Source organism: Populus trichocarpa, chromosome 8 (assembly GCF_000002775.5).
Source record: "Populus trichocarpa isolate Nisqually-1 chromosome 8, P.trichocarpa_v4.1, whole genome shotgun sequence".
NCBI lineage: Eukaryota > Viridiplantae > Streptophyta > Magnoliopsida > Malpighiales > Salicaceae > Populus > Populus trichocarpa.
The window spans coordinates 8464316-8605850 of record NC_037292.2 but is presented as its reverse complement, the minus strand read 5'-3'; the positions used below and the strand labels follow the sequence as shown (position 1 = coordinate 8605850).

Here is a 141535-nt window from a genome sequence, read left to right as displayed (position 1 = left end):
GCCCACTAAAAAGGAAGGCAGGGTTAGAAAACACTCTACCTAAGGTGTGAGGGCTCGTAGGCCCACTAAAAAGGAAGGCAGGGTTAGAAAACACGCTACCTAAGGTGTGAGGGCTCGAAGGCCCACTAAAAAGGGAGGCAGGGTTAGAAAACACACTACCTAAGGTGTGAGGGCTCGTAGGCCCACTAAAAAAGAGGCATGGTTAGAAAACACACTACCTAAGGTGTGAGGGCTCGAAGACCCACTTAAAAAGAAGGTAGATAGGGCTAGAAAGCATACTATCTAAAATGTGAGGGCTCGAAAGCCCACTCAAAAATGGAGGCAGATAGGGCTAGAAAGCCCACTATCAAAATGGTGAGGGCTTGAAAGCCCACTCAAAAATGGAGGTGATGGTGAGACACTATGTCAAGGATGAAAGCGATGTATCATGATCAATATGCATGTATACTTACCTGAGAAATGTAGGTCCCCTTTCTTCATGGAGTTCCCTTTTCTACATGGAGTTCTCTTTTCTTCATGGAGTTCTCATTTTCTCAAAAGTTTGAGTCTCTGATAGTAAGCTTCGATGGCTTTTTTCGCTCTTGCTTACTCGAGTCATCTCTTGTGATATTAACCCCTAGGAAAGACTTGATATCATCATACTTCTTTGTCCTCCGCCCCTTTATCTCAAGAGTTGCCAATTTTGCCCAATAGTTTCTTAGAAAAGGAATCATGGAGCCAGCTCTACCAGATGTTTTTGATTGCCCTTAGCTTGATCATGCCCGCAAGTATTCAATTCGGGTTTGGGGATGAGGCTATGTGAAGGAAGATTTGGTTATTTACAAGGAGTTGTTTTCATGCAGAATTTTTGGAATTTCAAAGCTTTTCCACAAACAGAAATCATTTTGACATCGATTCAAAGCAGACTCATTCTGAAGAAATTCAAATGATTCCTATGGAGAGGTTTTCAGATGTGATGAAAACGTTTTGTTTTGATTTTGGTGAAAATGTGAAGTGACATTTGGTTGGTCACAAAAAGGTTGAAATTTCAATTTGAGGGTTAATGAGAACCGTCTTTCGACGAAAATGTGAAGAACACGAAATGACATCTGGTTGGTCACAAAAAGGTTTAAATTTCAATTTGAGGGTCAATGAGAACCGTTTTCAAAGCATTCATTTTATTTGCATGAATAATGATTTTGTTTCGCATGAGAAAGCACTGCCTACCGATCCAAATTGCTCGCCTTTAATTAGAAAGGGCTTGATTAGGCACGTAATGTAGGCTTGGGCTATTGGCTATGAAGAAAATGATATTTGTAGGCTCAAAAGGTGTTTAAGGGACTTTAAGACTAAGAATCACTAGTGCTTGTATCCCAAACTCTTTTGCTCATACACTTCTGGACCTTGGATTTGATTTGTAAAATGGTCCACGGTGCCCCCCAATGTTGGGCTTAGGCTCTTTCTAATTTTTTTGTTTTTTTCATTTGGTCTTGAGCATCATTGCATTGGCTCTTTTTTTGTTTTTGCTCAAAAATTTTGAATCCTTTGGATTTTTCTTCATGCCCCCCAGCTTTGTATGGGCACTTTCAATCGTTGAGGTTTTTCATGCCCCCAAGAGTTATTTGGGCACTTTCATCGTTGAAGACTTTTTATGCCCCCCAGTATTGTTTGGGCACTTTCAATCATTAAGGATTTTTAGCACTTGCCCCCCAGTGTAGGGTGTGATCCTAGTCAAGGTTATTTCAAGAAAAATGCATTAGGCTCAAAAGGGGACTGCAAAGGATATATTTCAGCCTTGTGAAAGGATTATCAAAGATGGCCTTTCTTCATCTCAAATGCATGCATTTAGGATCGGTAAGCCTTGCTTTCATGCGAGTATGCAGAGTGATTTCTCATTATTCATGCAAATAAAACTCAGCTTTAGAGTCACTTCATGGTGTTTTTGTTTTTTTTTTGGGTTTTCTTGGTGTATGGTTACCTCTCTAAGGAATCACCTGAATTTCCAGCACTTGTTCGTTTGAACAAACACCAACATGATTTCTGTTTTGTACTAAACTTTGAATTCCCAAAAATCTTTGTGAAAACATGCATGGTTTTGGAAGAAAGGGGAAACACGCCCAAAGATTCTTGGCACAATGGTTTTGTAAGTACAAAGGTGTGCTCAATATGTTATTTGCATGAACACAAAAAAAGAAAACACATGATTTATTAACAGGAAAGGCTCATGGGATAAGGAAAATCTTGTGGAATTTTGAGCCAAATTACCGACAAAAACTGGAATAGGTTGAAAAAAATCAAGATATTTTTGCAGGCATGATCAAGCAGGGGTAGCCTTCGATTTTTTTTCTTTTTGAGCAGGACAAGAACTGGCTCGCCGTTCTGCGGTGCAATTCCCCTTCGAATTGTGTTGAGGCTTTTGCCCATGTTTGCCCCCCAGTTTCTTTGGGTTGAGTTATTGTTGGGGTTTGAACAAAGATGATAGGTCAGTTGGAAGGAATCAGTTTTTGCTCGAGTAGGCTAGAGGCGAGTCAAGCTTTTGTTCAGAGACTCCAACTCTTTTTGAAAATGGGTGCTGAGGCGAGCACGTTTTTTATCTCCCATGTTTTTCGCTCAAAATTGGGTGTTGCAGACTCGGAGGGGACCCACTTTTCATTCTGGTGCATGTATGAGAAAATGTATGAACATGCAATCTATATGATGAACTTGCCCTTCGAGGGGTGACATATGATCGTCACTTTTGTATGATGAAACAAGAATCTTGATTCTTGCCCAAACTCTACAATGAAAATTTTCGGAGTGACGATCATTCTGTCACCCACAAGTCTTGAATTCAAGATGCTTCAAGAAGGGTTCGCCCCAATGCAGATAAATGATAGCACATACAACCTCAGGACAAGTTCTATTCATTATGTGAACATGGGTAGGTTTTCTACCTGGTCTCAAAAGGGTCTATGAGCTGCCCAGTGACCACCTCTCATGAAGGCAGTATAGGGGTTAACAAGGAATGGTTGGGGCACTCTGTCACCGCCATTACCGAGTAAACACTCAGCTCATAGTTGGATGTTTCACGAATCTGAACCCCGACTGAAAGTCATGAGGCAGACCGCTACTTCCCACCTAGCTTAGAAGATTGTGTGTGCATTCAAAAATAAATACAAATGATGCATGAAACAATTCTAACAATGCATGGATAAAATAAAACAAGACAAAAATGGCAAAACTTAAACACATCAAATACACAAAGCTTAGTCCAATATTGTCAGAAACAGTACCTCCCCAGTGGAGTCGCCATTCTGTCGCACGTCGGAAAATACCCCGCGCGGCGTCCCCGTCCTGGCGATGGCGGTTTTGCTCTCTGTTATTGGAATTGATTTTGTTGGGAGTCGCCACCTAGTATTTAATTGAGGGTTACTAGGAAACCCAAGTTGACTGGTCTTGTCAGAGATTCGCGGGTAAGGGACTGATTGTGGTTAGGGAAGGTATTAGCACCCCTAACGCACCCTACCTGAGGTAAGCTGCTTCGTGATGTGTTAAAGAAGTTTTAAAAATTTTGTCTTTTCATCGGAATTTAGAAATACAACTTTCGTACAAGTTTGTACTTCTACACCATGATCCGATCAAAATATTAATTCCTTCTTTATTCTTTTGCCGTCTCATCATGAAAAGATCCTGAAATAAATACAAACATGCATTTTTGTTTTTTTTGTTTTTTTATTTTTATAATTCAATAACATAATAAAAAAAATACAAACACACACATTTTTTATTATATTTTATTTTTTCTTCTTTTTCTTTTTCTTTTTCTTTTTTTTTCTTTTTCTTTTTTTTTTTACATCCACAATATAAATTACAATATTAAAAAATAAATAAAAATTACATAAAATAATTTCAAATTTTACAAAACCGTCCTAGAACAGTCTGAAATTGCAAGGGAACCCTTCTGCACAGGAATTGGAGACAGGAACAGCTGGCGGCGCGTGTTCCAACGCGCCACCGTCACTGGCGGCGCGTGGGCTCACGCGCCGCCCGGAAAAACTGGAAACAACAAGATCTGGCTCAGCCTTTTCTTCCCTTCCATTCCACGCCGGCGTTGATAGCCACTGTCACCTGCAAAACAAAACAAAACGCAACAGCACAACAGATGGCAGTTAATTTCTTCTCCGTTTTGGGTCCCTTTTTTGTCTCTACAGATCTGCTTTCCTTTGGGTTTTTCCTCCTCTGTCTCGGTCGGTTGTAGGAGGAGATGGACCTGTGGGCGACGGTGTGGACGGCGCTGCTCAGCCGAAGGAGGTAATGGGTTTGCTGCTGCTGGTCTTCGGTTGTCGTGGTGAAGGGAGAAGGCGGACTGCCCCACGCCTGTTGGCGATGCTGCTGCTGGTGGCCGGTCTGTGGGCTCTGTTGAAAGCCGGCTGGAGAAGGAGGATCTGCCGTGGCTGGGGTTGCTGCACGGGTTGGTGGAACAACCGGGTCTGTTGGAGGGAGGCGGCGCTGCTGCACGAGGAAGCGCCGTCGCCGCTGGAAGAAGAAGAAACCAGAGGGCAAAGGGGGAGCGGTTTCGGCTGCGGTTTTGGAAGGAAAATGGAGTGGGAGCAGAATGGCTGCTCTGGTTTGGTTTCAAAGAGAGGGGGAGCAGCGGCGGAGATGAAGAAGGAAGGTGGAAATAGCCGAGAGGGAGAGCTGGGACGGCTGAGCAGCTTGGTGAGGGAGAGTTTGAGCGGCGGAGAGGGAGAAGAACGGGACCTGCGGCTGAAAAGAAGAAGGAAATGGGGGCGCCGGCTGGAATGGGAAGAAGAAGGTGCTGGAACAAGGCTTAGGGAGGTGACGAGGGAGAAGATTGTGTCAGTTTTGGGAGAGAAAATGGAGTGGGGAGCAGCTGTGGAGAGGAGGAAGCAACCGGAAATTAAAAAAGGGGGGTGGGGGGGCGGCTGCAAGAAGAAGATTAAGTTTTTTAGGGTTAGGTTTTTTTCTTCTTTTTTTTGTTGTCAAAATTACCCCCCAGGTTTGGCTGAAAATGAAGGCTATTTATAGGCAAAATAGTTTTTTCGGGCTTCAAAATTGGTCCCTCAAGTTTTGTGTTTGGCCCCTGATTTCAATCAATTCACTTGGTAAAAAATTAAATTGGGTCTCTTAAAATTCTGATTTTTCAATTAAGTCCAAATTAAGCTCCCAAACTTAATTTTTCACCAATTAAGCCCTCAAATTAATTTGACCCGCTTAAAGTATAATTAAGCCCTTGCACTTAATTAAATCCTTCAATTGGACCCAAATTAATTCTTGAACATAATTAAAATTCAATTTGGCCCATGATTAAATCAAATTGGCCCATTAAAATTTAATTATGTCATTGGACTTAATTCTTATGCAAATTCGTCCAATAATCATTTAATTTGACCTTTGAATTTGCATTTTTTCTATTTTTGGGCATAACAGCGTACACTTGGGCCTTGAAATTCCTCCGAAAATTGCAGCTTGATTTTCGCCTATTTTTGCAGCCTTTCTTGGTCGGCTTTCTCCGCATTGCCAGCCTTTATTTTATTTTTTTGATTTTTATTTTGAAAAAAAGTGACTTTTGGGGAATCACCCAAAATTGGGTGATGACACTATACATTACACCAAAAACAATTCTCGATAGCTACTTGTCAACTTAGTTTAACTTGTAGAATTAATTTTTGATGTACTATAGTACTTAAAATTCAACTCTAGACCTAGTAGATTGACATGAAAGCTGGGCTAGATTTGAAGTTGAACCAAATAAGAGATTCATTAACCATATATATCCAGTCAAAACCCAATCCGACCCACAAGGTACTTTGAAAAAAAAAAAAAAAAAAAACAAGATCAAATTGGTTATAGTAGGATTTGAAACTCGTCATTCTTTTATTAATTAAAACATTTTATCAATTAAACAAGATCATGCTAAGTATACCCCCTCTTTTTTACCAAAAGTTTCTACGTACACCTTGCATCCATGTATACACAATGAAAATACCAAGCAGCACGTCAATCGGTTTTGTTACTGCATAATTTCTCGGAATTCACCCGATTTTTTTCGTTCATTTATTTTTTTCTCTTTGTGTTTTTTTTTCTTTATTTCTTGTTGCTACGTCCATGCACAAGCAGAAATAACTCTCTCTCCACGCTTTTCTCCTGAGGGTAAATGACATTAAATTCTTAATTCTCAAGCTGTTTAGACAATGCCAGGTATTGCTAATGCCAAGCATTCACGATTTATTAGGTCACACTGGCTGGTTTGTTCGTGCGATGATGTGAGACATTTTTTAAAGTTTATTTTTATTTAATTATGTATCAATTAAAGCTATTTCTCTCGTTTCTTCAGTGACTTTTTTACTTTTCTCTCTACTCGTAAAGTTTGAAATGCGAAAATAAAATAAAATTTATGATTAAAACATAAATTTTTAAAACTACACCAACTATAAAAATTTATAAAAAATCAGAAATTAAAAAATATTTTTCTGTACCAAAAAATATGTACATTGTCGTCCAGTGTAATTGAGCCTTTACACTACAATAATGAGCAATCAAAATATCGTTTTGTTTTAATTTATTAATTTAATTTAATAATTCAAAGATCATATTGTATGTCTATCTTGTAATTAATCATACAACTTCAAAACTCTATAGAAATTATTTTTCATAAACAAAACAGCCAAAAATATAAACCACAGCTGTCCATGCATACACACACATTGGTAGTTAATTGAAGCAGTAGAAGGTACAAGAAAATGACCATTGGTACCTGACGTGGTTCTCGATCAGTATTAATCAAGCTACGTATTGATGACACTGTTACTTCTTAGAATTCCGGTGGATTGATTGCCAAATTAATACGACGCCTTGGAGGTTCTTTTCTTTTCTTTTCTTTTCTTTTCTTTTTTATTATTATCAAATTGCCACTTAATTAAGAAGCACTTAAATTAACATCACGTTTCATGAACCCTTGGATTATCGCTGCAAATGCAGATGATGAACTCAGCTGGGTGAAATTTAGTTGAAACTCAACTTGGCATGTGTTTATGTGAAGTTTAAAATCTATTTTTGATACTGTGATAGTTTTTATTTTTTAAAATGTGTTTTTGTCTTAAAAATATTAAATTAATATTTTTGATAGGTTAATGTTAAAAATTTTAAAAAATATTATTTTAATATATTTTTAATTAAAAATATATTCTATACCACATTACTAAATACACATTTATTTGCATGACTAGTTTAATTAAAGGATGAATAAAAATAAGTGAGTCTGCCTTGGGCTTGATCCTTTTATTACGTGAACAAGTTTTTGAATGAAAAAAATATATTATACCTGATAAAAAGAATGACAAAATATGCTAAATTCATCCCAGTCTTATCATGGTCTCCGACAAGTAGCTGTGACATAAGAAAAAACCACATTCCGACTTAAAATAGTCAAACAATTGTTCCCCCCAAAGTAATTAAATATATGGATTTATTTTTTTTTCCTACAAGCTATATATAACTGCTAGCTTGTTAGCATCTTTCATAGCCCTCGCAATTTCAATAAGCTAAACTTTATTTCGAGCTTATTAATTTATTTACAAATCGAATGGTTCATAAGCATCTCGATTTATTTGACCAAATTTTTTTAATTACTATACTAATTTAATAAATATCATAATTTTTTTATTGTTTTAATTCATCTATTTTTTAAAATTCATGTGCTAATTGTACAATTTGCCCCCTTATTTGTACCTCTTTGGGAATAGCACTCAAACAATGAGTCAAAAGTTTTTGAGTTTCAAGAGCACAATCAGCCATATTTGTCGTTTTCCCTCCTGTTATGTTAATTTGAACTAAAAAACTTACCTTCAGATTTCGAGTTTACTATCCATATGCTGGTTCCTCGCATAAAAGAAACTAGACATACTTAAATTTTTAGACAAAACCTGCCACCTGCAGCCTGCAGGTGTTTGCATCACTATGTGTTGAAGTTTGTGTTTCGAAAATTCTGGCTTCAGCCGGAAATTTGAGTGTTCAGGATGAGAGTAAACTGGAAACAGGGAACAATTCTCTTCATGGATTTCTTTCCACTGCAAGATTTCATTATTGATCACGTGTACAATATTGGACCATTAATTTTCTTCTGCATTGGCGCGTGCACCCATATAGAGATCCAATTTTCTTCTACTACAGACTCTTCCTTGGATCAATCCCGCTGCTAATCTTTTTTCTTGAAATTTCAAATGATGGGGTGCTCTACGTTTTTTATGCTGTCTCTTTTAACTTTGGATGGAAAATGAAATTTTAATTTCTTTTTAATATAAAAAAACTGGTTTCGATCAAGTTTGAATCGAGTGAATTTATTCATTCTTATATTATTAATCAGATCGAATTTAATAATTATATTTAAAAATATAATATTTAAATAATTAAATTGGACTAATGAGAGAGAAATTTAGAGTTTTCTTGAGTAATGTAGAAACAACAAACAAGTGTCTTGAATTATTATAATCACATCACAATCTAAGCTGCAAGGTGATAAAGCCAAACGATAACATGAAAAAAAAATTAATATTATCTTCTGGTCACCATACTTGTGGAACTGACAACTTACAAAAATTTCAGTAGTTGGGAACAATTATTGAATTAGGTCCAATTAAGAGATGGTCCTCAGAAATAGAACAGTCCGACAGTTGGTGGTCCTAACTCCTAAGTTATTTATTTACAATAGTACCCCTCCCTGTATATTAAAAAAAAAAAAATAATAAAAGAAAATGAGGAGTACATGCATGCAAGAGCGCGGTGTTAGTGTCCACACGCACACACTTGTACGAAAATATACTGACAATTTAGGAAGATCATCCTGTCCTGATTCCTGAGCTTAAAAGGTTTACATCTCGCGAGCTAAACCACAAGATTAATCTATAGAACAAACATCTCCATCGAATCAACTTTTACTCACACACAGAACAAACAACGAAGAGGGGAAAATAGGACTTTACAAAAGACAGTTGTCAGCTAAGAAAGCAACTGTTTACAAATTAATTCGAAGAAAAAACTATTTTAAAAAAATTAAATTTTTATATTAACCGGCCAAGTATCAACTACTATCCATGGCATCCCCTGCTGTTTAATTAAGGGAAGACTTTTCGAAAGCTCGCAGAAAATGCAAATTGGGCCTCACCCGCTCGCATCGTCGACCTTGATCACCTTTGAGGCTATAGCCTCAATCAATTGCTTTGGGCCGAGAAGATGTGTGGATGTAAGATTGTTCAGGGGTGTGCAAAAAGGGCTTTTCTACTGACCATGGTAATATTTTTGAAAAAAATTAATATTTTTTTTTTGTTATTAGATATTTTGATGGGTGATATAAAAAATAATTTTTTAAAAATAAAAAAAATATTATTTTAATGTATTTCTGAATAAAAAATATTTAAAAAAACAATAACTATTATACTCCCAAAACAGACAGGATATTGAAATTGTTGCAACTTGCAACCGATTTTACAACATACGGTTCAGCCCCCTATTTTCTTAAGCAGAGAGAAATTTGATGGCCATGACCAAAAACATAGCAGTGAATGTTCGAACATTAAAAAATTTGATCAAGACGGGCACTTTTTGAGATCCCCGTGCAGGACTGCAGGTACCATTGTTTCAGAAGGCAGTCGGCACCTAAGAAGAGAATTTGTGCTATCAAAAATCTTGCTAGACTAAATATACGCTGTAGTGATTGGTATTAGAATAATCGATTGTCAAGAAATTCAATAGAAAATTACAGAAGATTTTCCAGCTACCAGGTTAAAATAGTTCACGAGAAAGACATCAATTACATTGTGATGATGAGTGCATTTTAATGATTATTTTCCATATGGGAATTTGTTGACTAATGAGTAAAAGCTATTTTCATGTGTAACGATGCAGTCATTTATCTAATGTGTGCATTTGGTTTTTTTACTAAATTAAGGTAAAAGATTTAAAGATTTATCATCTGATAAAAAAAAATGTTGGAAAAAAACTCCTTTTCGTATAATCACTAATAAAAATCACAATAAATCGGCAATGTAAATAGCGACTGTGGTATTTCCTTTAATTCCAGCATAAGTTCCTGTTATCTTCGTTTCTACTATCTCTCTCTAATAAAATGCAGAACATCGGCAAATCCCACCAGGCAATTTCCTCTATTGAAAACCGTATTGTTACCTGTTGGCAAAATCCCATTAACATTTTTCACGTCATTCACCAAAGAGCCAACCCCAACCATTCCGCCACTGCCATTAAGTTGGTTGGAGGACATGATTTCATGTATGATTTTCTGGGCAGAGCTTTCAGAATCACCATGGTCAGCCTCGCCAGAAAGAGCTGGCTGCTGCAAGGTAATTAATGTTTGCTGGTGAATTTGTGGAGCTAATATGATTGGCAGCTGTGAAGGCACCATGAGATGCATGTGGAGGATTATTTGATGATGAGGGTGTTGGTAACTGGAATAGAGAAGGATTAGGTTGTGCCTGTGGAATCGTTCCAGAGGAAGAACCACTATTCCCCTCGGCGGTTTATTAATTTAACTGCGGCTTGTTATTTCCATCAGCAGTTTATTAATTTAACTGTGGTTAAGTAAACGTATGTTATTTTTTTTATCTTATATTATATTCTTAAAAAAAATTTACAAGTATTTTTTTTTTTTTTAAAATGAATTTCTTTGCAAATTAGAATCTTTGCATTAGATAGGGTACATGACTCATGTTTCGGTTAAGAGAAGGATGATTGACTTCACAAGAGAAACAGAATAAACTTTCAATATTATTATGTTCGGAAAGGAGCCGACCGAACTACAAAAGGTGATGAGAAAGAGTTTATTTGGAATCAATTCTATTCTATAATTGGTTTTAGCTATTTCAATAAATTTAATTTATTTAATTTGCTAACTGATTTTTTTGTAAGCATAGGCTTTTTATTATTATTTTAAGAGCATAACATTATATCATATTAGTACATACGAAAGAATTTAATACTCGTAGATACTAATTCAAAGTTTTAAATTAAAAAAAGAAAAAAGAACATACTAGATTAATCATCTCTCGAGGTTAAGGCTGAGTTCAGGAGACTCTTTTCTCGGCTGAAAGTGAAATGGATTAAAAGTGAATAATGTTAAAAAAAAAGAAAAAGAAATTATAATAGTAAAATAATCTTAAGAAATAACAAAATTTGGACGCAAGGACTGTGATAGGTGAATTCTGATTTATCAGGCCATACTGGGTCGTTTTATAGAAAGTGAACGCACCTTGATATTTATTATGTCGACTGCGTAGAGCTAGATAAAGGGAGCAGCGCACCTGTGGTTCAGAAACACACACGTGCACCCAAAGAAAAGAAATAAAGAAAGGAAAACGAGGGTAAAATTGAAAAAAAGATTAAAATTTCTAAAAAATATTGTTGGAAATTAACCAAGCTTTATACTGTAAACAAAGAGCAAGAGAGAAAATTACAAAATCGTTAAGGAAAAAATATGACGTCTCATACGCTCAAAGATTTTTTTTGATATCTCTATAAATAAATAAAAACATGCTGTGATGTTTTAAGGTTTGGGTTTTGTTTGGAAGACAGAGAAGATGTCGACTGTCGCAAACTGTTATCAGTTTTTGCAAGCGAATTTAGCTGTAATTTATTTTATTTTTCCTCACTTTTCCAAGAATAGAAAAGAAGACAAACGCATTTAGCTTTTCATATATTTTAGTAGCGAGGTGGAGAGTAGAAAGAAAAGGAGGAAGATTCGGTCATCTCTTCCTCTGTTCCTTTGTCCAAAATAACAGAAGTACCCGCCTTTTCATTTTCCGTTCACCTTCCCAACTCAACTCTTCAAACTTCAAACTCCTCCTTTCAGTCCTCTTCTCCCCTATAAAAATACCCAACCCCTCCCTCACCCCCCCCCCCCCCTAGCTTCCTTCCTTAACTCTACAGACACCTCTTCTTCTCCGGTATTTCTCTCTCTCTCTCCACATACCATAATCGTGTATCTGTTTATTTATGTCCATGTGTTCCTGCATGTTTGTGTGTTTATGTTCTGATTAATTGAAACTCCAAAATGGTTGTGCTCATTTTGTCTGTCATGCTTTGTGTGATATTCTGAGGACCCTGTGGCTCTTTACAATGTTGGGTTTTTCTTTCTTTTCTGAACCCAGTTACGGAAAGGAATTTGTTTTTTCCCCCTTCTTCTTCTTATTTTCTTTAGGAAAAACAAGACTTGTTAATTAAGTGCTGCATTAAATACTTCTTGATTAAGGAACTGATCAGACATAAGCGGGGTTTTCTAGAAGCAGATTTAGAGTTTTATCGAGTAAAATTTTGGAATTCTTTTTTTTTTTTATGTTAGGTGTCCGGTTAGTTTCTGTTTATCTAGATTAATTCTACGGGCCCTGAAATTAACGACCATATAAACCTCCAATAATCATTATATAAGCAACATCAACGAACCAAAATTTTGAAATTCTTGAAATTGGATAAGATATCACGAGCTTGGATTCATCCCATTCCAATAAGTATAGCATTGATAAGTGTGCATTTGATCCTCTTTTAGATGAATGGATTGCTTTGATGAATCCATACCAATCTTGTTTCCGATTTAGTTGTGTCAGATATGCTTATAATCTTCTTGCTGATTTTAGTGGATTTTGGGCCAAGATTGCCCCCCTTTTTATCCATTATATTCATGTGTTTACGATGCGGTCTTTCTTGATTAAAGTTTTGTGAATAGCTTTGCAGCTTCCACCTTCTAGCCAGAGGTTATGCTAATCATGGTGGGTAGGAAAAATATTGTCCGAGATGATGCGGTCATGTAAAGCAATAGGCCTATAAATGATCGTGTCTAGAAGATTGATGGGGTGTGGGTGAAAGGTTAAGTACTGTGGGAAAAAATTATTTAGCTTAAAAGAGGTTGATGAGATTTAATTTCTTGGAATCTTTGGAAAATGTGGCCTAGGATGGAGCAAAAAGATTGGAAATGGTAAAATTGAACCAATTAGCATGAGATTAATTCTTTGTTCAGTGAGTTGAATTATGTAATATTTTGCTTCAAATGGCAGCCAGGAAGTTATGACTATTCCTAGCCAATAAACTCCTCAAACATGATGAAAGTGGGCCTGGACTAAGATTTTAGTACTAGCTGCAGATTCTACCTGGAAGCTAGGAGGCAATTGTGAAGGTTGTCCAAATACAACTCAAATAGTTTCTCTTTGTTTGCATACATATAGCACAATGGTTAATTGGCATGCCCTTTGTGTTTTAGCTGGTCACATAGAATACAGAAGTTTTGAGATCATTTTCCAATTTTGTTTTGTTATATGACCAGGACAGTTTTCTCTTTGCTTGAAAAACCTTGATATCTTTGCTTTGAATGGCACTTGCAAACAAATAAAGGGTAGTTTAATCTGATAGACCCAGGTACATGCACATCGTGTAATGAATTCATGTTCTGTTTTGGTGCAGAATATTCAATTTTTCCCTTTGATGCCAGCAATCTTGCTGGCAACCATATTTTGACATTATGAGTCACCAGAGTAGATTCAATCCTTGTAAAACCCTAGAGAGTGTGCATGGCATCCGTGTTGCCCAGCATTCTCCATTTGCTTTGAAACAGATTGATCAACAGGGGGCATTCCCCCAATCAACTAGTGAAAGTTCAGGCAAAGGACTGGATCAGCAGCTGTTGATGCGGTAAGTGTAAAACCTTCAACCAACATGGCAACATGCACTTGGAAAATATGTTTCATTGTTAAATTATTGGCTTCAGCAATGTAAAATCTGTTTATCCCCATAGCTAAGGGATTTTGAAGTCTACAAAGTCATAAAATGTTCTAATAACCTGTCTTTTATTTCTTATCCAGGAGAGTATGGCAGCAAAGACCAGGATGTTTGAGGCCTATCCAGGGCTGCATTCATGGTATTACAAATATAAATACAACTTCTTTAAGTTTGATAATGCATGCATCACATTTTATATGCTCTCTAATGCATCATACTTTCACTAGGTGATCAGCATCTTGCAGAAACAGTTGCCAATGTGATTACCTCTCTTCCTTTTATTGTTCTTGGTATCCAGGCTCCAAGGTAGTAATATTTTTCTGTGAGATAATTCATAAAGATAAGATCTTTGTCTGATTATTTAATCAATTTTATATACAGGAAGAACTTGAATACTAAGTTGTATGCCAACTCGTTAATCGGAGTTGGAGTTGTCTCAAGTTTGTATCATTCTTCAAGAGGAAAGCTGAGGAAGTACTTGAGATGGTTTGACTATACAATGATAGCCACAGCGACAGTAGTAAGTTATCCAAATGAACTCTTATATATTGGCACAACTATACTATCAAGGTTACAGGCACATCCAGTTTTGAATACTTATGCTAAACTGGAATGTTATTTGTGGAACTAGATGTGATACTTCTCAGTCCTGACCACTCATATATCTGGTTTAGCAGTTTCTTTTAAAATTGATTTCCTTCCTTCAAATGATGCCACCTTTCCTTCAGTGTTAAATTCAACAACAAAAATGATGATGGCAATGATAAAGCGGTTGATGTGTTCATGTGCTTCATGTTTGATTTGGTTTTACTTTACATAAGGCAACTGGGCACCTGGTGTAATCCTCGGCATCCTCATATATTGAGTGTTCTTTCTATCATTTCTTCCCCTCTTGTGTTCCGACTTCACCTGTTTGAATATCCCAAGTCATGAGTTGACAAAATCTCAACTTTCATTTCATGGAAGCCACAAGTCACCTCACCTCATCATCACGTTATCGCTATATACATCTTCTCATGAACGAGTGGCACTTCAAACCCTATTATTTTCTCTATTGCCTTTTAGCAGTCAAGTATTCCACGTTTCAGATGCACATGTTCTATATGCCCATTTTTTACTTCTTAAATAAGGCTGCGCCCTTGGGGAATGGCTTGTCTTCTGGCCATCTCATGTTTTTTTTTTTCTTTTTTAATTTTCACATATGCACGCCAATCTTGCAGCATTCATAGAACTACTCTTCTCCATACCACCAAGGTTTAATTGTAATGGAAATATTCTTTCTATTCTTCATCCTTTAGAGTGTCTAGATTGTAGATTATTCATTACCATCTTGGGTTCGATTTGAAGGAGAGGCCATGAGAAAGTAATTTCATGTGAACACACTAGATCAGATGTGGAAAACATGCCTTGTGAGTTCTCCCTAAACTTAGTCCCAATGGGCGGAAGCTTGTTTGAGGATACCTTGACAGTTAACCACAAAAAAAGAAGCAAAGTCCCTTAGAATTTACTCTAGCAGCAATGCAAGTCCAGTTTCTGACCTCAAATAGAAGCAAACTTGGTAGGAAATCGCTTCGAATGCACATAAACAAAGTAACCACAAACTGCTCTTTTAATTTAAGTTCTGCTGTGCTGTTTGGTCTAGTTATTCTTATCGAGATTTTGCTTTAAATATTTGAGCTGCATTAGCATGAACTTGATAACTAAATTACCTTTTGCAGTGTTTGTCAAGGGCCCTAAGAAATGAGAACTCAAAGTATTTGACGGCTGCATCTGCAGCATTATTGCCCATCCAGCCTCTGATGGTCTCTGCTATTCATACAGGGATGATGGAGGTAACCTAGATCATTTCTTACCTCTGATTTTATTAAGTTGATTAGAGTTCAGTTTGTCTTGGTCCACAAATATTGTGACTAAAATGATGATGTCGCTGACAGTTCCATTGTTGACTAGCCAGGAACACATATTAATGCTGAGAATGTATCTACATATTAGAAATTTAGACTGCCATTCAATTTTACCGCCATGCCTTGCTAGCGTAGTTTTTATGATTGCCAGAATTTATTGATTACCGGAAAGTATCACATAGTTTGAATATCAGAACCCTGATGGGTGCTGAGTGCATGAAATGTCTATATTGCTGAATAATGAGGTGACCACTGAAAGCTTGAGCAGCAAAAGTCACGTTGTGGGTTTCACACTGTTCTATTCTGCAAGATTAATATATTCATTTCCTTCATTAGTTGCAATTTGAAATCCTTTAATGGGAATACCCTCAACTTTTTATTGTTACATTTATATTGCTAAAAGCTTGATTTCCCCTGAATCACTCTTTCTAGGTAGCATTTGCAAAAAGAGCATTAAAAGATCCGGATCTAAGGATGGCACATAATTTGCATAAGATGTCATTGTTGTTGGGGGGTGTTCTTTTCGTTGCTGATGATTGCCTTCCTGGTACTCCTTTTCTTCATGCTGGTTGGCATCTTGCTGCAGCTACTGGTGTCGGCACCTGTAACAAGCTTCTTGAGTAGTGTATATATCTCAGATCAGTTTCTTATGATTCATTTATCCACTGGGATGCAGTCTCTCCTCAAACCCCAGGACGACTATAATTTTTTATTTTTGGTAATAGCTCTGTCTTTCTTCAACCAGGTAAGGAGAGGAAGGGAGGAAGGGATAGATTTGCTCTTTTCCGTGAGTAGCAGCTCGACTGTCCAACTATGGTTGGGTTTCATAATTTCTTTCCATCTGGATATCATGTAGCCATTCCTAGCGTCTATAACGAAATGCATTTATATTCAGCACAAAATCTATTTATCTGATATACTAATTATATATTTGTAGCATTTTATGTCTGTATATCACAATCAGGCAGCATTATGAAAGAGAATTATTTCATCTACTTTAAATCAAATGTAGAACCAAGCTCTCAATTACTATAATTTTGCACTGAACTAGAAAAGAATGCCATGTAGCTCTTTTCTTAATGACCAATAATTGATCGCATGTCTGGTCTCACGTTAGCTTGATCCGTACTTTTGATTTGATTATGAAAGTATGCTTATCCAAGATGGTCATATTTCTTGTAATCATGCATGTTTGATTTCTCTGGTTCACCAAGCACACTGGCACATCCTAGCAATTAATACAAGTATGGTTCTACAAAAAGGACTCTAAAGAGGACAGAACAAAAATTTGCCCGTAAAAGTTTTTATCATCCGGTCTATATTATGATGACCCAGCTGGAGGAAGCTAAACAGATCCTAGAGCAAGTGATACAGATTGACTGTTGGTAACATTCATCAAGGTATCAGACTATGATTCTGCTTCGTTTATCGATGTCTGTTCGATAAAGTAGACTTTGTTTTTTCATTTCTCAACAAATAGACCTGTCGTTGGTCATGAGAGAGTTGCTGTGTGCTGCTACTGCTATAGGTTACTATAATTAAGGTTACAGAATCTGTAGAGTGGCCCTATAATAAGTGCTGTCTGCATTCTAATTTGTGCGGTTAGCAACGGGTAGACATGAGAACTGAAATCATGGAACTCATGGCACTAGACACAATGAAGTTTTAACCGGTTATAACAATTGCAGTGTGCAACATATAGCCTGAGACGCAAGTGTTTCTTGGAGCCTAGTTAGATGGCTAGGTACGTGGCGGTGACTGGTGATTGTGAAGGAGGCGCTGGCCGCTGTGGTTGATTCAAATGTGAAAAGGAGACAGTATATGACTTGTAGAAGACTGATAGTGATAGAGTTGGCAAACAGCAAGTTAAGAGTTTAAACTTTAAAGAGATTTGAGATATCAAGAGCACTGTGGGATAAGTTCTTCAAAATGATGGGTTTTTTAGTTTTTATTATACAAATTTATTATGGTTAGCACTGATTTTAAAATTTTAATAATTTGATGCTTTTTCATAACCAAAACTGTTAGGTAAACCAAAGTTTTCTCAATACCAAGTACAGTAATCTGGTCTGCAGTGGTGATTAGAGTGTTTTTCGTGAGAGCAATGAAGGTATTTTTGGACAAGTTTTAAATACCGAGATAAGTCACTTTCATGTTGGGTCAGTCATACTTGAATTGTATGGTAGATTGAAAGTGTTTCATCTCCGGTTTGATCCGGATCCGATCATCCATCATCTCATCACGATGGACTTATCTGAATTTAAAATGCAAGTGTACCGGGTAGGCATCGTTTTCCTCCATTTTGCACCTATGGAATTGCAAGAAATTTCTTTCTACAAGAACGTGGTTGTTTTGGATAAATTTGCATTTGTTGGGATTAATTAGTTAAAATTAATTTTTTATTTTTAAATCTGTGATAATATCAAAAATAAATTTTAAAAAATAAAAAAACATTATTTTAATATATTTTAAAATAAAAAAAAATATTTTAAAAAACAATCTTTACATTATTCTAAAATATATTCTTGTTATCTCAGAGAAAGTGTTGTTTTATTTTGCTTTATGAATACCTTGGATTCAATTTAAAAGATGGGCGTAGGCCTGTTGGATCAACCTAAGTTTTCTTCAGTCATGCGTCCAAAATCCAAAACGTTGGCGAAACTCCTCCAATCTCCGATCCACAGTCTTTATTTGCGAATACCATGATAATAGATATCTCGTAACATCTCGGTTGAAGAACTCCTACAGTTATAGCAGGAAATTTTATCAGCTTTGGTTTTTTTTTTTTTTAATAGTAAGAAGTTATTCTCATACCTCACCGCATCTCACATTAGTTTAGTAAATTTAAAAAATATATTTTTTACAGGTTCTTTCGAAATTTATATTCATAAAATCAATAATATATATAAAGTACTGATAAAAAAAATGGTTGGAACATTTATAAAAAAGAATTTTCTTGCCTAGAATTTGAGAATTGTTGACTGCTCAAACAAGGAAAAATATGTTTGAATAAATGTTTTGACACAAACAAAATTTGAAAATCCAAATCATATTTTTCTAAGATATCGGATTGCAAGACATTAGTCAAATAGCCAAGCTCAGTAGCTAACTCGCTGCCCAGAGAAGTTAAAGCAAAATATCAGCCATTGATAGCTTCCATTGAGTCTTTCCAAGTGACGGGATTTAATCGACGAACAATCAGGAGGCAAGGCAAGAAATACGTGCAACACTTACATTTTACAAGGGAATGAACAAAAATAAGGATAACAAAAAATGGATACCCTGAATTTTCACAAATCTACAAAAAAAAACTCGCTCTGTTTCTAGGGTCTTACACGTGTATGAAACGTCAACAAATTTACAAGCAATGAAAAAACCAGGGTACAAAAGAATCTGACTATCCATTTTACAGCTTGTTAGATACAGCAGCTGCAGCAGCATGTATTAAAACAATGCTCAGTTAATACCCAGGGCAATCCCCGCAGAGAAAGAATGTAATCTGCGTCCTCTGGCATCATGTACAAAAAGTTGCAAGTTGCAGTTTCCCTGTATCGATTCGTGGGAAATAATCTGATGAATGTGAACTCAAATAAATCCTTGAAACTCCCAATATTGAAGTGTATTCTCTCCCACCATGTGGGAAGGGGAAAAAATGAAAGAATCACGAGATGCAAGAATTGGAATATATGGTGTGTCCACAAAATACCAGTAGAAGAAACAACCATCAAGATCTGTCTCCAAGCAGATCACGTAGCTGAAGATGATCTTGAATCTTCTGTTCTGTTAACATGGCACATGCAATCTGGGCACGGAAAGGAATATATGGAGTCATTTGGCCTTTTGATTTCAAATCCTTTAGAATCACTGTGAGACCGCATATTCAGCATGTGTCGCTTGAAGCTCTTCCAACTGTGAAAAAGAGGAAATACAAAAAAAATCAATGCTTATTTCTGTTCAATGATGAGCATTCTAAACAACCAAACATGTCCAGTCCCTGTCAGTTCTTTCTCCAATCATTTTCGTTTAGCACCACATGCAACGCAGGGTCAAAATCAAACTCACAGATGCTAACTGTAAAGCAATATGATGAGTTCATACTCGATTTTCAGATTATCAAAGAGCATTGCTAACTTTCGCTTGTCTGGCCTGATCGTCTTTGAGTGTCCACCATACAAGAATCTTCTATGGCCCATCAAAAAATGGGGGAAGTTGCCACCTTGAGTTGTCACAAATACCTCACTGTGAAGACACACCGTGTAGTCTATCGCAGCCATCCTAGAAGAATAATTCTGGAAGCAGTAACTCAAGTCAGATCAATAACACTTAAGCAGGTCTGAAAGATGGATGAAAGAAAACCACAAGCCATACAGACCTTGAACGGATCAAGTTCGTCTTCCAATGCCAGCATATCTTTAGTTAACAGATTCGGAAACATTTCCAACAGTGGGGCCATGTATTTTTCAGAATTGTAAATCTTTCCAGATGCCAAAAAGATATACGTGTTTTTATCAAAACCCATGCCCCTAAGCATCAATCCAACCTGAGAAGTTTTAAAAAATATCATGCTATGACACAACAATACCAATATCCACAAACCTACAGGCACGTATATAAGAGGCCATGCAGTTACATATTACATAAGCAGATGGTAACTTTATCAAAAACTGATGCTGAGAAGTCTCAATTTCAGGTAAGAAAGGGATCGCGTGTTTCGTATGCATTCACTGGAGTTTCATGGTTGCGTCAATACTTGCTTTCCATTTGGACATTAAATTTAAATTGATAGTGACAACATAAAAATTTGCATGATAACTCTAAAGAATGCTAAGTTATGGAGCCACAGTTTCTGAGGCCATAAACAATGCAGTTACTTGAAGACCTGTTGTGTTTCCTAGGTTGTAAAATTGAATCCATTCACCAGTCATCTCAGAGCTAGAACAACATATGCACCTACTTATCCACCAACTTTAGTGACAAAGCACTGCTGAAATATTTCCACTTTACTTTAAAATGCCTCAATAAGCATTCACTATATAAAAAAAGGCATGGATTAGCATTCAAAATAGTTTTCTACCCTAGTGTCAAGCATAAGCATGTTACAACTAACTGACCATGAAGATCATGTAAAGAGAACACATGAAATTGAATTTTGAGTATTGCTTTCCAATGGAGCAACATATACAGATGTATATTACCTCTAACGGAGTAAGGGGACACTTCCCATTGAGCCTAATTGCCCCAGGACGTATAGTTCGACCAGGCTTTGTAAACTTTCCTTTCCAACCTCTTTCCCTCGCTGCTTTCATGTCTTTAGCTTCTTGCCATCCACCATCAAATACACAGCATGAGAAAGCAACCATGTCCTGTAAATATGAATTTTCAACCAATTTTAAGATTTAACATTAAAAAAAACACATTGTTAGCAGTAATAGTAAACAAAATCTAGCATCGAAACACTGCTAATTTAATGACAACTAACCTCCTCAAAGCGAAGATGGACAGAAACATACTTTCCACCATGGCTCGCACTGCGTTCTTTCATTCTCGCAACCAATGTTTCTCCCATAGTTAATATGGGATTTGAAAACCTTAAAGCTTCATAATTTGCCAAACATCTAAGCCGTTGAACAGCTGGAGGAACATCAAATGACAAGCGATTTGCAAAAGGAGAAATCCTTATGACCCTGAGATAGCACACAAAAATCAGTGCTTCGAATTAACAGTCACAAACATTGATTCAATCTATTCAACGATTCAATCTATTCAACAGTCAGTCAATAATAAATGCAGTGGGACTCATGAAATGCCATCAGAACATGCCGGTGCCATTCCCAAAAAAATGGCATAGAACCACCAACAAAACTGTAAAACAAGAGAACCAATGTTTTTTTTCAATGTCAATATATGTTCTTTTTGAATGTCTGTGACCACCGACAAATTAAAATAGGAAACCTACAACAGTCACACTAATTCTCCTATGGTTTTATACAAGCATAGGAGAATTACTAGCATAACCCAGACATAACCCTAAACGCTCAAGACACATAACACTCTAAATGCATAGTAAAATTACTAGCATAACCCTTTAATAAAATAATCCAATGTCTTCTATACAAGAGCGTTTTTGTATTTTATAGAACAATTGAATTACTAGATAACCCTTACAATTTGAATTCTTTAGCCTTATCTTCAGGGGCTTTGTTGTAATTCCATCATGGTTTGTTTATTAATATTCTTTAGTCTTAAGGGCATTTTCGGTTTTTGCACTGAAAAAAAAAAACGAAAAAGTTGTTAACACTTGCCTCGCACGCGTTAACCGCTCTGCCGCATTCTGGCGGCGTGGGCAGCTAGCTTCGGCAGTTATAACTGTGATTTCCCTGCATTATTTCATTCATCTCAACATCCTCTTCCTCTATAGGTGCCGCGTGTACGGTGGTTCAGCATGATTTGGCCTAAAATTGTTTTTTTTCTTTCTTTCATTCTTTTCCTTCTCTTTCTTTCTCGGATTACGTGCTGGCCATGCAAAAGTTCATACCAGCCCTTCCATTTATTTTTTCTTTTGATTCAGCCCCTCTTCTCTTATTTGCAATTGTTTTATTTACATTGATTGTTTCTAATTAGATTTTATTTTCGATTTCATCCCTGATCATTTGATTTTTTTTAATTTGTTTTCAGATTTAATCCTCATTCTTTTAGTTTCTATTTGTTTTGTTTTGAATCATTTTCTTGATTGATTCATTTTTTTCCCGATTCCACCCCTAGGCATTTATTTTCATTTAATTTTATATCAAATTTGATCGTAATTCTTTTAATTGCTATTTTTTAATCATTTTCTTAATAGATTTGTTTCGTACAATTCAATCTCTAAACATTTAATTTCATTTGATTTTTTCCTGAACATTTAATTTCATTTAATTTTTATGTCGAATTTAGTCCTAAACCTTTTAATTGCTTTTTTTTGTTTTGCATTGTTTTTTTAATTGATTTTTTTTTTCTCAATTTCATCCCTCAATGTTTGTTTGATTAAGAATCTTGCTTCTTTGTTTTATCAGGTCTGCCTTTAATGGGGTCACCTCAGTCTTATGACCCGGGTAATAAATCTGAAGGATTAGCCCAGATCGACTTTCGTAATTTTTTAAAGCATTTTTTTAAGTATTTTTTTTTTTTACAATGTTTTTTTCGCTTTCCTATTTATATAGACATTCTAATTTCATGTCATAGGTCACATGTTTGATTTGTTGACCCAGGTTAGCTGCTGAGTTCGCTCGAGGCTTTTCTTGTTATTGATTTTTTTTTTTTACTTTGACAAGTTTTTTAAATTTATATTTTAAAATTAGCTTATAATACACTACTTGATAGGACCCGGATCCATAATTTCATAGGTTGCGAGCTTTTTAAAATTTAACCATGTTTAGAATGTTTGTCTAGGTTTACTTGGTTTTTTCATATGTTTTCAATTTCACCCCTTGTGATTTTTTTAATCTTTAAAATTTGGTCCTTATTATTTTAATTGATATTTATTTTATTTTAGATTATTTATTTATTTTTTTCATTAAATTGCATCCTCCTTAAGTTTTTCCTATCAAATTTTATCCTCATTTTTTTTTTCTTTTGCAATTTTTTTTAATAATACTTTTCTACCGATCTCATCTTTCAAAATTAAATTGGTTGAGAATTATACTTTTTAATTGAATTTTGGCAAAAAATTTCACGGAATGTGACTTTTAGAGATTAGACCAGGTTTAGGAGGATAACCCTGTTTTTTTCCCTTTTTCTAAATTGATGTTGTCTTATTTTTTATCATCTTTTTTTAACTTTTGTTTTTTTTTTCTTTTTTTTATTCTATTGAGTTAGCCCTCAACAATTTTTTTTTATATTTCGCCCCCATAATGTTTTAATCTTTCAAGTTTGGACCTAATTTTTTTAATTGCAATTTTTTTTATTTGCAATACATTTTTTTTTTATTTCATCCTCATTTGGTTTTTTCCTGTAAGATTTTAGCCCCATTTTTTTTTCCTTTTTTTTTCAAGTTTTTTTATTAATAGTTTTTTCAAAAATTCCATCATTTAAAATTAAATTAGATGACATTTAAGCTTCTTGATTGAACCCAGGTTCCATGATTTAACAAGTTGCAATTTTTTAGATTGGACTAGGTTTAGAAGGTTTGCCTGGTTTTTTCCCCTTTTTTAAGCTAATGTTTTTTGTTTTATTTTTTATTTTTTGAAGTTTGACCCTCTTTTTTTCCTAGTTTTCCTTCATTTAGGTTAGCATTGGGTTGTTTGATAATCTGAATAGACTCAAGTGTGGTTCTTCTTTTTTTTTTGTTTTTTTTTTGTCAGTTTATTTACTGTTGGTTTTTTTTTTTCGTATTGCTAATTTAACCAATGACTTGGAGCTTGAGTTTTTCTTAACCTATCACTTATTTTACATTAAAAAAAAATGTTCGGCCCACGGCAACGCGCGAGCAACATATCTAGTAAATACTAATATTCCTAAATTACTGCAAAACTAAAATAATCATACAATATTAAAATTCCTAAATAGTCAAATAATAATTCCCGTTATTGTTTTTCTCCATTCCTTATCACTGCCTCCCTAAACTTTGAACACTTTGCATCATATGTCAGATACAATAACCCCTCAAGAAAAGCATTTAGAAATGGGAAAATACATTAGTCAGATACAGATTGCTAAGATTTAACATTTATGCAGTGACGCAGACAATTTCAATGTTACATCTCTCTCTCACAATGTGAAATAAATTGGTATAAAGCTATACAAAAAACAAGTGATCGACTAATCACTACTGATTAGATTAATTTGACTTCGACAAACATGCATATATAAATACCTTTAGATTTAAAACATTTTTGTGTAACCACCACGGAGACTGTCCAAAACCACATTTTAAGGCATAAATGAGATGCTATGGGTTATCAGCACAAACCGAAACAGAGAATGAAATGAGGGAGGGGACACCCAGAATGCCTTGCTGTTTAGATGAAACACAGAGTAGGCAAGTTGAAATATGGAAAACTATGTTGTAACAATTAACATTATAGATTTGCCACTCACCTTTCTTCTAATAGCCTTGGAAGGACAACATCCCTGTAATACTGAACGGGTGCCCATGCTTTTACTCTAAAGTTATGGACATTAGTCATGTTGTTATCATAACGCTCCATAAGGTATCCAGGAATCTTATCAACCACCCTTACAATATTTTCCAATGTACTGATAAAATAGTCCTCATCATAGATGTCTTTGAATTTGCTGCAAAAGTAAAACCCTGAGTTAGCTGCTTTGGTCTGTATGAAAACAAATCTTTATCGCCATTTACAAAAATTATCTCATGAACTGTGGAAAAAAACAATAAAAGGATCTCACTGGCAGATATTGTTGTGCTTTGTTCACAACAAAATCAATAAGTAAGAAAATGAATAAAAATCATCAAATTGTTTGTCCAATTTCAAGTTCTAAAGTGCTCTTTTTTTTCAAATAGAAATATTAGATAACAAATAATTTGCAATTAGATCACTCATTCATGAGCTAGTTCGATGAAAAAGATGAATGGCAGACAAAGGCATCTCCCGGACCAAATGTGCACCTTGCAGAAAGCATAGCAAACATTGAGAGATCAACTTAAATATTCCTAACAAACTATTGAGCTCCAAGAAGCATATTTTTCAATACAGGAGGTAACATGAAACCAGCATGAGATCTCCCACGTATAGGTAGAAGCAAAACAAGCAACCAACCACAATGGAAATCAGTTTGAAAATCAAAATCATCTATCATAATAAATCCATCCACCCTACCCAATGTAATTTCTTTTGACCATATTTAAAATAAACCAAAGCATCTAATTTTCTGTCAAGAAGCCCATTTTATTAAGCATTCAAGAAACTGATATTTCACAAATTTGTGTGCTTGGTTGAATACCACTGAAAAGGCAAATATAAAGGGCAAAGGTAGACATGTATTTTCCCATTACCCAACAAAATATCCATTGTTCATAGCAGCAAAGATCTGCCAAGAAATCCAGTCCACGTGGAAGAAAAGAAAAAAAGTGTGAAGTAGATAGCACATCAACCAGGCTTAAGAAATTACAAAACTGCATGTGGAAAAACATGGCAATTACCAACAACCTAAATCAAAAAATCACATTGGATCAAACCTTACATGTCTGATAAAGCTTGCATCATATAGAACTATCCACCATAGCTTGGTCAAATGTTATTACAAGTATGACACAACTGCTAACTTAATCCAAGCCTTAAGTGCCAAAACTACAGCTAACATCAAATGAAGCAAACAGAAAGATCCAAAGTTTAAAAGTTAAGCATATGACAGTTTGATCATCCAGTCAACCTTCAATATGATTTTTTCAAGGCAAATGAATATGCATTTGATTTGTTTATCAATGAAAAATGTCCCTCCAAAAACAAATCACCCAAGCTTCTTAGAAACCAAGTTCGAGTGATTTAAAATTGATTCTATCAAGGACAACTTTTATGGAAGGTCTTCCAAATAGCATACATAAGAGGGCTCTCAGAACGTATTCAAGTATATCTGACCAGCATATGTAAATATGTATGGAAGAACCAATGATATTCATCATGTAGATATTAAAATTCAAAGAACTAAACCAAATTATCCATTAATTGAGTACCCGATATATTGTAAATTATCTCCAACAGAAAGCTCATACTTTCTAACACAACTAGTAAATGAAACAATCAACCAGAATCATCAGGACCAAAGGAAGCAAACAGAAAAATCCACAAAACTAATAGAAACTCTAGTGCAATTAGTGTCCTAATAAAAGTTTTCCAGCTCAGACAGAGAAAATGAATAGTTTTTTTATTATTATTTATTTATAATATGCTTTGCATTGACAGGCATCAATTGAGCATGAGCTGTTGAAAGTTCATTCGATTTCAGCATGCATTTAGGCAGTAAGCTAAGCAGCTTCTTACAGTATTGACCAAATCAGGAAATCTGAGCGTGTATGCAATGCAATAGTTAATTAACAGAGGCCTCTTACAACAGTTAGGTCAACTTATAGTCATAAGAATATTCCAACATCATGAATAACCTTTTATCAGATTAAGCAACTTCAAAAATGAAAAAACATCATCATGACATGGTAAACCTAAGTTACTTCATTAGTTCAATTCAGAAGTCAAACCAACAAATTTTTAAACTTTTTTTCTCTGATATTGCATTATTAGGCATCCGGTCCCAAAACATTACACTGAAGAACAGGTGTTGACGAACCTAGGATCTCTCCAGATGCTATGATAATGAAAGTTAGGAATGAGTAGAGTTGCATTAAGATAGCCCGCCACAGCAACCGCATTGCATATCTACAAGGCTCCACAAAAAATGCATTGAGAATACAAAAGCAAAAATCATGAATGTATACAAATATGAAATAAGAAAAAACAAAGAATGAAACCAACCGAAGTCCTCTGCTGATTCAGGCCACCATTTGCCTCAACATAGATATAACCATTTGATTCAGGTAAGCCTATCATGAAACAACCACAACACTGAAAATCGATAAACATAAAGACAAGCATGACTAGGCACTCAGACAAGAAATCATGTAGGAAAGGAAAAAAAATTGAAAGGAAAAAAATTGAAAAGAAAAGGTAAACATGGTTACAATGATATTGGCATCTATTAATAGAAGGGAAAACATATTATTCATCATATGGCAGAAAGTTTTTATTTATTTATTTATTTATTAAGACTGTAACAGGTTATTAAAGATCGGAGCTCCAATAATACAGTGCCTATATTAAAATAACGAAGTTGGTTTTCTGATGCTGCATAGCGGTAAGGGTGACCACAGTGATGCAAGGCCAGAAGCAGCTGAAATTGTATGCAATGATGATGGAGAGCTAAAAATGGTGATAATGGCGATGTAGTGACGTAATATTATGCCAATTATAGACCATGAGACAATGAGAAAATCATAAGTATAATCATATCACAACATGACAGTGGTGAGAATTAGTGATTTAAATGAAAAGGTGAGTGCTTTTGGACATGAAAAAGGTGGTGGGAATGGAATGAAATGAAAATAATACTTTGCATCAAGATTACTCTGGCCATAGATTATTCACTTTGTTTTTTCATTTTAACTTCAAGATTGATGTTCATAAGCAAGGGCAACTATATTGTACTATTCTTTTAGCAAGAAAAACACTCGGTCTCTCCCAACTAAAGAACCCTAGACTGTCATAAACCAAACCTGAGAACTTAAGGAAAGAACTTAAGACGGATAAATCTTTTAAGAGTTCTGTTAAAAAAGACCAGTCATTATCCCATATAAAAAATCAACAAGACATCCTAAGCCAAAACCTGAGATATCTGAATTTCTTTCTAAACAGAGAATGTCACAAACATGACTTCTACAAATGATTGATGGTCAGCACAGTCTCACCATCCCAATAATTTTATTTTTATTTTTTAGAAAAGGAGAAAGGAGGCTCATCAATAGCTTAGAATCTATGAGCAGAGATCATGGGAATTGCAATGTATTGTATGATATTCAGTGTCCTCCTCTGTAAAAAATGAAAACATAATACTTAAACATCACAGTTCAGTTCAGTTAAATCAAGAACCCACCAACAGAGTGCAAGTTCTGATCATTAACCATACAAATACCATACATAATGTTTAGGTATTATGTCCAAAACATAATACCTAAACATTAAAGTCCAGTTAAGTTAAGAACCCACTAACAGGGTGTGCAAGTTATGATCATTAACCATACAAATACCAGCATGTCCAAATTCAACAAGGCCAGGCTTCTTTTGACAGAAGAAAGCAGGCAACTGAATTGCAAAGCATGTGAATTATAAACGGTGAGGAGTCAACCTAATTCCCATGCAGCATATATATTATAAAGCATCAGCAAACCAACTGCCTCACAACGATTGTGACCATATATTCAAACAGACTTTTGATACTCCTGTACCTTCTCTTGCTATCTAGACAAGAATTATGCAGGCCTGAACAGAAACAAATGCAACGCACAACTGCATACAGTACAGCTACTGTTCAAAACTAAGTGTAACAAAGCCTCATTGGCATCTAATTAGGTCTAACTAGGGAAATCATGATTCTACAACCAAAAAGATCCAATGACAATAGCATGAAGTGAAACCCTACAAACTATCCGCATCCCTACATTTCGAAAACCAGATTACTCAAGAGATGTTAAAAAGAAAAGAAAAAAACCATCTGAAGTAAAAGAAATAGCATAATGAAGCTCCTAGACATAACTCATACCTTCGGAAGATTTGTTTATGCACGGCCTCCACTCACCACTTTTATACGAGTTTTTCCACACAGTTGATAGCTGCAATGAATTCAGTTTCATATCAACACAGAGTAATTAACACGCAAGTAAAAAATAAATCGCAAGGATAAAAGGTGACGCAGACATTATACCCTAGATAAATCCACAACAACAAGCCAGGGCCAAGCAGAAAACGAAGGAAAACATTTAGAACTATAATAATGAAATTCTTAGCAGCCAGTTCTAGACAATTTTAAGGACATAGCTATAGAAACCAGAGATTGGAGGCAGCAATATCAAGCTGCCCCGTTTAACTAAATAGCATTAAATTATATATGTAGCTAAATCACACTTTGATTCTGATTCACAATCCATGCAATGTCAAACATTACATATTGCAAGCTCTCAACTTTCCAAATGACATAATATGAAGAAAGATAGATAAAACACACCGCATCGGCAGATGAATTATCGGCATCCATTTCCGGTCGAAGCTTCTCGTAAATCTGAGGGCTCCGATAAACCGAACCGGGAGCAGGCTTATGGTCAATTATAGGGCCAACGTCGAACGACACCGTTCCCATGTACAAAAGCATACCAGAAATATAAATGAGAGGAGCGAAAAGGAAAATCCCCTGGCGACGGAGGAGGACGGAGAGGAGGAACCAGGCGAGGCGGTGTGCGAGGTTACGTCCAGGCGGATAGGAGGAAGGAGTGAACCGGCCAGGCTTGGACCGGCCTCCTCCTCCACTGCCGTGACGGTACCTAGGTGAACGGAGCGGCGATTGAGGTGGTGAGGGTGTTGAGTGGCCGCTGCTAGGTATTCTATTGTACGCGTGCATTTAGTGGAATTGTAGTAGTAATTCGATTTGGATCTTCGTCGTTTTGATTACTTCTTTACTACGACGTGTCGTCATGCATGCCTGTGTTTTTGTCTGAGTGCTCTCCCTCTCTCTACGGTTTCTTTCTTGATTTCTCCCCTCTCGCTCTCCCTCTCCCTCTCCCTCTCTTGTTTGTAATGATTTTAGTAGAGGAAAGAAAGACAGAGAGTGGGAGGGAGCACGTGGTAGTGGAGAGCGAGAGCGAGAGAGAGAGAGAGAGAGAGAGTTTGGAGTTTATGTGCAAGGAAGGTATATTTTAGGGGGGAATATTTTGATGGTGGGATTGGAGAATGACTTGCAAATGTTGTCCACAACCATGTAGAAAACGTTTTGCTCACTTTCTGGGTTCTGGATTTTTTTTTTTTAGCGGTTGTATTTTAAAAAAAAAATTATAAATATATTAAAATAATATATTTTTTATTTCTGCATGATCTAAAAATATTTTAAAAAATTCAAGTTTTTTTTTTAAAAAGATTTCAAATGTGTTTCCCAGCAGCCTCCAGTATTCAAAGAATAGATTAATGTTGCTTTCTATCTTTTCATTGTTTATTTTAAAAAAGAAAATGAAATCATGGCTTTAAGTTTAAAATGATATCCCTTCACCTCCAAATTCATTCGTCACGATATTCCTATCTTGGATTTGAAAATAAAAAACGAAATTTTTGTGGTTTATGGTTTAGATATTTGTCACGAGCTTAGTGCAAATCCTTTTACAAAAAACCGTGACAACATAGACGAGGTACAATGGAAGATGAGGTCGAGGATGGTATGTTTTTGGATTTTTATGGTAAGACTGTTTCTAGATTCCTTTTTGTATATTTTAATTATGTTTTTTTACATTAATATCAATCAAATTGGTGTACTTACAATAATTATTCGAAATCATTTTGAAATTTTAATTTTAATAATATAATGTCACTAATTAAGCATAGTAAGATTTTCTTTCAATGCTAACAGCACTACTATCTATTTGATCCATCCGGGTATTTTATTTTATTATTTTCAATGTTATTATTGTTTTTTTTTTTTGTATAATTAATTAATCACATGGAAAAATTGTGTGGATTTTGTCCAGATTTATAGACAGGTTAGCTTTTGCTTCCACTTTCCCAGCGAAGCTAAAAAGAAAAGGGAAGGAATTACTTGTAATCTGCGCAAGGGGCGTCAATCTACAGAAAGGAAGAAAAGGAATTGCTTACAAGGCACTTGTAGTGCAAGTAACCATATGCTAGCAATGCCCATTATTTTAGAAGGAAGCACGTGCCTTGACGAGGCACGGTGGAGTGGCGTCAGTGGCGTGTTGTTGGCTGCCGTTTCCTGTGTGCCTGCCTGGAAGAGCAAAAGAAAAGCACATCCTCTCTCTCTCTCTCTCTCTCTCTCTCTCTCTCTCTCTGCCCCCATCATCACAATCCACAACGTCCAATCTCCCTGCGAACATCCTCCCCTTACTTTTTTTGGAACTTGAATCTCAAGTCATATCATGGTTCACCTCTAAAGAAATTTATTCCCCACGTTCTGATATTTAATTATATTAGTATTGGGTAATATAGGATGATGTAATTAGTTTTTTAATATCAAAACATTAAAATTATTAAAAATACTTATAAAAACATTAATTTAATGAATTTATATATAAAAAATAATTTAAAAAACAAAAGTTATTACATTGCTGACCAAGCATTAAACCCAGAAAAAATATTGCAATGAAAAGAAAATTATATCATGCAGGTATCGATCATAAGGTTGAAGTGCTATCCAAGAAAGAGTCGATCTCAAATATCTCATTCTAATAAGATAATATCCTAATCATTAAAACATAATAAAAAAAAATATTTAAAGAAACATCTAGCGGCTGCAATGTGTAAACTTAAAGACACTCCTCACGGAAACTTAGAAATCCGGTTAAATTCTTGCAACGTCTCAAGAGATTGGTTCGTGCTTTAATTGCCTGGTCCAATTAACTTGTCTTGTAAGACAGAATAAAAGGATGCTAACTTTAAAGAGGAACATTAGATTTGTACGGCGGCGGAGTTCGGTAAATCAGTTAAAATAGTATTTTAAAAAAATTAAAAAGAAAAATTTATTTAATTTATTTATATTATTTTGATTTATCGATGTTAAAAACAATTTTAAAAAATAAATAAATAAAATTATTTTAATGCATTTCTAAATAAAAAAATATTTTAAACAAACAATCATAAACACAAACACAGCCCGCATAAAACAACAACTCTGATTCCTGAACAAATGATGCCTTTTATTTTAATCATGCCAGATGCATGTGAGCTGGAAATAACGCAAGGATTTTTAAAATCAATGGAAGCAAGCTCATTAATGGGGGATTCAATACGGTGGGATCAGGGATGGTTCATGGATCTATCCAGTTAGGGACTCCAGACACCTTTCCTTACACCGCAGGCTGACAAGCTTAACTAATAGTGGTAATTTAAATATCCAAGCACCCATGAGACAACAGGACATGGGTGTCTTATATATGCAAAGCTACAGTTTTGCCGCTCATGATATCCACCCACATAGCAGAGGGAGCTTCATGTGACGTACATCTCTGACCTCCCAGTCAATTATTTAAGCTCTCCCTGTTTTCCCCTGTTGGTTTGTAATTGCTCTGTCTCGTATATTTGTGAATATGATTTTTCTTTGAGAAATCTAAGATGCTGGAGCTGGCACAGTGGTGATTGTCTTTATATTATTGAGTTTAGATATGATAACAGGAAGAAATCATTAAATCCAAATCCTACATTATAATACAAGAGCAGATGCACGTAAATATATCATTAAATTCAAACTCGAATGTATAATGTAAAAAAAAAAACGTGTAAAAAAAGGGCAGTATGATAACCCCGAATTTTTATTTTTATAAAAAAAGTACACGCAGCACAATTATGAGAGGGCCAAATTGATCTCAGTCAAGACAAGCAAGCTGGGCTCTGAGTACATGCTCCACCAGAACTCCATTCATTGCCAGCCCTGTAAGAACCTGGAACCGTAGAGCATACTCACGAAGACTACGTACAAAGGAAAAATTACACTGAGCATTTTGTAATTAGTTTATTTTTTTATTTACGTTTCATTATTTAAAAAACTATAATTTACATCTTGAATCTTGAATTTTATATATGCATAACATTTTACATTTCCATTACTTTCTACTTAATAACTAAAAAGCTTCTATCTTAAAAACTATAATTTTACAATTAAATTAAAAAACAAATGTACATGATCATCTACAGATCGTTCATGTCTCCAATTTGCCTCCTCCTCCTCCCTCTCATAGAGCCAGAGTGACAAATATAGGGACCGAGTCTTCACTTTCGATAAAGAAGGATTGGATTCAACTTTTTTAGAGGTTTCAATCTGGGGCAAAGAGAAGAAAAGGAATGAAGAGGCAACGCAAGAGTGCTGCCTAGGTGCTGTCTTCTGATCTGTAAGAGACGCCTAAGAAAGTGTCTCTAGATAATCCTTTGGCTCCACGATGGTACACTCTGGAATCAGAGAAAATTAAAATGAAATAAGCTAAAGTTTGCCAGTAAAAGATAAACATTTGGAAGCCCACCTTCGCATTCTCGGGCAGATTTTAAGCCACCGTTTTCTGCTCGTGCATTTCTTCTTTAATTTTCCAGGAGTTACACTAATGGACGTGGACTCAAACATTCACTGTGTCACTGTGTGGGCTTCCACCGGAGTTGGAACCATAAAAGTCACTTGGACATGACCTCATATTCAAGTACCTCGACATGCAAAAAAAAAGAAGATAAAAGTGGGCATTCCATCTTCCACCCTCGATGCTCCAGATCTGCTCAAGATGTGCCCTTTTTTCAAGTAGAATTAACAAAAGTGGACATCTCCATATCTGCTTTTCGATAACAGGGGTCGTACTTGTTTGTTGCCAAGTCACATATGACGGAAGTGTTTGGGAACGCGGTTCAACCCGTGTTCTTAAAAAATTTAAATTTTTTTGTTTTGTTAAAATTTAATATGGTTTGTATGTTTTGGATCGTTTTGATGTGCTAATGTCAAAAATAATTTTTAAAAAATAAAAAAGCATCATTAACATGTATTTTAACATGAAAAGTTATTTAAAAAATATATATAACCACACTGTCAAAAACGCTCTAAATCCATGTGAGATTCCAGCAGCGCTGCGCGAGAAAAGACAACTTCTGAAACAAAAGAAATCACACGACACGTTATTGTGTTCGATCTTGGTTCGAGAAGAGAGAGAAGATCTGTTTGGTTAATATTTTAATTTAATACATATGAGAATAATCTCATCATTTTATCAAATTTAGAATTTTATATTAACCTAGAACATAAATTGAAAATTTTAAAAATAACAAAGGGCCGGCGAGTGAAAAAATAGCCGCTACACCGAGTAATTTTCCCATTTCCTTGGCTTGCCATTCACAAGGCACACCAAAACATTCCCCACTTGCAAGAGAAGCAATTTGTTACTCAGACGAGGAGACCATTAAAATGACCAACCGATGTCTAGAGCTCACGGTGCTGCAACTGTACAAAAAATATTGCTTTTTCACTGAGCAGCTAAAGGCAGGTGAGGTTGACTTGAAAGGTTGCGTCTCCTCGTGTGCTTAGGAAAAAAGTAGCTCTTCAAACTTGGGGAGGGTAGGGGAAGAGATTGAAAATCAATTTTCATAAGAGTCTTCGGCACTGTTTATTTATTTTTATGTTTTAAAAGTCTTTTTAGAAAAAAATTAATTTTTATTTTATTTTTTTTTTCAAATTAATTTTTTTTATGCTTGCAAATTATTTTATATACTAATATTAACAATAATTTTTTTAAAATAAAAATTTTATTTTAATATATTCTTAAATAAAAAATATTTTAAAAAATAATAAACTTCCAAACATTTTATCCTCTTGTTCACTGGACTTGCAAGGTATTTAATAAATTCAAAAATTAATCGTGATGTACGTAAACTGACCCGAACATTCTAGATTAAAAAAAAAAAAAAACTCGTCACCTAACGTTAGCGCAACCCAAGGGATTTGCCACCGAAAGAAGTACCTATCGTTCCAAATCAGGGCAAGGACTCGTGTTACGATCACAGGGATTTCATAATCGAATAGCTAATTGGCCAGCTAGCTTATATATTACCCTTTCTCGTTCAATTACTGTAGTGATATTTTATGTTCTTGAAAGTGATTGGTTTTTAAAATATTTTATATTTAAAAATATATTAAAATTATTTTTTTATTTTTTAAAAATTATTTTTCACATAAAAACAAACGGTTCTAGAAAAAACTATTTTATCCTATTGTCTTACATTTCTCTCCTCAATCAAAGCCTCAAGGAGTGCCTTTATAAGGACGCGGGTGTGAGAACAGTAATCGGAATCAATCACCAATGGTTATTCTTTCTTCAGAACAGCACAGATCCTAAAACAATCAGAATGGATGCTTCACAACCATGGTGATTCCAGAAATCGCCATGCCATCATGCGCCTACGAATCACATTCAGAACCCATCCACTCTGTTAACAATTTGAAAATGCAAAAATCTCGAAATCTCAAGATCTCAATCTAAGAACCTGTCACCTAGAAGTCACATCTCGATTTAAACCCAGGAATCATGCTCTCAACTCAGTCTCCATGTCAGGGAGAAACTGAATAAGAGCTTTAATGTCCATCTTCCCTGATTATAACCTCATCACAGCTCATATCATTTAAGCATCTCTTTCCGGGCAATATCCTTATTGTAAATTATGCATAATCTGAGTTTCATGGCCTAGGCCATGTTTGTTTCTCGAAAAATGATTTATAGAAAATCATTTTCCAAACTTTCCTGTATTTGTTTGCCATTAGAAAAATTGGTCAACAAAAACACTTTCTAGTTAAAGAAAAATTTGGTTTGGTTTCCAGGAAAGTGTTTTCCTGAAAAATTTGGACGGAAAACATTTTCCGGAACTTGTAAAAAAATTAGAAATATCATATTATTTGTTGATTATATCAAATTTGATCCTCAAACTTTTGATTGCTATATATATATATGTATTTTGTTTTGAATATTTATTTTTTAATTTCATCTCTTAAAATTTAATTTTTATATTAACTTTGATCCTCATTTTTATAATTGTTATTTGTTTTTGCCTTATCATTTTCTTATTGAAATTTTTTATCTATCAAATTTGGTCCTCATTATTTTGATTGTTATTTATTTTATTTGAAATAATTTATGAAATGTTAATTATTATTATATTAATTTCTTAATCTTTCGTTTTTATTTTATTTTTTAGATTTGATTTCTATTATTTTGATTATTATTTATTTTATTTGAGATAATTTATGAAATTATATTTTTTTTCAATTTCATCATCATTCAACCTTTTAATTTATAAGATTTGTTCCTTATTATTTTAATAAACTTAAGAAAATAAAACATTAATAAGTTATTTTCCATAACATAACCAAACACTGGAAAGTGTTTTCCAACTTATTTTTCATTACACTAAACATCGAAAAATAATTCACTTTTTTGGAATTCACTTTTTCAGAATTCATTTTCCAAAAAAAAATTACTTTCCAGCAAACAAACAAACCTTAAACACTTTCTTCCTTAACATCTCAGGTGGCACACGCCAAACGCGATTCCATGAAGCAACGACCGATAAAAGATTACAAAGAAGAGCAGAAAAATCATACACCATGCATGCATATTCCCAAGCAAGCTAACATCCAGGAGATAAGCCCCGATTATTTGAAACGAGTTTCATCCACAAAGGTCATTGCTGTATACTATTGGAATGGTCAATGGTGTCTTGAAAACAATCAAGTGTAAAGCAACAATTTATTGACATTCAACATTTCAGCCATTGCTAGTACATGGAATCAATGGATAGATAACATATCCATTCACCCACGACCCACTTATTATGATCAGTCAAGGCAATGCTGATTGTCTTTAAGACACCAGCCCCAACGCTAACAATTGTTGTTATAGAATTAAGATCACTAAACACTAGAACGTGAATAAGGGGTGTCATCAAATTTAATAATTAATATAAATTATTTCAAGTAAATATAATAACTAATAATATAATTAAAATATTTAAAATAAAAAAATAATAGAATTACAAACTTGTTTTTAATGCGGCTTGACAACCCTAAATCAATATCTCAAGTACTAAATCATATCTAAGTATTGTTGTGGAACCTAAGAAATGTATAATTTAAATATACAGATGTGTAAACTCTTATTGAAACGTAAGACTGAAAGTGGTATGATCTCAACGAGTGATAGAAACCACGATAAGAAATAATAGATAAATAATGATATATAATGGAGGGGATGACCTCCATAAAATGAATTTTGATCTAGAATTCATAAGGATAGAGAAACTACTAAAGCGTTTTGATGGATAAAATATAAGGAAAATGATAAAATGTTTATAAAGAATAAGTGAGGCAATAAATAATAAATTATAATAAAGGATAGTGCAATGAAAAAGGCAAGACTGAAGATGCAATTACCAATTAAAAATTAGTAGTGTTCCTTTGAAACGGTAATAAGCTCAATACATAAATAAAGATGGAAATTTTAAAACGAATATATTCTAAAATAATAAAATGCCCTTAAAGGTTTAGAATAGGGGTGATCATTTTCGGTTTGGTTTTTATCAAAAAAAAGTAACCAAACCGAAATTTAAAAAAAAAAACCGAAACCGGTTCAAACCGACCGGTTTCGGTTCAATTCGGTTTTTTAGGACAAAAATCGGTTCAAACCAGTTTGGCTCAGTTTGGCTCGGTTTTTTTCGTTTTGTCTCAGTTTTTTTGGATTTTTTTCGGTTTGGGTTCGGTTGGGTTTTTTCAGTTTCTGGCTTATAAACCGAACTGAACCGGTCGATTTTTTTAAAATTTTAATCAGTTTTTTTTTATGGTTCGGTTTTTTCAGTTATTTTTTTCTGGTTTTCTCGGTTTTCTTGATTTTTCAGTTTTTTTGCTCACCCCTAGTTTAGAAGGATAATTGATATGATTTTATGTGAAGATTGAACAAGAAAATCTAGATTGTTGACGAAAAGTCATGAACTAACCAATTTTACATTAGAATGCAGAGCTCTAAATCCAATCATCGGATTGGGATGCAATTTTGCATAAAGTCTATTAATATGTTTTCCTACCTTGGTTAAAGATCTCTTCTCAATCGGAGTTCGGTAAAGACTAGAGATTTAAGTAGAAATAAACCAGATAGTTTATATGAAAAATAAAACAAATACATAAAAGCATAAATGAGGGACAAAATTGTAATTAAGGTAAAATATGTCTTTAAAACAGCAAAGAGGCCACTAGTCCAAAAAAAAACAGAGAGACAATAGAGAAAATTCGGCTAGAGAGAGAAGTGCAGAATTTGAAGGAGCCAATAATACTCCGATGGCAATATCTCTGGCATCCACCGTTGGATCGTGCTACGTTTTGGATATGTTGTGCTTCTCACACTCCTCTACTAACTGACCGGAGGGATTTGAAGGCAAGATATTTGTTTGATAGAAATCATCATCGGCAATTTTCTAGAAGATAAAAGGAAATACACCTGCAAGGCAGTTTTGGTTACCGGCCGATTTATCTCTCTTCCACCGTTGGATTATGTTTATTTTTTGATATATGGTGCGTCTATATGTTGCCTTTATTATGAACGGTGGAGATCGGAAACACACCTCTTCAAAAATGTGTCGTTTATGTTGAACAGTAGCTCGTTAATTTTCATGTTAGCTCGGTTTTATTCAGATTTAGGGTGATTTAACCGTTGGATCATTCTGAATTTGAGAAGTATTGTGCATGATTATGAGATCTATATTCTGACCGTTGCATTCTAAAATAACATCTAAGGTGGATGTCCTATTGCCTTTTGACTCTATTGTTAGTTTTGGCCAAATTTAAGAAACTAGTAATAGATTCAAAAGACAATAGTTCATCCACCTTAGCTTTTGTTTTAGAACCCAAAACTCAGAACATACATATTAGAATCATGCACAATATATCACAAAATCAGAACGATCCAATGGTTAGATCTCCCTAGATCTGAATATTACTGAACTAACCTAAAAATGAACGAGCTATTGTTCAACATAAACGAAACCCTGCCGAAGCGTGTGTTTCCGATCTCCACCATCCAGAATGAAGGCAACATCTAGGCACACCATATATCAACAAATTGACATAATCCAACGGTGGAAGAGAGAGAACCGGCGACCAAAACTTCCCTGCAAGTGTATTTCCTTTTGTTTTCCAGGAAAATGTCAATGATGATTTCTGTCAAACGGATTGCGTGCTTTCCAATCCCTCTGGTCAATTAGTAGAAGATTGTGAGAAGAACAACATAATCCAAAATTAACATGATCCAACAGTGGATGTTAGAGATAGGGCCACTGGAGCATTATTGGCTCTTCTAAATTCTACACTTCTCTTTCTAGCTGAATTTTCTTTATTGTCTCTCCTTCTTTCTTTTTTTTGGACTGGTGGCCTCTTTGCTGTTTTAAAGGTATAAACCTCTTTTACAATATACATTTTCTATCTATTATCAGTATACATCTAATATCCTATCTCATTTGTCGAGAATAATCTCATTTTGGAAATCTCAACACAACTCAACGGTTTTCAAACTCTATCTCCTTATAAATTAATTCTCACTTGATACTAAGATATTCCTCTCTTGATATCATTAATTTATCTCATTCTTTTGGAATAACTAATCAATATTTTTCCTCTTATTTTTTTTAAGATAATTGTTAATACTAACGAATCTCATTAGTATCATTAGTCTCTCAGTATTGAGTTAAACTAATCAGTTACATTCACGTGCCGATATTCTTCCCCATAATAGTTTATCAAATCTTATTCACATCTGGTTTACCATCAAAGTTGCCGATGTCAAGAATCATTGACATCACTAGCCTCCTTACTTAGAGTAACTAATCACACCCGAAATGGTTGTCGATACCAATATAACTCATTGATCATTAATTATTCTCGACTTGAAATAATTAATCAACTTATCTTTTTCACTTAACCAGGAGTAATCATGTCGATACTAGTAATCTTTACTAACATCATTAGTCACCCAATTGTTCGAGATCGACTAATCAATGTAAGAAATATCGGCACCGATAAAATCTCATGTTATTGAATTAGATGTGTTATGTTAATGACGATTAGTTAGGTTGAGATCCAAGATGATTGGATCGGGATGTGAAATATAATTGAAAGTGTAATATGATTTTATCGATAACTTGAAACCTTTTAGTTAGGTGAAACTCTGCCAAAATTTTAGTAGAAATTTTGATGGAACCTATAAAAAAAAAATTACCTAAAAATTTTCAATGTATCGCGAATTTTTTTTTGTAGAAATCAAGGTTGTTACAATTGTATTTCTTCACTAGTTTAGGTTCAAGAATATAATAACTACTCAATGAAACTACAATTATTTTTATACACCACTCGAAGAAATTATTTATTCAAGAATTTTTCTCATCCGATTATCTTCAAGATTTCTCTCTTGATGAAATTTTATTACTAGTACCTAGAATTTTTACCGAACTCTCGAAAATCTACATGAATAATTTGTTTTTCACAACTCTCTTAGTACAGTACAGGGGACAATACAATTTAAATTATAATCTCTCTATAACTCACAATTGTGTTTAAGTGTTGTGAAAATAAAAATAAATACTTCTATGCTAGAATATAAATTTATAATATCATAAATTAAAATATGATTAATAATTAATGATTTTATAATTATTTTGCTTATAATAATAACTTGTATATAATACATTTTCGAATCTTCTTTTAACTTTACAATTAAAAGCAAGCTGTATATATATATATATATATATATAAACCAATCATTATAATTCCACTAGAAACTTAAACGTTCAATAAGTTCAAATTAAACGTTCAATAAGGTCAAATTGATCCAATCAATCGACCGACTAGTTTCAATAAAATTCTTAAGTTCTTAATCTTAAGTGTTCATCGACCACTCATACAAAAATCAAGATTTATCAATTTATCCTAGGTGAATTCGAACTGCTTATTTTAATTTTATTATCAATTCTAATATGTAAATTCATTTTAATTGTGCTTTAAGTAAAATATTTTACCATTAAGATAAATACTTAATCTAAATATTCAATTTTTTATATATTTTTCATATAAAATTATTTAAAATTTATTCTCAACCATGAGTTTATTTTCTATACACATATAAACATGAACATGCAACATGCAACATGCAACGGAGTTAAAAGATCAACAAGCCCACCAAACTCTACATAAAAAATCCCAGTCACACTCCATGGCCAAGCTAGCCATTTCCACAAGAAATACACTATAGCACACCAGAAATTCCAATACTTGAATCAGTTATGTACTTATTCCCATTCGGTTCTGTTTCGAAGTAATTAAAGCCAAAAGTAGTGCAAAGAACAGAGATGAACAATTGCCATTCTCATATTCCAAAGCATATTACCATCAGTTCAATTAAAAACCCCAATTTGTTAACAGTTACATCCATAGAAACCAGGCAGTGCATTAACCCCAAAGCCTCAATCATAACCCCGGGAAAACAAAAAATACATTAAATTGACAACAATTAATCTCTACTCATGAAGAGTACCCAAGATATCTTCGTCCCTATACAAAACATACCTGCAAGAGGAAAAAAATCACCAACACGGATCAACAACAACAAAAATAAATTAGTAACCAAACCAAAAAAAAGAACCATAAAACAAAACTTTAAATCATTATGAATACATACTCTTTTTCACCAAGCTTGACTTGGGTGCCCCCATATTCAGGCAAAAGCACAGTGTCACCTTCCTTCACAGCTGGAGGGATAGTGTTCCCTTCAGAGCTCCTCAACCCAGGACCCACAGATATCACTTTCCCTGAGTTAAGCTGTTTTCATTCAAAACTCATCACACCCACTTAGTTTAACTCTAATCTTAATTTAACAAAGAAACACATTCAGACAGAGATATAGGAGAACCAAAAGTAAATGAATTACCTTAGTGGATGCCTCAGGGAGAAGAATACCAGCAGTGGTTTTGGAGGGAGGGATAATTTTCTCCACCAGGACGCGGTTAAGAGTGGGAATCAAGCGCCTTGCCATTCTTTTCTTTTGCTAAGAAACTCTGGCAAAATGAAAGAGTGAAGTTGCAGCTGCAGATCTCTCCTTTTAAAACAAGAGGTTGGATTGCCGTTGGGGAGGAAGGAATTGGGGATCAAGTTTCTCTAGAGAGAAACGGAAGGTTCTAGATTTAGGTCCTAGGGTTTTATCAGGGTTTTGCATTTACTTGAAGGGCTCCATGTCATTATGGGTATCCAGTTTCAAGTATGGGTTAGGAGCGGGGATGAAAATGGGCTGGATTCTGGCCCGTTAAACAAACCCCAAATCCGACCCACTTAAAAATGCAGTGCCCTGTACTCGGCCCAGCATACATGCGTTAAAGAATCACCCCCCAAAATCCATACCCGCCGCGATGTGCATCGAAAATAGATTTTCACTGATTTTCATTTTTTACTCTTTACTTTTCGAAAAATTATTCTGATCCTTCTGTTTTTAATATTTTTTTTCCAAGTAAGTTTTTGGTCCTCGATTCTTTTGAGATACATGTTGGTTTCTAAGTCAAAAAAGGTTTTTGCGATTATATTTTTTTAATTTAAAAAATTGGAGTTGTATTTTATCATGTTTCAAGCTCCATGATGGATCATTTTCGTGAAATACAAAGTATTAATTTGAGATCAACAGTTAAAGTATTTCACAAAATAAAGTTCACCATATAAAATAACCAATGATTTTAGAGAAAAAACCTTATAATCACACACTAACTTACAGGGATGAAATGCTAGTCTTTGATGCCCAATTGATTTAGATTTCATAAACATGATATGTCATTTTTTTCGAGAAATCCCAAGAAAATCACTTGTACTAGGTATTTGTCCTTACAGGCTTGTACATGTATAGCTGAGTTTGATACTTCTCGAAGATATCGTGGACTCGATGAAAAAGTATTCTTCTAGGAATGAAAAAAAATCATGATGGAGGTTCTTATATCTTTCTTTATTTTAATTGAATAAAATGCTGGTTTGACTCCTTTTCAATTGATATGGGCGGCTCTGATTCATTAATGGAATGGTGAATATAAGGTCCATGTTGAGAAAATTAAATACATGGAGATCGATTTTAGAAGAAATTAAAAATACTGGGATGATTTCCACTATTAACCCGCTCTTAATTTCTGAAGAGATAGTGAAATACGATGCTCAGAATGAGGGCAAAAGAGAGAGTAGAAAATAATGAGACAAAAACAAAACGTGAGCGGCAGGATTCGAACCTGCGCGGGCAGAGCCCACATGATTTCTAGTCATGCCCGATAACCACTCCGGCACGCCCACGCGATGGTCTTCATATGGCAGTAGGAATTATTAATTATACAAACATGCGGTGTAAAATATTTAATAAGATTTTTTTTTTTTTGCGAAGTAGAATTGTAGATACAAATTTGGGGAAATAACAGTAGGAAAATAACACGGGGTATCAAGTCATATATGATATCTCAACTTTTTTTTTTTAAAAAATAAATTAATTAATTCAAACTTCATTCCTACTATAGAATAAGTGTTTTTTTCTTATACAAACTTGACAAGTAAAAAGAACATGTGCTATATTCTTGTATAAGAATGAAGTTTGATTTATTTAAATTTAAATTTTAAGAGTAAGAATGGAGTTTGATTTATTTTTAAAACTTAAATTTTAAAATAACTTTTAGATTTAGCTACAATATGCTAACTCCATCAATTTAAATTGAATTTGAAAGGCTGGGGATTTGAAAGAAACCTCAGAGGAAATTCCAATGAATTAGTCTAGTATACTTGACGAGAGCTTAGAATAGTTATGTTTTTCTTTTTCCTCTTTCGTTTGTTTTATTCCGATTTTTTTTCGTCGCCCTTTTCTGTTTTATGGGTTCTCCATTTTCCCTTTTCTTTTCTTTAAAGTTTTTATCTTTTTTATAGATTTTCGAAATTAATTCTCCTTTTGATGTTAATATTGGGAGTACTTTTTTTTATGATAAAAAGACCTATATACGTGTGTGTGTGTGTGTGAATTCTAAGGGAAAAAGGGTTTTATTAACTTATTAATTTTTTTTCTTCAGGGACATGCACGAGGAAGACAATCCCTGATTTATAAGGCAGAGTAGGTTGAATATTAAGCTCCATCGTTATTCCTCGCACGAAGAATACAATCTGGTGGTTAATTTTTTCAGGGCTCTCAACAATTTCCATGTTGGAATTCCTAACTGCTAAGAATCCATTTTTCAGTTTTAGTCTGGTCTTCCTTTTCCTCACTGTATCTTTCGAATTTTTTTTTTATTTCTTTCATCATTGTTCTATTCATCCCATCAAAATATATATATATATATATATATATATATATGGGGTGTTATGATGTGTTGTAATCAATAAATATATATATATATATATATATATATATATATATATATATATTTATTTATTTATTTATTGATTACAACACATCATAACACCCCGTTTTTAAATTACTTAGATAGTCTTTAAATTTAAACCTGTTAAATAATATTAATGTAGTTTTATTTATTAAAATTAGAATAATACTTTTAGTTTAATATATATATACTTTATTTGTATTTAGGTTAAAACTAAACACTCATAATATACAAAATATTTAGAATTCTAATCTCTTTTTTACGTTTAATATTAATTATTTTAACAAAACCAACTATAGTTTCATAAATTGTTGCCTAATAAAAATAACAATTTTTTTCTCGACCTTCCTAAAAAATAATGTGCGCGCGCGGATAACCTCAGTCGCTATCGGACCTTCTTGCTGTTGATGTTGGGCTATGGAGACGTGTAGAACTCTTTTCCCAATGATATCCTGTGGAGGAATTCGTGGAACAGGAATCCATGTATGAAAATAAAGGCAGCAAAGCACAATCTTTTATAAAATGCTATGGTCCTGTCCCTATATATAAAGTAGTATTTTTCTTTAATTCGATATTGAAAACCTCTGGAAACAGCAAAGACATGTCATATGCTTTCGGAGGGCAAAGTGATGGATGATGGAATATGAAAGAAGAAAGGGAAACAAAACAATGTCCTTGCAATGTCAACTATATTTGAAAAAGTAGAACTGGGTGCGAAAGATCTTTTCTGCTAGTTAACAAATGACTGGTGGTGGTCGAGAAGAAATTAAGACATGTCTTTCATGCCTTCGTATGAGCTCCAACAAGTTGGTGCAATGATGCATGGTCTGGAAATTTTCTTTATGGTATGTGTGTTAATGATAGAACTGCAGCAGCGATAATGGTGGTGATCTATTCTGTTGAATCTTTTAAGTGGCTGTCCATTTCACACAGGCTTCACTGAATATTCATTTCTTTATAGGTCCCTCTCCTAACAATCGAGTGGTCGGAAATTTCTTTGTTTTGTTTTCGGTTAATGGGAGACTTGATGAATTTTCACTATTAGAACACGTTGCAAGAGGAAAGAAGGCATTTTTCAGATAGTGGCGATTGAATTCTGATCAAAGGTTACAGAACTAGAGAACAAAAGAACTTGCAGCCCATGTTGTTAACACATGCCATTTCTTTCAGCACTCGAATTCAGATTATGCCACATATCATTGCGATACAGTGGGGTTTGAATGGTTTTTGCACCAGCCGAACGAACAGTCTCTCTCTGTTTTTTTTTTTGAGCTTTGGTTCAAGGATGACCGGGCAATAACTAAGCTTGTTGCCAATTGTGAAATTATGAAGTCTTTAATTGGGACCTTAGACTGCACATTGGCAGCTTGAATCTTTCACTTTCTTCACTTCCTCTGTCTCTGTAAAAAACCAATTTCTTATTTTTAGTTAGAAATGAGAAATCTCACCTATAATGTTTCGGGAAGAGCAAGACATGATTGCCTGTTAAGTCACGAATCTACTGTCAAATTAAAATTTATTCTAAAGCTATTTGGGCATTTAGCAATTATGCGATTTGATGATTATTATACCAGCCTCGTAAATTATTGATAATTGCGTGACCCTGAACATCTATATAAACATCATAATCATACAAATCCACGATCATCGCACACAATCTAAAATGTAAGTGCACTGACCATGATCCCATTTTAGGTAGATATTTGTTGTGAAAAACCTACAATTATTGATGAACAGTACCGTAATTAAAAAAAACTAGAAAAAACATAAAAGTAATATAATTATATTCATAGTAGCGAAGAGTTTTATTTTCACTAAAACAATGTTACATAATATATATTTATAATAAACTTTAAATCATTCAAAGAAAACCTAATCATCCCAAAAATACTGTAATCATTCAAAGATAAATGGCCCGTCGCCTGAGCTGAGTTCACGCTTCATTCAGATAGATGCAAGAACAAAGAAGATAAGCACCTCAAACAAAGCTCGTGATTAGTTATTCGTTTACTTGCACCTTAACTTTGTGTCTCGCGTTGTCATTCCTTTCTACAACAAATGATTACCTCCTTTTCTGCTCCAATCTCTTCTTCTATTCTATCCTTTTATTTCCTTAAAACCCTATAATTCTCGAGTTCGAACAAGAAAGTAAGTGCGGGAGAACCTCGAAGTATGGGAAAATAAAAGAGTAGATTTGATGAGGATTTGGATATCCAAAGCCGAGCTTATCTCTTGTCACAGTTATGGTTCAAAAGTGGCCATTCTATGAACTCTGCAAATAATGGTGCTAGTTATAATTATACTTTGGCAGTTAGTGCGGGACTTCCCTTGCATGGCTGGTTCGGAAAGGTCAAACCACTTTTTGGTGGGTCCAAATGGCCACTTGTGATGTTTTCACATACTAGCTAATAATAATCAATATACCAGTATAGAAAAGCTCAAGCATTAAACATAAACAAGTGGACTAACTATGCTCATTGGATTCTCAAGTGAAACCTGAACCCCACTTATATCAGCCTATTAACCTATGAATAGTATTTCTTGCCTGATTGTGATATGGAGGTGTGTTTTTGTAATTTAACGTGTTTTTAAAAGTATTTTTTAATTTGTTTTTTCTTGGAAAAATATTAAATTATTATTTTTAAAATTATTTTAATGGATTAATGCCAATTTTTTTTAAAAATATATATATAAAGAAATAAGATTAATGCATTTTCAATTAAAAAAGATTAAAAAAGATTGTAAAAAAACCCTTAAATCACATTACCAAATAACAATTCAGTGTGATTACCTTTGACCAGCATTTGTTCAGCTGATGCTGCACTGTACACCTCTCCTGTGACAAAACAAATATGGCATGAGCTGTGAAAAAAAAAGCGGGACAAATATAGTATGCTGATCCATTGAGTAATTAACTGTATGAAGATTCCCTACTCCGTGACATAAATAGCCACTTCCGCGTTGGATTTTTGCCTGCTGGTATCATTTGCATGTTGATTTTTTATTTATTTATTTCTATAATCTTTTCAGCTTGGCCTTGGAATGATGGGATTTCTTTCATACCGTAGAGCACCTGTTCTTGTACAGTGTTGTGTGTTTGGCATTCCAGTTGCCGTTGCCGTTGCCGTGGCCGTGTAAAAAAATGCAGGAGCGGTGGCTAACAAGCCATCCCAACAACAAGATGGCCTTAAAGATTTTGCAGCTAAATTCCATTAGGACCACGAACAGCAGCAAAAAGTGTTCAGAGTAAATTTATCGTGTAAATCAAAACTTAATATGACTAAAAAATTTTCATAAACGCAAGAGTTAAGCATGGATTGTCTATTCAAGATTCGACGAGGTTTTTAGTTTCAATTCTCAGAACTTGTGCAAATACAGGGAGGGGAGGGGATAAAGAAAACTAGAAACGGGTCATTTTTTTGTGTAATGTACAGCAACATCTGTGGCAACTGGCAACTCGGGTCTAAGTGGTACAGAATGCACACTGACTCTCATTTTGGATACCCATCTCTGTACTGTATTAAAGACTTGTAACCATCCTCATAAAATCCATAACCATCTTATAGAGAAGCGCGCCGTCTCTGAAACGAAAATAAAACTGAAGACCGGGGGAGGCAGCATATTCCTCGGAATATTCCAACTTCGGAAACCCACATTTGCCATCACCTTGCCAGACAAGGACGGTTAATTTAAATAAGTAAACTGATATAAATTCAAGACACAAATCTGGTAGGCTGGGATTTAAGTTTTGATCGCAAATTAAAGGAAGAAAAGATGGTAGAATATGACTTTAAAGTTATTATTTCAAAGCTATGATTGATCAAACTTGTTGAACTCAAGCACATTGAATATAAATGAAACGAGATTATAAACCTAGAACATTACCTCAAATCGTAGTGGTCTGAAGCAACACTAATAATCAACCATAGACTCCAATACGGGGTTGGTTAATTATTGGCATGCTTAGGATAAAGTTTTAGTAGCATTAGCCTCTTTCATGACGGTAATCTAAACTTCATCATGGTATAATTATGGTAAAATTCCTTCAGAAATGTGTGTATATGACAGCTATATACATGTGCCAATAGCTTGACTGCCTTCCATTAATCTTACAACCAGAATGTTAATGAACGGTACCAGAACTTATTTAGCACCCTGTGATCAGTTGTCATCTCTTCATTTCCTTTTATAAATGGAAATGCAGTTTCCCAATAATTAAAGAAATGAACTTTTCGTGCACACATATTTCATCCAGCCTTTCGTTATGACCCTTTAGGATTAGAAATTCGGAACATATGCGGACCGTTCATAGGGATTCTAACAATTTGAATGATAATTCTTATTTATTTATTAAATTCTAATATAATCCTCCTGTTTTAACATGTAAATGATAAATGCGCGCATCTCTGTAAGAAGCAAAAAGAGTTAGCGGGCTCAATCAGAGAATGCTTGTTTGATAAGGCTCTCGTCAAGAGCCGACCTCTCTCTCCTCTCCATAGCTTTTCTTTCTGTCTTGGAGACAGGTACTTTGTTTGCTAGCGGTCTAGAGAAATTTGATTGATAGGGTGCACACTCATATAAAAGTAGAGGCATTGCTCAAACAAACCACATCAAGAAAACAAAAACCCTCTCCATGCCATGGAGCCTAACGCCAGCAATAACATGCAACCTGATAATTGCCTGGAAATAACACCTATGGAGGTGCACAAGGTTGTCCCACCACCCCATAGGAGCACCATACAGAAGCTCAAGAGTAGACTTAAAGAGACCTTCTTCCCTGATGACCCTCTGCTGCAATTCAAAAGACAGCCATTGGGCACGAAATGGATACTTGCAGCTCAGTATGTCTTTCCCATTCTTCAATGGGGTCCTAATTACAGCTTCAAGCTTTTCAAGTCTGATATTGTTTCCGGCCTTACCATTGCCAGCTTAGCCATTCCACAGGTCAGCAACCAAATATTTTTTTTCTCCTAAATCTTGAACAAGATTGTAATTATAAAACATCTTTATCCATTAAGTTGATCCTTCTGTGTAATCATCTTTTTAGGGCATCAGTTATGCTAAGCTTGCAAGTCTACCTCCCATAGTGGGTCTCTGTGAGTAAAATATAGTTCTGATTACTTTGTTTTTTTCATCTTACTATTTATATACAATACTGCTTGATTGAATTTTCTTTTTCTTGAAACAAAAAAATGCAGATTCTAGCTTTGTTCCTCCTCTTGTGTATGCTGTTCTTGGAAGCTCCAGGGACCTTGCTGTAGGACCAGTTTCTATTGCTTCTCTTATACTGGGATCAATGCTTAGGCAAGAAGTATCTCCTATCAATGACCCTCTCTTGTTTCTTCAACTAGCCTTTTCTTCGACTTTCTTTGCTGGCCTCTTCCAGGCTTCGTTAGGATTGTTAAGGTAAGTTTTCTTGCCTTCTTTCCTATTTTTCCTCTTAATTTTCAACTGAAAGTGCTGATTCTGTGTTGGCCTGAATGGCTGCAGGCTTGGTTTCATCATCGATTTTCTTTCCAAGGCAATTCTAATTGGATTCATGGCTGGAGCTGCTGTCATAGTCTCTCTCCAACAACTAAAAAGCCTCCTTGGAATCACTCATTTCACCAAACAAATGGGACTCGTTCCTGTTTTGAGCTCTGCTTTCCACAATATCAACGAGGTAATTGGTTAGTTTACCCCTCACCAAAACACAAGCATATATAATTAATTAAAGAAGTTGAACCCCCTCCTAATTTATGCAAGGTGAGGTTCCCACTATTCTACCAATCGAAATTATAATTATAGCATAATCAATCCACTTAACAACAACCTTAGATGGGAGAGTTATTGTTCAAGCTGCTAAATTAGCCAAAGCTTTTCCCTATTTCAGCTCCCCATTCAATATTTATCACTACATAAAGCTAGACCATGCCAGACAGTACAATGGTTAAAGCGTAATAATCATCTGAAGGTTTCAGATTCAAACTCTAAAAAGTACGGGAAGGACCATCCCATTATGTAGCCGAGGGCAATTTACGTTAACTACAAAAAAACTACAAAAAGATGTCTAACTTGACAAAATCCCAGCTAATTATTTGATACTCCTAGTACCGTACTACAAATTAGAGTGGATAATTCTGACCATATAGATGATGTTTGTGCAGTGGTCATGGCAAACGATACTGATGGGGTTTTGCTTCCTTGTGTTCCTTCTACTGGCTAGACACGTCGTATGTCATTCTTTCCACTCTCCTTGTCTTGAAGTAACATATTATTAAATGCATAGTATTTACTGTTAACAAGTACTTGAAACCGCCGTGAGAATCACTTTCTGTTTCTATTTTTCCAAAAATATTTATTGCAGAGACGGTTTTATTGTCTATATTCCCTGGTTTTGCCCCCCTCTTTTATCATTGATTGGAGTCGTTCTTTTCTGCTAGAATAGATGCACCCTCGTATCTTCTCTTATGACCATAAGATCATACACCCTCTCTGGCCTCTCGCCACTGTATACCGGTCATATTAGTTCATTTCATTACAGGCAGCAGAGTGTCTTTCTTAATTCTTATACAGTGAGATATGGTATCCAGATACTCTCTTTTTTTCCCTCCTTTTTGGTAGAAAAGCATTCAGATACTCTTTACCGTCATAGCGGTGGCGTCATTCCATTAAAAATTAAAGTTCGTGACAATTTAAATATAAACTAGTGAAAGAAATGAAACACGAGACGCTATTTTTTTTTTCTTTGATTGTTTAAATGGGCTTGGTTTAGGTCTGTTTCGGCACATCCTATGGACTAGATAATAGGCCGGAATCTATGGATGGGCCTAATGTTTTTCAGCACAAACCAGCTCCTTTGCAAATTATGATTTCTAAGATTTTGAAAACTCAAAACCATAGAATGGCTTATCTTAAGTAAATATTCCAGTACATGTTCTGATATGATAAAAAAAGAGAGGAAGAAAACAGTAAATATTCCAGTACCTTCTCTTTGTTACAGTGATAGATGTTTGAATTTTTACATGGTAACGTGTGCCTCACAGAGCATGAGAAAACCAAAGCTGTTTTGGGTTTCAGCTGGAGCCCCTCTTGTGTCTGTGATCCTATCTACTATCCTGGTTTTTGCATTCAAGGCACAGCATCATGGGATCAGTGTTGTAAGTTTTAGGTCCCACGCAAATATATTACCCCTTCATGGAAGATGTTGCTTATCATTGGACCTTTCTGTTATTTTTAGATTGGTAAGTTGCAAGAAGGGCTAAATCCTCCCTCATGGAACATGTTGCATTTTCATGGAAGCAACCTTGGACTGGTTATTAAAACCGGCCTTGTTACTGGCATTATTTCCCTCACTGTAAGTTCTTGTTTTACTTGTCTTGCAATTATTTTTCATACATTCAGTAGCATTTATGCGGTTTAGAAGGAATCTGTATTTTTTGAACTTGAAAGAACGATCAGGGGAATGGGGATAGAGCTGGTCTGCATTGCAATTGTATTTCACATGTTCTGGAATAATAGCTACAATATCTGGAAGCTACTGCCAGTTTCATGGGCTAACAATACATGGACCAATTTGTGTTTAAACCAAGCTTTCTAGGCAGATTGGTTGATGACCTGAAGTTTCAAGTTCAGTAACTATTGGTGTTTACACAGTGCATGACTCTTGAAAGACAGCTTCTTTTCAAATCTTCTTTTTTTTCATTGACCGAAACTTCTTTAATTTCTGTTTGAGTAAACTTAATGAAACGTGTTGTTAATGCGAGGGAATCATTATCAGAATTCCTATGAGGATGACTGGCCTGTAACATATTTTCATTGACTGATCAAGTATTATTTGCTGTAATAAAAGTCGAGTTTTGTAACATTTGATGAATGAAAATATCGAGGTAGCAGGTTGCGAACTTTTAGTATCATAACCACAAATCTACAACATGACCTTCAAATAGTGTCTTGAACTTATGGCATCTGTTAGACAGAAGAGTTAGCGTGCATTTACTCATGCTCAACTTTATTTCAAACAGGAAGGCATAGCAGTGGGAAGGACTTTTGCTGCTTTAAAAAACTACCAGGTTGACGGTAACAAGGAAATGATGGCAATTGGATTAATGAATGTAATTGGCTCCGCCACTTCCTGTTATGTTACAACAGGTCCTAACATTTACTCTATTAGGCTTTCTTTTCTGCCATGCTGTTAAGTGCCTGAAACATATATAAGACACGCATATATAGTATTCTTAACAAAACTTTGAATTTCAGGCGCTTTCTCTCGGTCCGCCGTCAATCACAACGCAGGAGCCAAAACAGCAGTTTCTAACGTTGTAATGTCAGTGACAGTTATGGTGACACTCCTCTTCCTAATGCCTCTATTCCAATACACACCAAATGTTGTGTTGGGTGCCATCATAGTAACAGCAGTAATTGGCCTCATAGACTTCCCAGCTGCCTGCCAGATATGGAAGATCGACAAATTTGATTTTGTAGTGATGCTGTGCGCATTCTTTGGTGTTATTTTTATCTCTGTACAGGACGGTCTTGCCATTGCGGTGAGTTTTCAGCTTTTAGATAATGTTACTGGAACTAAACCTGTATAGGCTTGAAAAGGTAAGCAGGAATGACTTGTTAATCAGGATTTAACTTTTAAGCCGTTTGTATGCATTAAGCGAAAGCCTTCGTTCCTTCCATGTTTATTCATGATACAAAACAACCATGATGCTGTTGATGAACAGGTAGCAATATCAATTTTCAAGATCCTTCTTCAAGTTACAAGGCCAAAGACTCTGATTTTGGGAAACATACCTGGGACGGATATATTCCGTAATCTTCATCACTACAAGGATGCTACGAGGATCCCTGGTTTCCTCATTTTAAGCATTGAAGCTCCAATCAACTTTGCTAATACAACCTACCTCAAAGAAAGGTTTGTTTGTGCATTCAGTAGCTCATAAAGCGTACTTGCACTTCCCATCACGACTCTAATAATTCTCCTTTAATTATTTTTTCTTTTTTTGAGGGTAACTTTCCTTTAAATATGTAATAGGATTGTGAGATGGATAAATGAATATGAAACCGAAGAAGACATAAAGAAACAGTCAAGCATTCGTTTTCTGATCCTAGACCTGTCAGGTAAGTTCACTGCTACCATTTTGCAGAAATTAACAAGTTATCTAGAAACAGTCTAGAAACAGAAAATCTTGGTTTCTTCCTTGTTCTTCTTTCCAACTATAAGCTTTATAGATAATTATAAGTTACAACTTGCGCATCTGAGATTAGGGTAGCTGATTTTTTTAGAGCTTATATTGGTGGAGTTGACATTAAACCATTTCCTGCTCTGATTGACTACATTAACTCATTAAATCATAATTGCAATGAAGCATGGCAGATTATCCACCATGTAAAAAATCATAATAGAAATACTCTCTGTACTTGTTTCAGCTGTCAGCGCCATCGACACAAGCGGAGTCTCACTCTTTAAGGATTTAAAGAAAGCAGTGGAGAATAAGGGAGTCGAGGCAAGTGCATGGCATCTAAATTGCCTGTTCCTTTTCAATTGTCTTGCCTTTTAGTTGCTCCTGCGGATAATACTTTGTTTTATGATTGACATTGCAGCTTGTGTTGGTGAATCCCGTGGGGGAAGTGTTGGAAAAATTGCTAAGGGCCGATGATGCCCGTGATATCATGGGGCCTGACACCCTTTATTTGACAGTTGGAGAAGCTGTGGCTGCACTCTCATCAACAATGAAGGGTCAATCATCGAGCAATGTGTGATAATGAGAGAATTGTAACTATTAATCTCTTATTCGACAAAGAAAAACATCAATTGTATCAGTAGTGCAAAGATAAGCATTTTATGTTGAGCAGCTTTAATGTGATTGCATATGCTTGATATAGTATTTCTTAGGCATCTTATATGCTAATGTGTCTTACACTGTAGTGATGCTTCAAAAGTTCAAGCATCCATAGCCTGCAGGCATTATCTGGAACTCAAGTTTTGAAAACATTTGACACTGCATTCATGCATCAGCTTGATCAAGCGGGAGTTTGCCAGAAACTAGGCAAACCAGCACATGTATCATAATGAGGCTGGAAAAAGGAATACAGCTCAGTACATGCTTTCAATTGAATTCTACGGAAGAATTGGTTCCAAAAAATTCATAAAAAAGGGTTCTATTATAGGACAATTCCCATCCCCCTCTAATATCAATCTTAACAATGCTATCTTCTCAACGTTACTGTCTTCTTATTTTCCAACAGTGAGGTGACTTTAAAGTCGTGCTCACCCCCAAATTTCTCCCTGTTCTTCTTTTTCTGACAGAACATGTCTTTCTTCTTTTTTCAAAGTAGTATGCTAGTTGCTTATTTTATAGCATATATAGAGACCATACATACAATACGCCATTGTTTCTCCAAGGTACCCAGGCTATTATACAGGATTAATTCTTCGAGATCCTATCAGGCATTAAAACGTGGATTTCTTTTAACAAAGTTTGTTGTATCCACAGGTGCTCGACCATTTGCTTAGCAACCAACAACAGCTAAAATAATTTATTTTTAAAGAAAAAATTCCCATCATCTACACCTAATTGGTGCGGTGCATTGGAAAAAAAGAAAAGAAAAGAAAAGAGAGACACGTTAAGGGATTAACTCCTATTGGTAGGATGATGGTAATATGAAGAAATATAGAGACTTTCCAATGCACTGCACCAATATATATATAATTATTGCAATGATTATTTTTCAAAATGTTTTTCTCTAATAAATATATTAAAATAATATTTTTTTTAAAAATTATTTTTGATATCAATATATCAAAACGATACAAAACTAAAAATAATCATTAATTTTAAAAAAAATCATTTTTTTACAAAAATAAGATGGGTCAGATATTTTTATTTTCTATAAAAAAATTATATATGCGGGTTTTTTCAACACATTTCTCTAATTTAAAAATTTTAAGTTTAAATAAAAAAATTATGCATACATGTAAATAAATAAATTGAGAACTATGTATGCAAATAATAAATAAAAAGTTATTAACGATACCTAAAAATAAAACTTGAAAAATTAAGAGAGAGGTGTAGATCAAGATATTTAATCTTGAAAAACAAGAAATTTATCCTATTGTATTTGCTAAATTTTTTTATTAAAATAATTTTTTTTATTTAAGCAAACGATATTAGTAATAGAAACGCAATTTAATTTGATTGAATAAAATAAAAAGGAAGGAAAGCATATCATGCAAGGATGCACATGTTAGAAATATTATTTGAAAATAATTTTTTTTATTTTAAAAAATAAAGTCCATCCATACAAAAGATTAAAAAAAATTATAGATAAATCAGAAAAAACTATTTGAATTTAAATACATAACTAAAAAAATAATCGTTATTTAAAAGAGGCTCTCTAAACAGAATTAAAAAGATAAATGATACTTATCTAAATATAAATTAAAAAAAAAAGAGAAAAAACCATAAAAAACCATTAATTTTTTTTAAAAATTAGGAAAAAAGAAGAAGCAAAGGCTAAGCTAGCCTGCTTGGTTCATTTTGTTATGGCCCGCGCGACTGTACTATTCTTTGTATGTAATTGGGTTTTTTTGGAAAAAAAACAGATAATACATCGTCTGATTTATTCAAATTCCAGCCACTGTGGTGGCCGGAAAATCAAGACTTAAATGTTTTTACCAAAAAACTTATTTTCAATCCATTTTAACCCAAAACACTTATAAAAATATAGTAGTAACCGTAATAAATCTATATATGACCTCAAAAAAACCCAAAAAATATCCCAAAAACTAAAACTAACCCAAAATAAAAAATTAACCCGTGCTCAAATTTGTTTTTTTATGAACTTTAATGGTAAAAAAAAAACACCTAATATGAACTCCCCTCATCAAACGGAACCATTTGACATAATATTGTTCATTTTGGTGGCCTAAATCGATATCAACGACTTGTTTCTTTTCTACCGCAGAAATCTGACAACCTATTTTTTCTCTCTCTCAAGTAGGAACTAAAAAAATAATAAAAATAAATTTTTATATTAAAATTAAATTAAAAATATTGATATACTAAAATTATATAATTTGTATTATTTTTTAAATTTAAAGACCAAAATATATCTTCTATAAAACTTATGGGATGCTACAGCCTTTTTATCATTTTAGTTTCTCTTCTTTTAATTTTATACTTTCATAAAAAAATTAAAATCAATTAATCTCGAATTAAAAATAAATTACCGCAAAAAAAAAATTAAAAAAACAATGTTTTTTTACAAATTCCATGATAGCCTTTTATTTTATACTTAATAATCTTGCTTACTTTTTATTTTATTTAGATCGCTCCTAACAGCTGGATCTGATTCACAACCATCGTTAACGACACACTGTGAAGAAATTCCTTCTATCGAATTCCAATGGGAAAGAAGAAAGGGACAGATCCTCCAGCCCTGCAAAAATACGGCGTCCCTCTATATTCAGCTGCTTGGCTTCCGCTTCAATTCCGTCACGAGGACCACGATTCCTCTAAACAACATGAACAGGACAAGGACAGGGAGGAGATCACCCACGCCTCTGCTTCTTCCTATGAATACTATGTCATTTTGGCCGGTGGTGGCGGTGAAGGCCGCAGCGGCATCCCCAACGCTGTCCTTCTCTCCCGTTTCGATTTCTCCTCCAATTCTCTCTCTCCTCAGCCCGTACGTAGATAAAAATTCGCATCTGTTTATCATGTTTAATTATCTTTTCAATTATCGATAGGTGATCGAAATTGGATTTGGTAATTTCATTGTAAATGTATTTATTTCAGTGCTGTGTTTCAGGTAGCTAAGCTTAATCTTGGTTCTGATTTGCCCTATAGAATGGTGGTTCACCCCGGTGGAGACGGACTTATTTGTGCATTGCCGAATAGTTGCCGGTACTCACTTTCTTTTTGTTTTTAATTTCTGCTTTAGCTGTCGAAAAGAAAATATTTAGTTATGTTTTTGCTGTTGAAAAGAAAATATTTAGTTATAAGGTTGCCAATTTAGTACTTTCCTTTTATTTTTGTTCTAGTTTAAGGCTTTTGAGCTTATTGCTTTCATTTTTATTTTATTTTTATAAATGGCAATCTACCAGTGACGCTACTGATTTTCTGAAAGGCTGCATTAAGTGCTGGGTTTCAAGAGATTTTCATACACCACCATTAGTATCCTTCATCCCTCCCACTTTGGCTCCGAATCCTTTGTCTATGATTCCTGATGGAATGAGAAATGAGAAATGAGAATATTGAGTTAGGACCTGTAAGGGGGATGCTATGGAAAGTAGCACAGATGGCACTAGGCAAACATAAATTTACTCTAGCACAGGTGAGTTGGTGTAATTAGGGAATGAAGAAGAGTCAATGTAATTTGAAGAGTGATTGTATAGAGGTTGGATTTACATGAAAGATGACGAGAGCTAGAAGCATTGGTGCTTTACACAATTTCTTTTGAAAGATGCATCTAAAGGTGCAGAACATGTTATCTACTTTCAAATGCGGCATAACCTATAGTTCTTATGTGGACGTGGATTTGCCAACTGATGACTGCTTGAAAGCAACCCTTCTTATAGTTATACTTAGTGTCACAGCTTCCCTTGCCCTGTTCTTTGCTTGTTGATTTGAGGTCATAAAGAGTTTGATATGGGAAAAATCCAAGGCTGTTCACCCAGAGAAATGGGTTAAGACAAAAACCTTTTAGAAGTGGTTGGTTTGGGGTTTAATTTGCTTGTTTTTTTTAAGAAAGCTCTTCATGGTATATCAGCGTGAAAGTTCATTTCACAGAAAGCATTCAATATGATGTGTGGATCAAAGAGAGTGGATGTCTAAGAAAGCAAAGGGTCTGAATGGAATAGGTGCTTGGAAAGTTACAGAAAAAGTTAGAAATGATTTCTCTTGTGTTGTTGGATTTGATGGGGGTTGTAGAAAGGAGGAATTCTTTCTTGATCTGGCAGTAATTATTTTCGTGGTAATCACCTCTTAAGACCAAAATCCTTGAGCTCGAGGTGGATAAAAACGAAGGTTTAATAAGCTCATGTTTGGAGGTCCATGATGGGAATGCATTGGAGGTTACTTGGGGTTTGTTAAAGCAGTTGATGAGATTATCAATCATTTACTGTTACATTATGTATTGGCTGGAGTTGGTTTAGCAGCTATAATTTTCTTGTGGGTTGTGTTATGGCTAGATTAAATTGCTGTGTTTTAAAATGCTTAGAGAGGGTAGTGTTTTTGTACTAGCATAAGAATTAGTATGCTGCTAGCTATCTTTTATGTTTGTGGAGGTGATAAAACAAGTTAGTTTACAAGAAGAATCTTCTCCAATTGCTTTGAATGATTTTTAGAGGTTATATATACTGCATACCAGGCAATCCTTATCCAGTCAAGAGCATTTCAAAAATTTCATTAATTATTTGTTTTGAATGCAGTGCAGCTGCTGTTTGTGTTTATTTTACTCTCTGATTTTTTCAATACACATCACAGCCATTGTGCCTAACTCTTAAGAATTTTTCCATCCTTACTGGTACCAAAAAAAGGATAATCAATTTGCTATTACGTCTTCCTTGCGCAGATTTTTTGAGTGGGATGAAGTCGAGGACAATGAAGACCATAAATTGGGCCTTAAATCGTCTGAAAAAGTATTGACACAATTGGAAGATGTTGGACAGCAATTAGCATTGGTCTTTAACAGTGACAGCTCTGTGCTTGCTGTTGGCGGAGAGGTAGAGAGATTCTTTGCATTCCCTTCTGTTAATTTAATTGTAATCGCTGCATGACATTAAGCAAAAAAGCATTCTAAACACAAGGAAACATGCTTAAAAGATATTGCCTTGTTTTGTTTTTGTTTTCCTTTTCCTGTTTGGATTCTGCATGTAGAAAGGAAAGGATTAAAAGAATCAAACTCGTTTATCTCCAACCCAGTCCAGCAACTTGAGAATCTGCTAATAACTCTTTTCTTCCTTGTTTTTATAAAAAGATAAAACTGTCTGTAGGCATTGATAATCTATATAAGACTGATAAAAGGCCTGGTAGGGATTTTCTGAACCAAATTGGCTGAAGAGGAATGCAGCATCAACACCTACTGTCTAACATAAAGGTTATGGCACGCAGTGGACTAATAACTGGGTTTTTGGCTTCCCTTCAAGATTAGAACTAGAGGGCATCCATGATTCCCCCCCCTTGTTTCTATGGTGTCTGTCTATTCCATCAGTAAAAGAGAGGGAAGGATGAAAACAGGGGTGCGAAACAAGTTATATAACTCTTAAGTTAAAAGGACAAGGAAAAAGTACATTTTATAGCCGAGATGCTACAGTCCTGGGCTGGTGGACAGAACACATTTTAAGTGGCTCCCATACAGAACACCTGACTGCATGTTTATATGACCAAATGAAAGTTGCATGAAAGATGCAAGTTTCTGGGTCAAATTTTTCTCTTCCTTATCTTTCACTGTTTTCTGATGGTTGCATTCCAGCTTCTAACTATTTTATTATTAGATGAACGGTTTGTAGATATAGTTTGTGATGATTAAGTTATGTTCCTCCACTCTATCTTTTAATGTCAGATTGTAGGACCTGCCTCTTGGCCATTTACCTACCAATCGAAGTATTGAAATTTCCATAACCAGGCCTTTATTTTTAGTTATAATGATATTGAAGAGAGCAGGGATCCTTTTTTTAAAGATAATATGCTATATGATGCTTTGATTTTGGTGTGGTACAGGATGGCAATTTAAGGGTTTTCAAGTGGCCTAGCATGGAAATTATTTTCAACGAGGCTCAAGCCCATGCGTCCCTGAAGGACCTGTGTTTCAGGTTGGCAGTAATATTAGGAAAAATTAGATGTTCTATTTCTGAAGTAGAGATGTTAGCATGAAGAATTTATTTATTTTGATTAGCTTAATTGCGTTGCAGCCCTGATGGAAAATTTCTCGTTTCATTGGGAGGTCGTGGCCCTGGTAGAGTCTGGGATGTAACTTCATCAATGGCTGTTGCCTCTTTATCAAAGGAAAACGTAAGTTGTAAACAATGATTAGTTCTTGACTGAATTCCTTTTCTACTAGCAAACTGCTTTGACCCTCACTTAATGTCAAAGAGGTTAATACCTTTGTGCTGATATTTATTGTTGTTATTGAATTCATTTGGGTACCAACAAAATCATATCGGTCAAATTAATAGAAAGTAGATTTCAGGGAACCCGTAACTCAATTAATCTAGGTTACTTATGGTCTTGCAATTCATGGCTGGCACTTCTAATATATATTATGTTTCTATCAAATGAGTGTTGAGCTAATTGGATTTATTGTGTTGTACTTCCAGGATGAATTTTTTGCCTCCTGCAGATTTTCTCAAATTAGTGATCAGACTCAGGTTCTGTATGTTGCGGCAATTACAGGTGAATATTATGAAAGCCAAGTATTTTGTGCTCCCTTTGATATTTTTGTTCCATGTTAATCATCATAAATATTGTTTTACATAGACAAAGGTTCAAGTATCGTGACATGGAACGCAAGCTCATGGAAGAGAGTGAGCTCAAAGCATGTATTCCGTGAACCAGTTTCTTCCTTTAACATCTCACCTGATGGAAAGTTTCTTGCAATGTACAGAATCTCAACCGTTTATTTGAGGTCCTTGAGCTCAATAGCAAGCACTTAATGCTAAAATATATTCTAATCTCCTGTGTTTGATTGACAGAGGCACGGCTCAAGGAGATGTGATGCTTATAAATTCAACCAATATGTGTATTCAAACAATGATTAGGAAAGCACATCTTGGCATAGTAACAGCATTGACATTCTCTCATGATTCAAGGTTAGAAAACACCATTGTGTCTCCATGTACACTTAGATCAACATTTTATTTGGGTCATTTTCATCTAGGGATGACAATTGGCAGTTGAGCATGTGTTATTTGGAATACAGGGCTTTGGTCTCTGCATCTATGGACTCAAGTGCAAGGGTGACACTAGTTGAGGACAAGAAATGTGGTATGTACATTGATATTCAGATTTTTCTTCCTGTCATTGGTGGCTCTGCAATGGCTGCCTTATGGACCTGGTAACTAGTCAGAGACTAAAATCTCTCCATGACTTTGATTTAGGGCAATCACAATATGACTGCCCAAATAGTATGGTGAACTAAGTATTTGGTATGAGTGGAATGTGAACTCAGAAAGTAAATTGCATGCTGCCAAATATTGGGGGACTTTTCTGTGATGACTTTTATGTGCTAGTATCATCGTGTCAAAACTTACTCTTCACATTATTTATGGTTACAAGTTAGTGGTAATTCACCAAGAATTAGCCCAATGCCTGGAGTATTTTACTATCAAGGATTGTTTAGAGAAAACTAGAATGTTGGACATGGAAAGACAAGGAACTACATTCAAAACAGAAGCAGATAATGCTCCTAAGGTTTTTGAAAAGTCAGGCATTCAATTGACCTTCGGTGGAAATTAGTTTGATATGTGAAGTGTGATGGATTATGCATAGAGAAATTTGTTGGTTTAAAAAAAGGTTGTATTGACTGGAAACCATTTCCCTTTTTCTTGACTTATTGCTCTACTATTTTCACAACAAAAGGCATACTAGTTCTCTCATTTCTTATCAAGGAACTTTCTTTTGTTTCTTGTTTAGCTGGAGGAGGATCAAGCTTGCGGATCATTATATTCATCATTATAATGGCAATTGTTGTATACTTCTTGAAGAATGAAGGAGTTCTTCCGTTTCTTGGCTAGATGTTGTTAGCACTAAATTAATGTAAATTGCACCCTTATTTATGGAATAGAAGCTGTAAATGAGAGGCCAGAGGCTATCACGGTACAATAATGTCAACCTGGTTTTGGTTTTGAGAATGTAATCTTTTTACTTATAATAATGCCACTTGAACTGTGGCCCTAAAATTACTTGTTGCTTGTGGTTGGCTTTTATCGTGGTGATTGTTCCCCAAATCTTGCAGTGTTTTCACTAACCGAATTATTATGTCGCTGTTATTTTTCTTATAACAAATTGTTGTTGGTGATATATCTTCATATTTTCTAAGATAATCTCGTGTTAATAATTACTGTGGATCTTTCATTAAAATCCCACTATCAGGCCATGCTGACAGAGCAAAACATGAAGGTTTGAACCGTGAATGTGTTTCAGACTTGGTTGTAGGAATATTTTATCTGTCGCTATTATTAGATCAACAGATGGAGGGATGTAGACGTTTCCGCCATCACGTGGATCGGGATCGGGCGATGACCTGGTGGAGTTGCAGCGATCAGCGGCAGTTGGTGAGGTTCTTTGTTGCACCATAGGAAGGCACGTGGTGTTGACCGTTGTTGCATGTTGTTTGTGCGCTTAGGATTTCTCTATGGGCAAAGTTCCGTGCATCTGGGTCGAGACTTGGCATATATATATTACCTTCCTTTGCAACTGGCAGCTTATTCTTTTATATTTTTCAATTCAAAGTCTCAAGAAAACTAATGATTGCAATGTATTATCAATCTAACTGCCACTTGCATGGTTGCACTTAATTTTTATTTTTTAAAAAAATTGACTTCTTAATTCGTGATTCATAATTTGATCTGGATCGAATTTTAGGTGAATAGCGGCTGAAATAAACAAAAGCTAATTTTAGGATAAATTGAGTGTATATATTATAAAATCTTTATACTCACTCTATTGTTGAATCAGATCGTTCATTGTTCGGACTGACTTTCACACACTAATCCAATCTCATCAAAAAACAAGTTATTCACGCCAATTAAAAAAGAAAGAAAAAGAAAGCCACCATCCATGAGATAAGATTGTGATCCGTATGACTTTCACGTGGTATTTTTCTGTTATTGGACTGGGTTTGTTTGTCAAAGAAATCAATATCATTCTTGTCTTGTGTGATTTTTGTTTATTTCAGCCACCGCTATTCACCTAATCTTGCTTAAAATCTCAAACTACATGGAAGTGGGAGAGTTTTCAATCTTCCTGTTTCAAAAAGAACGTGTTTTAGAGAGAAACTAGTCCTTTACCCATCTGATGTACACGTTATTAAATTAAACTTGGGAGACAAAAAAAAATGAAGTTAAAAAAATTATTATAATATCCATATTCAATTTTGTTCTAATATTTCCAATTTAGACTTAGTTTTGATTGAAAAAATGTTTATATTTAGTTTTTGTCGATTTTCATATCATTTATGCATAGCGCGTGATTCTTAAATCAAATAATTGATATTATCGGGTCAAACATAAAAGAAATGGCATGGCAGCACATAATTAAGAATGATGGCAGGAACCAGATGGGTAACATGACATGGATAAACAGAGCTATTGCCAACCAATGCGTTCCATCTTCTATTCATCAGCTGTCCTATAACAGAAGGATCAAGTTTCAAAACATATCGGGGCTGGGAAGGATGGTGTAATTGTTTAAATCGAGTTGCAACCTAAAGTCTAATACGGGAGTTGTGAACCTTAAAAAAATAAAGAAAAAGGGCAGAATGAACGGTAGCTGAATTACAATGAGGACGCTCGAATGTCAATTGGTCATTCTCATTTCCACATAATTTAAGTATTTACAAATGGAGCAATTGAGCGACAGGCTCCAAGTTTGTTGAAAAGAAAGCAATAAGCTCCGACGTGGAGGTTAAATATTTGCTACTCGAAGGAACCGGGACTCCGGAGAAACATGCAACTGTTGTTAGAAGTTTCTGTTAGCCCAACATTACCGACAATTACTTCAATGCGATGAGACTTTGATACCTTTAAGAACTCGCACGCGTCTAGAAGTGTCATTGGTGTTTCCTTTGGTAAAGCGAATAACCAACAAGGGCAGACATCAGAAAAGTCCATAGCACCTGCACATTGAGTGCAAATTCATTAGCGGGTTATCAAGGGGAACAGGAATACTGAACAGTTGGAACAGTATTACATTTCTTTCTGACCAAATGACACAAGGACCATCCAGTTTCAATTCCAAAGATGCTAAACCCCTGGAACAATATTAGGTTCATTTTTCTCTCAAAAAAGAAAAATACAAAAAAAGAAGAAAAAGGTTGCTTTTGATCAAACAAAATAGGGACCGTCCAGCTCAAATGTTTGATCCCATTGTTGCAACAAATGGTAGCAGATTTGGAGATGCTAACATGGTTCACGAATGTCATTTTCAAAAATCAAATTCATTGGAAAAGCAAGCATTTAGAGTTCCAAAAACCGTGTAAACATGAGTAAAATCCAAATTGAAACAGACACAGATTACTAAAGGAATTACAAGTACCGTGTTGATAGTATGCCATCTTTCCAGCCTTTTGATTCTAAACTGCATATCCTCAATTATTCCTTCCAAAGGAGCAGCCTCCCTGCTCGGAGAGGATTCTGAAGCTGAGCTGCTTCCCTGTCAGTTTGGCCACAGTAATATAAAAACAGTAAAATCATCAGCCGCTCAACCTTGAAAATATATTAGAAGTTATTTTATCAAATAATGGTTAGCTCTTTTAGACTCAACAGAAAATGATGATCAATGGAAGTGGAATAAGGTTTTCTCTCATTTATGCAGTTTGTTAAGTGGAAAGATGTCCTGGCCCTCTCTCTATATATGCTACCTATTTCAACATATAAAATTGGACGAGACTGGTCTTACACTAATTTTCCCTCAGCTAAAATCAAATTTCACTATCAGATGGCTGCTATCCCATTCAATCATAGTAAATACCTGAGATTGTATAAATTCCACAAGTTCCTGCAACCTTGCAGCTTGTTGAGCATGAATTCCACTGTAACTTCTTTCCATTGCAGGTAATCTTTCCAAAATGATCTGCAGGTAACTCTGAAAGTACAACAAAAGAGCCAGCTCTCACAATGAGAGGCCAGAGTAGCCCAGTGCTAAAGGTAAAACTATACAAGCAGAACTCGAGGCAAAACCTTAGTTGTGTATGAACCATCCAGTTTAAGTGTCGAACCAGCAGCCGCCACAGCTTCCTTATTAACCCCCTTGATCTGTATGTAAGGACTAGGGGTGTCTTGCAGATGATCAACCTCGATGAGAATCTACACATCAGAATAAAATGAAACCCATTCAGAAAGCCTCGTCTATGACACACCTTGTGTATGAGAAACAGAACACAAGTAACATGAAAACCTGGCATCATCAAGCATTAGTACATAACATTATGAAACTAATTATCAGGCACTGAAATCCAAAACTGTTGTTGTTAATTTAGTTTATCAGTATCTATGGTTTGGATTTCATATGAAATTTCCTTTAAAACAAGTTCAAAATAACCAAAACTCAAAGAAATTATTTTTGACAAATTTAATTAATAAGAAAAACAGAAGTGAGGACTTGCACAATTTTGAAGCTTGGATGTTTAAATTACAGGAGCTTATAAGTATAATGAAGAGAAAAAAATCCAGGCATATTATACCTTTCCATCTTGGTAGATATATGCAGATGCTTCAATGTAAGCTACTGCTTGATACCTGACATCACATGATAACAGAAAACATTTCATTGACTTGTACAAGAATCCACCAGTTCTTCAGCTATAAAGCATTACAAAGAAGAACAGTATAATGCTTAATCGAAGTAGAAAACAAAAGTAACAAAACTAAATGATAACTTTGTAGTTTCCAAAATAATGACATCCTAAACTGCTAAGACAATAGGTTTGGGTTTGTTTCCAGCAGTTCAGTTTATATAACTGATTAAAAGAAACAAACTGCTCTTCCCTGATATCCAGACGATGAAAGAATTGCTCGCATGCTATGATACAAATGCACAAGGATGGACCAGAGTATTTACTTGGTGAAAGGTTTTGAGCATGTCAACTCTCCAAATACAAAGACAACAGGACTCAACAAGGTATATATAAACACATACTATACCATTTATTTTTTGTCTTAACTGGGAATGATTATGTGAAGATAAAAAGAAAAGCAAAATCATGTATGGTCTTACCCGAGGTTAAGAAGTCCAGCAACTGTGCTGATGCTGATATCAAAATCCACTTTTGGTTGAATTATAAAATTCCCTTCTCTTAAAGGCTAATGTTGAGTACATGTAAAATAAAAGTCAAGCATTCACTAGAATATCGAAAACAGAAAATACATTATAATTGACAAGGAAAAATACCATATAACTAATGCATTATATACAAACCTCCCGTATCAACAATGCAAATCTACCGTCACAGATTCTGACTCGTATGCAATCACCATCTGCCAACTGTCCATTTGTAGGAAGTCCAGGGAGCCTTAAATATATATCAATGAAATTCTGAACAGAACTGCACAACTTCACAGGATCTAGGATTTTCAAAATATCTTGATAAGCCACCTGTTAAACATCACAAACAAAAAAGTATGTCAGATGCAAACCACCGTACATAAATCTTCAACAGAATCATCATAGCCCACTTGCCTGCTTATTACTCTTCAAGACAAACGAAGAACTCTCAGGGGAAATAACAGGGTCAAAGTCATTCCGAATTTTGAGCTGAAACAATATAAGAATACTCAAAACCCTCAAGGTTAAACTTGCAAATATAATCCTCAGGAATGCACTGTAACAGAACATCAGTATTTTGAAGAGAGCAGTAATGCATGCATAACATTAATAGCAACAGTTTGTGTGTTTCCAACATAAAAGATGTAGATGGTTTAGTGTGAAATTACACCAGCACAAATGTGAAAAGTCAAGAATGGTAGTCATCTCCAGAAAGATCTGAAACAAAGGCATTTCAGAGATTCTATCCGATCCATTTTGATATAAAGACGATGACAAATTCGATCTTCGGTTGATTAAACAATACATGACTAATGGCTTTCATTTATTATGAGACAACCAAAGTGACCTTAATCTTGGCTCTTGGCCATCCTAGGGACCTTACCTTTTCTACTAAATGTTATAGATATTTCTAAAATTTTCCAAGAGGCGTCTCAATACAAGAAGGCTTGTGTTAGTTATATGTACATGTGTCTCTGCTTGGGGGAAGATAAAACTATTGCATGGCCAACATTTAGAACATGGCAAACATTGAAATACTTTTCATACTAAAACTTAAAGAACAATAAAATGATCAGACAATTGGGGTCTACTAACATGTGCATGAACAAGATGTGGCTCAATATGCTGCTGGAAAATTGGAAACACTGTCATCATGATCTCATTTTGGGACATAAAACACCCCCCTCTGCTTTTATCCCTTTGAACTTGAGAAATAAGATGTGAATGAACACCACCAACCTGTGTTCACAAAACAATGAAGTTACATCACAACTAAACTAACCCATCATCAATTGAAAACTTCTTTAGAAATCAGAACACCCACACACACACACGGTTTCTCTGAAAATAAAAGCTTAAAAGAGGGAATGCAAAGTCATCTTACAACAGCAACCCACAAGTCAAGTGATATTCGGATTTCAGGATGCAGAGCATACACCCCTTCAAAAATGATCTGCAAAAGCAAGAATGATTTAAAAAGAAGTCCACTAGCATAACATTAACTTAAATCAAAACTACGGGCAAAGGATTTCATAAGTGGAAATATCAATTGCTATGATCATATAAAACTGTAAAGATGCATTGCATGAACATTTTTTCTCTAATTAGCCTGCATCAACATGAATAAAACTTATAGCCAGTGGACCAATTCTACCATACAGTGCAAACAGCCTGCGTATAATGTAAAGCTGAAAAGTAATAATTTTGTCAAAAGTTTGTTTGACCCTTCCTAACATCTTCAAGTTCCATTTCCACTAAATTCTTAACTCCACTATGCATTTATCTAAAATACTCCTAAACAAATGTAGCATTGAATACAAGCATATAGCACCAAACTTAAATATCCTTAATGGGGCAGGAACAACAACTGAAGACCCAGCGTTTAGAGTTCAGTTAGGTCAATGAGAAGCAGTGCAAGTTCAAATTCTGCAAGGTTCACCACTTGTTTGTCATAAATATGCCTTGTCTTGAGACAAGCTTTAGCATTTTGAGGGAAGAGATTTAATCACGGGTAATATTTTTAGAAGGCTCACGTTGTGAAGTCTCCATACATGACTTGATGATGTAAGACATAATTTGCAAGTTATTAGCAAATTTTTAAACTGGTTGAAATAGCTTTTGTACACTTCACCTCTTTCCACTTCCTTCTGTTTTGCCTACTCTCTCCTCTTTTTCTTATCTTATCCCCGTCTCATTCAGATTGAGAGACCAACGTTGTGCACCGTCCCCCACACTTTCCCTCTATCCCCTCTTCTTAATTTGTTATTATTAGCATTATTATCATTATTCTAATTTTCAGAGCACAAGTAGAAACTATTATTAGAAAGAAGAATTCTACCGCACAAAATTGAGAACAATACATCCTCCCAGAAAGGGAAAACGAACAACAATCTTGATCTAAACAATAAAGCAGTCCAATCCTTTTGAATATCCACTAGAGAAGCACGCCTAAAAGCAGCTGCTAGATGATACCACAAAGAAGCCAAGAAAACTATCTTATCCCACAACAACAGCCCAAACATGAAGTGATTATTAAAACTCGCATTTTTATCCATCCAAATGCACCAAAAAACTGTACTGACAGCACATCTCCGTAAAGCTTCGCAATGTTTCTCCCTTTCAAAACTCACCAAAGAAACCAACAAAAATTGTTTACTCTCCTCAGTATGGCCCAAGACCAAATGCAAACCATCATTGCCACATACTCCAAGCTGTAGGACAATGAAGAAATACCTGAATCTGTGATTCTCCATTATGATAGAACATAAAATATTTACGAGGAGATAAGACTTTTTGAGGCCCTCCAATTATCAAGAACTTAAAGGACACTTTGCACCCACGGAAAGTTTTCATTATTTCTTACTTCGAAAAGGTTTGCACCCTAGCACCTGCAATTCACATAACATTTTATACAAGGCTCCACTAGAGATAAATTGTCCTTGTAAAAATGCCTATTTGCGTAATAACATGAATAACAAAGCCACACTGAAAGGATAAATTGTCTTCACAAAGAATCTAGTGCATCTCTAGCTTCCCATAAGCTTAATCTTATCATAGTAAGACACCTTAGTCACAGAATAAGGTTCCTAATTGAAACAACACTCTAAGACTTAAGCATGCAAGTAGTGTACTGTACCATAGCCAACCTTTGCCTCCCCATTGACACTTTGGGCTTTATGTCAGAATGTTATTGGAGGATATCGTTTCTTTTTTATTTTAGAAGTTTAATAAAAAGAAAGCCAGAGAAATGTTATCGTGTAATATATCACTGAAAAATAAAAAAATAAACCCATGATAGCAAGTTCCAGAAGCAATATAAGTAAGTGTAATAACAAACCACACCACAGTCTTCAGAAACTTCAAGTTCCTTGAATCCACTACGAGCACCAGTCTCCAAATCAAACATGGGTACTTTTGTTCTTCTACCATTTCTTATGTCACCAATATTCTGAAAAGGAATTATGAGAATAATAATTGTATGGCAAATGCAAATATTTTTCCAGGAACTTGAAAGACAAACCAAATGAAATAAATTTGACTTCTCTTCGAAGCAATTGTCTGCAATTTCTACCAGCAAAATGCAGAATTTGTCACACTATCTATAAGCCATAATTACAGAAGAACAAAGAATATGTATCTTCATCATATTGCTCAAGTGAATATGAAAAGGTACTAAATTCACATATTGTTTGACAAGCTAAGGGAATTTGGTGAAATAATTGCATTTCAGAGAAAATCTCCCAAATTTCAAGTGAAAGTTGCATACCAAAGCAGGAAAATTATAAAGCCTGTTGAAGCCTACACATTAAAAGAAGAAAGACTTAACAAATAAAGAAGGAACAAACAGTTTGTTACATGCATGGAAGGATGTACAAACAAGTATATGCCGAGTTGCTCTAATGAAGGACGTAAAATACTGCAAAGGACCAGCTAAGGCTTGGGCAGTTGGAGAATATTCTTGAAAATAAAAACCCCCGAAGAATGAGGAATCTGCCAATAGTCTTCTAAGAAAAAATAGCAGTTACTAAACAATAAGGCATTCCTTAAAAGTACCCTTCTTTTCCCCAAGTCAAACCATTTAGAGGAAAAGAAAAGGATTGTGGTATGAGAAAACAGAAATACTTACAAACCAAAAGGGAGTTCTCATAAATGATAAATGCTAACATGATAAGGGAGGTCAGGAAATATGAAATAACAAGGTGAGATCAGGGATACAAATTTATATATCCAAATTATAACAGAATTTGAAGAATTCTCAGTTGTCATGCTTAGATGATGGAGAAGGATGCTGGTGTATAGATAGATCTCTACTAGCCACGCAAAGTATGAAACAAAAGCTTGACTAAACAAATTTATATTTTTACTCAAATTCTGTGCTCCAACTAACATTTCCAAGTAATCTTACCAGACCAGACAGAACAAATAATAGTATTATTAATCTACAAAAGATCTCCATAAGATGAATAATATTATGTCATCCTACCTTTGAAAGCAAAGACAGATCAAGAGAGCTAAAGTCATCGTACTTAAAATCCTTCACAAGTTCAGATTTAAAATAGTTTTCAAGGGAAACTACTTCACACCCAACAATGTTAGCCATTTTGTGTGCCAAACTTGTTTTTCCAGATCCACTTGGGCCTCCTGCAACAACAATGAGAAAGTATTTAAAAAATAGCAATACTTATGAAAAAAAAGTAAATTACTAAAAGCAAACACCATAAAGTTACAAGAAATTAATTCCCCAAATGCAATATTTTTGAGTGCCGGACTTGCAAATTCTGAATTTAGGATATAGGGACACGGTTTAAAAATTTCCAAATTTCAGCTACACTTGTTCTCATATATTCTATATATAATATTCATATTTTTTTTCTTCTGAAATATGACAAATAATCTTAAATTAATTACTATAACTACATATTTTGTTGAATTTATGTGGACAGCCCTATAAATAACAACACCATATAACCTAGTATATAAACTATTCTCAGTTTCATAATTGTCAAGGTCCAAAATTAACATTATGAGAGAAAAAGCCCAAAGACAAAACCAATGATCCAATAAGAAAAAATGTAACTATCACAAAAAAAAATTGATTGTGATTATTGGAATTTAGATAAAACTTAGAAGAATCCCAAAAACATTGTCAACATATGTTATTTTCATAGCAAATAAAAAACATGAAAGTTTCCCAATCAAATAAAATGCTATGTCTGAAAAAAACTTGCCATACCCAACCCATATCTTGTACCGGTACTTGGGACATGTCTTTTCAAGACAAGTATGCCCTGGTAAAATCACGAGTCTAAGAAACAGAGGTGCATAACACTGTTCCTTGTGCAATTGATAGAACAAGTTGAGCAAAAAAGAGATGGTTTGATTCGGTTTCCATTTTCTATTTAAAATATATATATATATATATATATATATGAAAAAAGGATATGAAAACTTGTTTGTTTTTGTTTTCCTTTCAAAAAAGTGGTTTTCAAAACTTATGTTTAGACTATTAATCTATGATTTAGGACTTGAGATCAAGCTGGGATCAAGTCTAGTACGTTTCGGGGTCAGGCTGGTACTAGGTCCAAAAGTTGATGGCTGGACCAAGACCAGTTCTAGGGCACCCTAGGGTCCGGGTGGAACTCGGTTTGGAGCACCCGACGGTCGAACTAGGATCAAGTCCAGGGCCCCAAGAGTCGGGCTAGGACCAGATCTGGGATGCTTGAAAGTTAGGTCGAGGGATCGGATTCAGACACCCGGGGGTCGAGTTGGGATCAAGTACGGATTGTTCAGGCTACCATGAGTCAGAACGATGTTGAGTCTAGGACATCTAATGTTAAGACCAAGATGCTTGGAGTCCAGTGGAAACAAGGTTCAAGAGTTATGGGTCAATATCAATGTGATTGATAATCGAGTTAGGAATGAGTGAGGGATAGGGTTGTACAATACAATTTTGGATAAGAATTAGTTTCACTAATTCCAGTATAGGATCGAGACTAGGTGCATTTTTTGAAAAAAGAAAAACTGCCCTACAAAACAAGTTTATTATTTTTTAAACAAAAATATTTGAAAAAAAAACAAATAGAAAACAGAAATGATATCAAAAGGCTCCTAAGGAAACTTGTAATTTGTTATAAGATGGACTAGAACAGCACATAATGCTGTCCTTACGTTCAGTTGCTTTCTCAGCATCATCACCCATTTGCTATTACTTCATTTGTAAAATGGAAAGATAATTAATTACATACCAATTTCCTATAGGCAAAGCTATTTAAACCATCCATTCTAACAACGATAATCTGTACTAGTGGCTGCTGGCATGAAGTCCCAATGAACACCTTACAATATCACACGTTCACCAAAACTGTTATATGTATCACCAAAGCAAGATTTGTTTTTCATAGTCAATTACCAATATATAGGCCCAACAACTCATTGCTGATATAGAACTATAATATAATCTCCTCCACTACCGACCTGTAAGATAATAAAATCTAGCATATAATAGGATGATCTATGATTGAGCTCTCCAAATTTTACCATCTTAGTCGTAGCATCTAGTGAATAGTAGGTTCACTAAGCTGAATACCGTTTCCATGTCTTCTAGAACTGATTGCAGTAAACATTGTTAAATGAGAAATATGTATGATCTTTGACATCGATATTGTATTAAAATTCTTTATTTCGTGTAAGAATACGCATTTTCAATCAAGGTCACTGTCAAACCAAATTAATTACCAGTATTATACTATGCTCAGGCTTCTGAGACCATTAACATGAGATTTAATTGTGCACATCAGCCATATGAAAATTATCAAGAATTTGCACCACCAACTGAACTACTTTCAAAAACACTCTATAGCTAAAAAACACAAATTATTTTCCCAAATGTGGGTGGAAGGGTGGGTGGGTGTGCATAAGCGTGTGTGTGAGAGAGAGAGAAAGAGAGAGAGAGAGAGTTTTAAACTTCAAAGCATATATTACCGATTCCAACAATGACAGGGGAGCCTTTATTCTCCAACAAAGCCTGAAAAAATATGTAAAGTTGCACAAAATTACCAGACTGATTATACCGGTAAGCTTCTTAGACTTGAAGTATAATTTCGCCAACACACATTTTAATTTTTTTACTTGTTACCTGTATTGCTTGAACAGCAAGAAGCAATCCTCTATCCAAGTCATATGAATCAGGCAGAGGTGCAAGCTTCATGTTATCCCTGCAAGTGGAAGAATCTGTGGTTGCTTCATGAGAGACTTCTGAACAAGAAACATAATGATAACACTCCCAACAATATAGTCCATCACCAAGAACACTTAAAGAGCATCTGTAACAGTTCTTCCAGATAGAGGACACTTACCTATGACGGAACTCCCATGTGACGTATCAGATGATGTAAAATGCCATGTTTCTACCATAGGCTCCATTTTAGATTTTGTAGGAGACCGAGTCCATGGCTGAGATAAATCCTCAAGCCGATTAACAAGGTTTGGTGTGGTACGGATTGGCCTTGGGGCAACAATAGCCCTTTCTTGATTGCTTGTCGTAGAAGTATTAGGTAAAAGTGGTGGGGTATTAAGACGTGGTACACCTGCAAGTGGAATTAGCTAATTGTAGAAAGTTGTAACTTTTGATCTTTATCATACAAAACAACCAAATTCATAGACAGAGTATTGATCATTATCATGCCAATTCAAACCTTTTCTCTCAAGTATCAATTCAAGATATGACTTAGTGATCCAAGGTCCATTAACACCAATCCTCATTGCCTCTGCTCCAACGGTCTACATAAGAGAAGAATAGCCAAGATAAAATGTAAGCTTTGGCCAACAGTTCTCAAGTGCAAGTCCAAGGACCAATCTAATTCTGGTATTGAACCAAAAGTAGCACATAAGAGATAAGCTATTTGCTGCAACAATGGAAAGCGCAGAAACTATCGTACATATCATATAGATTGAAGAAAAAATGCAACAAAAAGTGGATGATACTATTTAGTGGAAACTCAAGCTGGGTTATGGAACATGTCAATAGAGTAATGAGTGAAGATACAGCAGCCTGTTCAGTTACATGCCAATCATGTACACTACATAACAAAATAAGAAATCCCCATCATGATTATTAGGTAAATTCTACTAAAATCTGGCACATCAGAAGATTCATGAATTCACATCCCCCCTCCCAATGCAAAACACTCACAATGGAGAATTTTCCTTCATTCAATCTCCCTAAAGCAAACAGAAAAAACCCAATGCTTCATGCACTCATGTGCTGAAAATTATCAAAAATAGTTATTTGCGTAGCCTTTTGTGGAAAAAAATCCCGGGACGAGATCATGTTTCATACCTATTTCTGGAACAATCCAAAGGCATTTGGGAAAATCACTAACTTAGCAGGATTGGAGCTCTCTTATTATTCATTGGGTTTTTACCTTCACTTTCTTTTTATTACTTGCTGGTGGATATGTTACTTTTGTAGATTCTAATCTTTCTAATAAAAAATATTTATCCCACAAAATATGCGCATGTGAATGTGATTGTGTGAGTGGATAGTGATGATGGTGATGGTGATGATGATGAAGGTATAGAACTATTTTATTCTACAAATTATCCAATGCCTTACTCAATTGCTCACCCAAATATAAGAACAGAAAACAAATAAATGATTTATAAAGCCTCCTTCTTGTTATCTTAATAAGAAAGATGGATCCATACTTTCCTATCTGTTCCCCTCAGCACAATGAATGTCTCACTAAGAGTATCAATGGTCTCTAATGACATTGATAGATTGCCATCACTAACAGATGAAGATGCCCGTTTATAACTCACTACAACAGTGTACCCCAAAGCCAGCAACCCACCGAGTGTCATTCTTCCAACCTGTCAACATTAAATGATTAAATAGGTGAGTAAAACCACCAGAGCTTGAGAATTCTGAAATATTACAGTCTAATTTTTAAGAGAACTGAACATGCATTTCAAGTACTAACTAATGCTATCCTATAAAAACAAAACCCTATAAAACAAAGAGGAATCTACAGATTCCCAACAACATTAAAACACATGCATTTGAGAACTCTAAGCTACCAGTTTCAATAATGATAGGGTAACAGCATTGATTGGAAAGTAAGGAAGCCTATGTGTCTTGAACTTTAAGGACCACATACTCAGATACTATTGCCTAAATAGTATGGATCCTGTGCTGAAGCTTCCAGAAGACATCGAAATGTCCTTACAATCCATGGAATTTTTTCCTCGTATCTGTTTATTTTGAGTTTATGTTCATTGATTGATGGATAAGATGCCTGAATAGTGTACCCAGCCATTTGTAGTTTAGAGGAACAATGATTATTTCACACAGATGTTTCCACCTTCCCAAAGATCGCACAGTGTACCTAAGGTCCATGGATTCCCTTCTACTTTAGGATGATTGAAATTAGTCTTACAGCATTTTTAGAAAGTTGCAGAACTGTAGTTTAAGATTTATATTTAGGGAGAGAAACGAGCAATTAAATTCAGCACATTGCACTTGCAGTCATTTCTATCTGAAAAGTAAAGCTGTAAATTTATTCCTCTACATTAGCCACAGGTGTTCATTTCTATCTAGAAAGTGATATTATAAATGTATTCCTCGATCATGTTTACAGTTACATGTGAAACACAATAGATTGCATCATAAACAACCAATCAAATACAGTTTTTATATAATGACCTCTGCTTCTTCAGTCCACGTTTAATGCTAGAATTGCAGACTGGAAAGTCCCTTACCTCAAACTCAGCTTTTGGCCTGATAATAAAATGTTTGTCAACAATTCTCTGGTCCCCGAGTGACAAATAGTATTTGATACCAGACTGTCGCACCTTGATCCAATCATTTGTCCGTGCTTCTTCACTTGCTGAAGGAGGCCTAAGGTACATCTCAATAAAACTGCAACCACCATAGAGTTCCAATCAGAATTATTGGCAATACAAGCTCAGGAATAAACCACTTGGTTTTGCACTGATATTATGGTGAGAAACAGCATGAGAAGTGAGAATCACTAACTTATCTGTATGTGCTGTTCCATGGAAGGCATAAGCAGAATGTCCACCTGGTGACTGTAGTGACAGTTTAGCATTTAAGTAACATTCAACAAAAGGGTGCAAGTGATGAATAATAAGTTACAGGCGAATAATGAACTGCAAATTTAAAAAGAAACGGAGGGAAACGTGAAGTCCATGAGCAATAACAAGAAGTGCAACAAAATGTAGTTCCAGACACCCGTCACTGTTAGGAAACAGCATTTTGCCATGGTCTGTGCATCATATGCAAATTTTCTTTGCCAACTAAAAAAAATTTGAACATTACATAAAATCTTCAGCCTTCAATAGAATTTCACAACTATGTCATTCACACAGTGAGCATGAAGGACATGGTTGGTTCTTGACTATTTAACTTAGCAATGAACTATGGAAAACTGAGTATACCTCACTTCTGCATTTTAGCTTGTAGATCGCTTCTCTAAATGATGAGACAAAGCTGTTGTTTATTCTGATCTGCAGAGTAAAACCACGGGATAAAACGCAATTTCAAAAATTGTAGAAGGTAAGGAAAAGAACCCTGACCTGAGCATGGTGAAGGTCTGGTTCAATGTGTTTCCTAAACATTGGGAAGATGCTGTCAATAAGGTAATCCAACGAACAAGAATCCCCAATGTCGTATCGAACTTTAGAAAGAAGACTGAAGTGAACTCCGCCAACCTAATCCACCAACCACATTTAGAAATCATCATATTCGAAGCTTGACAAAAAATGATAGCTTCCAGCCTCTTATCCAAATTAAGATATAACTTCAGATTATAAGTTACCACAGCAACCCGAATATCCAGTAAAGAGCGCAGTCTTGCATGCAGAGCATATGTACCATCAACTATCACCTAAGAACAAAAAAAAGACATTAAAGAAATGAACACCACGGAAGAAAAGGATAATCATAGTAACAGTTGATTTCACTGGCCTACCACTCCAGATGATATGCTCTTTATTCCTTTGGAACCAATACGTCTCTTCTGTTGGTAATCAAACACTGGTATCAAAGTATCTTTTCCTTTCGTCAAATCCTATTTCCAACACAAACAACCATGTAAATATAGACAAAACCAACTTGATGCAGAATGCATTGGCATAAATTTAAGTGAAGTGATATACGGTTGCTTATTTTATAAAGAAAATCTTCTGACACGTGACCAGAATAGGTTTCTAAAGTATTACAGTTATGTATTTCGAAGAACTGGAAAACCAGTCAACTTTAAATTATAGACTTGTCAAATGCACAATCCAATCCAATCAAGTAGCAAAATAATTTGAGAAGGAAATGCAAACCTCGAGATTTTGTACTAATGCGTCGAAGTCAATTGAATCCAAATCACTCACGTCATCGACTCCAGTGCGATAATTCTCCATCGATATAACATCACAGCCAATTACAGACGCCACCTTCTCTGCTAAGCTTCACAGATCATCAAACAAACAAAGAAAGTATCAAAGAAATTGCGCCAGTAAAAAAATAAAATAAAAGAATTGTATAGTACAGAACACATACCTTGTTTTGCCTGAACCGCTAGGACCACCAATGCCAACAGTAACAAGACCTTCCTTTTTCTCTCTGAGCTCTTGAAGAGATTTTACCAGTAAATAATATCCGTGATCAAAAGACTGCATCAATCCAATCCAACAATTAATATTAATCTGATTTTTTTCATAAATTAAGTAAATAACGGAAAATTATAAGAGAAGAAAAGCATACCACATGAAGAGGGAGAGATTGGAGGATGGAGGAGGAGGATGAGGAGGATGAGGAGGAAGTAGAAGGTTGCTGCTGGAAGTAATCGCGACCTCCTTCGTGGAATAATCGCTGAACAACCTCGTCGTCCATTTGTCAACAACCGCACCAATCCTCTTTCTCTCTCTCGAGCCAGAGGAATCTAGTGCTGTTGCTATTAAAGAGAAAAAGAATCAGTTTTATTGTTATTGATATTATTGTAGTTGCTTTTTATTATTCTGGTGGTGCCTTTATTTTGCTTGCTTGCTTGCTTGCCTGTGTAAGCTCTCGCTTGTTTCTCTTGCCTTTCACGCTTTTCTTTCTTTCTTTCTGTTCGTTTGCTTTTGCTTTTGTTTTTCTTTTTTCTTTTTCTTTTTTCTCACTGTTCTCTACTTTGGTTTTATTAATTAATGTCCACCTCACGAATTTTTAAAACAAAAATTGCAGAAAACAGTGTTATTTAAAAAAATAATCCTCGATGTTATGATTTGAACAAATTTTAACATTTCAAATTTAACAATATATGAAAAAAGTTTCATATATTGTTAGCCTAGTTCTTTAGTTGAGAGGGTGTTGTGCATTTTTGACGAGGATTATTATGATAAATCATCTGGATTTTATGAATTTATATTTGAGATTTGAGATTTAATTTTTTATTTATAAATAATTCTGAATTGATTTTTAAATTTGTGCCTATTATTTGAGCATTTGACAAAATCTGTCAAGTTTTTTTAAAAATTACTAGATGATATAGTTTAAAGCAATATTAACGGAAATAGATTTATATTTGTTTGAATTCTTTGAATGTGAAATTGGATTACTATTTCTATTAAGTATTTTTAATTATTTTTTCAATTGAACCGGAGCAATCAGGCATGGTTATGAAAAACAGAGATTGGATTTAAAATATGTTTATATATTGCTTTTTTTTATATCATTTATTCGAGATCTTTCCTTGGCAAAATGATCTCTTTTTTACGCAAATTTACCGACAGAGATTTTGTCTTTTGTTTTGCTTTCTTCATTCATCAGTTAAGAAAAGAGTGGGAAAATAATTCATATTAAAAACCTAAAAACAAAAACCTTTGCCTGCTTGTCTAGGAAAAGTGATTTTCTATATATTATTTTTGTCCATCTATCATTCAAAAAGTTATTCAACAAAAAATATTTTTAAATCCAAGTAAAGTTTGATTTGTTTGTCAAAAAAATATATTTTTTATCTTGAACGAAAAATACTTTTTAAAAATTACATAAAATTCAAAAAAAACCCTAGTTATTTATTAATTATATCAAATTTAATTTTCAATCTCATTATTTCTATATATCGTGTTTTGAATTTATTTATTTTTCAATTTTATTTATTAAAATTTGATTTAATTTTATTTTTATATCAACTTTGATCTTTTTTTTATTATTTATTTTTATTTTATTACTTTCTTGATTAAATTTTTTTATGTATCAAATATGATTAACGTACTTTTGATTGTATTTATTTTATTTAAGATGATTTGTAAAATTATATTTTTTATTAATTTTATCATTTTTAACTTTTTTATTTGTTAGATTTGGTCTTAATATTTTGATTATTATTTATTTTATTTTAAATAATTTAAACAATTATATTTATTTTATCATTCTTCAGTTTTTTTATTTGTTAAATTGGTTTTTTTTCTCTTAATAAACTTAAAAAATTATTTTTTAACTTCTTTTTTATTACATAACTAAATACTGAAAAATAATTTGCAATTTATTTTTCATGACATTATAAAATATCATAAAACAATTCATTTTATAAATATTTATTTTCTATAAAAATTATTTTTTAAAATAAAATTATTTTTCAACAACTAAACATAAAAATGGTTATAAATAGCAATCACAATTCACATGAACACGCCACAAGCCCATGGGTACGGGTCAGAGGAAATGATGTGCCCATGGGAAAAAATTGACAGGCCTGAGACCTGCAATGCACAGCACCGTGAAGGAATAATCGAGAGAGAGAAGAAAAAAAAAATAAAACAAGTTAAACTTTGTCTGGCCCCCATTTTTGAACACGATGTGTTGTGTTCTTTTTTAAAAAAAAATTCAAATACATCAAACTAAAAGATGATAATTTAACATAATTTTAATGGACACAGATAAAGGTGACTCTTGTGTATAAATATTATCAACTCGAATTAAAATCTAATTCAAATAATATTTAATATATTAAAAATAATAATTTTATTCAAACTCGTTGGATATTAATTAAGGGTCTGTTTGGGATTGTGGTAGTGATAACGATTCAAAGTGCTTTTCATTTAGAAATATATCAAAATTAAAAAAAAATAACTTTTAAAAATTATTTTTATTATCAGCATATAAAAAATTATTTAAAATTAAAAAAATTAAAATTTTTAAGAATGTGGCGTTCGAAACCTAAAATATTTTTTACCCTGGTCAGCTTCGGATAGAATATAGATTTTGCCTTCTCCGACCCCAAACAGCAGGTTTCACACGCTTCAGCCTCTCCAGTCTGACTTTCCTTCTCTCTTCTCCAATCTCCCGACTTCCCTTCTCAGCCGCAAGGCATCAACTCCAGCAATCTCTCACAATGCCAACAAATTCTTTTTTCCCCTCTCTTCTGTGAATTGAATACTGGGATTTTCTTAAATTGTTTATCGTTTTTCTCTTTTCTACAGCAAAGTTTTACTTTTTAATTTGGTTATCTAGGCAGTCTTGAAGGATTTTTTTTCTTTTTTTTCAATCAGTTTTGGTAGTTTTATTTGTTGTAGTGAAGGCTATTTTTTTTATTTATTAACGTGGGTGTCCGAGCTAGTCTACGTGTACCTCAACTAATCACACGGGTCCTGAAGCTAGCGACTATATAAAACTTCAGTGATCATCATATTAGCAACCACAGGATTCGAATCTGAGATTACAGAGAAAACAATTTTTTAATTCCAAACTTTTATCACTGACCTACCTACTAAATGATTAAGGCTATTTCATTTTATAAGTTGTTGTTTCAGTTTTGAAGTTCACTGATCTGTGGGGAACATGTTTGAAATGGGATTGTGGAGTAATGCACACGTTCTGATCTAGGTCTGTTTCTGGGTTTTTTCTAGTTGTCATATATTTCAATTTCTAAGTTTATTTTTTAGCGTACTATTTTCAAACAAACACTCCAAATTGTTTTTCCTCTTGTCCTTTCTGTTTCCCCCTTTTCGTGGCTGTTTATATGACATTAAAGATTGTATGGTTGTGTTCGTTCTATTGCTACTTGTCTGCTGCGAAACATTGCTGTTCTTTTGAATTATTTATAGCAGCACGGTTGTTTCTTCACATGCGTGGTTAAGATAAGACTGGAATGACAATTCTACTTTAATTTAGATTTTATTTATTTATTTAGAGCTAGTTTGCATGTTATTGGGATGTTTATGAGTATGATAGCGTTGTTTTTCAAAGTATTTTTATTTTAGAATATTTTTAAATAATATTTTTTATTTTTTAAATTTATTTTTAACATCAAACAATTTGAAAACATTAAAAATAAATAAATAAATAAATTTTTTAAAACATAAGCTTTATATCTGTTGATATTGAAGCTAAATTTTCTTTTTGGATCGTGTATGGATGTTCAATTGAAACTAATGAAAACCTCTGAATGCCCCCAAACCATAAGGTTAGGTTTAGTTTATATCTTATGTTAAAAAATTATAATTAGATTTAAGTATAAATATTACAAGACCCGATTCATGGAATATAATATTTATCTTTTTTTAATATAATTTAATATACACATGCCCAGTGTTAACATTATACACGCATATATATTTCACAGTTTAACAATAAAAATACTCGTGTAGTGGAATCAATATAGAGTGTGAATGTCTAAATACTCGATTGGGTACGGAAGAAGTAAAAACTCGATCAATTATTCATTGTCATCCTCACATCAAACTATTTGACAATAAAATCAATTAAATATTTAGTAATGGGTTAACGGTGTGATACGTCCCTGTATTCTTTCTTTTGTATCCAAAATGTCCATGTACTATTTTTTTTATCTTAATAATATCCTTGTATGTTTATTTTTATTGTCATAGGATTATTCTATCCTTTATTATCACCAGCATCATCATATAATGAAATATAACTCTAAAAAATATAGTTTAACTGGTCAGATTTTAAATTTGCTTTTTAAAAATCACCAGTTCGAGTCTCACAAATCTCGTGATCATTAAAGGCTTATATAGTCGTTAATTTTAGGACCCGTGAAATTAGTCAATGTTCACACAACTGTCTCAAATACCCATATTAATTAAAATAATAATAATAATAATAATAATAATAAAATGTATCAGTTACTGTTACTCTCGATGTGATATCTATGGAACTTTTTAGTTAGATTTCTACGGAACTTTCATTCCATTTACCTGCTGAGATGTGACATCTCATTATGACATTAACTCAAAATGTTATCTTAACTGTATATTCTATTTCATCTCTTACCTAACGCATTAATATTTAATAAATTAACACGCACCCACCTACTTGACCTTACATTTAATTGTGGAAAATTAGATAAATTCATACACTCAAAATCACGTTATCATTTAATGACAGTTTTAAATAGTAATGAGTGGAAGATAAGATACTAGATAGTTAAAAAAAAATTGCAATTCTTTGTAAAGCAAACTTGCATATATATATATATATATAAAAGAATTGTTCGGAGGATTTAGGCAAACAAATGCAACAATTATTACTTGATTTAATTTAGTATTTAAAAGCAATAATAAAAATAATTTTAACTAAAAGTAAATATGAAAAGAGTAAGAGTTTAATTAGATGAAGTCTTGAATTGTAACATGCGGTAGCGCTATTCTTAGAAAAAAAATGTTACCCTTTTGTTTAAGGACGCTTCAAATATAATGCGTTTCTCTTTAAAAATATAATGATCTTGCCATATATATATATATATATATATATATACCTTACAAAAATACATGTTACTAATCATATTTAAAACAATTAAACATGATAAATTAATGATAACCGATTAATACCAAAAGAACATAAAATGGTTATAGTAATTAATTAAAATGGTTATATTAATTATTACTAATGGTTATCATTAAAGGTAAATTTATTTTAAATTAAAATTGTCACAAGAAATGCCATCAATGACGCAATTAAAAAAATATGCATAATTAAAAAAAAAATTGGTGACTAGAAGGTGCTCGGCAGTATGGTAACGGTTGCTTTTCAAATAATTTTTTGTGCCGAAATGCATGCTAATGATTTTTTTTTATTTTTTAAAAATTATTTTTGACATCGGCACATCAAAACGATCAAAAACATATAAACCATATTAAATTTTAATAAAAAAAATTAAATTTTTTAGGAATACGGTGTAACATATTTTTATAACTCAAAGCAGCTGGAACTAAAATTGTTTTTGAAGAATCAAGGAGATGGAGCACAACAAGGACTAAAGTGAAAATTTGAAAAACCAAACGACTAATTTGAAAACAAAATTCCAACGATACACCATATAAAATATGGAGGGAAACATTTGGCTGAATATTTTGGGAGCAAGTGAATGAGAAAATGCAACTTCTAATATTGGACCGCATGTCCCAACATATTATTATTTTCAAGTAGACAACACAGAGGAGACTGTATATATAGAAGGATAAAACAATGGAGATATCACATCCGCATGAGAGGCAGGGCAATCTATATTCCTGCTGTTGATGGTATTATTCTCTCTGATGAAGTCTTACTAACTTAAAATATGCTCCTTCAAAGTTTTTGATCCTCGTGTTTTGTAACAAGTACAATTTAATCCTTGAATTAGTTTTTCAACAAATTAAGTCCCTGCATGTCAGATCTTAAACTCTAGTTAAACAATTTAAATGGGTCTGTGGACAAGATAATAGCAGGGACATGTGATAGTATATATTGACCCATTTGTTAGTCCATTGTCGGATTATTTGAATTAAAATTACTATTAAGAACGTGATTTTAAATAAATGTATCCTCTTAAGAAATTATGAATTGATCAATAAATGAAATTTTTACACGGTAAACGCATAAATATCATAAAAAAACGTGTAAAAAAGAAGCAAAAAACAAAATATCCCATAATTTTTTTAAGTAAGTAGAACTATTAAATGATTTAATTAAAATAGCATTATAGTTATTTTTATAATATAATTTTAAAACATATAGAGTTGTTATTTTTTAGCAAAATAAGTAGTTTTATATGAAAAAATATCACTTCCCGTGTTTTTTTTTGAGACGGGAGCTTTATAAACATCTAGCCTGCTTTTATAAAAATCACCCCACCCTGAAGAGTTAAACAACTAATTTTTAAAATCATCAAGTATTTTTTAATATTCTTAATTGCTTTGCTTTAGCACATCAATAAAAACCATAAAAAAGGAGTTCAAATAGACTCTCCATCAAGCTATTTAAACTTTAGCTCATAATTGACTAGTATCTTGAAGCCTTGTATCCAAGAGTTTCTTTTTTCTATCAATTTGATTGGTAGAATAATTACATCATAAATCCTGCCCTGCCGTTTTTTATTTTTTTTTAATTTCATCATAATCCTTTTTAACTTTCAACAATTAATCATAATTTTGTAATTTCAACATTTCTCTCTCGTTTTTTTTTTTAAAAAAAATCAATCCGATTATCTCGGTTTTTTTGAGTGCACGTTCTGATAGCTGCATGTTGCTTGTTTTTATGTTCGCCATGTTCTTCCTGAGCGCCCGTTCAAATAATTACATAAAAAAAATTAAAATGACGTGCTTGTCTCCTCAGTTCGATTTGTGGGAGAGCTAAATCCAATGGAACTTTTGACTAGCTCAGAAAGTACACGTTGAAGTTACTATTTTCTTCACGTCCTCAAATGCACCAGCATTAGCACCAGCGCTCTTGTTTTTCCTCAGTCGTGAAATAGAAGTCAATCTTCTTTCTCCTGTCGGGCCATCGTCTAACACCTGAAAAGAATGGAAGTCTCGGGGGTTTACCAAAATATATTTAAATCACGACGGTTAATGCTTCTTCTCCGTCTATTCTCAGAACTCTGCCAGGCTCTTTAAATCAGCGTGCGTGCTCCATCGAGGAAAACCGGATGGCACGTGGGATTTGTTGGCGGGGGAATTCTCTTTATAAGGTTGTTAAAATACCGATACTTAACCATCTAGATGGTGGTCCAGTGATAAGAGCCTGGAACCAAGAGGTTTGTTCCCTCTGTGGTCTCAGGTTCGAGCCCTATAGTTGTTCATATGATGGTCACTGGAGGCTTACATGGTCGATAACTTCAAGTTAGCCCGGACACCCACATTAAACTAAAAAAAAAAAATACCGATACTTTAATTATTACGGAAATGTTTGCGATTTGGATTCTGGACATTTATTTTCATCGTCTCTACTCGAATCCAATGGCACAAATAGCAATACGATTATTAGGAAATTTCCAGTGCAATTAATATTATGTTTTTGTGCATCGTTTCAAGATTGCAAGTCATTGTTACAGAAATTAAAATATTAAGTATTTATTATAGTTAAATTTTCAGTAATTGAATACTGCAACTGGCATAGTAAATATTGAAATTTTATATTTCTATAGTTATTCATCAATCTCTTTCAGTTATGAATAACGTGTAGTAATTTTGTCTTATTTAAAGGATCGCGGTATTTATTATGCTAATGTTCAGAGCAGGAACGTTTCAGGACCGGTTCCTTGAAAAAAACTTTATTTAGCAAAGCAGTATAGGATAGGCGAGCTCATCGAAGTCCTTTTATTTTTTTTCACTTTCTTTTTTCCTGTTCTCAAATATAAAGCAGGCTTTGTTCAATTACGGCCATTTTAAAGACCAGTGAAAAATAGATTTGTTGGCTCGCATGCTATATTTTTTTTCAATGCAAAGATACCCAGGCAACAATAGTGTTTTAAAAAAAACTAAGAGAAATATGAGAGTCTGAACATTAACTTTGTGTAATATCATTTAATTTACTAATATGATAAAAAAAAAACAACAACAACAAATAAATTGAAAAAACAAAATTAATTTGAGTTAATCTATGAAACTCATTACTTGATATATGAAATTAGGATAACCTCGAAGAATTATGCAAGAAAAAAATTATAATGACTTGAAAAAAATTGAAATCAACCCATATTAGTATAATATTGGTGAGTTTTTAAAGATAAGAGGTCTAGTTTATAAAGATTTTCTAAGTGCCACAATACATGCTTTCATGGACCGGTAAAATGGGTTTATGCCTAAAAAAAGGCTTGGTCAGGCCATGACGAGATAGTAGCTTAAAACTACAATAACATAAGATCCAATTATGGGTTCATACTTAAATGTTTTCAAGTAATTCTACATAGTGTTTTTCTATATGAGAAATCACTACATCACTTATCGAACAGTTTGATCTTCTAGAATTATGATTCATACCGGAATGTTGTTATTTGAACCAATTTTATTATTTCTTCTAGATATTTATTTATTTATTGTTTGTTTAGAATTTTATGCTATTTCTCTCCATGTATAAGGATTTTGATTTTGATTTTCTAGCCTAGGCTAGTTTTTCTAGCATATAAAAAATATTGTAAACCTATTTAAGTGGCAAGCTTGATCGTTATATTAATTGAGAAATGAAATAAGACTTCAGAGTTAGTTGTGTTTAACCATAATTCAACCTATCCCATGTCTTTCCATGCTCGTTGTTGCATTATTGTGCTCCCGCCTATATCATAATCTTTTAAATTTATAATCCGAGTTCTAAGACTGAAATTATCCTAGAGAAAAGCAAACCATATAAAATCATGAAGCTAAAATTTCAATTAGCAAAATCTCAATGAACATGATATCAAGGGATGGGATGAGAAATAAAGTTTCAACAGAAACATAATCCAAAATAAAATAAATAACAATTAAAAAAATAAAGATCAAACTTAACATAAAAATTAAATAAAACATCGAGGGATGCAATTGAAAAATAAATACAATTAAAAAAATGATAAAAAAAATCAGCAATCAAAAAAATTGAGACCACATTTGACAAGTAAAAAAATCAATGGATGATGAAATCGAAAGCAAATTATAATTTTATGAATTATTTTAAATAAAAAAATAAAAAAATGATCAAATTTGAAAGAAAAATAAATTGATGTGTTGCGTTGAAAATTTATAGGGTCAGACGTGTAAAATGAAAAGAAAAAAAGGAAAAGAAAAGAAAATGTGGCTAACACCAAAACAAAGATCCTTTGCCACATGCGTTGCACAAGAATGATGGAGACGCCGTGAAGATTCAAACGCTGTCATGGAAGTCTTTAACCCCGAAATGACGCCACACATGTTGTATAGATAACACGAATAAAGCCACATTATCTCACGTGAATAACACATGCATTAATTTTTTGATATTAAATAATATTTTATATATGTTGAAATACCAAGTTGCCCCAATGCAACATAATAAAAAAAAAAAAAAAGATTGAAGGGACTAAAATACCGTTTAAGATAATTTGAATTAAATGGTAAGATAGCTATTTAAAAAAAAGTCAAAACAGCTCAGGCACACTAGCGAAATATTATTTTACTGTGAAGGTATTTTGGTAATTGTATTGTGAAAAAACAACAAAAATATCTGTCTACCCTCGCTACCCATGTCTTTTTTAAAAAAAAAAGAAAAGAAAAAAAATCATAATTTTACTGATACAATTCACGGCCACAATGAATCTAAAGTGTCAATAAATCTAGAGCTGCAATAAAAAAAAATACCACAGTAAGAGTCCTCCGCTTCTAGTTTATTTTAATTAATTTAATTTTTCATTTTCTTTTGCGATGATAATGATAAATGTGCATCATGGCTGAAAGATGCTGCTTCCACTAATATAGTTTAGTATAAGTGCTAATTGCGATTCTCTCTCTACTGAAAGTCAACGCCTTCTCTCTCCCACTCCCTTTTGTTATGCGTTTTGTCAATTAGTGCTCTCACAAGTTTTCATCTCCGCGTGTTCATTCATTGAACACATCGCCCCTCTTTATCTACTTGCTATCGTGCGCCTCCGTCGCCTCTGTGAGTTTCCACAAGGAGTGGCAGCCCGCACAATAATCACCATGAGCCCGGTCCTTTTTCTTTTTATTTATTTTGGAGCTTGGATGGTAAAAACAAGGCCGACATATTTATTTTTATTTTTATTTTTATAATTTAGTAGTTTATTTTAATAGTTTTAATTCTCTAATATCATTCTTCAGTATTCAAAGAGTATCTACAAAATCACCAAGCTAAGATATACAATCTCTCTATCTAGACCAGCTCTGAAATCAAGAAGTTTGATGTTGATAAATTAACTTTTATGCATATAAATACACACACAATATTAATCTTGATAATACCATGTGTCGGTATTAAAATTGTTTTCGGTAGATTATTCACGAGTCTTGGTTGATGGTTCTTCACGAGTAAAAAAAATAAATCAAAGTCGTTTCATTTATTATAAATTTATTTAACAATAAAACATAAATTCATAATTAATTGAACGTAACGATAAAAATAAATTTAATAAGTGAATAAATGGTTTGAACTTTGATCAATTTTTAGTTTATATGATATTTGTTATATATGATATGTCATGTCATGCTAAATTAAACATATCAAACCATTCAAATATTAAAGGTTATTATTGTTTTAAAAATAAAATAAACAACTTTTCATATCAACAGAACCAACATTATTTTCATGATTTTTAAATGAGGTTTAACTTTTCATATTAAAAACATTATTTTCATGATTTTCAAGTAAGGTTTAATACACCTTTAAATTGTTTTTATATGAATCACCTCCAACTCTCAAAATCCAAACAACTAATTTTTAAAATTTTAAAAAATATTTATTTGATGTTTTGTTTTAAATAAAACAATAAAAAATAAAAAAGTACAGGGTCAAGCATGCTCTTAACTCGTTAACTTTAGAGTTCATAAAATTAGTTGAGATACACACAAGTTGATTCAGACATCCACGTTAATAAAAATTTTTTTAACTATTATTATGCATTTATCAACTCAACCAGTAAATCATTGAGTCATAAATTAAAGTTACTAACTAATGTACTATGTTATATTAATTGCTACTAAAGAAAAAAAAATGCTATATGAATTTAATGGCAGAATCATTTCGAAGACAGACGTCAAAGAATCATAGCGCGAGCTCACCACAAAGAATATGAGATCAGAGGCACTTATAAAATGGCAGAACTGACACGAAGCTGATTTAAATAATGAATTAACGATGGCCTGGGTGGGGAGAAGTGGGGTGCGCAGGATAAAATGGAAGAGTGGACAAAATCTCAAACTTCTCTCGATCAGCCTGTCTACAATTCTTTTCATTTAAAAAAGAGAGTCAGCCACTTTTCATGGTCAGGGTCACTTATTCCCACAAAACCCACCTGCTTCTTTATTTCAATCTTTCTGAAAAATCTCTCCCCATCACACTGAGCAAAGAAAGCGTTTAATTGCTGTTTGCCTTTGTGTTTCTCTTATCTAATTAACAGTAACTATCATCAATCAGAAAAAGAAAACGAAAGGCAAGACAAGGCAGGCAGAAAATGGATGGTCTGCCCTCTGGATATCGCCCCAACGTTGGTGTCTGTCTCATCAACTCTGATAACCTGGTCTGCTCATCACCTCCTTTTGCTTTTCTTTCTTCTGATTTTATTACATTAGCTGATTACCTGTGCAGTTATCTTTTAATTAATTGATGGAATTTTAGTTCAATTTCTAGACAACCGATCGCTTTCCCCCCCTTTTTTCTTCGTTGAAGTTTGTTATAATATTCCTGCACTTCTTAAAATCATATTTAACGAGAAGACATGATAATACTCCTTGCAGGTTTTTGTGGCATCAAGATTAAATGTTCCAGGAGCATGGCAGATGCCTCAGGTAATGCCGCATTGGATTTGATCTTTCTGAAAAAGTAATTAATTCCTAACAAATGTGCTGAAATCGTTCAACTTCTTATTATTTCTGCTTGCTCGAGCTTATCATCTACTATTCTAGTGCAGAGAATAATAATTCTGTGATTCCAGTTCATCTCTAGTATTAAGTAATCTTAGTTTTTAATGCGATCACTGGGGTGATTTTTCGGACCGATCAAGATTTTGGCTTACATTCGGACTAGATTTCAATTATTCTCAATGCGACGAACTTCGCTGCCGGGCAAGTAGTGGACATCTGTTCCGCTTTTTTACTTACTTAGGCATTTTATACCAAATCCAGGCATTTGATAAATGCAATGAATAGAATTTGTGATGCTTTAGGATACCCCTATCCGCAGGAAGCTTCCTAGAGTTTTAGATAATGAGTAGTATTATACTTAAGTGGGTTCGCCTTGGGTTATTCATGGGATGCACTTAGACCAACCTTTGCAGATGTCTGATAAGAAATCTTATATCAGTTTTCTCTGAATTTACGTTAGTTCTTGTTCGACCATAGTTTCCACCCTTCAGCTAAGCTTATGTGTTTCATCTTTGTGATTTCCCATGGTAGGGGGGCATTGAAGATGGTGAGGAGCCTAAGTCTGCAGCCATCAGGGAACTGCTGGAAGAAACTGGGATAGTCTCTGCTGAAATTATTGCCGAGGTTGGGTATCAACTTTGCTAACCGAATGACTAGTATAAACAATCTCTCAAGTATATCCTCTGAGTAACTAGTTAATTTCATGTTAAATTTTATAATGACTGCAGTGAAAGTAAACAATCTCTCAAGTACTCTTATGAAAGCATCTTTTAAGATATAATCTTGAATTGATGGTCAATCCTTTTCTGTTTTGCTGGCTCTGTATTCACAGGTTCCAAATTGGTTGACTTATGACTTCCCCCCTGCCGTGAAAGCCAAAGTGAATCGTCTTTGGGGAGGTGAATGGCACGGACAGGCACAAAAGTGGTGAGCCTCCCTGTCTCTCTCTGATCGAGTACACGATCTGATAGTGAGAAAGAAGATAACATTTGGTTTAAATCGGAGAAATTAACTGTGCAGTATCTAATATGATTGCACTATTAGAATTTTCGTGAATAGCCACTAAAATGCTACAAAATTTCAGGACCTTTCATCTGTGACATTTTCATCTCAGTTTTCTGATCCTAAATCCAATCCCTTTCAGTATTATAAATCCTCACTTCTGTGTGCAGTATCTGAGTCCATTTTTAAATGAACTTGAACCACGATGTGCATTTCTTGTTATCCGATGGCTATAAAAATTCAGATTTAGAACAGGGAAAACAAAAGAGGGGACAAAGTTTAGCGTCAATTTCAAATTGACTTTTAAACATTTGTAATGACTGAGAATTTCATTTGATCTTGCGAATCTTATGCAGTGAGAAAACTCAGTTATTTCTTTCTTATGATTACATACGTTGTGTTGTTAAGCTAATTGCGATTAAATTTATTTGTGCATATGAAATAATGACGTATTGAAATAATTGGAGGGATATGGTATGGGATCAATGGAGAAGGATATACGTTGTGTACTATGCTGCTGCTTCTGCATATGATTTCAGGGTTTTTGGTTGACAGGTTTCTTATGAGATTAACAAAAGACGAGAGTGAGATCAACTTAGGAAGTGGTGAAGCAGATCCTGAATTTGCAGAGTGGAAATGGACAAGTCCTGAAGAAGTTATCGAACAGGTATGGTGCAGAAAAGAGCAAGGATTTATAACATTATATTATGTACATTTGAATCCTCGTTCCTTACTGAGATAAGCGAGCGATTTGTTCACAGGCAGTGGACTACAAGAGGCCAACTTATGAAGAAGTCATGAGGACATTTAGGCCTTACTTGAATGAAAATGGAATAGCTGCTAAATGTAAATCTTCGAAGTGGTAAATGGTGTGCGTGTGCTTTTGTAGATCTCTCTCCATGAAATCTAGACTCTGTAGGACTTTGTTCTTTGTAAATGGATGTGGCAGTTGAGAGTTTCAAAATTAGATGGTTGCTTAACTGTAATAAAACTCCTTGTTCAATCAATTCTCTCGAGTTTGTGTAAGTAGCTTGCCTACTGAAGAATTGACGTGCATAAGCTTTCTAAATGGCAAAACAACCTAAAATCAGAAGAAAAATAGTAGTTGTGGTTGTAATGTCGGTACGGTAAGTATTGCATAGGCAATGTGCATGGCTTCATATGCTTAAAAAATAATAGCTTAAGTGTGTCTTTGGTGATGAGATTTAAAATGTTTTTTTCCTGGTGTTTTTCATTTAAAAAGTATTGAATTGATTTATTTTTAAATTTATTTTTTTATGATTCTGTATCAAAATCAATTAAACTCACTTAAAAGAGTATCAATTTTATTTTTTTGATAAAAAGTACTTAAAAAAAGTATCTGAATGGCAATGACAAACGTTACCCAACTCTGGTGAATCATGCTCGGAACAAAGCAAAATAAAGTTTTGTTTCTGTTATCATGTTACTTGTGGGCCTAAAGGAAAAAAAAATTAAAATCAATTTGCAAGTTTTTTAACCTGTGCTCCAATGCAGGTTTTTTTTAAAAGCTTTTCTAGTAACTTATCTTGGGCACAGGAAAAAAAGACGATTACCATATTTTATGAACACAAATCGCAGCTAATAAAATTACGAGAAGTATGGAATTCACAGATCAAAATAACACTAATCTATTGCGGATGTTCTTCTTATTTTTTTTTTAAGAATATTAAGAGTGCATAGACTTTATTTACAGTATTATTGGACATAGTCAAATAAATCAATTTTAAAATCTTTTCGATCCAACTTTTTATTTAATTTAAAATTTTAATTAAATAACATAGGAGTTAGCTAGATTTAAATAAATTGATTTCATGGATCCAAATGTAATCTAGATAACTCATAAAAACAATGCTTAACTTTTAAAAATCTTCAAGATAACAACTTTTTTAAAAAAAATTAAGACGATAACAAATTAGATCTACCAGGTCCCCCCTCGACCTGGATAATGAACTTTATTGAGTTTAATAAATTTTTTATAGACCTTTTTTTATTAATTACACGATAAAAATAGATGCTCGCAAAATTGAGCATTAACCCTGAAATATAATTTTATTCGAGACCGTGATAATTCTATAAAAAACAAACAAAAAGAAATCATGTAGTCTATTTCCTAACCAATCAAATATTGAAGGAAAAAATAAAAAAAATAAAGCATATTCGGTCAGTGGGTAAACCCGTCAAATTTGTGAACTAGGTTATGGACTCTACTGTGATTTTAATTATTTTTTTAAAAACTATTTTTTATTTAACTATATAATAATAAAAATAAATGATTATAAAATTGAACACTAACCCAATACCAAAAAGTTTTTTTAAAATCGAGATAACTTCATAAAAAAAAACTTGCAAAACTCACGTACCAGCCAAACATGTGAACAAGTCCATCAACTTTATAAAGTTTAATAACATATTTTAAAAAAATACTACGTGAGAAAAAAATACATGATAACAAAGTCAAATTCAGTTAAAAAATAAATAAACAAAAGACACCCCATCGAACCCATAAATCGGGGCAACTTTGATTACCCTCGCAAACTTGCAAATCACGTTAGATAAAAAAGACAAAAACAAACTTGAAAAAAAAAATATAACAAAAATTCAAAAAACAAAAAGCAAAAAGAAAAAGAAAGAAACCAAATATTATGGATTACTACTTTGATCCATGTTGCAATGGTTCTAGGTAAACAATGGTTTTTTCAAATTTGTTTTTGTTAATTATTTATGGTACATGTGGCACACCCATATGCTTTTTTTAACTAAAAATATAAAGAATGTTTAAGTTATGAGAAATTGTTTTGGCAGCCAATGGGTCAGCACTAAATTTTATGACTTGCCTCTTTACTTATATTTCATTAAACCAAATAAAATTTCAAGAAATGAACATCTCATACTCGTATTTAATTAAGCAATTTATTTTTTTAAAAAAATAAATTTAATAAAAAATGATGAATAAAATAACACAAAATAATCCATGTTATTTTTTATATCAGTGAAAAATATCATAAGAAGCAATTAAAAAAAATTAATGGAGCTTAATCTCCAATTAAATAAATGCTAAAGGCCAAGATTGGAAAAAAAATGAATGAAGTGAATATTTTATGCTTGTATTTAATCAATTAATTTAATTACACATGCACACAAAAACTAAATTGAAAAAAAAATAACAAATAAAAAGACTCGTGATAACCCGAGTTATTTTCAAAATAAATAAAAAATCATATAGGAAACAAATAAAAAAAATCAGCGAAGCTCAATCTCAAATTAAATAAATATAAAATAATAAAATTGAAAGAACATGACCTGATAAAATATCATGAAGTGAGCACATAATATTTATATTTAATCCATTAATATAATCTAATTAAAAAAAATATCTCTTGAAAAAGCTAAATTTAACAAAAAAACAAACAAACAAACAAAAAAAATCCAAGACAAATAGTTATTTTCAAAATCAATAAAAAAAATCTTATAGGAAGCATATAAGAAAATCTAACAAAGCCTGATATTAAATTAAATAAATGTTAAGAGATGAAAATGAAAAAACATGAACTTAAAAAAAGAATAAAAAAAAAACAAGCAAGTTCGAACAAACCTTCTAAACCTGAGATGATTTGAGATGATTTTTAAAACTTGCAACTCATGAAATCTTAGACTCAAGTTTAATTAAGAAGCTAAATTCCCAATCAATTTAATGTTGAATGATGAAATTGAAAAAAAAATAAAAAATATCAAATTAAAAAAAAATAAGGATCAAATTTGACATAAAAAACTCAAGGAGCATGAAATTGCAAAATGAAAAAAATAATTTTAAAAAGTATCTAAAATAAAAAAAATAATAATCAAAATAATAGAAACCGAACTTAAAAGATGAAAAAAATTTGAAGAGGGGTGAAATTGTAAAATAAATCAAAATTTATAAACTATTACAAATAAAAATAATAATAATAAAAAATATGAAACAAATATAAAAGAAATAACAAATTAAAGGGTGCTTTGAAATTTCAAAAGAAAAATTGTGAAAAACAAGGGGGAAAATAACAAAAAGAGGGGAAGACTGTTGGCGCTAACCGAATGATTGTTGGGTACATACACTGTCTCATTATGAAGGGGATGCCAAGACAATTAAAACACTACGCGAAAATAAAATTGTTAAACCCAATAAAATTCATAATCCAAATCATGAGTTTGACGAGTTAAGTCACAAAACTTAGATTGATTCAATATATTATTGTATTAATATTTAAAAAAATAATTTTTTAAACTTTTTTAAAATTAAATTATATATTTTATTAATCACCCAAATTATTTTTAAAATCATCAAATAGAAAGAATTCAAATTTAACTTGCTAAATCCCAGTTAATAATAATAATAATAATACTAGGTAATTCTACGTTACCTGAATATTTGTGGGCTTGTAAACTATAATATTTTATAAATGAAACATCAAAAGGACTGGCCCGGAGATTGCTCTCTCCGTAGCCATTACGGTTCGGCCACTTTGACGGAGATTGCCTTCTCCTTAACCAACATGGTTCGAGTATCCAGGTAAAAAAAATGCCCAGAGCGCTCATATTTTAAAAAACTGCTTGTTGCTCTTGCATATCAGATCGCCGTTTTGAGTCCATTCCACTCCCTTAAATTAGAATTTACTAGAATAGTTTTTTTTTGGGTGGCCAAGACTAATCTTTGCAGATTTTGCTGCTGAAATGTATATATATATAAAAAAGAGTCAGTTGTATATATAACAATGGATTTGGTCATAGCATATGGCATGGATCAAACGTCCTTCATTCCAATTTATATATCCGCAATCTGAGTTCTTGGATAACAATTTGCATGTGACACCAAGACAAGGATTGCAAGATTTTAATTTTTTTTCTCCTTTTTTTTTGTGTGAGAGTGTGGCCTGCGGGTAGGTGGAGAGAAGAATAAAATGAAAGATGAACTGGCTCCATTGATTGTTGAGACCAATCTCCAATCTGTAACAAACGCATTAAATATCTTGACGTAGCCCTAAAGTTCAAATAAAATCGTAGAACTTTTGCAAGTCTATCCCATGATCATACCGTGACGAAGAGAGCCATGTCTGATTTCTTCAAACAAAATTCAATCTTTCAGACCCGTGGTTTAACTAAAGAATTTGTCAATTTTTTTTATTTATAAAAATTAGGATCTATCTTCATCAGCTTCTTATCATGTTAGGTGAAACCTGGTCGTATGTGTGCGCTATACATCTATGTATTTCAATTTCAACGGCTAAGATGTGCCACTCTATAAACCATTTTATTTGTTTATTTTCTTCAATCAATTTATTCTATAATACCATTCAATGATCTATTCATCTCCGGTCAGTACTCTATTGAAAGAGTCGTGTATTTTGAACGGGCCGACAGGCACCGACACCGTCCCTTTTCCAGCGGCTCCTCGGCTTATCTTTATTTTTATTGATGTTCTTAAAGAGTCAAAATCTGTTTCTAAGTTTTTTGTTCTCTCTGTTCAAATCACTCGAAAAAGATTTTCTTCGATTCATATTCCCCCCCCTAGAAAGTTCGTATTCTGATTTAAACTGCGCTTGTAAAAAATCAACCAGACGGGCCATGCTCATCTTATGAACCACGAATTTGAGTTTTTGAGCGTGATAGCGACAAGGGGGCTGAATTAGCCACGAGGAATTCACTTGTGACTTGCTCCTCCCCTAAAAGGTCGTGGGGGTAAGGATGCTTTGTCATTAGAGAAAAGAAAGTAGAAAAAACTTAATATAGCACGTAAACCATTTATATTTGGCTATGGATTTCAGTATATATTTTGTTTGTTGACGATTGTGTAATTGTTGCTGAGATGTTGACGGAAGTGATCCTTGAGTTTGATGTTATCGTTACTGCTTCTGGCTCTAATTCAAGAAACTAACGCGAAAAGGAAATCCATAAACTAATGGCGATAGAGGAAGAAAATGTCCAAATCCAACTAAAAAACAAGAAGTAAGATGGAGCCAAGCCACATTATATATGATTAGAATTAGAAGCAACACACCCACCACTGAATTTTCAGAAAAAGGAGACACTTCCATTATTATTACCCCTACAAATTATTATAGACACAATAAATATGAGGACAGTCCAAATAAAACCAAACAACCATCCTCTGGAGTGGAGATGGATGCATGTCCTTTCAATTCAAGTTTTGAGATGCTTCAGATTAGATCCATCCAGACGGGGTTCCTGAGGAGGTCCAATCGCCTTCACGCCTTCATGGAACGCTACCCCTCACTGCCAGCAACTGGCCATATATATGTCTGCGAGGCCGTCTCTTGTCTGCTAAAATACTCAAAAATAGTTTAAAGCTCCGTGACCATAGGGGTGGATAAGATAAGGTACGCATTTTGAGGAACTCTCTCTTTAGTCTCTACTCCTGTCTCTCCTATGCTTCTTTCTTGCAATTAAAATCCGTCCGTCTTTTTTGTTTTTCTTACCCACCTTTGTCAAATAACGACTAAAGAGGCTCTCGGTAAATATATAAATTTGAGAATTATAATTTTATTAATAACTTGATTTTTTCGTCTTTGTATAATTTAAAAGAACACCTGTCTTGACTGGTTAAAGTGAATAAAATTAAAACTTCACTGAAAATTGATGCTTTCTGACCGCACTTTAGTTGAAAAACCTCCCATCACTCGGTTTTTCCTATAAAATAAAGTACGTGCACAGACATTTGCTTATGTTACGAAGAACAGAATCTTGATTTTGATTAAAATCCCATTTATGTTCTTGCTTCCTTCTCTCCATATCTCCTTCACCGTCGAGCAATTAAGTTAGCACAGCACCTGTTTTTCTGTCATGGTTTTTTTTTTTTTAGTTCTTACATGGTTTGTGATTTCTGATATAAATTGCTGGTCCTGTTCAATTTTGTTTTGATTGTTCAGATCATGCTTGATAGAGAAATTTTCACTGAGTATGGAGAAGCAAGCCAGTATGAAATTCAAGAAGTAGTCGGAAAAGGAAGCTATGGCGTTGTTGCATCCGCCATAGATACTCACACGGGAGAGAGGGTCGCTATCAAAAAGATGACCAACATCTTTGAGCATGTCTCCGATGCTACACGTATTCTACGTGAGATCAAGCTGCTCAGGCTGCTTAAACACCCTGATATTGTAGAAATCAGACATATTATGCTCCCTCCTTCTCCAAGAGAGTTTAAAGATATTTATGTGGTGTTTGAGTTGATGGAATCTGACCTTCATCAAGTTATCAAGTTAAATAATGACCTCACTCCTGAACATCACCAGTTTTTCTTGTACCAGCTTCTTCGAGCTCTCAAATATATACATGCAGGTTCTTGAACTTAAAGGACTGCTTTCTAGTTTAATTTTTTGTTTTTGATTATAGATCGATATGAACATCATGAGTTGCTCTAAAGCAAAACCTGTTTTTTGTTGCTGGAAAATGTTGTTTTTTGCAGGAAATGTGTTTCATCGAGACTTGAAGCCCAAAAATATTCTTGCTAATGCCGATTGTAAATTAAAGCTTTGTGACTTTGGGCTGGCTCGTGTGTCATTTAGTAATGCTCCTTCTGCTATTTTTTGGACTGTACGTGTCTTCTTGAATCTCGGTTGTGACTTTCAGTGTTTGATTGTGTTATATATGTAATTGTAATGTTTTAGAGGATCATAACGTTAGTTAGATTATATTATTATATATGGTGTCTGTGTTGGCTTATGAACATTTTTTTTTGTGTGTTTTGTCAAGGATTATGTGGCTACTCGATGGTACCGTGCCCCAGAACTCTGCGGCTCCTTTTCATCTAAGGCATGCAAATAATAAATCCTTCTTATTCCGTTTATCATGTAAAAATGATTTGAAGGAAAAAGAAAATTGATTGCCTGTATGTGTTCTTTCGGAAGCCATCTTTTAGCTTCTGCTTAGTCTACTCGTTGACTTTTCTTCTTTTAAGCCAGCTTAGTATTTTGGATGTGACACTCATGCATTTTCACTTTACTAATTAATTATGTGCGTATAATTTGTGGATTTTGACATGTCTGTCAATGAATTGGTTTTAATAAGAAATGGATGTAGTAGAGAAACATTTGATCTAGAAGTTCAACTGCAAAAGCTGCAAACCTCCAACATCATCTATTAAATTGATGTGCACCTTGTTATTCATGAAATGTGAATTTTTTTAACAAAATCTTGTCAGAACAACATATGTTTTTCTAAAGCTATAGTTTGACGTGACAGATTGATCAACTGTGGTGGTGCATTTGTTGCTTTGTTTCATCAGCTATCCAGTATTTCCCAATGCTCAATTATGTTTCATGCACCAAACTACCAGTTTTAATGGTTTATTTTCTTTTGGATGAAGTGGCCTAAATTGCTTTGCTCAGGCCATTTTTCAGTTGGAATTCAAGATTTTGTTTGACACTTTTTTTTGAACTTGTGCTCTGCAGTACACTCCTGCTATTGATATTTGGAGCATAGGTTGTATATTTGCAGAATTGTTGACGGGGAAACCCTTGTTTCCTGGAAAAAATGTCGTGCATCAATTGGAACTCATAACCGATTTGCTTGGCACTCCTTCGGCTGAATCCATTGCTCGAGTTTGTTGCCTTTCTCAATCAATTTCTTTTGCTATCTTAGAAACTTCAGCCTTTCCTAAATCTGATTGCTCCTCTTTTCTCACCACTTCTTTTTTGTGATACATGCAGATTAGTAATGAAAAGGCTAGGAAGTATTTGAGTAGCATGAGGAAAAAGCGGCCAATTCCTTTCTCAAAAAAATTTCCAGATGTAGACCGATCAGCTTTGCGTATACTTGAGCGGTTGCTGGCATTTGATCCTAAAGATCGCCCATCTGCTGAAGAGATAAGATTTAGTCAAACGATAGTTTAACATTATTTTTTATATCACTCCTTTTATTTGTGATTTGTATATCCAGATTCACACAGTTTCCTTCCTGATATTAGTTTCTATTTTCTCTCCAGGCTTTAGCTGATCCATATTTTGACGGACTAGCAGATAAGGAGGAAGAACCTTCAAGGAAACCCATTTCAAAACTTGAGTTCGAATTTGAAAGGAGGAAATTGACAAGAGATGATGTAAGAGAACTGATTTACAGAGAGGTATGATCGTATTGGTGCTTGCTTCAGTAATGCTTTTCTGCTTCTTTTGGTGGTAGCCTACTTAGTTGTTAATTGTGATTTGTCTTATTTTCTACGAAACAGATTTTGGAGTATCATCCAGAGATGCTAAAAGAGTACCTTCGGGGCACAGATCAGACTCACTTTGTTTATCCAAGGTCAGGAACTAAAATCTTATTGCAATGGCATGATATGAAAAAGGAAATTGCATATGCATAAAACAATAGAGCGCCTATTTAGTCTCAATTATGCATGCCCAAGCCTGCATTCCAGCATACTACTGTAGCTGTCATTAGAAAATGTTAATCAATTCCCTTAAGGTGTCAATAACATCATTATTCATAGAAATAAGCACTTATTAGGTCCATCTTGGGGATCACAGCATTGATACTTTCTTTTCTTGCTGCATGTCTGTTAGTTTTTTTTCCCCGACTAGATGCGCGCATGTCTGTTAGCTTCTATATTATCCAGTTGATGCTTCTTTATAGAGATCGGAGATCTATTTCACTGCTAGTTTGCTACAAAAACTATGGTACCAACAAGTTACTACTGTGCATGACAAAGCAGCACCACGTGTTATACAGAAAAAGGTTTGCATGAGAGGATTTTAAACTTTATTCCAAATGGGAATATCATTTGCATGTTAGATTTGATTAATCACATTAATTCAGAACTATGCATTATGTGACAATACCATGGTTTCTCCTTGTTTGTTCAAAGCGCGGTGATTGATTATTATCTCATTTTGGATTTCATTGTCCAGTGGAGTGGATCGCTTTAAGGAACAATTTGCTCATCTTGAGGAAGGAGATGGTACAAGTGACAGAAACAGCCCTCACCATAGGAAGCATGCGACCTCCTTGCCTAGGTAAGGTGGTGCAGTGGTGGAAACCTGTTAATTTCCCCACGTGGTTTATATGATCAAACGATTTCTATTGATTTGTGCCCCTTCGTTTTTTTGCAGGGAGCGAGTCTGCACAGCTGATGAAACTGACAATGCTTTAAAGCGCAATGCATCTTCTCTTTCTCGCGCAACTGTACAGAGCCCCCCAAAGTCGCAAGCTACAGAAGAACTGCAATCTGCTAACCGAAATGCTGTAGCTATGCAGACCAGCTCCACTAAACCCAAGTGTGGCACACGTACTCTGTTGAAAAGTGACAGCATTTGTGCTTCAATGTGTGTGGGACTAATCGGAAATGATCGCCAGGTACATGCTCTCTGATCAATGTTGGGATTCTACTTGCAAACCTTGAAGGGTTCCCACAGGAGGGTGGTTCAGAAAACATGAATTTATTCAGCTAACAAACTGTTGGGGGTATTAGAATAGGTTACTGCTGCTATGTTCCTAATGATGTATTGCTGTAAACTCTTTTATTGCTTGCTTTCTGTAATAACATTTACAAACTACAAGCGCCGTGAAAAGCAGGCTTCAAAAAGTGGGGTACGAAGAATGTACCGCTACATGTTATGCATCTCTAGTTAATTGTTACCAACTGTGCAGGTGAAATTAAATAGCTGGTCATTGGTTTATTTTAGAAGGCAGCAATTTCAAATGTTTGATGTTCTACTTCTTTATCAGATAAACTGCGAATAAGATTGCTCCATTTTGCTGCACGCTCCCTGTTTATCAGTGGAAGTCTGTTTACTGCTGTCATGTACGAGTGATTGGCACAGCACAGCGTTGTATTTGATTAAACTTTTGGCTGTTATTCATGGAAACAGCCTATCTTGGCCAGTGCAAGGAAGTAAATATAACTACTAGCATGACACCTGGATAAGACCATGTATAAGGATTGATTTTGGCAAACCTAAAATTGCTGTAAGGATACAAAGATCAATGTTTCAGAATCATGGTCATGGCAATACTTTCGTGACATTGACAGGTAGCTTTTTGGTTAGTAAAAACATGGCTAAACAACATGAAAATGGCACGACAATATCAACAGGCTCAAGAACTAGTCAAATTTGCTACCCTTGTCTGCAAGAAAGGAATGCGACCACGCCGACCAGAGTTGTCGTTTATGTGCTTTCTTCATTTACATCGCTCAAGGGCGTTCCATTTGTTTGATTTTACTTTTATTAATTATATTATAACAATTTCAACTAAAACTCTTGCATTTACTGGGTCTCAAGTCTTATGATTAGCTAGCAGAGGGTGCGTGCTCCTTTCCTTAGTTTTCTTCCATTAAATCGTTACCTCAAATATCTCTTGTTATCAGTTTCATATTGGGCTACTTTTTTTTTTTTTTTTTAATGGTGGTAAGCATATGATTTAGTCAAGCAAAGCTAATTACATCAAAATCTTTCTTTTCCAGTCGCTAAGAGGTAACAGGCCTTCTCAGATGACTGATCTTGGCTTATGTTGTTTCCTCGATGGTTTTCCAAAGATAGAGAATGATGAAGTTTTACCTGTAGAGTTGATTAGGGTGCCATAATAGCATCAAACATTGCATTGAAGAGTTCGCATATTGTGTTGCTAAGGAGACAGAACCCCTGGAGGACTTTTAACCTTTCTTGTCCTTGAACTCACAGGGTAGTTCTATTACTGCACATAACTGACAGCAGTTTCACTTCTAGGGAACTGGAAAAACCGGTGATTTGGCCGTATCCTCTACTGAAAGTCTTTAGTTGCAAAATCCACGTGAACTATGAATTATCCTTTTCTAGTTGGAAAAGAAACACCAAGAACTGGAAGAATACATAAATCTTCTTCCCTACGAAGCTCTTTCAAGATGGTGATCGTGTAGACCTTACAATCCCTTAAGCAGCCATCCAGAAAACACATTCTTCCTTGCAACCTTGGTGGATACTGGTTATATATCAGTACCAGGTCTGATGCCAGGGTCAGTCGAAGGGCTCATGGTGCTACGCAGTATAAAAGGGGTAGCATTTATTTCTCTAGTAATTGCAATCTCAATGCGACCTGTCATTTTTCCAGATATATCTAGCTGAAAAAGGAGAATATTCGATTCTTTCCCGCAAACTTTGTGAACTGAATTAAAATATCCTTTCTCCCCCACCAAAAGGAGAAGGAGAAGGCAACAATGACATCCGAAGGCATACCAATGAGTGTCAGGAGGCTAGTTCTAGAGAATGAAAAGACAAGATGAAGCATCTATTCGAAATTTAACAAAATGCTACCTGATTCGGAATGTGACATATAATAAATAAAACATGGACCATTTAAGCAACTCTACAATTGCTCCATTTAACACAAAAAAAAGGAAATAAATTTTATTCTATCCTGGCATCCCATGACAGAAATTCCAATGGTCGTTCACTCATTTTGGTAGCATTGTAGAGTTCCCAAATCTAGCCACTTCCATCAAACTGTCCATGAGAAAGAAGGTGTGCCATATATTGCTGCAAGAACATAAATACATACGCATCGAGTAAGGGCACGGGAACTTCAGTTCACCCAAAAAAAAAAACACACCCAGAGAGAGAGAGGTATCAGACTTCAGTAAATGAATAATCAGCAGGCTTAATTCCAGCTTCTCGTAATTGGTAGCTCACACACACACACACACACAAACACAGAGGAGAGCACCTTAACCCTCCCATAGCATTTAACATGCCAAATTTGTAAGACTAATTCACACTCATACTCGCCCTCATGCAACCTAAAGGCTAAATCAAGATAAATGCTGGAGAAAAGAAATTCTGTTCAATAGCATTGCATTCTTTATCTTTATCACCTATTAATGGGCAAGAGACTTAAATGGCTTACAACCAGGATATAAGTATATTCTTGGGGTTTTAACATCATGATACATATTGTCCTGCTTTCCTGACTACCAAATGAAGTGCCATTATCAAGAATGCCAAACTAAATTCACTAATCCATTAAGCATTGCTGATATTAGAATATGCAGTCATGATTATCCAAAAGACATGTGCAGGGTATAGTAGACGAGGCTCTATCTTGGCCCTTTCTGCACTATCTGATTCCAAAAACAAAGACTTCTAATATAATACAGTATCTTTGTAGAATAAATCTTGACAATCTTATCAGCCACAAACAATTGCATGGTCATGGTGTGCATTCTTTTGCATAGTATTTTAAGGAAGAATGTAAAAGAGTCCACATCACACAACTTATATTACACAATTAGTTTTAGGATTTTGGAAGCACGACACAATCTAAAAATTTCACAATTAATGCATATTGATGAGACTCCAATCTTGTAACGGTCATTCATGATGATCAATTTGCAGAAACTGTAAAATATATCAATGTAATAAGGAATTAAACTCTCAAACACAATACTGAATATACAAATGAGGGGAAGTAGATTCAATTACGAGCATCATGAAACTTACTGCATGATAAGCATAAGGCGATTTCCCCTGACGTTCAAAGTGCTTGGCCATGATGGAGAACTCAATTGGACCCCACTCCTCCGCTTCAAAGCAATTGCCAAGTGCAGCTTTATATAACTACCACCAACAAAAATCAAACAGCATGTTTAAAAATTCTTACATCTGAATCAAGGATAAATGCCCATGTAAAACAACAAAAGTTACTTAACAGCAATTGTTGATCACAGACCTTAGTGGCGTCGGTTAAAAGCTCGGTTCCAGCAGGATAAGCTGCATAGAATTGGTCACCTCTAGAATATCCAGCTCTAGTTCTACAACACCCACAAAAAAAATCCACCAGAAGAAACAGCATTAGAATCAAGGTCCTGATATATGTATATGTGTGTGTGTGTGTGTTGCTTGCCCTAGATTGCCAACCTCTAGTCTCTACTCTAGCACCAAAATGTACAGATTAATCTCAGATAAAAAACAGAAAACCAAAATGAGTTTGAAATATCAAGGGCCAACTATAGAATTTTTAGAATTACAATTACAAAAACAAGAAACCCAACAAATAGAAAGACCAAAAACCATAACTACAAACCCATCGAAGAAATTAGAAAAACAAGAAACCCAAAAAAATAAAATTCAATGCAACAACCCACCAGAAAAAAAGAACCAGAAAACATAAGTAGAAATCAAAACATAGGCGTTTAAAACTTGAGTGAAAGAGTAATTGACTCACGTATTGGTTGTATAGGCATAGCTCATGACGGCAACAAAGCAATAGAAACCAGTATAAGAAACGACTCTGCGAAGCTTTTGAATCTTTATTATTTCTTTGAATCCATCATAGAGCATCATCATCATCGGTTATACTGGAAGGCGAACCTGAGACACGAAATGTAGTCAAGGAATAACCAATTGAAACGTTTAATCGAACACCTCGCATGCATGGTCTGACATCATAGTTTTTAGAAAAGAGGACTTACGAGTTGCCCGAAAACGATAGGCAGCTTCAATTAGTGTGAATTGATCGATATTTGTAGAAGTAATAGGATGCAGTGCTTGTTCATGGTATTTGACACTCTAGCATATAGTACCAGTTCTCTTCTTCCTTTTTTACCGTGTTTGAATCAGACGTTCAACACTACAGCATGTCATAGTGGCCAACCGTTTTTAAAATATATACATGACATCCCACGCGATACTGTAGGCTTGTGGTATGTATGTGTGTTATTTGTGAAAAATATAAAAAATAATTATATAGAAAAAATTATTGTAATTCATAATATTTTCAAGAAAAAAACTACAAAACTAAATTTTTAACCAACTTAATAAAAATAAATAAATAAATAAATTTTTGAAAAAAATCATAACGAAAGGAAAAAAAACTATGCAGCAATCTATAGTATTTCATGAGAAAATCTACAGTTGATATTCTTAACTAGCTCAATATTAAAAATAATAAAATTGATAAAGATAATTTAAAAAAATCATAAAAAAAACATACAGGGAAACACTGTAGCAATCCACAATGTTTTAAAGAAAAAAAACTACGAAGCTAAATTCTCAACCAGTTCAATATAAAAAAAAATCGACAAAAACAATTTAAAAAAAAATTATAAAAAAAGAAAAAAAAACATGTGTGGAAATACTGTAGTAATCTACAGTGTTTTAAAGAAAAAAACTATAAAGCTAAATTCTCAACCAACTCCATATTAAAAAAATAAAATCAACAAAAACAATTCTGAAAGAAAAACACAAAAAAAAACAAAAAAAGAAGAAGACAATTTTGGAAAAAAAAAAAAAGCAAAACAAATGAAAAAAAAAACATGTGGGGAAAGTTAAAACTAAATTCTCAACCAGTTCAATATTAAAAAAAAAATCGACAAAGATAATTTTGAAAAAAAACATGTGGGGAAATACTTTTGGAAAACAAAAACCATGTAGGAAAACATTGTAACAATCCACAATGTTTTAAAAAAAAAAACAACGAAGCAAAACCGATAAAAACCTTTTTGGAAGAAAAAGAAGAACAAAATTCATAAAAAAAAAAAAACCATGTAGGGAAATATTATAGTAATCCATAATGTTTTAAATAAAAAAACTACAGAACTAAATTTTCAACTAGTTTAATATAAAAAAAAATCAACAAAGATAATTTAAAAAAAAAACACAAAAAAAAAGAACTAAAAAAAAAAAAAGAAGAAGATAATCTTGGGGAAAAAAAACATGTAAAGCCCATAAAAAAAAGAAAACAAAATGTGGGGAAAAAAAAACAAAAATACAAAACAAAAAAAATTGAACAAACAAGAAAAAAAAAACAAATAAAAAGAGTATTAGGTAATATTTAGGTTTTTCCAACTGTTTTTATTGGTCTTTCTTTCTTATAAAAAAAATCTTATTTTTAAATTGAAAAATTGATGCTTATATTTAATTAAATAAATAAGAAACCATATATGCTAATGAATAAAAAAAAATTATTGATGATAACTTAAATCTAAACTAGAATTATAGAAAAATTAAAAGATAGATATAATTTAAGATGTTTTATTTTGTAACACGGGTCATATTTCTAATTATATTTAATAACTTTATTTATTAGGATTATTTTTATTAGATTTGATAGAATTGGATAAAAAAATATCATGCAATAATGCACATGTTACAAAAAAAATATTATTATTTTATGTTGAAATTATATGATATTTAATCAAATATCAGATTAAAAAATTAAGATAAATATAAAAGTACATGGATTATAAACTCAATTCTATGTAATAAATTTATTTCTTGGAATTAATATTTTATTTAATAAAACTATAATAAAAAACTTTAGAGAAAAGAAGTGATTGAACAAAATCAAAGATTTGTTTTTAGCAGGGCTACACAAAAAAATGCCTCCCAATATTAGAAAAAAAATTTTAAAACCTTATTTGTAAACTAAAAAATAAATAAATCATGTTACATTAAAAATAAATCATAAAAAATAGTTAAAAATATGCTAAACCATAAAAAAAAATTCAAGAAATCAACATAAATTTGATATTAAATAATGAAATTGAAAGGAAAAAAAACTAAAAGTATAGATGAAAAAAAAAACCCAAGTACATGATCCTGGCACAAAAATATAATCGATAAAAAAAATTGATTACTAAAATGAAAAGAGAAAAAAATTAGGATAATAAATTCAGAGTGAAATGCTAGAGCATGTACAATAATATTGATAAATTGGATACAAAACTTAGAAAATAAAGACTACAAATAAGTCTTCCAATTATGTACTTGATTTCGATCAAGTCTCTAAAATAATTTGGGAAATACATCATAGGAGATAGTATGAATAAAAAGTTGTATAAGGATAAAATTCATAAAAAAAACATGTTGTTAAAATATTCTTAGAGGTTAATGTATAAATAATTGATCCACTTAACTAATAAAATTTAATGTAATGAAATAAACTGGCAAACCTGCTAGCTTTTAAAATTATTTCGAAAAAAAGTGTTAGTGGAATATATTTACTCTAATATACCAGATATGCATTCTTAAAATCATATGAAAAAATATTTAATAAAGATCATCACAAAATCGTGGATGTCTCAAACTAATATATTTATTAGCTCGTGTGTCAACAGCATTTAAAAAGCAAAAGCTAATCACTCCTTAAAGTTAATCAGCTTTGTTCAAGACATTATTGTCATCGTTCTTCTCCCTCCACACGGCACCGAAGATTCTTTTGTCATCACATGTATCAAAGCCGCCAGATCAGACAAACCTAAACAACAAAAGATCAACATTTCTCCGGTAACCAAGTCCTCCTTCGCTAATGGAGTCAACAACAGTCATTTTCCTCTTCCTCCTCTTCCTCTTCCTCCACCATCCTTCAGCTACATCATCAACACCCACCTCTATTTTCCCAAACGAAGCTCTCCCCACAAAATCAGGTTATATCCCTGTCAAACCCAAAACCAGCTCAGCTATTTTCTACACGTTTTACGAGGCTCAAAAACCGACTTCACCTCTTTCCCAAACCCCACTTCTCATATGGCTCCAAGGTGGCCCTGGCTGCTCCTCCATGATTGGAAACTTCCTTGAACTTGGCCCTTATCGCGTTGTCGATTCGCAAGACAACGAACACCCTGCTCTTCAGCCCAATTTAGGCTCCTGGAACCGTATTTTTGGCCTCATTTTCATCGATAACCCAATAGGGACCGGATTTAGTATCGCTTCGAGCCCTGAAGAGATACCAAGAGATCAACACACTGTTGCTGAGCATCTCTTCGCCGCCATCTCTGAGTTTATTAAACTAGACCCAGTGTTCAAGACTCGCCCGATTTATATAACCGGAGAGAGTTATGCAGGAAAGTATGTTCCTGCAATTGGGTATTACATTTTGAAGAAGAATACGAAGCTGCCTGTGGCGAAACAAGTGAATCTGAAAGGTGTTGCTATAGGTAATGGGGTAACGGATCCGGTGACACAAGTCAAAACTCATGCCCTGAATGCTTACTTTTCTGGATTGATCAATGAGAGACAAAAGGGTGAACTGGAAGAAGCTCAAAGGGAGGCAGTTAAGTTGGTTAGAATGGGAAATTGGAGTGAGGCAACAGATGCAAGAAGTAGGGTCTTGAAATTGTTGCGACACATGACAGGACTAGCCACTTTGAATGACTTCACTAGGAAAGTGCCCTACAAAACAAAATTGGTAACTAAATTGATGCAACTAGCCGAAGTGAAGGTTGCATTGAAGGCAAATGAATCTATAGTTTTTGAGGATTGTAGTGACACGGTGGGGGAAGCATTGCATGCAGATGTAATGAAGAGCGTTAAGTATATGGTGGAATTCTTGGTTAAGAAGAGTAACGTGTTGTTGTATCAAGGGCATCTTGATTTGAGAGATGGAGTGTTTTCAACAGAAGCTTGGGTCAAGACAATGAAATGGGAAGGGATTGGGGAATATTTGATGGCTGAGAGGAAGGTGTGGAAAGTAAATGGTGTGCTTGCTGGGTATGTGCAGAAGTGGAGGAGTTTTAGCAATGCTGTGGTGTTAGGGGCTGGGCATCTTGTGCCTAATGACCAAGCAGTGAATTCTCAGGCTATGATAGAGGATTGGGTCCTGGAAAGGGGGGTCTTTGCTAATGCGGAAGGGGAGCTCTGAAATCAGTAAGCTGCTACTACTGCTACTGTTGCAAGGGGAGGATTTCGTGTCAGACATTGCAATGAACAAATCCCACGCTTCGTTTTCATCTATCACGCACCATCCAAATGATGTTTTTATTTGAACAACATGATGGGATTGTATCTGCTGGATCTTGTTTTTATTTAAATTAACACGTTATTCAGAGGAGATAAAACTGAAATACCATCTTATCCAATTTCCGCTATCCATTCTACCATCCATAGATGCTTCTGTAGACGCGACAGATTGTCATCAGACACACTTCACCTTTTACCATATGAAATCTCAAGGTTCCTGGGAAATTCACCATAAACTGGTATGGTATCTCTATAGCATCGCTCAGTAGCATATTGATTTTGAAAACCACTTCATTTTTATAATTTCAGAGGCAAGATCCATCCACCGAATATTTTTAACCTCAAGACTATTTTGCAACTCCATTTGTAGACTTCAAATCATTCCATGACTCAATCATTTCATCCCAAGTCCCTACTGCTTGTGCAACATTTCCCTTTCACTGGTAATTAAGTGGAAAGAATATCCAGCCAGGGGGCAATCAATCCACGGTCTTATTTAACAATGCCGAACGTATCTCTTCTCCATCAAGCAACTGAAAGTTGAAGGCCAGAATGTAGCTGGCTATAACTCCATTTGCAATCACGGTTTCATCATTTACATTCCATGTTCCCTTCTTAGCTGGCATTATACAGAGACCTGAGAAATCTACACGCTCATTTCATCCCAAATTAATCTAAGTTTTCCCAACATGACCAAATATTTCCCCAACGTTCCTCATAGCAACATCCAATTCTAAAATTGATAGATATATCTTGCTCCCCCCTTTTGCCTCAGCCCTCTTAGAAAAAATATCAAATCGAAAAGAAATTGATGCGATGACTCAAACCCTAGACGCCGCTAGCACTACCCACGTTTTCGCTTGAACAGAATTGCCCTCCAAACCCTAGTCGAGATGCGTGGTGTATATGTAAAAAGCAGGGGGGGTGGATTTTTTTTTTCTTGAACAGCAAAACGTGAGTTTCAAAACGTTAATTATAATTTATTTTATTTTTTATTTGTTCAATAAAACTAGTTAATACACTTAAAATTTCAAAATATAAAATTAGATTTGGTTTTCAAAAAAATTGTTGATGATAACTTAAATCTAGACTAGAAAAATTAAAAGATATATATAGTTTAAAATATTTAATCTTGCAACATGGATCATGTTACTAATTGTGTTTAATAACTTTATTTATTAGTTAATTTTTTACCTAATAAAATGATAATAGAAATAAATATATATATGAAAAGTAATTGGATAAAATCAAATAAAAAATATCATGCAAGAATGCACATGTTAGAAAAAAGTATTATCATTTTATGGGAAAATCAAGTAAAAATTATATAATATTTAACCAAATTGAAAAAGTTTAAAAATGAATGTAAAAATAAATATTTGATCTTTAAACATGGTTTATAAACTCAATTATATGTAATAAATTTGTTTATTAGAACTAAAATTTTATTTAATGAAACAATAATAAAATACTTTAGAGAAGTGATTGAACAAAATCAAAGAATTTTTATTTTTTGAGTAGGGCTACACAAAAAAAAATGCCTCCCAATATTAAATTTTTTAAAAAATCTTATTTGTAAACTAAGAAAAAATTAATTTATGTTACATTAAAAAAATTATAAAGAATTGTTAAAAATATGCTAAACCATAAAAAAATAATGGCAATACAAGAAATCAATAAAAGCATAACATTGAATGATAAAATTAAAAAGAAAAAAAATATTAAAAATATAGATGAAAAAAAAAGCTTAGATATACAGGCATGGCTACAAAAGATGCAACTAATAAAAAAAGAAGATTTGACTACCGAGATGAAAAGAAAAAACAAGGGAAAATAAATTAGAGTAAAATGTGAAAACATGGAGTATAATATTGATAAATTGGATACTAAACTTAGAAAATAGAGACTACAAATAAGTTTTCCAACTATATACTTGATTTCGATCAAGTCTCTAAAATAATTTGCGAAATACATCATAGAAGATAGTATGTATAAAAAAGTTGTATAAGTCTAAAATTCATAAAACAATTATAAGGAAAAACATGTTATTAAAATATTCTTATTGGTTAAATATATAAATAATTGATCCAGTTAACTAATAAAATTTAATGCAATTAATGAAATAAACTGGCAATACAGCTGGCTTTTAAAATTATTTCGAAAAAAAGTATTAGTGGAATATATACCAGATATGCATTCTTAAAATTCTATGAAAAAATATTTAATAACGATCATAAAAAAATCATGGATATCTCAGACCAATATATTTGGTGTTAACGTTAATCTCTAGCATTTTAAAAGCAAAAGCTAATCCCTCCTTAAGCAAGTACAAGGGGTGTGCTAAATAAAAAATAAAAAAATATATTTTTTAATAATAATTTTACATGCTCCGAAAAAAAAAACTAAATAAAATGTTAAAATACCTTTTCTCTTTTAAAAATGTTATTTTTATATATTTTTTTAAAAAAACAAAACCAACAAATTAAAGCCAATAAAAAATAAACCAATTAAATATAACTATGTTAAAAAAAAACAAAATCATTTAAAAAATAAAATAGTTCTTTCTTTCATTTTAATACAATTATTCTTTAAAATAACTTTTTTTCAAAAAAAAACCATATTTATTGAATTCAAAATACTATTTTACTCTTCAAAATAGCATCTTTCCCTCGGAGATGCTCTTTACAATTAATCAGCTTTGTTCAAGACATTATTGTCGTCGTACTTCTCCCTCCACGCGGGACCGAAGATTCTTTGGTCACAACTATCAAAGCCACCAGATCAGACAAACCTAAACAACAAAAGATCAACAATTCTCCGCTAACTCAGTCCTCCTTCGCTAATGGAGTCAACGACAGTCCTCTTCCTCTTCCTCCTCTTCCTCTTCCTCCACCATCCTTCAGCTACATCATCAACACCCACCTCTATTTTCCCAAACGAAGCTCTCCCCACAAATTCAGGTTATATCCCTGTCAAACCCAAAACCAACTCAGCTATTTTCTACACGTTTTACGAGGCTCAAAAACCGACTTCACCTCTTTCCCAAACCCCACTTCTCATCTGGCTCCAAGGTGGCCCTGGCTGCTCCTCCATGACTGGAAACTTCCTTGAACTTGGCCCTTATCGCGTTGTCGATTCGCAAGACAACGACCACCCTGCTCTTCAGCCTAATTTAGGCTCCTGGAACCGTATTTTTGGCCTAATTTTCATCGATAACCCAATAGGAACCGGATTTAGTATCGCTTCGAGCCCTGAAGAGATACCAAGAGATCAACACACTGTTGCTGAGCATCTCTTCGCCGCCATCTCTGAGTTTATTAAACTAGACCCAGTGTTCAAGACTCGCCCGATTTATATAACCGGAGAGAGTTATGCAGGAAAGTATGTTCCTGCAATTGGGTATTACATTTTGAAGAAGAATACGAAGCTGCCTGCGGCGAAACAAGTGAATCTGAAAGGTGTTGCTATAGGTAATGGGTTAACGGATCCGGTGACACAAGTCAAAACTCATGCCCTGAATGCTTACTTTTCTGGATTGATCAATGAGAGACAAAAGGGTGAACTGGAAGAAGCTCAAAGGGAGGCAGTTAAGTTGGTTAAAATGGGAAATTGGAGTGAGGCAACAGATGCAAGAAGTAGGGTCTTGAATTTGTTGCAAAACATGACAGGACTAGCCACTCTGTATGACTTCACTAGAAAAGTGCCTTACGAAACAGAATTGGTAACTAAATTGATGCAACTAGCCGAAGTGAAGGTTGCATTGAAGGCAAATGAATCTATAGTTTTTGAGGATTGTAGTGACACGGTGGGGGAAGCATTGCATGAAGATGTAATGAAGAGCGTTAAGTATATGGTGGAATTCTTGGTTAAGAAGAGTAACGTGTTTTTGTATCAAGGGCATTTTGATTTGAGAGATGGAGTGGTTTCAACAGAGGCTTGGGTCAAGACAATGAAATGGGAAGGGATAGGGAAGTACTTGATGGCTGAGAGGAAGGTGTGGAAAGTAAATGGTGTGCTTGCTGGGTATGTGCAGAAGTGGAGGAGTTTTAGCAATGCTGTGGTGTTAGGGGCTGGGCATCTTGTGCCTACTGACCAAGCAGTGAATTCTCAGGCTATGATAGAGGATTGGGTCCTGGAAAGGGGGGTCTTTGCTAATGTGGAAGGGGAGGATTCCGTGTCAGATTCCAGAGGAGCACTCTGAAATCAGTAAGCTGCTACTACTGCTACTGTTGCAAGGGGAGGATTTCGTGTCAGGCATTGCAATGAACAAATCCCACGCTTCAGAGGGGCATTCTGAAATGAAATCAGTTGCTACTACTACTACTGTTACTGTTGCAAGGAGAGGGTTTCGTGTCAGACATTGCATTGAACAAATCCCACGCTTCGTTTTCATCTATCAAGCACCATCCAAGTGATGTTTTTGTTTGAACAACATGATGGGATTGTATCTGCTGGATCTTGTTTTTATTTGAATTAACACGTTATTGAGAGGAGATAAAACTGAAATAACATCTTATCCAATTTCCTCTATCCATTCTACCATCCATAGATGCTGCTGTAGACGCGACAGATTGTCATCAGACACACTCCACCTTTTACCATATGAAATCTCAAGGTTCCTGGGAAATTCACCATACATGTAACTGGTATGGTATCTCTATAGCATCGCTCAGTAGCATATTGATTTTGAAAACCACTTAATTTTTATAGTTTTACAGGGAAGATCCATCCACCGAATATTTTTAACCTCGAGACTATTTTGCAACTCTATTTGTAGACTTCAAATCATTCCATGACTTGATCATTTCATCCCAAGTCCCTACTGCTTGTGCAACATTTCCCTTTCACTGGTAAGTGGAAAGAATATCCAGGCAGGGGGCAATCAATCCATGGTCTTATTTAACAATGCCGAACGTAACTCTTCTCCATCAAGCAACTGAAAGTTGAAGGCCCAAAAAACAAACAGTAATTGAGTAAACACGGGATAAAAATTGAAAAGAAACTGGAATCTATGTCTCATGGCCAGTCCCAAATTGTAAAGGCAGCGACGCTGCTACACAAGGCAATGGAATATGAGACCACCCTTCAACGGAGGAGCTCCCGAAGGAGGACCTCAACGTGTCCGGGCATTTATCTGCGACGTTTACTTTGGATTATGCAAACATTGAACTTCTTTGCTCCAATCAATCAAGTTAGGGATTCCTTGGTCGAATCCCCCGTCACATTCACTCTACAAAAATTCAAATCATAGGAATATCTTAAACCCTAAGCCCTAGAAAGATTACTGCAGAAGCGAATTTACGAAGACCACAGATTAGCATTTGGGCAAATTCCTCATTGCAAACAACCACCCATGTAGCAAGAACAGTATACATGTTGCGCAAAATATTGTTGTTGCAAGCTCCAGCCCAAACGTGTCTTCATTAGTAGTTCACAAATTAAAAAAGAAAAATAACAGAATTGAAATATGCAATGGAATGGGCTATGTAATGGCGTTTGGAGGCGGGTTTCTGAAGAGGGAAAGATGGGTTATGCAAGAAGAGAAGTTTGGTCCAAAAAAACTGTGAACTCGAATCACTTTCATGAACAACCCTTACAAGCACAAGACCCGTACTATGATGCCATTGGATTTTGATTTTGAGGGCTGTAATAAAGACTGGGCATCCAGCAGAGAACCTACCGGTCTTTGAGAGCCATTGATAGATATATCTTGCTCCCCCCTTCGGCCTCAGCCCTCTTACAGCAACTTCAAAGTCAGTGCTAAATAAAAGGTAAAAATAAAAATATATATTATTTTAATTTTTTAATATATATATTTTTCAAGGAAATGCTAAACAAAATATTAAAATGTCTTTTAAAAAAAAATATTATTTTTATATATTTCTTCAAAAAAACAAAACTAATAAAGTGGGAGCAACATAAAAAATAAACCAATTAAAAATAATTATGTGAAAAAAATAACATTAAATTCATTGAAGAAAATATAAAGCATTTATTTTTCTGCACTTTAAAATAATTGAATTTTCAAATGATTTTTTCCTATTAAAATATTAAATATATATAATTAAAAAATTATATTTATACTATTTAAAATGTTATTTTATTAATTTAAATGATTTGTTTCTATTAAAATATATATAATAAAAAAAATTATATTTATACTATTTAAAATATTTAAAATATTAAAACATACTCTAAATGGTGTGGGGGAATTAATGTTCCCCAACACACATTTCACTGTGGATTACAACAGTAATTCACAGTGATTCTTCTCTTTCTTTTTTTTTGCTAACTTTTCCTCTTTTTTTTCTTTTTTTTCCTTTTTTTTTTCAACTTTCCTATTTTTTCTTTTTTTTTCATTTATTTTTTTTAAAATTATTTTTGTTGATTTTACCTTTTAAATATTGACCTGGTTAAAATTTTTGCTTTGTAATTTTTTTTCTTTAAAATACTGTAAATTGCTGCGATGTTTTTCCACATAGTTTTTCTATTTTATTTCTTTATTTTTCAAAATTATATTTGTCGATTTTTTTTAATATTGAGCTGATTGAGAATTTGGTTTTGTAATTTTTTTTCTTTAAAACATTGTTGATTGCTACAGTGTTTCTCCGCATGGTTTTTTTTTCTCCAAAATTATCTTTTTTTATTTTATTTTTTAATATTGAGCTGGTTAAAAATTACAGTTACAATATGTTAGGAAAACACTGTAGCTTTTTTTGAAAATTACTGTTGATTGCTACATGTTTTTTCCCACATGGTTTTTTTCTGTTTTTATAATGTTTTTTTCTAAAATTATCTGTCAATTTTATTTTTTAAATGTTAAGCTGGTTAAGAATTGTAATTACAAGTAAATACAAGTTTTTCCTCACAAAACACTATGGATTGATACAGTTTTTCCTCACATGGTTTTCTTCCAGTTTCTTTTGTGTTTTTTTTGTGATATTTTTTTCTAAAATTATCTTCGTCAATTTTATTTTTTTTAATATTGAGTTGGTTAGAATTTAACTTTGTAATAAAGCTTAATTATGTGGGGAAAACATTGTAGCTTTGCTCATAAAACATTGTGGATTGCTACAGTGTCTCTCCGCATGGTTTTTTGTTATAACTTTTTTCAAATTATATTTTTTAATTATATTTTTTTAATATTGAGTTGTTTGTAAATTATAATTACAAGTCATTACAAATAAGGCTAAATCATGTAGGGAAGCACTGTAGCTTTCATCACAAAACACTGTGAATTGCTACAGTGTTTCCAACATGATTTTTTTTTTGTGTTTGTTTTGTTATTTTTTTTCTAAAATTTTCCCTGTCGATTTTTTTTTTAATATTGAGCTGATTAAAAATTTAGCTTTGTAATTTTTTTCTTTAAAACACTGTGAATTGTTGCAGTGTTTTCCCATGTGATTTTTTTAATGATTTTTTCCAAAATTATCTTTGTCGATTTTTTTTTTAATATTGAGTTGGTTAAGAATTATAATTACAGTAAAACTAAATTATATGAGGAAAGCGTTGTAGTTTTTCTCACAAAATACTGTGGATTGCTACAATATTTCTCTAAATGGTTTTTTATTTTATTTTATTGGGAAAAGCGCTATAGTTTTCCTCACAAAACATTGTCAATTGCTACAACATTTTTTCTCATGGGTTTTTTTCCTTCCAAAGTTATCTTTGTTGGTTTTTTTTTTAATATTAAGTTGGTAGAGAATTTAGCTTTGTAATTTTTTTTTCTTTTTATTAACTGAAAAGTTAAATCATGTGGCGAAAGCACTCTATTTTTCCTCACAAAACACGGTAAATTGATACAAATCATTTTGTTCAGTCTCTAAGTTTTTGATCACTAACACAACTTTTTTTTTCGTCATGAAATATTTGCTCCATCATACTTTTAATTTTTATTACTTATCTAGCGCTGGTTCACAATTATAACGCTATTAAGTGTATTTGTTTTATAAGCCCGCGGCAGCGCGCGGGCATGTCATCTCGTTATTTTATTAAATTAGCTCTTCAAAAAATAGCATCTCAGTTGAGTATCCTCTTAGGCTATGTTTGTTTTCCGGAATTCACTTTCTGGAAAATCACTTTCCAAACTTTCATGTGTTTGTTTGCCATTAGAAAAGTTGGTCAACGGAAAACACTTTCCAGTCAAAGAAAAATTTGGCTTGGTTTCCAGAAAAGTGTTTTCCTGGAAAATTTGGGCGGAAAACACTTTCCGAAAGTTGTGAAAAATTTAAAAATGTCATATTATTTGCTGATTATATCAAATTTGGTACTCAAACTTTTGATTGCTATATATATTTTGTTTTGAATATTTATTGTTCAATTTCATCTCTTAAAATTTAATTTTTATATTAACTTTGGTCCTCGTTTTTATAATTATTATTTACTTTTTCCTTATCATTTTTTTATTGAAATTTTTTATCTATCAAATTTGGTCCTCATTCTTTTGATTGTTACTTATTTTATTTGAAATAATTTATGAAATGTTAATTATTATTATTTTGATTTCTTCATCTTTTTTTTTTAGATTGAATCTCTATTATTTTGATTATTATTTATTTTATTTGAAATAATTTATAAAATTATATTTTTTTTCAATTTCATTCTCATTCAACCTTTTAATTTGTAAGATTTGCTCCTCATTATTTTAATAAACTTAAGAAAAATAAAACATTAATAAGTTATTTTCCAGCTTATTTTTCATGACATAACCAAACACTAGAAAGTATTTTCCAACTTATTTTTCATTATACTACCAAACATCAGAAAATAATTCACTTTTCTGGAATTCACTTTTCAAAAAAAAAACTACTTTCTAGCAAATAAATAGAAAAAATAACAAATCAAAAAGAAATTGATGGGATGACTAAAACCCTAGACTCTGCAAGCACTACCCATGTTTTTGCTTGAACAGAATTGTCCTCCAAATAAAGCATGGGGTGTGGATTTTCTTCTTTTTTAAAAAAAAAAAACAGTAATGATAACGTTAATTATAACTTGTTATCTTTTTACTTATTCAGCAAAACCAATTAATTAATTTTAAAATTTTTAAAATATAGATTTAGGTTTGGTTTTTCACTGTTATCCAACCATGTTTTTAAATATTTTTAAATTTTATTTCTTAATTTTAAATTATATATATATATATATATATAGATTATTTTGATATAATGATATTGAAAATAGATTTTAAAAAAATATTATTTTAATATATTTCTAAACAAAAAAATATTTTTTTAAAAAACCTTTATAATATTTCTAAAAATACTCTCAGTCCCTGTTTTTTGTTTTTTTAGTTTAACGTGGGTGTCCAGGTCAGCTTGGTGCACCTCGACTAATCCCACGGGCCCTGAAGTTAACGACCATGTAAGCCTTCAGTGGTTATCATATGAGCAACCACAGGGCTTGAACCTAAGACCACAGAGGGAGCAAACATCTTGGTCCCAAACTTTTACCACTGGGCGATACCTAGATGGTTTAGTCCCTGTTTTTTAGTTTTATCCCCTATTTATATAACTAAGTGGCCATGTTATTTTGTATTTCTTTTTTGAAGAATAGAAAAAAAATGAGAAATAAAAGATGGAAATTTTTTATTAGGGAGTAAGGCATTTTTTACTGTGGGGTTGAGGATTTTTTAGAGGGGAAAAAATGATGTTAAATTAACGACGGTCATATACATTGATTATGGATTGTTTAGCACTTTAATTATTTTTTTTATACCCTGTATATTAGCTAATTTTAGTAAACTATGATGACTAATCTATAATTTACTCCACCTAGTCAGTGTTTGTTTGTTAGGACTAGTTCTCTCTCTAGATATATACATGCGCTCCTCCTGATCACCAATATTCCTTCTACTTTCATTTATATTATTTACATTTTTAGACATTACCTTATAATATACAATTTACCGGTGTTATTCTCAAAACCTGATTTTTTTTTAAATTTACTTTTTTTAAAATTACATGAATAAGATGCAATTGAGAAATTTGACAATACGAGGCATATATTGACTGTTCAAGACAAATTCAGTGACTAAATAAAAAAAGACTTCGGCCTATTCTCATGAAAAGACGTGGGCTCATGAACTGGGCCGGGAAAGCAAAGCATTACGGGGCTTTTATTGTAATAATATCTCCCGCCTCTGGATTCTCTCTATTCTTTGTTCCACACGCGCATACACTGGTGTTACAGTCGGTTTCGAAGAGCAGAGAACGAGAAGCAAGGTATGCGTTAAGAGATCAAGATTTCCTTCGGTTTCTTTATAAAATCTGGTCATAAATTAGATCCAATTGACTGCAGTATTGATTATAATTACTTTTGTTCTTTCTAAAAATCGTGATTGATGTTTTCCTCCTGCAGGTTCTATTGCATAAGTTATACTAATTCGGAATGCCCTGCTCATGTCTTGATCTTGTTTCTAATGGCACCGAATCTATCATCCATGCAATCATTTGGTGTTGTAAGTATATGAATGATGTTACTTTTTATTTTTGGTTTCCCCTCTTGGTCTCGTTGGTAAATTGTTCCTGAAATAAATATTTAGGTTCTGTGACCAGAAGAACGAGAAGAAGCCTCTTTTCGATTACAAGTCTCTATTTATCTATCCCCTGATTAAAGATTCCATTTCAGTGTTGTAGTGGAAAATGGTTGACGACTGTAATTTTCTCTAAAGCTGAGAGAGGATATAGAAATGCTTTGGGTAGAAACGTGAGGCACTTACTATATTTCAAATATTCTGGATTTTCCTTTCGAGTTGCCGGTTTAATAATTCCGTCTTCGGGATATCAAAATTGTGTTCTCGATCTAAGCATACATCGAAGGAAAGGTTGTTTGAAGAAGTAGACCATCATGGTAGGCAAATTACATCAGATCAGTAAAAGTTGCTTAATATGGTAATGAGTGTGTTGACAGATGAGTATTCTTTTGCGTTAGCTCTCTTTATCGACTTTTTTTTTTTTTTTAAGAATTTCTTTGCTGCAAGAGACCTTTTCTTCTAGACGATGTTTAATGTTAGCAAATAAAATTACAGTAATTAGTAGCTATAGAAACTTGATGGTGACAAAATACTCTGGCCATGTGTGAAAAAAACTTTTGTAAGTGTCAGCAAGAAATTGTAGTAGAAGGGATGAAAAAGGTGACAGGGAGAATAAAAACTGACATGGTTTGATTATTATGATAGCAAGATTTGTGTTTATGTTGTGGAGAATATGACTCTAAACTTGATGTAGATGAAAGAAATACAATTTTGGTTGAAGAACTCAACTTGCTGGGGATTGAGGCGTGCTTGAGTTGAGGTGAAGAAAATTTTCTTCAGTTTCATTTTTCATATAAAACAGTTTGTTGTTTTTGCAGTAAAATAGGAAAGACATGTGCCATCTTCCTATTTGTTTGGATTAAAACTGTTTATATCAATCAAGGGTTCTCATGAAAGGATTTCTATGGAATTTAGGGTGTGGCTGTTTAATCTCAGTGCAAAACAGTATTTCCTTGATCGTAGAAAGCAGCTAACAGTATTTAGAAAAAAAATAGGAAACTTCACTTAAGGCTGTCTTCCTCTTGCTTGGAAGTTTTCTTTTTTCTTTTCTTTCTTTTTTTCTTCTTCTTCTTCCTTTTTTTTAAAAAAAGAATCAGTGCTATTGTTTGGCTATTTTTTACTTACAAAGTTTTGTAGTTAAGCTATTCAGGCTTGATGAGAATTCATACTTCTATTACCTTTTCCTTTACTTTTGAATTTTTTCCCCTCCATGGCATGGGCAGGTTGCAGGTATTTTCTGTTGGGTAAAATGTGATCTAGTTAGAATATTTTTTTGTCATTTTCTTAATGATAATATTGTAGGCCTTTTAAGGCAAGGGTTATTGCTGGTTTAATTATGATAGAGATCAATGCAAATAGCTGAGAAATTGATCATGAAGATTTTCAGAGGAAAAGTGCCTGGCAGTTCGTAATCAAGAGGTATGTCTTTCTTGTTATTAAAAGTCACTCCATCCTTTTTCTTAGGTTTTATAATTTCGTGAGGTTTTTATATAACATAAATATGCAATCTATCTCTATGTTCTCGGAATACAAAGAGAGTTTCTTCTGCATGCTCTTGGGTGTTATTTAGCTCTTCATTCCATATGTTCCTTGACTTGCAATTTACTTTCATGCAGGAATCAGCTCTCATGGGTTCTGGTGGCTTTCATGATTTAATCGAGAATGAAACAGCTTGAAAGCAATTTAGTGTGAATGCCAAAGATGCTACAAATTATTTTGATGTCTTCTTGGCATGTAAAAGATTTCCCGCCATTGTTTTGGATAGTGTTTTTTTCCAGTGGAACTGCATGATGAGCCTGACATGAAAGGCCTTTTAGCAGCTACAAGTCTGGAAGGATGTCTTCCAAATGCTATGGGTGTGAACTGTGTTGATCCAGATATTCTTCATGAGCAGTGGGCTTCTCCACACACCCTTTCAAATGTGAACTCTACCATGCCAAAAGAATTAAGAAGTGAAAGTTCATACATAATAAGTGAATTTAGGGAACAAAATATATATGCATCAAAAGAATTGAATTTTTCCCAGTTTGCCCTTATATTCTCCAGACGTGACTTTGGAAACTGAAGAAAAACTAGGTCATAAAATTCGCACAGAAGAATCTGCTACCAAAGTGGAGCTTGAATTGCAAGAAAATAAACCTATCAGTTGCCTACCTTGGTTAAATACTAGGCAACACTGTCAGCTGGAAAACTGTGGTTTTCACATGATTGGTCTGTTGTGTGAAAACATAAAGTTCTTTTATGTTCTTATAATTATAATAGGACATGGGTTCACATTCTTGTCATGTTCGTGCAGTCACGGTAGTTTCCGCAACCTTTTCCTCAAACTTATGCTGATTTGCAGAATGCACATTTTGGAATAGAAGATGGACAGTATTTGATTTCTATTGGGAAAGCAACATCTTCCAGGTATTGTCCCTGAAAATTTCTGATATTTTGGCTTGTGTTATTATAAGTTCTCGGAGTTCCTATATCACCTATATTATGTAAGGGAAAACAAAGCACCAGATATGGTTAAAATTGACAGACTTGATTACTAGAATAAATTGTGCACATTTGGCTACTGGACTGATAATTAAACTGCAATTAGTTGTTTGAAATTCTAATCTCTGGAAAATAACAATTTCCACGGACACAAGGGTAAAGGATTTAATTGTTTGGCGATGGAAATGCACTATATGCTAACATAGTGAATTCTGTGAATGATGATAAATGCAATTCTCTTACTAATTATGAGGAGAGGATGGATTGGAGATGCTGCAGAACTTGCTTGACTCACATTCCAGAAGAGCACTAAACTTTTGGAGGGATGTGTGCAAGCCTTTTGCTTGTTAGAAGTAGCGGATGATAAGTGCAAGTCTATTTTTAGTCAAGGAGAAGATATAGATATTGCGAAGCATTCTTACTCGCATGCATGTTCTGTTGTCTGGTCTTGTGTGGTTAAAGTTTTTAAACCTGTTTTTATGGACACTACAGATCTTAATAAGAAAGGAGAACAAGCAAATATTTAGACATTTACTTATATTTGTTTAATTTCCAGATTTTTGGCTGTACATAATATCTACTCTCTTCATATGCACATGTATATGTTTGTGTCTAACTATATATATTCTCTGCGTCCATGTCTGTTTATCCATACTGATATCCTTGACCATCTCATTTTCAGGGCAGTCAGCCAGTTATTCGTGGGCATTTACTGAAGTGATTCTGGGTTATGAGATCGTAAACAACGAATCGAAGCATGCGGTTGATGACATTAATACTGGAGGAAAGAAAACAATTTATTTGCACCTTTAAGAAATATTTTTGTGGCACTCGTTTTACTCGTCTGCCTTTTCTTAAAAGACTCAAAGAGAAGCACAAATTGGGAGATGCCTGCGTTAGTGGTAAGGCGAGTAGGTTTGATACTGTTTTTTTTTTTTTATCTGTTTTGATCAAGAGATACCAGTTGTCCTCATATTTTTTCATCCAAGAGTGTTAGCTTGAGCAAGGGTAAGATATTTGTAATGAGTCCCATTACTGTGTATTTCATCTTCTTTCGGCCTACTGATTCTATGAAAAAAGACTTTGCCCAAGGCATTTTTTTTAATATTTCCGACGAGGACGCCGTTGCTCAATCCTGTAGACTAATTTACTTAAAGTTACTCGAGCATTTTTTAAGAACTTAGTTTCCATGGAAAAAAGCATTTATGAGCTTTTGGATGGTGTTTTTCTTTCTTTAGTTTTTTGTTTTTTTTACTTCCGCGTTTGAAACCTTTTATGGAAGTTGTTCTTTCCAGAAACTAGCCTTGGAGGTATTTTTATGACTCTGCTAGCTCTTCTACAGAATAATTGAAAGTGAATATGCTTGGGGATATATTCACTATTTAAGTAAGAACAACGCTAGGGATAAAAAAAACATGCAAGAAAAAACTTCAAGAATACACCTGAGCTAATCCAACGGTTCATGTGTTCTTGGAGTTTTTTCTAGTCGTATCTCTTAATGTTTAGTATTCCTCCCGAGTAACTTGCAATAATGAACATGGCCAGCACAAATGATTTACGTAGTTAATTAGTGCTAGAAACTACGAACACAAATGAGGTATACTGTTGTAAATAACTCAAATTTGACTTAGATCTAACCCTTGCTTTAATTATCAACTTCTCAAACAAGCCTATTTATGTTGTTCTTATCTTAAATCAGATATTATATGCTTGGCAAAACGAAGCTTCTATAAAAACTAGTTTCTTAACTGATTTTGTATAAACACAGCTTGTGACGTGCCACTATGCGTTACTCCAGTCTGTCTAGGACTGTTTCCAAAAAGATACTGAAATCACATCAATATTTGTGGTTTATCGATTTCTTGAGCTGTTTAGTTCCTGCAGATGCTCATTTGCCATCAGCGTTAACAGTTTTCTGAAAAAGCAAGTTTGAATTCTAAAGTGTGTTCAAAACTACTTTGTGAATGTCGTTTTGACAATGTGGTACATATTTGCCTTTTCTTTTTTGCTAGGAGGGGTCTCTTTCAGCTTTGCTTGCATCGACTCTTTTGGCTCATTTCCGCTACGTACGATGTTCTGGATTGCTAGGCTACACGCCATGGCAATAACTAGTTTCAAGGACAGTGGAAATGTCCCAGACATTTAAAATGAAACAAGGTTCAAGGTAATTGCCTTAGGAAATCATTTGCAATGAAGATCATGCAAGCCTAACCTAAATGAAGGACTTTTAACCCAAGAACGTGCTCTCTTAATCATCGAACCATCTTGTCTTCCCAGGTTAACGCAGAGTGCAAAAGACCAGGAATTTGTCTGTCGGCTGATTTCTTTGAGCTTTGTTTGGTCTCCGGCTTCAAATAACTACAATAGGGCTCCATGGTGAAATGGGAGTCCCGGGTTGAGAGGATGGGAAAGCACGTTTTTATGTATGGAAATAGTCCATGAAAAGGTGTCCAGGTAAATAACGGGAGGAAACGTAGTCCAGTATTTGCATATTCATATCAGAATTCAACTTTCCCCTTCTAAAGGCAATCGGGCTGGTAAAACTTTTTACATCTGTAGAGAAATTAAGTTGCAGAGTTGCCAATGAGGCGGACAATACAAAGAAGCCTTTCTACTGCTTAAAAGGCTGTTGAGTTGGTGACGATACGATGGGGTTCTTTTCCTCTCTTTTTTCTTATTCGTGCAGTGGGTACCTTACTTTGTGAGAGTTGAATCGTATGAATTATGACTACCGTGAGGAAAAGGTTTCTCTGGGTGCAAAAGAAGTGTATTAGAACACCAATTATACCGATCTCACTTTGCTCAGAAACATTTATTTGTTTCGTAGTTCAAGTTGGTGAGATGATTTCAATGATGAGGCAAATATCAATACGCTGCCAGATTTATGATCTGTTTGGGCACGTTGTATTTATAAACATTTATTTATAACTCATCTCAAGCTTGCGCGCTCAGCAGAGGATATATTTCTATCACAGTCAATTTACGATAGCTTTTCATTTATTTACTAAAATTAGAATTATTATTTGTGTTTTAAAGCTGGAAGAAAACTGTTTAATCTATAAAATCAGAATAAACATACTGTGTAGCTTTTATTATTATTATTATTATACCATCTTATCAGATAGGGCATGAAAGGGGGCATTTTATCTCGTGAGATATTAGAGACATACTGTCGGCAAGCACATATTCTTATGTTAAATTTTCAATGATCACAGTGAAAATGGCAAAGACCCTCGTAAAGCAGAATGCTGCTTCTGCGGTCTGCCTAAGACCAGAATTCTAATCAATGCCTCAATGCCCTATGAGATTTAGGAAGGTTTGATGGGCAACTATATTATATAGGAAGAGTGGCCCCACTTGCTATCCACTGAGATTACAAGACATGGGAGCCACGAAAGGGACAACCAGACAAGTCGGGGCCCACTTTTGGTTCCCTACACAATGATCAAGATGGGGCCCACAGGTGCTCCATGTTCCATGAGATGTCCATAACCTAATCATCAAGATTGGGTCCCACGGTAGCCACGCTTTTGCCATATAATTCTTCACTGGTGTCTTTGCCCGTGCGTATACTGTATGCCATCGCGGATCATGAGTCATCACTTGATCTGCATTCTTTTCGCTTATTAAATATTTTACCGGAGTTTAGATTCAGTTTTCAGGCATTAGCCTAATTTCTTTTCTCATTTATGGGAGGTCCAATATATTCTAACTAAAGTACATACCGTGTGTGTTTAATATATAATGCAAGGTATTTTTTAAAATAATTTTTATTTAAATAATTTTTTAGATTTATTTTTATTTTTAATATTAGCATCTTAAAACTATAAAAATAATAAAAAATATTGTTAAAAAACACTCAAAAATAAAAACAAAAGTTCTTCCCAACACACCCAAGAACATTTTTCTTATGGTGGTCTTTGGAGTTTGAATAACAATATGATAATGTCTTGCATAACAAACTCATTTAATATCTAGTTAACAACACAATTCGGGTTTTTTAAAACAAGTTTATATTAAAAATTCATTGAATTAATAATTATTTGGATAATTTTGATATTATTAGATAATAGTATAAATTATATATTAAATCTCATATAACATTTTATATTTTTAGATTAAGATAATTTTTTAATATGATATCAGAATTTTGCTGAACAAACAGTTACAAATTTAAATATTATTATTCTCATAAAAATTATATAATATAGCCAATGCAAATTTAAAATTAAATTATATTTTGAAACATTGCGCATCTAATCTAAATTAAGTTTCAAACATACTCTTTCATTTCCTTACCAAAAAAAACAAAAATATTACATCTTTTTTTTGTTCTATATATTGTAGTTAAGAATGCATAATTTTTATCTTTATTTTCTTTAAAAAAAATCGAGAAGTCACACTATACATAACTGAACTATCTAGGATTTTGAAACACTATTAGTAACGAAATAATCCTTTTCCCCTTTTTTAGAAGGAAGAATAGGAAAAAAAAAATAATTACAATAGAAAAAACTTAGGTGCGAAGGAGATGAATGGCCATTATATATGTTTATGGAAGAAGTTAAAGAATCTCTTCATAATATGCAGCTGATATTGAGAATTATTAAAAATTCTAGATAATTTTTTTTAATGTTTCTATTTATATTTATTAATTTTCTAGTAATGATCAGTTTAAATTATATAATTTTCTCTTTTAGGTCTCAGGTTCGAACCCTGTGGTCGCTCATATGATGGCTACTGGAGGCTTACATGGTCGTTAACTTCAGGGCCCGTGGGATTAGTCGAGGTGCGCGCAAGCTGGCCCGGACACCCACGATAATCAAAAAAAAAAAAAAAAAAAAAAACTGATCATTCCTGTCATATGATAGGCTTACGAATCGACTTTGTACGCAATAATCTTAAAGGAGATCTTTTAATTCCTTTGCTTTATGTATTTAAACAGATATTAGCAACATTCATTTTTCATCCAAGGCTTATCCTAGCGGGATTTTTTGGTCACGGTTCAACTGCAAATTGCAATGTTAAATGAAGGATTTAGACTAGCTAGCTCTTATATATATATATCGACTACTTGTCTCAGATTAAGACAACTCAACTACATCGCAAAGGAAAATGCATGGACCGGCACTCAAATGGAGAACACGCCAGAGCCGTGCTAATGAAGGAATTACTTGGGTCCTCTGAACATTGAAATCCCTTGAATCTTCAAATATGTGCGTGCTTGTGTTGACAAAGTCCAAATCGCAACGACCAATATCTCGAGGAATCACTAGCTCGAAATTAGATTATGACCTTACAATATATCTTTTCAAGGTTTATGTAATGGTAGTGGTCGCGATCGAGGTGTAAGAATACATATTAATTAAGATGGCGTCAAGAGTGGCAATACATCGATTCTGGTCGGGTTTTTTTTGGTCGGAAATAGCACTTATATCCTTCTATTGTCCAACTATGTACCAAGTGGTATACATAATCCCGCAAACATACTTGCTTTTTGATGTTTTAGTACTTTTTGTCGAAATTACTAGCAAATGAAGAAACATGCTTTTGTTTTCAAGTTTTGTTTTTTATCAAATTCCTGGTATGTGAGAAAAAGAAAATGTCATTTCAAAGGATGCACTATTTAGCAGAGAAAATTGCATCATCAAAACAACTACAAGTTTTAAGAACATGGAAGATCCTGTGCTGCCTCATCTTGAGTACAACAAAGTCCAAATACAAATAAAGTGCTTGTCCACTAAGAACCTGGCTGGTTTGAAACTGGTTTGAATCGACCAAACAAAGTCTAGCTAAGAGACATGTGTAATAATGAATGTACGATATCTAAAATATAAATAATTGTTTGCAATTATGTTCCTCGAGTTGGTCATATATAATCAAGGTGCAGCTAGAAAAAAAAATTCGAGAGGGATTACCATCATAAAAACTACAAAATAAAACTTGAAAACAGGTCAACTTAAAAAAAAAAAAGTCAGAGAGCAAAGGATCAAATGCATAAATAAGATGGAAACAAAAAAAATAAAATCAATATCCAAATTAGAAAATTTTACAACTTCGGGAGTGCCATAGCTTCGAAAGCATAGCTCCACCCCGGTGATAGCACAATATATAAACAGGGGTAGAATTAACTCATCGCTGGCAAAAACAGCGCGAGATATTTAAGTTAAAAACAAAAAAGAAGAAAAAAAAAGGGTATGTGTGCAATGGTAGGTGGAACTTGGAAAGATAAAGGAATAGCAAGAGATAGCGCAAAATTGCCAGGAGAGCACAGCAACATGTATGTATATAGTGTGAATTACCAGACGCGCATCTCATGCATGTTTGGTGTGTTCTGATCATATCCCCCATTAATTTGAGATTCTAATGTTCTGACACAGTAGAAATAAAAATATATTTAGTTAAAAAAATAAAATAAAAAAATAAAAATAAATTTTTTTAAAAAAATAATTTTAAAGTAAATCTTTGTATTTTTAAAACAGGAGGTACTAAGAAACATGTTTCTAGAGACAATATTTAATATTTTTGTTCCTAAAATATCATAGTTTTAAAACCCAACTTGAGCCATAGGCAAAAGAGGTTAACACGAATTGACATGAGTTAATATATGAATAAAAAAAATTTACTATTATAATTTTAAAATTCGATTCATGAGTTGACCTGAGACAAGATTCAGGTCACGGGTCAGGAGAGTAAACCCAACTGGCCCAATTTTTTTTTAAAAAAAATCAAAACAACCTTATTTAGATCAATTTCTTTTCAAAAAATTCAACGAGTTTTTCACTTGTGTTTTGTCCTGGGTTGACATAGGTTTTTGATTAGGTTAGGTCGAGTCAATCATTCCTCTATTTTTTTTTAAACTCGAACCAATCCAGGTCTTACTTCAACCTGTTTAGTCAGTTTTGGTTTTATAATTAGAGTTATTATAATATTATTAATTTCAACACTCAATATAAACTACAATAAAAAATAATATCTAATTAATTTTTTAAAATATATAAATTTGATTAAGGGTAAAATAATTTTTTTATATATATATTTTTCTATTTTATACTCCATAATCAAATTTAATACAAAAACAATCACTTTATTTTATACATTTTTATCAAATATAATTGTATCTCCATTTTTTTATCCAAATACTCATCACAGATCATTTCATCGGTTAATTCGGCTATAAATGTTCTCCGCGAAGTGGTATTTTTAGCTATGCAATGTTTTCAGTTTATTAAAAAATATATATACAATAACCCAACACAAAGAACGTTATTCTTTTTTATATCTGTGTACCTATAAAGGAATCCCATTTTATTTGAGGCAGACGAAGTTTAAAATATTTCGACCATTGAAATTAATCTAACTAGATATCTCACCTATTTAAAGAAATTGTCACGGTTTGACTGAAATAAATATGTTCCAACTGTTCCTTATGTCGCTTCATGTAAACATGATCTCGGCATATATTTGCTGCAGTATTTAGATATTTATATCATGGATAGTAGAGACTGAGTTTCTATTTATTTTTTATTAAAACTTGAAAATTTTTATTTAAAATTAATTATTGGATTATTTTGATGTATTGATGTTAAAAATAAATTTTTAAAAATAAAAAAAATATTATTTTAATGATTTTTCAATTAAAGAAACACTTCAATAAACAATCACTGCCACAATTCTAAATATCCATGTTATAAGTTTGTGTTGGAAAATAGTTGAAGATTCTTAAAGCAATTCATCATAAATAGAAAAATATAATAAAACAATAAGCACAAATAATTAAACGAAGAGTAATACAAAGATTTACATGGTTGGACAACTCTAATCTAGTCTATAGGTGAGCATGAACAAAGAATTGTTTTTATGTGAATGTTAGAGAATAGAAAAAGTCACTCAAATTATTCTGTTTATTACTCAGAGCCTTCAAATAAGTCAAATTCACTTTCTCTCACCTTTTCTATTCTAACTTAATGCAAGAAAGTTTAAGAAAATCCATTTATTTTCTCTCTATGAATCACTTTTTAATTGTTTCTTTTTTTACTATCAAAATGTTGAGAATATACACTAACAAACAAGCCCTTAATCTTAAAATATAATGATCTTAAACTTTTATATGGTTCAAATATCTTGGATTCTTGGGTTTTCCAAAAAGCTTCTTTTAGTATGTGGTCCCATATATAATTGAAGACAAAGTCAACAATTCAATTGCTTATGTACCACAGGACTCAAAATGTGTGTGCATGGACGCCTCAGTACCATAGTACATCTACCCGGAAGATTTTTTTTTTTTTTTGTGATTTAAGGATTTTCCATTACTGATGTGTTATGGTAGTTGTATATATTAAGTAAAATTAATGAGATGTAAATATGATTTAATTTTATGTTTTTTTTTATTTTTTATTTAAAATTAATTTTTTATATTTTTTAATCGTTTTGATGTTCTAATATTAAAAATAAATTTTAAAAAATAAAAAAATATTATTTAGATATATTTTCAAAAATAAATACTTAAAAAAAAAAACCTACTATAATTCCAATTCTAATTTTGGTAGCAATGACATTGCCGGGTTATATTTTCCTTTATTTCTCTCACTCCTTTTCCTCTTTTTTTTTCATGCTAAGGTCCTTTGGTGTCTAATCTAATATTTTTTTATTCGATTACTTATGTTTTATTAATGTTTTAAAATTATTATGTTAAACACACATATACTAATGTCGTAATCTATTAGATGAGATTGTTTGGTATTTAATATTTGAATAATTTTATACAGAAGACATAGAAAACATTAGAGTTACTCGATAAATAAATATGAATTATATTGGACTGTTTTGAAGCATATAATATCAACTTTAGTAATGAAAAAATTGTAAAAAGAAATAAATAATGTTTAGAGGCTAACACAGTCCAGACTACAAAGTACAGGAATATTTATCTTATAATAGATTAAACAAATCAATAATTGCCGAAGATGTATGCTGGATTTTAATAAGATTAAACTTCAGCTTCGAACAATTTTTTGATAACGAACATCGTTTTCTCATTTAAAACGAAGACATTTATGCGGTGACACTTTGAACATTTTAATATGTTATCCGAGAGAGAGAGAGAGAGAAAAACGCTGTCCGCAATAATTAGCTATATATGTCAGTAGTTTTTAAATTATAATTAAGATTAGTTCTACCGCATTTAGAATAACTCTAATTAATTACAGGATTTTTGGATATAACTCTTTCTTTCCCGTTCAATGCTTGAATGTGACATTTGTTACTTCAATGATTAATAATATATTCATCATTAAAGTTAAGAGGATACACATGATTGTCTAGAACAAGCAGAATCTTGCACGCATTAACATTGCCCAGACTGAGTTCGCATATTTTCCCCCCCCTACAAAAACGTTAATCCTCTAGAAAATTGAAATATTCTCGATCCATGGTGAACACAAAATCCTGTCCACAATAATTACTTATGGGGGCATTTTGAAAATTATTTAAATCCTGTCCACAATAATTACTTATCGGGCATTTTTAAAATTATTTAAATCCTGTCCACAATAATTACTTATGGAGGCATTTTTAAAATTATTTTAAAATAATTTTAAAAATGCCTCCATGGGTAATTATTGGGGGCAGGATTTTGTGTTCACCATTCATGTAACTTGGTTATAAGAATTTTAAATGCAACTCTTCTTTTTCATTCAATGCTATGAACACAATATATAATTATTACTTTTAACAATAATAACATTAATCAATAAAGGTTACACATTGAAAGTCAAGATGGTCACGTCAATAATTCTTACATGCATTTTTAGAATTTATGTTATTTTCCAAGTGAACGGGCATTTAACATTTCTTTTGCAACAATTCATCAGTATCTTTGCTGCTTTGATTTTTCACTCGATAAATAATATTCTTGATAAAAAATTTTCTAAAAATTGAGATATTAGCCATCAACATAAAATTTTCATTGCAATGGAGGCGCACAACAAAACTCAGATTAGAAAAATAAGAGGAGAGAGATAAAATAATTGTTACACGCGTTAGTATTGCATAAAACAAGATTAATAATCATAGCATAAAAACTTAACCTGTGTACCACCAATTATGAAGGCGTCTTGCTTAGTGGCATAAGGTACAAACAAAAATATTTGCTACGGGAAAAAAAATATAAATACAGATAAATTACTAGCATGGAATCAGGTGAAAATAAAATAAAAATATAAAAAGAGTTAGATTTTTATTAGTTAGCTGGTCATGAAGGGAATGGAACCTTTTAAAAAATTATAGGGGTAACAAAAAAATTTAGGTGGTGTCTAGGAGTAAGGTAATAGTTGTTTTTAAAAGTGTTTTTTCTTGGAAATGCATTGAAATAATTATTTTATTATTATTTTTTAAAAATTATTTTTAATATCAGCACATCAAAATTATCTGAAAACACATCAAAAATTAATTTGAAGCAAATAAAAAATAAATAAAAATTCAATTTTTTTCAAAAGCATTTTTAAAACACAAAAACAAACAAACTCTTAAGTCTACCATTGATTAAACTTTTGAATAAGGCCATTTAATATCGATATAAAATCCTAAAAGAGATCAAGTCTCCATGACAAACCAAGATACAAAACATTGAGGATTGAAATAATATTTTCTTGTTCTTGTCCTTTTTAACAAAAACCAATGACTTTTCTGATACAAAATGACAGACTTACCCTTAAAATAAAAAATAATTAGGTCGGTGTGGAGAGACCTTTTCATCTTTTCAACTTATTTTTTTTTTTGTTATAATCAATTTAAAAGAGAGGCAGTTTAGTATTTTAACAAATATAGAATGTTAATTAAAAAGGAAAAGTGGTCGGTGTATGAACCACACAGGTTAGTTGGTGGTAGATGCTCGTGCCATTCAGGTGACGCGTCTCACGGCGGCTAATGGTGGCTTCCTGGGTTTTGTTTGGATCATCTTAGCAGCTTCTTTATCACTAGGTAACGTGCATGGCCAACAAACCTCTAGTTTAATGTTAATGGTCTTTTCTTGTTTTTTCATTATTTTCTCTCCCCTTTCAATTCTTTAAAACAACCCTTCAAATTTGATCTATATTTTTTTTATTACTATTTGTTTAATTTGAAATAATTTATAAAATTAAAATTATTTTTCAATTTCATTCTCTTATTTTTTTTTATCTATCATGTTTGTTCTTCGTTCTTTTTATTGTTATTTTTTGGGGTTTTTTTATCATTTTCTTGTTTTGTCTTATTTTTCAATTTTGTCCCTCGTTATTTTATTTCAATTAATTTTTATATCATATTTGATCATTATTTTTATATTGCTCTCTATTTTATTTTTTTAATTATGGATGATTGAGAATTTTGTTTTATGATTTTTTAGTGTTTGCTTTCTATAGTATAACCCGGGTCATGAGTTTTAAAAATTAGCCTGATTTGACTTTGGTATATTTTTAGGTCTTTTTTATAATTGATTTTTCTTTCATTTGAATCTTTCAACATTAAGTTGTTGGGTCTTCAGCTTCATGATTTTTATATTTTTTTTCTTTTATTAGATTATCATGATCTCATATCCTGGATCGTGGGTTAGTCGAGTTAGCTCGGTTTGACTTGAATTTTTTTTTTAGTTTTTCCTTTCATTATTTTTTTTAAAAAAATTTATACAGATTTATCTTGATATCACAACTAGGCGTTAAATTTGGTATGCTGAATCGAGTCAAGTATTTTTGTCCTCTTTAAAAATTGATTTTTTTCTCAATTCGTCTTTCAGCGTTTGATTTGTTCGTAAACAAACTTCATAACTTTTTTTATTTATCTTTTTATAAGATTATCACATTCTCATTCAATTTTTTTTATATAATAAAATAAGATTGTTGGGATCTTTTAAGAATATTCTGAGGATATTTTTTTATAATATTGACAAGCGTTCATTTTTTTCTATTAGTCATTATTGTGTTTTTTTAGTTTTTTCATTATTGTAATTGAATTCTTTTTATAAGCATATTATTAAATTAACATAGGTTATTGAATATATTTGACCCGAGTCTCAATATTTATGTTAAAACACTATCATTGTCTGAATATTTTTTTTATGTTAAAACATATATAACCTGCCCGAGACGTAGGGTGAGCAGATCCAATTTAAGGTGAATGAGGGCCCTAGAAAAAACTATAAATGAGGCCTTTAAAAATATTTAAGAAATATTTTTCATGGATTGACATATTTTATTAAAATATTTTTGAAGCTCGGCAAAGGAAAGGCCTAGGATAAAAAGGTTAGACAAAGATATCACCATTTCTTTTTAGCTACGTGCCCAATGTGCTTGTAGGTTTAACACCTTGCCAGACCCAAGCCCTTTAGGTTAAGTTACACGTCAGGTTCAAGTACATGTGGATCTCGTACCTTACGAGATTCAATCCCTCTAGGCTCGGCTACGCGCGCTAGACCTAAGCTCATGCAGGCCTGACACCTTGCCAGACCCAATCCTCCTAGACTTGGCTGAGCGCCAGGCTCAAGCTCTTGTGGGCTTGAAACCTTGTGAGACCTAATCTCCTTGGGCTCGAATGCGTCCCACGCCCAAACACTTATGGGTCTAGCATCTTGCCAGACCTAACCCTCTTTAAGCCAAGTCTTACAACTTATTCTCCTTGAGCTTGGATACATGCCAAGTCCAAGTGCCTGTGATTTGACTTCTTCACTCTCTTACAACTTCTTTCAATATTTATCACACATAAACAAAGAACAAACATTCTTATTCTTATGATTTAATGCTCATTTACTGCAAATCCTCACAATAAAGTCACTAACCTAGTCATCGAATGGTCCCTAAAATTTACACAAAAAACTGTTTTTGTAGGAAATTCAGTCCCTGTCACTAACCTTTGGAATTCTCAATCTTGAAAAATAGAAGATTGACATGTACTTGTGATTATTCATCATCAAAACACGACAAAAAGTAATTTCCCTAGCATTCTGATTTTTTGGAGCATCATCAGTTTGTTTTATGTATGTATAATAAGTGGGGTCTTGAATAATTTTTATTTCATACTTGAAGCCTTTTGTTAAGTAAAAACAATTTTTATTTCATAAAATTATTTTTAGAGTCTTTTATTAAGTAAGATTCTTGAACTATTGCTTAAAAGACCCTTGACTTAAACTGGCTACGAGCGTGAGTGTATCTAATCAACTAAATAAACCAAGTAAATCTCCTGAATAAACGAATGTTGAACTATATATGCTTACCCGTGTGCTTTATAAAATTCAACTGAATAAACGACTGTTGAACAATGCTTACCCGTGTGCTAATATTAACGAAGTTGGTATGTAAAAGCTAATTAAAAAATCAGTTTATTTATGGCAATTTCTTCGAAACACAGTTCCGGTAGACATGCGGGTGCGATTTTTAATGCTATATATATATATATATATATATATATATATATAGCACCCATAGATTTGTGGGTGCCGTATTGAGTGTTTGCGATTTAATGTGGGACTTTTCTTGCTCGAACACCCGCAACTTGTTAAAATGACAACTATTGATTTGAAATCGTTGGAAAGCAAAGTTTCACTGATACCATCTTTGTTTTCTGAAATTTATTTTTTTTAAAAATCACTTTTTAAATTTTTTTATATTTGTTTGTTATTAGAAAAGTTGGTCAATAAAAAATATTTTTCAGTTAAAGAAAAATTTAACTTGATTTCCAGAAAAGTATTTTTCTAAAAAATTTGGACGGAAAATACTTTCCAGAAGTTGTGAAAAATTTAGAAATGTTATATTATTTGCTGATTATATCAAATTTGATCCTCAAACTTTTGATTGCTATATATATTTTGTTTTGAATATTTATTTTTCAATTTCATCTCTTAAAATTTAATTTTTATATTAACTTTGGTTCTCATTTTTATAATTGTTATTTACTTTTCCCTTATCATTTTTTTATTGAAATTTTTTATGTATCAAATTTGATCCTCATTCTTTTGATTGTTACTTATTTTATTTGAAATAATTTATGAAATGTTAATTATTATTATTTTAATTTCTTTATCTTTTATTTTTTTATTTTTTAGATTTGATCTCTATTATTTTAATTATTATTTATTTTATTTGAGATAATTTGTGAAATTATATATTTTTTTCAATTTCACTCTCATTCAATTTTTTAATTTGTAAGATTTGTTCCTCATTATTTTAATAAACTTGAGAAAAATAAAACATTAATAAGTTATTTTCAACTTATTTTTCATGATATAACTAAATACTGGAAAGTGTTTTCCAACTTATTTTCCATTACATTGTCAAATATCAGAAAATAATTCACTTTCTTAAAATTCACTTTAAAAAAAAAAAATATTTTCCACCAAACAAACTGGAACAAAATATATGCTATGATTGTTGTTCCACAGGAATTAGAATATGCTAAATCTTTGTACAGACCCATTCATCAATACGGTAGTCAAGACAGGAAACCCCACTTCCAACATGAACACAACTAGCTATTAATAGCTATGAAATCAATTCTCACTAACCGATATGCCAACAATAAGTGCCACAGAATCCATAACACCACCTTGTGGTTCGAAGTTTGTGTTGACACAGTTACTCTCACACAAACATGAACTTCCTAGATAATAAATGACTCTTGTCCACACTCCTTGTCCCCGAATCATGCCTTCTTCTCTTTGCATAAATGTCACAACTCACAAGCGTTACGATTCCTATCTTCTCTGTGTACCTGTTATCTAAGCAGGTAAAGCAGCATTGAATTCTTTACTAGTATTAAACACTCGATGCCATTTCGCATCTGGCCCCTCAATCCTTCCCGCTTGTGCCCCACCTAACTTCGTCAAACTCAAACATCTACATCTTGATGATAAAGGATGAATGGCCCAGATTCAATCACAAGAAAAAAAAGGTGAATTAAGTTATGGGATCTTTCTTTATATTTTATTTTCCTGTCAAGGGGGTGTCAGAGACTCAAAAAATCTAAAGGTCGATCAAGATGGGCTTGCCAAGTAATGGTGTCTGCAGCAGGGCTCAGAGCACCAGTCTAGGCTCCCAATCATTTCAACAGCTGACATTTGAACCGACAACAAGACTCTACCCCTCCAATCACTTAAACAGAAAACCTGCCGGTTATTCTCCTACACCCAATTCCTCTAATCAGTCTACCACGTGTCGCGAATCAGATGGGTCTGACTTTTTGACTTGACGACCACAGTCAAAAACCCTAGCCCAAGAAAAACCAAAGGGAGCAATTAAAACAAAACCAATCTTTCAATTTCTCCTTTTCTTTTTCGTCTTCGCTAGTATTATTTGACCTTCGGAGCTCACCTTTACCTCTTCCACCTTTTCATATTCTGCTTTGTCTCCTCCATTTTGTTTTGTTTTAATTCTCTTCCTCCCTCTTTCTTTAACCTTTTCTCTCTTATAAAATCAGCCTTTTTCTTCCTCTCCCTTCTTGTGTGCTTTCTTTCCTATGGCGGTTTCACCCTCAAGCATTTCTAGCTTGGAGTTGACCATATCTATGCCTGGCTTCTCTTCTTCTCCTCCTTGTCCTTCATCTGGTAAGCCCAAAATCCCCCCTATCTCCTTCTTCCCCTCTTACAAGATCTTTTACCTTTTGTTTTTAAATGACGTTCTATGATCTCTTAGCTTTGTTTTTGTTTGCATGGCCGGCTTTCTTAATAAAGAATTCTTCCTTATGTTTTCTTTTCTCAAATATGATGATAAGTACTACATGGTTTTACTGATATTGATTGAATCCAAGGAATTTTGTTTTCTTGATTTATGAAAATGATGGTGATGAATTATTAATTGGGTGAAGAGGTTTGTGCCGTGAAAGATTTGGACATAAACCAACTACCATCAGGAACAGGAGAAGAAGAATGGATCACTGCGGGCATGGAAGATGAAGAGGAAAGCACTAATGGAGGCCCACCTCGCAAAAAACTCCGTCTCTCTAAGGAACAGTCTCGCCTTCTTGAAGAAAGTTTCAGGCAACATCACACCTTAAACCCTGTAACTAAACACTCCTATCTCTCTATTTATAGTAAAATAACTATGTTTTCTGAATTAATTATGATTAATTTATGGAGTTCAATTATTCTTTCATATATGCAGAGACAAAAAGAAGCATTAGCTTTGCAATTGAAGCTGAGGCCTAGACAAGTTGAGGTGTGGTTTCAAAACCGGAGGGCCAGGTACTCTATCTTGTATACATACTGTTTCATGCTTGGCTTGGCTGACACATTAAATTCTTTTTTTTCTCTTTTCACTATATATTGTGTTGGTTGTTAAAATTAAAACTGATGATTATATATATATATCGAAGTTAACAGAACATAATTTGGATCAAATTTTATATCTAACCGTATAAAATCGCACTGATCATATATCATTAAAAAGAAGAAAAGGATCTTTCAGTATTGGGATTTTCTTAGTAGAGGACATTAATATAACCTCAGTACCATATTGGTTATTAGTATAAATTCAGATGCTTTAATTCTTTGATCATCTTCGTGGCTAAAGTAAAGGAATTAGACACCATAAATTATCAAACTTTTTGACCGCATTTAAAAACCTGTTTGGGGAGGTTAATCTGTCTTTTTCATCGTTATATTATAGAGTAAAAGAAGTTAGAACGTAGTTTTTCTGCCGTTGAAATGACGGATTGCTCACATGCCAGTAAAGTAAGGCAGGAGTAGACATGAAACCGTGTAGTTATATATATATAGACACACACACACACTGCAAATTAAATATCTGGAAGGATCATTGGACGCTGGCGCAAAACTGAATCAATAGGGTCCAAAATGGAAGCATATTTCTTCCTGCCGACTACCTATAAAAGGGCACAAACAATTATTCTAATACCAACTATGAACAGAAGATGCAGACCCTTACTGCTCACATGTCAAGTTATGAAATAATGACATCTACATGCATGTAACATGACATCTGTAGCAGCAAGTCAGCTTATGTATTTTAGTTTTTTGCCATAGAACCCTAAGATATTGGAAATACAAATAAACTTAATTTTACAATACTATATATACGGTTTGAGAATGAAGACACGTGACCGACAAGTGGCTCTACAAATTTATTAACTCTTAATGATGGGGTTATTTCATGAGCTCACCTTTGTGAACTACTATAATGATGGCTGTCATCTAATGATCATTGCACAAAATTGAGAATAAAAAGATTTGTCGGTATCAAGATGCATGTGTTCTTTGGCCTCGTGTGCTAGTCTGATCACAACTCTAATAAGTGTTCCTTTGACTCATTATTAATAATTCTTTTCCTAGACTAGCCATGCAATATAAAATATCCCCTGTTGTTGTTGTTTGCATGTATTAATTATTAAACGAAATCAAGAGATCGAGGCTAAGGATTTGCTCTCCTTACCATGCATTGCTATTTAATCAGTCAAAAGAAACGCAGCCAAAACTGTAAATTCCATTAATCTCTTAATTAAAGCTGTTTTGGTTATATTAGAACAGATGAAATATGTGCTGAAACGTAAACCTTAAAATACTTTATGAGACAGATGAAAAAACTTGAATCGAACATTTATGAATACGATAACAACATGGAATACAACAATAACTGCCTAACTTGTATGTATGGTTATAATCAGAAAGCATTAAGGAACACCCCAGAGAAGCAGGCAATGACTTTAATGCGAGCTCTTAATTATGCCTACCAACTCACCTTTGTTGGCAATTATTTGTTGGAAAAAGGAAAAATTGCAAAAAACTATAATTTTTTTGCATTTCTTTAATTACATATACAACTGATCATCTCCAACTGATCATGAACAAAATGGAGTAGCAAACATTTTGTCATATTGTTTTATTGCAATATCAAGCATTATTTAGCACCAGTCTTGCAATATTAACACATTTTTCTGGTCACTGATAGGAGCAAGCTTAAGCAGACAGAGATGGAGTGTGAGTATTTGAAGAGATGGTTTGGTTCATTAACCGAGCAAAACAGAAGGTTGCAAAGAGAAGTAGAGGAGCTTAGGGCATTAAAGGTGGGTCCACCAACCGTGATGTCTCCTCACAGTTGTGAACCTCTTCCAGCATCCACCCTTACTATGTGTCCAAGTTGTGAGCGTGTGACAACCACCGGCTTGGACAAGGGCTCCACCAAAACCACCACCACTGCTGTGGCCACCCCAACAATAGCCGCCACCTTGTCCTCTAAAGTTGGGACACCCGCACTCCAATCTCGGCAATCTTCTGCGGCTTGTTAGTCAGCTATAATGATCATTGATTACTTTGATATGAACGAATATAGGTTAGAGAAATGTTCATACTAGTTTACACCAAATGTATGAGATAGATACTACGGTATCTGGTATCTAATCTACATGGATAATTAGTTTACTTGTTAATTAGCACTTTCATCTTTTTAATGCCTTTTCTAATTGAGTGCTGTTTGGTTTTTCATTTTTGATTTAGTATAGGAAGGGTGCGCAGATTAATTGGAATTTAGAGTCAACTACTTTATCTCCATAATTGATAATTACTGTGTATGTGTTAAGTGGCTCGTTGTGCGTCCCAGTGTATATTGAGGAGAGACGAAACTTCATGGAGTGTTACAAGAAGTACCCATGAACAACACTTAGCGGAAATACTTTTCGA

At 33.6% G+C, this 141535-nt stretch overlaps 12 protein-coding genes, 1 long non-coding RNA gene and 1 other non-coding gene across 32 annotated transcripts; 9 read left to right on the top strand and 5 right to left on the bottom strand.

Moving 5' to 3' along the window:
• Positions 1–11539: 11539 nt before the first annotated feature.
• Positions 11540–16841, top strand: LOC7482887 (uncharacterized). 5 transcript variants are annotated; one of them, XM_052454869.1, is made up of 10 exons: positions 11540–11933; positions 12710–12849; positions 13038–13156; positions 13441–13668; positions 13839–13894; positions 13983–14061; positions 14137–14275; positions 15474–15587; positions 16092–16284; positions 16405–16841. In XM_052454869.1, exons 4-9 carry the CDS (start codon positions 13499–13501, stop codon positions 16281–16283), a joined length of 750 nt encoding a protein of 249 aa, XP_052310829.1. In that variant the 5' UTR covers positions 11540–11933; positions 12710–12849; positions 13038–13156; positions 13441–13498; the 3' UTR covers position 16284; positions 16405–16841. The 5 variants fall into 5 exon arrangements, with proteins under 5 accessions (XP_052310829.1, XP_052310830.1, XP_052310831.1 ...); XM_052454870.1 differs by having other exon boundaries at positions 11541–11933; positions 16092–16841; XM_052454871.1 differs by lacking the exon at positions 13038–13156 and having other exon boundaries at positions 11541–11933; positions 16092–16841.
• Positions 16842–18785: 1944 nt separating this feature from the next.
• On the bottom strand, positions 18786–30131 carry LOC7482886 (protein ESMERALDA 1). Its single transcript, XM_002311469.4, has 10 exons — positions 29427–30131; positions 28965–29034; positions 27125–27192; positions 26940–27028; positions 24735–24932; positions 21139–21343; positions 20855–21022; positions 20032–20199; positions 19758–19948; positions 18786–19568 (listed from the first exon to the last, which is right to left on the bottom strand). Exons 1-10 carry the CDS (start codon positions 29814–29816, stop codon positions 19406–19408), a joined length of 1710 nt encoding a protein of 569 aa, XP_002311505.3. The 5' UTR covers positions 29817–30131; the 3' UTR covers positions 18786–19405.
• An 11103-nt stretch (positions 30132–41234) lies between these two features.
• Positions 41235–42175, bottom strand: LOC7488405 (10 kDa chaperonin, mitochondrial). The gene is made up of 3 exons (XM_002311468.4): positions 41899–42175; positions 41650–41789; positions 41235–41537 (listed from the first exon to the last, which is right to left on the bottom strand). Exons 1-3 carry the CDS (start codon positions 42001–42003, stop codon positions 41489–41491), a joined length of 294 nt encoding a protein of 97 aa, XP_002311504.1. The 5' UTR covers positions 42004–42175; the 3' UTR covers positions 41235–41488.
• A 1032-nt stretch (positions 42176–43207) lies between these two features.
• On the bottom strand, positions 43208–43289 carry TRNAS-AGA (transfer RNA serine (anticodon AGA)). Its single transcript has one exon. It is a non-coding gene; the product is annotated as a tRNA-Ser (tRNA).
• A 5494-nt stretch (positions 43290–48783) lies between these two features.
• Positions 48784–54333, top strand: LOC7488404 (probable sulfate transporter 3.3). The gene is made up of 13 exons (XM_006379701.3): positions 48784–49300; positions 49404–49452; positions 49555–49762; positions 49847–50018; positions 50503–50568; positions 51382–51495; positions 51576–51692; positions 52360–52486; positions 52595–52881; positions 53065–53255; positions 53376–53461; positions 53771–53847; positions 53945–54333. Exons 1-13 carry the CDS (start codon positions 48995–48997, stop codon positions 54101–54103), a joined length of 1959 nt encoding a protein of 652 aa, XP_006379763.1. The 5' UTR covers positions 48784–48994; the 3' UTR covers positions 54104–54333.
• A 2325-nt stretch (positions 54334–56658) lies between these two features.
• LOC7482885 (SEC12-like protein 2) lies at positions 56659–62291 on the top strand. Of its 3 annotated transcripts, none has more exons than XM_052455523.1 (10): positions 56659–57031; positions 57155–57249; positions 58919–59069; positions 60067–60158; positions 60258–60357; positions 60663–60738; positions 60823–60943; positions 61038–61154; positions 61265–61396; positions 61481–61877. In XM_052455523.1, the coding sequence occupies exons 1-10, from the start codon at positions 56750–56752 to the stop codon at positions 61494–61496; spliced, it is 1182 nt and encodes a 393-aa protein (XP_052311483.1). In that variant the 5' UTR covers positions 56659–56749; the 3' UTR covers positions 61497–61877. The 3 variants fall into 3 exon arrangements, with proteins under 3 accessions (XP_052311483.1, XP_052311482.1, XP_024461866.2); XM_052455522.1 differs by lacking the exon at positions 61481–61877 and adding an exon at positions 61984–62291 and having other exon boundaries at positions 56660–57031; positions 61265–61329; XM_024606098.2 differs by lacking the exon at positions 61481–61877 and adding an exon at positions 61978–62291 and having other exon boundaries at positions 56660–57031; positions 61265–61329.
• A 1530-nt stretch (positions 62292–63821) lies between these two features.
• LOC7488397 (uncharacterized) lies at positions 63822–78412 on the bottom strand. Of its 6 annotated transcripts, XM_052455119.1 has the most exons (27): positions 78395–78412; positions 78104–78293; positions 77900–78012; positions 77680–77806; positions 77319–77417; positions 77166–77234; positions 76924–77058; positions 76786–76854; positions 76364–76416; positions 76087–76246; positions 75034–75198; positions 74022–74106; positions 73683–73913; positions 73463–73581; positions 73309–73351; positions 70811–70968; positions 69665–69775; positions 67712–67780; positions 67423–67566; positions 66742–66816; positions 66481–66657; positions 66280–66365; positions 65747–65801; positions 65244–65369; positions 65035–65148; positions 64600–64716; positions 63822–64180 (listed from the first exon to the last, which is right to left on the bottom strand). In XM_052455119.1, the coding sequence occupies exons 2-27, from the start codon at positions 78230–78232 to the stop codon at positions 64115–64117; spliced, it is 2895 nt and encodes a 964-aa protein (XP_052311079.1). In that variant the 5' UTR covers positions 78233–78293; positions 78395–78412; the 3' UTR covers positions 63822–64114. The 6 variants fall into 6 exon arrangements, with proteins under 6 accessions (XP_052311079.1, XP_024462843.2, XP_002311502.4 ...); XM_024607075.2 differs by lacking the exon at positions 78395–78412 and having other exon boundaries at positions 78104–78387; XM_002311466.4 differs by lacking the exon at positions 78395–78412 and having other exon boundaries at positions 73463–73557; positions 78104–78387.
• Positions 78413–89428: 11016 nt separating this feature from the next.
• Positions 89429–92175, top strand: LOC7488402 (nudix hydrolase 25). The gene is made up of 6 exons (XM_002312406.4): positions 89429–89804; positions 90022–90072; positions 90679–90771; positions 90980–91074; positions 91705–91816; positions 91911–92175. Exons 1-6 carry the CDS (start codon positions 89739–89741, stop codon positions 92013–92015), a joined length of 522 nt encoding a protein of 173 aa, XP_002312442.1. The 5' UTR covers positions 89429–89738; the 3' UTR covers positions 92016–92175.
• A 5135-nt stretch (positions 92176–97310) lies between these two features.
• Positions 97311–101831, top strand: LOC7482883 (mitogen-activated protein kinase 12). Of its 4 annotated transcripts, none has more exons than XM_052455382.1 (10): positions 97311–97541; positions 98091–98499; positions 98627–98754; positions 98914–98973; positions 99612–99761; positions 99870–100025; positions 100145–100282; positions 100385–100458; positions 101064–101168; positions 101265–101831. In XM_052455382.1, exons 2-10 carry the CDS (start codon positions 98094–98096, stop codon positions 101521–101523), a joined length of 1476 nt encoding a protein of 491 aa, XP_052311342.1. In that variant the 5' UTR covers positions 97311–97541; positions 98091–98093; the 3' UTR covers positions 101524–101831. The 4 variants fall into 4 exon arrangements, with proteins under 4 accessions (XP_052311342.1, XP_024463231.2, XP_052311343.1 ...); XM_052455383.1 differs by lacking the exon at positions 97311–97541 and adding an exon at positions 97817–97978; XM_052455384.1 differs by lacking the exon at positions 97311–97541 and adding an exon at positions 97839–97863.
• Positions 101832–103270: 1439 nt separating this feature from the next.
• LOC7488401 (uncharacterized) lies at positions 103271–105784 on the bottom strand. The gene is made up of 5 exons (XM_002311465.4): positions 105596–105784; positions 105349–105494; positions 104854–104935; positions 104625–104741; positions 103271–103664 (listed from the first exon to the last, which is right to left on the bottom strand). Exons 2-5 carry the CDS (start codon positions 105471–105473, stop codon positions 103614–103616), a joined length of 375 nt encoding a protein of 124 aa, XP_002311501.2. The 5' UTR covers positions 105474–105494; positions 105596–105784; the 3' UTR covers positions 103271–103613.
• A 2492-nt stretch (positions 105785–108276) lies between these two features.
• LOC7488400 (serine carboxypeptidase-like 50) lies at positions 108277–109990 on the top strand. The gene has a single exon (XM_002312404.4). It carries the CDS (start codon positions 108433–108435, stop codon positions 109762–109764), a length of 1332 nt encoding a protein of 443 aa, XP_002312440.4. The 5' UTR covers positions 108277–108432; the 3' UTR covers positions 109765–109990.
• Positions 109991–112561: 2571 nt separating this feature from the next.
• On the top strand, positions 112562–114392 carry LOC7488399 (serine carboxypeptidase-like 50). Its single transcript, XM_052455260.1, has one exon. The coding sequence runs from the start codon at positions 112705–112707 to the stop codon at positions 114061–114063; it is 1359 nt and encodes a 452-aa protein (XP_052311220.1). The 5' UTR covers positions 112562–112704; the 3' UTR covers positions 114064–114392.
• Positions 114393–119939: 5547 nt separating this feature from the next.
• LOC18101516 (uncharacterized) lies at positions 119940–125847 on the top strand. Of its 3 annotated transcripts, none has more exons than XR_008060002.1 (7): positions 119940–120085; positions 120222–120321; positions 120406–120713; positions 121091–121815; positions 122013–122805; positions 123563–125044; positions 125158–125847. It is a non-coding gene; the product is annotated as an uncharacterized LOC18101516 (long non-coding RNA). The 3 variants fall into 3 exon arrangements; XR_008060001.1 differs by having other exon boundaries at positions 120406–120754; XR_008060000.1 differs by having other exon boundaries at positions 120406–121815.
• A 12321-nt stretch (positions 125848–138168) lies between these two features.
• Positions 138169–141340, top strand: LOC18101515 (homeobox-leucine zipper protein HOX3). 3 transcript variants are annotated; one of them, XM_024606665.2, is made up of 4 exons: positions 138169–138448; positions 138754–138902; positions 139005–139084; positions 140808–141340. In XM_024606665.2, exons 1-4 carry the CDS (start codon positions 138361–138363, stop codon positions 141142–141144), a joined length of 654 nt encoding a protein of 217 aa, XP_024462433.2. In that variant the 5' UTR covers positions 138169–138360; the 3' UTR covers positions 141145–141340. The 3 variants fall into 3 exon arrangements, with proteins under 3 accessions (XP_024462433.2, XP_024462431.2, XP_024462430.2); XM_024606663.2 differs by having other exon boundaries at positions 138170–138448; positions 138727–138902; XM_024606662.2 differs by having other exon boundaries at positions 138175–138448; positions 138709–138902.
• The last annotated feature ends 195 nt before the right edge of the window (positions 141341–141535 follow it).

Coding starts and splice junctions, on each gene's coding strand:
- LOC7488404 (XM_006379701.3), top strand. CDS start 48,995: ATGGAGCCTAACGCCAGCAATAACATGCAACCTGATAATTGCCTGGAA. Junction 49,301..49,403: donor CCAGCTTAGCCATTCCACAG/GTCAGCAACCAA, acceptor TCATCTTTTTAG/GGCATCAGTTATGCTAAGCT. Junction 49,763..49,846: donor GCTTCGTTAGGATTGTTAAG/GTAAGTTTTCTT, acceptor GAATGGCTGCAG/GCTTGGTTTCATCATCGATT.
- LOC7482887 (XM_052454869.1), top strand. CDS start 13,499: ATGAGTCACCAGAGTAGATTCAATCCTTGTAAAACCCTAGAGAGTGTG. Junction 13,895..13,982: donor TATCCAGGGCTGCATTCATG/GTATTACAAATA, acceptor TACTTTCACTAG/GTGATCAGCATCTTGCAGAA. Junction 14,276..15,473: donor TGATAGCCACAGCGACAGTA/GTAAGTTATCCA, acceptor TACCTTTTGCAG/TGTTTGTCAAGGGCCCTAAG.
- LOC7488402 (XM_002312406.4), top strand. CDS start 89,739: ATGGATGGTCTGCCCTCTGGATATCGCCCCAACGTTGGTGTCTGTCTC. Junction 91,075..91,704: donor CACGGACAGGCACAAAAGTG/GTGAGCCTCCCT, acceptor TTTGGTTGACAG/GTTTCTTATGAGATTAACAA. Junction 91,817..91,910: donor CTGAAGAAGTTATCGAACAG/GTATGGTGCAGA, acceptor ATTTGTTCACAG/GCAGTGGACTACAAGAGGCC.
- LOC7482885 (XM_024606098.2), top strand. CDS start 56,750: ATGGGAAAGAAGAAAGGGACAGATCCTCCAGCCCTGCAAAAATACGGC. Junction 60,739..60,822: donor GTATGTTGCGGCAATTACAG/GTGAATATTATG, acceptor TGTTTTACATAG/ACAAAGGTTCAAGTATCGTG. Junction 60,944..61,037: donor GATGGAAAGTTTCTTGCAAT/GTACAGAATCTC, acceptor TTTGATTGACAG/AGGCACGGCTCAAGGAGATG.
- LOC7488401 (XM_002311465.4), bottom strand. CDS start 105,473: ATGATGATGATGCTCTATGATGGATTCAAAGAAATAATAAAGATTCAA. Junction 104,742..104,853: donor TTTTAACCGACGCCACTAAG/GTCTGTGATCAA, acceptor TGTTGGTGGTAG/TTATATAAAGCTGCACTTGG. Junction 103,665..104,624: donor CGCCTTATGCTTATCATGCA/GTAAGTTTCATG, acceptor ATGTTCTTGCAG/CAATATATGGCACACCTTCT.
- LOC7488399 (XM_052455260.1), top strand. CDS start 112,705: ATGGAGTCAACGACAGTCCTCTTCCTCTTCCTCCTCTTCCTCTTCCTC.
- LOC7488400 (XM_002312404.4), top strand. CDS start 108,433: ATGGAGTCAACAACAGTCATTTTCCTCTTCCTCCTCTTCCTCTTCCTC.
- LOC7488405 (XM_002311468.4), bottom strand. CDS start 42,003: ATGGCAAGGCGCTTGATTCCCACTCTTAACCGCGTCCTGGTGGAGAAA. Junction 41,790..41,898: donor TCCCTGAGGCATCCACTAAG/GTAATTCATTTA, acceptor GAATGAAAACAG/CTTAACTCAGGGAAAGTGAT. Junction 41,538..41,649: donor GTCAAGCTTGGTGAAAAAGA/GTATGTATTCAT, acceptor TTCCTCTTGCAG/GTATGTTTTGTATAGGGACG.
- LOC7488397 (XM_052455119.1), bottom strand. CDS start 78,232: ATGGACGACGAGGTTGTTCAGCGATTATTCCACGAAGGAGGTCGCGAT. Junction 76,855..76,923: donor CAGACCTTCACCATGCTCAG/GTCAGGGTTCTT, acceptor TTTACTCTGCAG/ATCAGAATAAACAACAGCTT. Junction 74,107..75,033: donor TGAGGGGAACAGATAGGAAA/GTATGGATCCAT, acceptor TCTCTTATGTAG/ACCGTTGGAGCAGAGGCAAT.
- LOC7482883 (XM_052455382.1), top strand. CDS start 98,094: ATGCTTGATAGAGAAATTTTCACTGAGTATGGAGAAGCAAGCCAGTAT. Junction 99,762..99,869: donor CGGCTGAATCCATTGCTCGA/GTTTGTTGCCTT, acceptor TGATACATGCAG/ATTAGTAATGAAAAGGCTAG. Junction 100,283..100,384: donor GAGAACTGATTTACAGAGAG/GTATGATCGTAT, acceptor TCTACGAAACAG/ATTTTGGAGTATCATCCAGA.
- LOC18101515 (XM_024606662.2), top strand. CDS start 138,361: ATGGCGGTTTCACCCTCAAGCATTTCTAGCTTGGAGTTGACCATATCT. Junction 138,449..138,708: donor TCCTCCTTGTCCTTCATCTG/GTAAGCCCAAAA, acceptor AATTGGGTGAAG/AGGTTTGTGCCGTGAAAGAT. Junction 139,085..140,807: donor TTTCAAAACCGGAGGGCCAG/GTACTCTATCTT, acceptor GGTCACTGATAG/GAGCAAGCTTAAGCAGACAG.
- LOC7482886 (XM_002311469.4), bottom strand. CDS start 29,816: ATGCACGCGTACAATAGAATACCTAGCAGCGGCCACTCAACACCCTCA. Junction 27,193..28,964: donor CATAAACAAATCTTCCGAAG/GTATGAGTTATG, acceptor GTTTCATGATAG/GCTTACCTGAATCAAATGGT. Junction 20,200..20,854: donor GTCCCCTTACTCCGTTAGAG/GTAATATACATC, acceptor AAAACTTCTCAG/GTTGGATTGATGCTTAGGGG.